This window comes from Miniopterus natalensis, chromosome 17 (genome assembly GCF_054644295.1).
Source record: "Miniopterus natalensis isolate mMinNat1 chromosome 17, mMinNat1.hap1, whole genome shotgun sequence".
Classification (NCBI taxonomy): domain Eukaryota; kingdom Metazoa; phylum Chordata; class Mammalia; order Chiroptera; family Miniopteridae; genus Miniopterus; species Miniopterus natalensis.
In genome coordinates this window covers 35,740,046-35,857,907 of record NC_142097.1, presented here as the reverse complement: position 1 = coordinate 35,857,907, position 117,862 = coordinate 35,740,046, and the positions used below count along the sequence as shown (strand labels likewise).

The 117,862-nt window shown below is 44.8% G+C and overlaps 4 protein-coding genes and 1 pseudogene across 5 annotated transcripts; 1 reads left to right on the top strand and 4 right to left on the bottom strand.

Moving 5' to 3' along the window:
• Window positions 1-7,514: 7,514 nt before the first annotated feature.
• On the bottom strand, window positions 7,515-18,328 carry METTL2A (methyltransferase 2A, tRNA N3-cytidine). Of its 2 annotated transcripts, XM_016204819.2 has the most exons (9): window positions 18,219-18,328; window positions 17,937-18,028; window positions 15,955-16,313; window positions 14,909-14,958; window positions 14,520-14,580; window positions 12,967-13,106; window positions 10,480-10,586; window positions 9,093-9,158; window positions 7,515-8,321 (listed from the first exon to the last, which is right to left on the bottom strand). In XM_016204819.2, the coding sequence occupies exons 1-9, from the start codon at window positions 18,326-18,328 to the stop codon at window positions 8,164-8,166; spliced, it is 1,143 nt and encodes a 380-aa protein (XP_016060305.2). In that variant the 3' UTR covers window positions 7,515-8,163. The 2 variants fall into 2 exon arrangements, with proteins under 2 accessions (XP_016060305.2, XP_087682404.1); XM_087826278.1 differs by having other exon boundaries at window positions 17,937-18,248.
• On the top strand, window positions 11,828-12,452 carry LOC107530342 (histone H3.3A-like; annotated as a pseudogene).
• A 3,743-nt stretch (window positions 18,329-22,071) lies between the features above and the next one.
• Window positions 22,072-37,930, bottom strand: EFCAB3 (EF-hand calcium binding domain 3). The gene is given in 10 exon segments (XM_016205021.2): window positions 22,072-22,268; window positions 22,271-22,517; window positions 25,052-25,174; window positions 28,595-28,779; window positions 29,137-29,330; window positions 29,518-29,638; window positions 30,729-30,800; window positions 31,884-32,027; window positions 35,255-35,331; window positions 37,843-37,930. Coding segments are annotated over 10 exon segments (1,314 nt in total). The 5' UTR covers window positions 37,917-37,930; the 3' UTR covers window positions 22,072-22,191.
• Window positions 37,931-53,470: 15,540 nt separating this feature from the next.
• ITGB3 (integrin subunit beta 3) lies at window positions 53,471-93,168 on the bottom strand. The gene is made up of 15 exons (XM_087825663.1): window positions 93,087-93,168; window positions 81,425-81,510; window positions 75,807-76,002; window positions 74,699-74,951; window positions 73,164-73,326; window positions 72,387-72,548; window positions 70,677-70,772; window positions 70,198-70,287; window positions 69,411-69,545; window positions 68,143-68,572; window positions 63,027-63,249; window positions 61,760-61,860; window positions 59,604-59,723; window positions 55,386-55,552; window positions 53,471-53,678 (listed from the first exon to the last, which is right to left on the bottom strand). The coding sequence occupies exons 1-15, from the start codon at window positions 93,151-93,153 to the stop codon at window positions 53,613-53,615; spliced, it is 2,355 nt and encodes a 784-aa protein (XP_087681789.1). The 5' UTR covers window positions 93,154-93,168; the 3' UTR covers window positions 53,471-53,612.
• A 13,899-nt stretch (window positions 93,169-107,067) lies between these two features.
• On the bottom strand, window positions 107,068-116,814 carry MYL4 (myosin light chain 4). Its single transcript, XM_016205004.2, has 7 exons — window positions 116,565-116,814; window positions 113,435-113,462; window positions 109,571-109,720; window positions 108,896-109,069; window positions 108,335-108,412; window positions 107,737-107,781; window positions 107,068-107,219 (listed from the first exon to the last, which is right to left on the bottom strand). Exons 1-6 carry the CDS (start codon window positions 116,685-116,687, stop codon window positions 107,753-107,755), a joined length of 582 nt encoding a protein of 193 aa, XP_016060490.2. The 5' UTR covers window positions 116,688-116,814; the 3' UTR covers window positions 107,068-107,219; window positions 107,737-107,752.
• Window positions 116,815-117,862: the final 1,048 nt, after the last annotated feature.

Sequence of the window (117,862 nt, the reverse complement as noted above, 5' to 3'; positions counted from 1 at the left end):
ATCCTTACCTAACTAACCTTCCATGCCTCACTCTCCATTTCAAAATAATAGACAAAGCCAGAAGTAGGGACTCCTTCCCCTCCCCATCTTAATGGGCTCCGTGAACACTGCCCAAGGTACAGATATTTGCTGTTTAGACTGTAGTGCAGAGAAGCCAGGACATGGAAGTTAGCACAGCAAAGAAGCAGAAAGGACCCCAGAGCGGCTTAGAACTCCTTCTGATATTCCCTGTCCCCGAAACCTTGTTACCCCTGCCTGCCAATCAGTTTTGCATCAATAAACTTTATGTTCCGAGTGTTGCCAGATGAATGAAAGGAGAGCAGCTGAAGACTGATCTCTGACCTTGGCATGTAAACAGCCTATGGATTGCACTTGACAGTTAATAAAGGAAAGGCCCAGCAATTCTCTGATGCCTTTTTGCCTTAATTAGATTGAGCATTCAAGGGCCACAGGGAAATCTTCAATTTGAAGAGAAAGACCCCATAAGACAGGAATTCACATTTGCACTCATTCATCCATTCAAACTGTCAGTCAATACTCACTGACACTTGTCGAGTGCCCAGTTACCTGTGCTCAGCACTGTGCTAACTTCTTTCAAGTAAAGTGGATGCAGGAACTCCCAAAGTCCACGCAGCGCTCTCTCAGAAGACAGTGTCCAGCCAGAAAGTCAAGAGCACAAGCTTCCGTTCAGAAATATCTGAACTTGAGTCTGATCCTGCCGGGTGACCTTTGGCAAGTTACTTAACCTCTCCGCCCTCAGTTCCCTCTTGGGGTTAATAATACCAACCGCCAAGTACGGTCTTCAAGAATAAGTGAGACCATCTGTGTAAGGCACTCAGCACAGAGCTGGGCTCTTGGCAAGCACATCCCGTCACAATGCCCCGGCTCACCCGGCCAGCTCTCGGGCTGAGAGGCTCCTTCCCTTCCCCTGGGACCCTGCCAGTCACTGGGGAGCCCATGGCACCCACAGTCTCTGCTTTTAATATTAGAAACCTGCTGTTGACGATGCTCTTAGTTTCTTCATCTATAAAATGGGGTAGCGGTGATAGTCCTGAGAGGATCTGGAAAGAGCTTTAGTACAGAAGCCTGAAAATGCACCTTGCCTAGGGAAAGGACTACGGGAATATTAGATTCTGGTAGCAGCCTATGGTTTGTCATCAGATGCCACTGCAGCCCTACAGGCTGTCTTTAATAATAGATATTTTTAAATTCCTGAACCCACTTCATGCTATACTTGCTCACACATGGAGCTTGGCTCAGTGTTAATCACATTAATGCGCTGTTTCATTTCACGCTGTGCAACGCCAACTTGAGCAAGAGCCAGGAGAGAGCAGAATTTACTCTCAAAGGGACCTCGTACTGTGTTCACCCACAAGGCGCCTCCTCAAGGCATCTCAGATCTCCAGTGACCTCTGGGCCACCCCCTCATTCCCCAGGTGCCCTGAAGGCTTACGCAGCCTGCCTTTCAAGTGTCTCTCTGTATATATTGGTTTTTACTCTCAATTAGAAACCTCTTAGGCTTTTTACTAGCTATCTTGAATTCTTAAACAACCCAAATGCCTGCTATTCAGTCAAAGCTCCCCATCAGGTGTCATAAAGGGACCCTGAGGGTACAGGAATTTGGAGGGTCCTTTGAGAGCTCCCAGTTTAACCCCCTTATGTTACAAATGGAAAAACTGAGGCACAGACATATAAGGATTTAAATCTCTCTGTTGGCTCCTTCCCTAAACCAATGAATAATCTCCACTCGGTTCTTAAACATGAAACAACAAATTCACCAGTTTTTTTTTCTTGGCCCTATGCTCCAATCTACTCGCCCTCTCCTGGCCCTTGTCAGCAAAGAGCCTCAGATCCGACTTCATGAAGAAAAAGGAAGTCATTAGACAGGACCTCCCACCACCGGTGACCTGGTGGCCCAGCACAGCACCTCAGGGCATTGTCCCCCTAAGGCCAAAAGGCTGCCCTCCATGTGCTCAGGGACGTTACCTGCCTGCCCCAAGAACTTTCCCCGCACCTCTCACCCCTTTCTTACATCACCGATCTCACCCTTTCCACAGGAACATTCCTGTCAACATACACACATGCTCTCATTTTTAAAATTTGTATAAAACCCTCCCTTAAACGCACATTCCCCTCCAGCTACCTACTATACCATTTCTTACCTTGAAAACCATGCTGTTTCCACTGCCTCATCACCTGCTTGCTGCTCACTCTAATTTATTTTTCCCATTTTTTTAAGGACAAATTTAAGCCTACAGCAAAGTTGAAAAAGTATTAAAATATCCTCTACCTAGATTCTCTACTTAGCATTTTGCCACATTTGCTTTCTTTCTCTGATAGATAATACACCTATCTATAAATGTAAATACCATTTATAAATAAATAATAGATATACAAATATACATATATATGTTTGTTATTATTACTGAATCACTGGAAAGTATCAAGCATCCTGCTCCTTCACCCTTAAATACTTCGTGTGTCTCCTAAGAACCAGAATTCCCTCTTCTAAAACACACAGGCCATTCATTATCACACACAAGAAATTAACACCGATACAATATTATTTAATATAAACTCCATTTTTCAGATTTCCCAATTTACTCCAAAATGTCCTTCACAGCATTTTTAATCAGATTACAGTCAAAGATGAGGCCTACCCCAATTTAACTTCCAGATCCACCACTCCACCCAGATTTTCCCGGTCACGGGAACTCCATTAACACATCTACGGGGTCCCTCTCCAGTGGTCTCAGCAGGGACTCAACCGGGGCTGAGTGCTCTGGGCCTCTGGGGGGGAATCGCAGCACATTCGGTTTTCTCCCTCCCCTCCACCAGTCCTCTGAATGTTGGCCCCTCCTCTTGGGCTCCCAGGTGGGGTCACCTAGGCTCTGGCGTTAACACCAGCCGTGTGCTGCCACCGCCCCCATTTCCAGCATCCAGGGCCCTGCAGCCCTGACCCTCTCCCCAACTCCAGGCTGAGGTATCCACTGCCTTCCTCTCAGCATCTCCCTGGGGTGTGCCATCGACCCCAGACTTCCCATGTCCACACTGAAGTCTCAAAGTCTTCCCTTCTCTCCCATCTCCGTAACAGCATCACCATCACCCGCCATCTGGCCTGATCCCACCCTTCCCTCTCCAGCCCCCTCACCGCTGAGTCCTGTCTGCATCCGCTCCCTCCATCGTCACCACCACCGCGGAGTCCCCAAACTGCTCTCTGCCCTTGCCCCGCCCCCACAGTGCATTTTCCAGCTGTGCTGATCTTTGAAAACGTCATCCACGTCGGGTCATTCCCTCTCTTAAAACCCTTCAGGCTTCTCATTGCGATGGGAAAACCCCCAACACGGGAGGGCTTATGAGGCCTGGGGCCACCATTCTTTCTGGTGGCCTGACACCGGCCTCGCCTTGGTTAGCTCCTGGCACGCTGAGGCTTTCCCCGCTCCGGCTGCCGCTGTACTGGCTCAGCCTCGGCCTGCAACGCGCTTACCTGGGGTCTCCGCGGCTGCAGGCTCCTCGGCCATCATGGCTGCCCTCTCAGCGATGTCCCGGGAAGGGCTCTGATTGGCTTAGCCGGTGTCACATGCACGCCGCTGTCCAATCATTGTGGACACAGAGCAGGGTGCTGGGCAGAAACGCGACTGCCAGGCGCCGCTCCGGTTCCTTCCGGAATTGGAGGACCGGATGGGGAGCCTTGACCTTGCAATAAGCAGAGCAATGGGAAGCAGGGTTGATGGGGGGGGGGGGGGGGTACCGAGAGCAGGGTACAGGGCTTCCTCCAGTGCTGCCCGTCCCCTTGGAGGTGTTTCTCTAACATGCTGTTGCTGAGTAATGTTTAAAATATGACTCTTTCTAAGGATATTTTAAGTTTTAATGAAGAAATCCAAACTCAGAGAAAGGTGGGGAATGAATGAATGAATGAATGCAATTTGGTGCTCACCCCAGGGAGAAGAGGCAAGTTTGAGCTTTTGGTCAAGGCTTCCCTGCTATTATGTCTTAGGGTTTCCCACTGGAGCATAGGATCAGATTGTGGCTTTTTGTCCTGTAACTTGGTAACACAGTGCAGTTCACTGACCATAGTCAAGAGACAGTGTCCAATCTCGAACCTAGAAATTTACTGAAACGAAGTGAGGTGGCCATGATGTGATCTACCATGTCAGTGTTTTTACCTGGGAAATTCACCATCAGGATTTCTCTCACCTCTCAAATAATAACCTGCACACAAAGTTAAGAAACATACAAAAATCTGTTATGCATTGATGCAGCCGGGCTCTGAAAATAACAGCTGCAGCCACAAACCAAAGAACGGGCCTTTGTGAAGAGTGAAAGAAGTAGTTTGTCCTGAGCTCTCTTGTAAGCCGCAAAGGGAACGCCCCACTATTACTAAAGCAACATCTTTAAGCAGAGAGGAATCAACTAGAGGAAAGTAGGATATCTCAGTCCATTACATTTTCCTTTCCTACTAAGGTTCCAAGGCCCTAATTTTCCAACCAGAGCCTAAGAGAGTATGAACGTAGGTAGCAGACCCTATTACAAAGCATAGGTTTGACCACATTAGCAGAGGCCAGGCTCAAAATAAAGTACACAAAATCGGAGATGAATCACTTTTGTAGTGCAAGGACCCATGTTCTCCAGATGATCAGGTTACACCCTGACCCTGGGCACGGCCTTCAGGACCATGGCTTCACTCCAATGGCTCCAATGCACCTGTTTCAAATTAAATTGCTCCTCATTTTTCAAAAAACATTGAGTTTTATCTCCTCAGCCAAATTAACACTACTTAGGAAGATCAGTCAGTTTCAAAAACACTTCTCTATTAGACGTGAATCTAAACCACACAACTTCCTGAGCAGTTTCACACATGGAGCTACCTTCCCAGCCAATGCAGCACTTTTGATTCTTGCATTAAAAATATTGAAAGATGTCATTTGGAGTCAGCCTGGTAGTTCAGTCTGTTTGAGTGGCATGGGGCATACTTTAATCTACCCTGGCCATGTTTAATTTTCCTTTGCTCATTAGCAATTCCAAAGCTGAAAAATTATGCAAAGTCCCTTGGGAGTTCAAATTAGCCTGACATAAAAAGTCAGAGAGCAAAGGGAGAGTTTAGCACATGGCAGAGAAGAGAAGGGAGCCAGGGGGCAGGAAAAGTTTCATCTGTTTTACCTAAGCCGAAGGCTAAGTCAGGTGCCAGGAAGATGGAATAAAAATTGTTCCCATTGCCCTGGCCAGTGTGGCTGTTGATTGGGCATTGTCCTGGCAAGAGACAGGTGATGATGTTCCGCTGTCACATTGATGTCTCTCTCTCTAAATATCAATTTAAAAAAATTAAAACAAACACAAAAACCTGTTCCTGCTGCTTTGAAACGCTTCAGAGGGTCTTTAGTGAAAATTAAGTTAATGTATCTGTTCCTTTCAAAAGATAAATGAAGTACCATTCCAGTGACTCAGTCTTTTCCTTTTTGTTTTGTTTTTTTAAATATCTTTATTGATTTCAGAGAGAGGAAAGGAGAGGGAGAGAGAGAGAAACATCAATGATGAGAGAGTCATTGATCGGCTGCCTCCTGCACACCCCCAACTGGGGATCGAGCCCACAACCTGGGCATGTGCCCTGACCAGGAATCGAACCCTGATCGCCTGGATCCTAGGTGGACGCTCAACTGCTGAGCCATGCCCGGCCGGGCAGTCTTTTCCTTTTAAATAAATTCATTGCAACAGAAAAGATGGGAGCTCCCTTCCCTCCCCTTTTAAAATTCATTAGGTGAAGCCAACCAAGGTAGATATCAGCACAGGGGCAGAGGGGTGGTGGCCCCAGGGGGGTACTGGATGCTGGGCAGGGTGAGGAGGGGGTCTATAAGGAAGTGGTGGCAACAGTGGCTTGGAGTCCGGTGTCAGAGCCCAAGAGGGGTAAGAAGAGCATCAATGTATGGGTGGTGGTAAAAGAATTGTTATATATGAGGGGATTGGCCCAATACAATGAGGATCATGGGAGTTTGGAATTATTGGAAAAGGGAACTACAAGTACAGAGAGGGAGAATCAAAACTAGAATGAATCCTGTGGTGTTGAATTGGAGTTAAAGGATATTATCTGAAGTGATGGTTTTCAATATATGTAAGTATAGAAACATAGATACAAGTGTATGTATACGTACATACATATATCCCTCAGATCCATCCACTTAGGTAGTCTGGGAACAGGAACACCCCAATAGCAATGAGCACACTTAGCTTGGTTTCTAAATACTGAACTCCTTGGGGGAAATGGCTGATTCAGACAGGAACAGAAAAAGTACAAGATGAGCCTGGCATAACTTGTGATTTAAGTGCTCAAAGACTAATGGGGACACATCAAAAAGTTACAGAAGCATATGAAGGGGCTTCTGCTGGCCAAACCTGAGATAATATGAGCATTAAAATAATGACAGTATATAATATTGAATAAAAAAACAACCTGAGTCCATATTAAGTAAAAAGATGAGAAAAGAAAGCCTACCTTATAGAACACCAATAAATGTAGTAGAGATAATGGGATTAGAAAACACTATGTGACCACCATTAGAATAGTGTTCAGGCAAGAAACAGCAAGATGTTGAAACCAGGGGGTAAAGTTTGGTGAGGAACGGTATAGTTATAGTCTCAAAGCACTATCCTACAAAATGCTTACTAGTAACTTTTCAGTGAAGAATCTCAGCAGACACCACTCAATTAAGTGATCAAGGGGAATATTACCAACAGGGTAATTAAAAAACATATATCCCAATAGGAAGCAATGGGAGAAGCACAGCATCACGTGATATTCCTGCTAAAAGAGTAGTACTTGAACCACATCATGAGGATGTATCAACAAACCCAACTTGAGGGGCAGTCTGCAAAATAGCCTGTAATCTTTGAATATCAGGGTCATGAAATCAAGCTTGAAGGAGGCTGAGACAAGACTACTAAATGCAACAAAATGGCTTTTTTAAGTGATAAAAGATATATTGGGACCATTGGGAAAACTTGGTTATCTGTGGATGGTAGTGTTTCCATGAAAATTTCTATTTCTCATGGACTTATTTGGTGACATAGGAGAATGTCTCGTAACAGGAATTACATATTAAAATACACAGTAGTGTTGGCACATCACCTTCCAACTTACTCTTTAAAATAATTCAGAAAAAAACTGACTATTCTTGTAATATTCCTGGTACTATACTTTTCTGTAAGTTTGGAGTTATTTTTAAAAAATTGCTTGTCTTTTCACATATGTAACTAAAATAATAAAACAATTATGAGAATATCTAAGTTTAAGTTGCAACTCCAAAATGTAGGAATGAAGAATTGAAATTTCTTATTTGGTAAAATTAAGATCATATAACTTATGACCACAGAGAGAAACATGCAAAATAACTGAAAAAAATGTAGGTCATAAAAAAGTAACTGATGATGATCACATTCAGAAGTGAAGTGATGTGACTAAAAGAAAGTCCTCTCAATTCCTTTTGTGTCAAGCATTTAAGGGCACGCACACACAAATAAGGTAATTTTGCTAAAAGTGACATTTTTAATTTTACAGGTTACTTAGAAGGGGAAAAGTACTTAAACTATTTTGGAACCAGGTATTTGAATTCCCAAATAATTTAATGAAACTTACAGTAAAATAACACTTTATCATACATGATACTTTCACATGGAAATAAATTCTTGATGCCTTTAAAATTCTGAATTTCCATGAATACTTCAGTTATTAAGATAGTATAAAATGGCAAAAAAGATTCTTGAGAACTCATAGAAAAAGCTGGAGAAATTAAAGGGCTTCACAAATATAAAGCATGATTGTTAGAATCTTTTTTTTTAAATATGTCATTGATTTGAGAGAGAGGAAGGGAGAGGGAGAGAGAGAAACATCAATGATGAGAGTCATTGGTAGGCTGCCTCCTGCATGCCCCCTCCTGGGGATCGAGCCAGCAACCCGGGCCTGTGCCCTGACTGGGAATCAAACTTTGATCTCCTGGGTCATAGGTTGATGCTTAACCACTGAGCCACGCTGGCTGGGCAATTGTTAGAATCTTGATAAAAAGTAACTTTTCCTAGGTTCAGAGTTCAAGTTTGTTTGATTCCTTGAATGGTCCAACATCAAGACACCGTTTGTGGATATTCTTTTAAAAAAGTCAAGGAGCTCCCATCCTGTCAGGAGCCAGTGTTGGCCAGAAGCGGCTTGCGATATTTGCACTGAATCCAAACTCGGTACATTGTCAGCTGTTTCCCTCGGTTCACTTGTAATCGGCGATCCACCAGGTTCTGAACCTTTTCCAGTCCGGCAGTCGTGAAAAGTGTGTGCAGTTCATCTAGTTTGGAAAAGAGATGTTTATATATTTTCCCCAGAAGAAAAAGCACAGTGTCCCCTACTTTCTATGTTAAATGGAGCTCCTTGAGATTGCTGTCATTATTTATATATTTTAAGTGGCTTCGGTGGGGCTCTTTAGTTATAAATGTAGTAGTGGTTTAGAAATAGCAAGTTCATGTTGAGGTTGGGGAAGCCAAACCATCTGGGAAGGGCAGCCTGGAACCCATGGGAGAGCTTCTCTAAGAGTCAGCTAATGGGGAGGCATTTTAACAAAGGGCTCTATGAACACCTTAATATTATATGAAAAAACCTACACATGTGTATGTGAAAGCTGTTTTTTGGTTTTTTATAGGGGAGAGGTTCCATTACTTTAACCGAAGGCTCAGAAAAGTATGTGCCCTGACCAAGGGCCCAGCGATGGAGAGTTCTTAAGGCACTGGTGGTGGAGGAAACCTGCAGCTGGGCAAGTGGCAGAGGAGAGCAGCTCAGGGTGATAAACCCAGTGAATGGTAAGTTCACCCTAACTCAGGTACACCTAAGGCACAACCTGGCTTAGACCTCGGAGGAACAGCTGGTTTCCCATTTTGAACAAAATGACAGAGAGGAGGGGCAGACAGCAGAACAAGGTGGAGGACTGACGTTGGACAACCTGAGCCTCTCTGGAGAAGCATGAGCAGTTCAGGTTGGCTGCGAGGGATGGGGAAGGGCAGGAAAAGGCTGTAAATATGGTACTTTGGGATTGTTAGCATTAAAATGAGTGTTGTTTTCATACCTTGTGTGAAGAAGTAAACTCTGGTGCCATCACCTCTCACGTAGAAATTTTCAGACAGACACTGACCTGCAGAGCAATGTGGCAAAAATTAGAGAAACTTCCAATTTAAAGCACTTCCTTGAATTTCACTGTCAATCAAATGTACATCACAGACCACCTTCCTGGGCAGAGAACAGAATTCTTTCTTGCTTATACTTGCTACTTTGCAGGACTCCAATTTCTCTCCCACAAAGGAAGGTGCTTTGGAGAAGAGCAGCCCGAGGGGAATATTCAAACTATAGGCTAAGTAATTTACACTTGTGATTCTCAACCCCACCCCCTCTAGAGTTCTGTTTCCTGCTGAAACAGACTGTTTTCTTCCTTTCCCTGACTAAATAAATACCATTTCCTCTTTGTAAAAAAATAAATAAATAAAAATAAAATAAATAAAACTAAGTTTAAGAAAAGGAAACTTAAAACAGCCACCAATCCCATTTTGGTGACTGTCATTTCACATCTCTTCATGTATCTACACACACATTCATAAAAATGATAACGCATATACTGTTGTTTATCTTGGATATGCTCTCCCTTCTGCTGCCAAACCCCCTGACTTTATGCCAACTTAACACCCTGGTGTGTAATCCTTCACCTTCTGAAAGTCAACATAATCTTACTTGCTTTACTTACTTACATATTTCTCCCCAGCTACTGTTACATGTGGAATCAAGTCTGAAATGCTCATCTGCGCACTGCTTTTCTCACTTGGTAATACAATGGAACCCCCTGCCACACCCAAGACCAGAGGTATGGGGTCTACTTCAAGTGACAAGCACTACATTCCCCTATACAGAGGCATTCACTTTGTTTCCAAGATTTTGCTTATGTATATATTATGGGTTGGTTCTTGAAAAATTCCCAAAAGAATTGTTGGATTGAATAGATTATACAGGGTGCATTTAAAAAGGCGATAACAATTCATGTTTCACCAGTAATGGAGAAACGTATCAACTCAAAAATATTCCTTTCATTTTTGGGGTGGGTCACTGATCTTTTCCTTATCAACTTGCCAAGAGTCCCTTGAAGAGCACAGATATTAAGTCTTTAACTGTTTTATGCACCGGAAATATTTGTTTTCACTTTTTAATGGCATTGTTTGCCATACCACATTGAAAATTATTTATGTGATCAAATGTCTTTTTCTAAAAATAGCTTTTAAAAGTAGCTGTCTTAGTTAAAAAGTCCTCCCTCATAACTAGATTATACAAGTCTTCAAAAACAGACCACCCTTGTCATGTATTAAGTGGCTTTAAATATGGAGCTAGAATTCTAGAGTCTCTATTCTGTTCCACTGATTTGTGTATCTATTCTGATGGAAAACCATTGTTTTGATATAGGAGCAAAATACCTTTTTTAAACCGAAGCTGAGCCATGTCGTGGCGGCCATAATCTCGCAGAAGCATCATTCCTCCGGGCTTGAGAAGCCTGCTCAGCCTGTTGATGGCCTTCTGCATCCTGTGGGGTAACAGGGACTGAAGATCAGGTCTATTTAAGGACAGGGTTTCTTTTCCTTGTTGAATATCCTGAAAAACCAGTGGACTTCCTAACTCTGAAATCTTAGATCCTCTGCCCCTGCTTTAGTTAGAATGGGAGAACACAGCCAAACTTCTGATGTGCTTTCTGGGGCCTTCTCACAACTGAGGCTAACCTCTCATGAAATCCTGACCACCCGGTGGACTCATCTGCCTGACCCACTAGGTCCAAGCTCTTTGAATGCAGAGACCGGATCTTTCTATTTGTTAAATAAACACTGAACCTCAAGAACTTACCATTTACACAGTGACAGTCAGTATGCAAATGAGTAACTATGGGCAGTGCTTCACATTTCCTACCACATTTTCCATATCAAGTCTTGGTGCAAGTTTCTGCTTTTCTAACTGCAGAAGTATAAACGCTACAAACTTACACAAAAACATTTGAAAGTTTACTTAACTACTGAATAACTTATTTTTAACTTTAATGCTTCCTTTAAGTCCACATCAGTTTTTAAAAGTTTGTAGCATTTCAACTTCTGCAGTTACTAATGGTTTGAGCCATGCTAGGCACTTTGGGCTGTCCTCCATCTGCCTTTGCTGCATACTCACAATATTCTTGTCAGGGTAAATGACTCAATGCTATTCTAGAGGAAACATGGGCTGGAGAAAATCAATCGCTCCCCTGAGTGTCCAACCTACCCTGCTTTCTTGAGACAGTATTTTTACTAGGAAGACAAGTTGCCTATGTCTATGAGGCTTTAGCAGTATCTTTTAAGCTATAGCAATTGTCTTTTATCTAAATCAATTTTATGAAATTCTACTGTACTTCAGTTTTCCACAGAACTTAAGCATCAGTGAACAGCTGAGTTAAGCTTCACTATAAATTCTATGCTGTTAATAAGGTTGGTTTATGCCCTGGCTGGGTAGCTCAGCTGGTTAGAGCATCACTGATATGCCAAGGTTGCAGGTTCCATCCCCGGTCATGTCACATACAAGAAGCAACCAATGAACACATAAATAAGTGGAACAACAAATTTATGTTTCTCTCTCTCTCAAATCAATAAAAAAAAATTTTTAGAAAAAGAAGCTTGGTTTATTTAAAACATTTCAAAAGTCCAATAATGAGGTGTTTGCAGCGGCCATCACTAACGCCTGAGCTGCCTCCAGCTTGCCAAGCTCCAGCCGGAGGAGAAGGGGGATAAGTAAAGAGGTCTCCATACCATGGCTCCTACAAAGCAGCCTGCCCGGAAATGGACTGGTGGTAAAGCACCGAGGAAGCAACTGGCTACCAAAGCTGCTCACAAGAGTGCGCCCTCTACTGGAGGGGTAAAGAAACCTCATCATTACAGGCCTGGAACCACGGCACTTCGTGAAATTAGATATTAGAAGTCCACTGAATTTCTGATTCACAAACTCTCCTCCCAGTGTATAGTGCAAGAAATCACTCAGGACTTCAAAACAGATCTGCGCTTCCAGAGTGCAGCTATTGGTGCTTTGCGGGAGGCAAGTGAGGCCTATCTGGTTGGCCTTTTTGAAGACACCAACCTGTGCGCTATCCACGCCAAATGTGTAACAATTATGCCCAAGACATCCAGCTAGCACGCTGCATACATGGAAAACGTGCAATCCACTATGATGGGAAACATTTCATTCTTTTAAAAAAAGTTCTCTTCTTCCTGTCAATGGTAGTTCTGAATGTTAGATATTTTTTCCATGGGGTCAAAAGGTACCTAAGTATACAGTTGCAAGTTGAAAATAGAGTACAGAAATCACGTATTGGCAGTTTTTCCATTTTCATTTGTGTATGAATTTTTTAAAATATAAATGCAGGGACATAAAGCTTTAATGCAAGTAAAAATGTTTCGGTGAACAAGTTTCAGCAGTTCAACTTTATAACAATATAAATAAACCTGTTAAATTTTTCTGGACAATGCCAGCATTTGGATTTTTTAAAAACAAGTAAATTTCTTATTGATGGGGGGGGAAAAGTCCAATAATGAGATGTTATCTACCAGTGGTGGCATTCACAGTTCTAAAACAACGTTATGAGATGGTCAATAGGAAATTTCTCCACACATCCACTAAAGATGGCTCCCCATTCTTTGGGGGATATTACTCCATAAAAATTGAAAGAAGAATCAACCACTGAGGTCAATAAGCAGAGGTTTAGAGGCTGAAACAGAAGCTGGACTTCAAGACAAACTTAGGAAAATGACTGAGATGCTTCTATCAGTTTAGATGGAGTGGCTTCTTTCTATCAGCACAATCTTATTTAGGGCCCAACTCTGACAGCAAGGCCCCTGACTAAAGCTTTGTTTTTGTTACACTACGCTACTGTGGTTACGGAACCTACAACTTACTTGTCTGGAACAACTGATGAAAGAACAAATATGAGGATGATGATATCAAGACTATCCCTGGGAACTGGGTAACTCTGATCTTCATCACACAAATCGTGAACAAAGGCAAAACACCGAGAAGAATCATATGCTGAATTTGTCTGCAGACAGTTGGAAAAGAGACAATACATGGGTTAGAAAATGTTCAGAGCCTCAAGGCATGCTAATCTTCTTTAAGTGTAATTGTAGTTACTTCCCTCTGAGGGCTGGAGCTCTGATCATTAAGGCACACGTTCTGAACTCAAAGGCTAAGAGCCAAGAAAAACTCTAGTGAAGAGCCAGTGGGTTCTAAGCGGTGATTTTAAAATGGAATGTTCCCAATTCTTCTCCTTTATTCTGATGAGACTTAGAAGTGAGGATTGGAAAATGATCAAAAAGGTAAGTGACCAAGAGGGAAAAGAAAACTCATAAGGAGAGAGACAAAACATATTGAAAAAGCATGATTTTAAAATAACTCCCAATCCAACCATAGCATAAATTATAGAAGTCCCAGGAAAATCTATTTCTCTAAATGTGGAAAATTTAACTTATTATAACAAACACATTTCAGGGTAACTTTCTTTCACATCTCTTATCTCCAAAAATGTGACTTTATTCCTCATTGGTCACAGCTAATTAAAAAGGAGGAAGCAGATTATCAGCTGGGCTGGGTCAAGCAAACTCTGGAGACTTTGGAGTAAGGACACAGTCATTCTGGTGAGGCTCTGAGAACACCTGAGCAGGTGGGCTTGTAATGGACTGGGAGGGGCAAGCATGTTGGGGCCATGCTCAAAACCAGAGAAAACATACTACAGAAAGCTAGTCTGCAAAGAGAAAACAAATTTAAAAAGGCAAGTGAGCACTGGGCAGTGAGATAAGACACTATGAACTTGAGGGAGGTGACAGAAGGAAGGGTGGCAACATCTCACTGGCCAGCCAACTTGCTTTGGTATCTGACACCTTTTCAGGGCTGAGTTTCAATCCTGGCTACACCTGATGCTCTTAGGTTCTATGACATTCCCTTTATTGGTTGAGTTTGTCTACATGTTTCTGTGACTTGTAACTCAAAAAACCTTGACTGAATAATCGCTTCATTTCAGTTCTTAAAAAATAAGCCAGTGTGGCTGTTGGTTGAATGTTGACCCATGAACCAGGAGGTCATCAGTTCAATTCCCAGTCAGGGCACATGCCCTGGCTGCAGGCTCGATCCCCAGTAGGGGGCATGCAGGAGGCAGTGGAACAATGTTTCTATCTCTCTCTCCCTTCCTCTCTCTGAAGTAACAAAAACATATGCTAAAAATTAAATTAAAAGAAAAAAAAAAAGTTTGGAAAGGTCAAGACCTCCCCAAAGTTCCAGAGCTGGCAAGTGGCAGATTCTGTATTTATGTTCAACCCTTTCCTCTACTCCAGGCTGTTTCAGTAAATCTTTGAATTTCAGACCACACTACAATAAGAAAACAGCTAGAAATCATGATTTTTAGCAGATCCTTTCCCTTTAATCAGTGAAAATTACTGATAGGAGCCACTACACTTACCTGGACCAGTTGTATAGCTGTGGAAGAAAAATCACAACAGTAAACAAAGAGTCTTGGGTCACTGAAATGGGCAGAAAAAACAGCAGAACAATTACATTACAAACTGGATTATGTCTATTCTCTTTCCTGAGTAACAGGGTTCAGGTACAAAATAACCAAATATTAACAGTGCAACAGGTTTAAATCTCACTAATTTCCCTGATGACAAAGGCAACTTATAAATCAGATTAAATCAAATCAACCCATAAGTGGATGATGTAGAAATCCAAATCTCCTATAACCCACGGTTTCCAATAACTACTGTTCCATTTAATGCAGTAAGACTTTTGATACCCCCTCCACTCTCCTCTTCTTTGCTGACATACAGTTAAACTTTATAATACACTTACTTGTTGGTTTGTAAAATTGGAAAGACTGTGTTTCCCACACCACAACCAACCTGCAGACAGAAATGAACTGTTAATCACAGAACTTTCCAAATTAATTGCCCAAAGCTAGATAAATAATCAACAACAGATAATCTTGCCCAATTATATTAGGGATAATGTAGTGACCAGAGATAACAGTACCCATGACATTCCCTGACCTTGACCTCAGGAACCCTTAAAGAGGTAGCATGGGCTTTCATTAGCAGATGGGAGCTGGTCTAGAAAAAAGGGCATGGGTTGCTTTTACTTTCTGAATTCTAGTGAATGGTCCTGTAGATGAATTATTTTCTTAGTGAGCTCCACTATAACACAGAAAAACGTTTCTAATAGACTGGGCTGAAAAATTCATGAAAAGAGAACCATGATTACACTGTCCTCAATACAGTGCTGGGTGTGGTAACAATAAAACAGTAATCATTTACTATGTGCCAGGCACTATTCTTAGCTATTTTACATACATGATTTCAATTAATCTTCATAAAACTATGAGGCAGAGAGAAAGCTAAGAGAGCCAGAAGTCCCATTCTGCTTGGGGAGGGTAAGAGGTTACAAGTGAAGTATGTAGTCACCACTTGTGAGTTTACATTACAGTACCCACCTAGACACTTTTCCAGGTCTACCGTTGCTTCTGCAACACCATGCAAACTCAGAAGACAAGAATTCTCCCACACCTGAGAAGCAGGTGCCAACTCAACTAACCTCTCCATTTTATAATCGTATCATAAGAGAAGTAACAAAAGTTGTCTTGGGACCTGGGACTCTTTTCCAGATGGCAGGTGCAACACAACCTACAACTTTCAGATGCAATATCATGTTCCCAGGTAGCACCTCAGGTGATCTATCTTTGTTTGCCACAACCACCAGATAAAATGGAGGCAATTCCTGGCCAACATAAGGGTCAAGGCTTCATCAGTCTAATATGACTTTGTGGTCAGCCTCTCTATGCTGACCATGTGCACAACATTACAACTTTATAACCCCACTACCAGAACAATAAAAAAGGTTACCTCGAGTATTCGGTAGGTGGCTGAGGATCCAGGAAACTCATCAGCACAGATTTCCAAGTGACTGAGTTTCTGAGTTACAGTCTCTTCCTCAGGAAGAGTCCGTGTTTTATGCCCTAGGCTGTCTGAAGGACACTTGTGCTGTTCTTCTGTTATTAAATCAGGTCCATCGTCACTGCTCCTACATTCAGGCACTTCACTCCTCTTATTCTCTGAGAGCAAATCCGTCAAGTGATTTTGGTTTTGAGTAGGTGCCAGCTCTGGGAATTCAGTGAAAAGCCAATGCCTGTCCTTGAAAAACCCATTTTCATGGATTTTGTAGAAATCATTCCAATATTTGTGGGCATTGATCTCATAATCAACTGTAAATGTTTTAAGAAAAAATTTTAAGGACCATTTCTCAGTATTTTATTTGTATCTTATGTCAATTATCACCTTGCTTCATCAAATGTCATTTTATACGAAAAGTATCCTCAATTAGAGCCATAGCCTCAGAGATGGAGATCTTTTAGTCTTACGACCTATCATACATGAATTCACTCCATATGTGTCCTTCCATGGAGTTCAACTTCTGCCAAGGCACTTACTACCTATCAATTCTCCCACATCTTTTGGTGGCTCTTAACTATTAGAAAATTCTAATGTTAAACAAAAAAACCTGTCTAATCACTTCTGGTCAAAAGGTCCTATCATTTCTCAGGGCCATACAGAACAACTCTTTTGTGTTTGAGGGCAGTTATTTTCCCATCTAGATCTCCTTTTACAAGCTAAATATCCCAGGTTCTTCAGTTGTTCCCCATGTGAACTTAATGGTTCTGATACAGGCAGCTCTTCTTTAACTATGTCCCTTTGTCTGTGGTTCTTTAGAGCATGGAGCCCAGAAATGAATTTCACTACTAATAGATACTAAAAATGGAAAGAAGGCTAAAAGGGAAATAGAGAATGCTGACAAGGAAAAAATGTCTTCCAATGAGAACAGTTTTGATGATGGAGGACAGGATATACTAAAGAAGTGTGGACTGTTTAAAAAGAAAGCTGTTGTTGAAGGTGATCAAGGTTGCCCTAGATTTCAGTTTTCTGCTCTTTGCCAATACAGGACCATGACTACTGTAGTAGAATGAAAATCAAAGAAATTGTATTTTAGTTCCACCACTGCTTCTACTAACTGCTTACCTCTGGGCAAGGCACTTAATGTCCTGTGGTCCAAGTTTCTTTAACTGTAAAAGAGGATATTGGACCACATGACTTTAAAAATCCCTTTCAACTTTAACTTGCTTTGATCTAGACTCTGTCAAACTATGTAGGGTAAATATTTTGCAACTGGAATCTTCTAATTGTTGTACAGAACTCTCAGTGGGTACTACTCTCCAATTTCTAGTCCTACCTTCAATCTTCTCTTCGGACACAGGTCCAACCAGTCCTAGTTTTAGTATCTAGGGATATTTTGCAGTGAAATCATCCAACTCTCCAGAAGCTGTCTCTTTTTCTTTGGTGAGACTTATCTCCACTCTATTTCATCCATCTTTCCTTGGCAGAAGCCCTAAATCCTCACAGCCAGTACACAAGGAAAAGACACATAACTCACCAGTCATTAGTTCCCTCCTTCAACAACATTTAGAATCCAACAACTTGGTTCTAGCTTCAATGGTAACATTTCCTCAAAGTGCAATCATGTGGAAAATACACCCTCTAAGACAATCGTGTGGCAGTTGCCACAGGCTAGCCATATTAATATGGGTCTAGTAAACATAACTAAAAACTTAAACAATACAAAATAATATCAACCCCAAATAAAACATCCTCTATGCCCTAAGAAGACTTTACCGGTGTAACCCTTTTCCATCCCTGCACATCCCCTCCCTCTCCCGTTCTACCGCCCCGAGTCCAGTAACAAAGGCCCTTGGCAGCCTCGGTTCTCTGGCCTCCCCGGGAGCACGTGAGCAGTACACTGGCTGTGGAGACCACTGAGGACCCCTTGGGCGCACCTTGCTTCTCCTGGCAAACCCGCTGGGTACTGTTCTCCTGGACTTTCCTCTCCGCCGCCGCGGCCTGCTCTTCCGACCACTCCACATTGTCCCTGGGAAAATCAAACAGGCTGCTTAGGGGCCTCGCGTTCCAGCTGCGGGCAGGGTGAGTAGCTGGCTTGTGGGAGCACAGCGCCTGGAATAAGGCATGGAACTCGTAGCGGCGGTCAGGGGCTTCTCGGAGCGCTCCAGGGCGGAGGGACAGAGGGCGGGTCGCAGGCCCGACAAGGGAAGGGCGGTTACCAGGCATTGTGGTGGAAAACACGCGCCGGATCACTCAGCAGCCGGCTCCCGAACTGCTGCCTCTTCCCGCCGGCCTCGGCCGGCGCGCCTCCCGGGCAGGAGCCCGCCATGACACCGGAGCCGGAAATACCTGTCTCCGCAACGCGAGAACTTCCGGCGGGGCCACGCCCCCTTCCGGAGGGCGCGGGGTCTGCGCGGGAAGGGCCGGAGGCGGGGCGGAGCGGCCCCCGGGCCCGGGAGCGGAAGGCGCTGCGGCTCCGTCGGGAGGGGCTGGCCCCCGTTGTGGAAGGGCTCCCCGGTGGCCGGGCAGGGTGGCAAGAAAGTGGGAACCGTTCCACCCGAGCCTTCTTCCAATGCTGGGACCCTCTAATGCAGATTCCCCCTTTCACTCAAGTTGTTAGCAAAAATTCTCAATCACTTTAAGAATTAAGGGCACCTAAGTCCACCGTAGGGCTGATGTCCAAAAGAATTGAGGATGGTAGCTCGCAGGGTGAGGAAACAGGGCAATTTTCTAGCCTCTAGAATCAGCTTTTCATTGTGTGAAAAGCTATGAAATATCTCCACACTATTTTTCTCAGGGAAGGATATGAAATAACCAAGGAGAACTTAAAAAAAAAATTTTAACCTGTTTGAATGATCATACCCAAGCTTATTTGCACAATCAAGATTGTAATTCATACACAGATGTAGTTTTGTTATATTAATACATTGCAGCCTTACATTTCTGTTTCGATAATTACTGCAAACTGATTCTCACAAGAGCCTAGAAGAAAGTAGGCTGTCAATACAAGATGAGGTTAGTTGGGAAGACTTCCAGAACAGTGGTGACTGCCATTTGGAAGAAGAGAAGAAAAGGGTTAGTTAGTTATCTGAGTAGTGCAGTACTAGGCTTAGCACACTGACAGCCAGTGATCATTCACTCCATTGCAGATTCTTTCCATAGTCAAAACTAAGGGGAGCCATGAGAGATTCCTCTATACCTCTCCCACCAGAGAAATGGGAACAAGTCCCAAACCCTCTCTAATCACAAAGAAAAATACAGGAGTGAATAAAAAAGATAAGATAGTAAAGAACCTGTACTTTATTTGAAGACAAAATACTCTTGCCATTGCCATGGCCTTCTGAAACATTTTGAACAAAACCTCCTGTCCAAAAAAATACAAGGATTTCTATCTTCTCTCAAGGATAGCTGCTTGCAGATGTGATGGCTGGTTTATAGTTACCCTTGGCATCTTGCTCTGTCTCCTACAGGTTTTTTTTCTGTCCACACCAAAAGCTATTAGGGCTCCTCACCAACAGTCCCACTTCATAATTTCTTGCAGAGAGCTCACTCTTGAAGTTACTTACTAATTCCAAGAATTAGAGTCATTTAAAATGTCAAACAACGTGGGCCCTATTGATGAAATGTGTTTTTTAAATTTTTATTTTTCCCCCATCACCATTTTATCCCCCCCTTACCCTTCCCCCCCACCCCCAAATTAAATGTTAAAGTATCCTAAAACTTAACTTTTATCCAATTATCTTTGACCTGCACAACTTGTTTTTCTTCATCTTCCGAAGCACCTAAAATATTTTTTTCCGAAGAAATTTGGAAGACATGGCTGAGTCCTCTGTGGTTATCAGACTTCATATCACATTACGTTTCAGAGGCGCTAAGGGTCCCTCTGCTGATGAGCAGTGAGAACTCTTCTAGCTCAGTGGGTGGCATGGGTTCCAAAGGTGTAAAGGTTAAGAACTCCAGCTTGGATTATTGCCTTGGGTGTCAACCTGGGACAAGGGTAGTTGGTTGTTTCATGCTTTTCTTTCAGTTTCAATCAGTGGGAATTCTGGTTGGTGTAAGTATGAGCTCTGGAACTGAAGGGCCAGGGAAGGCACCCTCATGTCCTAATTTGCTCTCCTTAAGGCTTCACAGACCTGGGCAGCATTTGTAGGAGCCCTAGATCCTTGAATAAGCTCATTTCAAAACTTTAATTTTAAAACAGATTTTTTTGTTTTATTTTTCTTATTGCAAAATAAGAATGTGTTTGAACATTTAGAAAATATAGGCAAGGCAAAAGAGAAAAAGGAAATATCCCATCCCATCCTTAATTTAACCCATTAAACATTTTGGTTTATGTCCTTCCTGGTTTTTTTTCTAACTTATTTATAGAAATAACTTTTAAGTTATTTTCAGAACAAACTGCTTTGTGCCCCCGTTTGTTTGTTTTTACTGCTTCATAGAGGTATAATTTACATACAATTAAATTTATCCATTTTAAGCGTATGGTTCGATGAGTTTTTGTAAAAATCTGTATTGGTGCAACCACCATCATAATTTTTAGAATAACTCATAAAGCTCTCATGCCTCTTAGCAGTTGCAGCCTGCTTTTAAACTTAATAGCTCATGAATATCATTCTTTTGTTTTAAATATTCTTTTACAACATCATTTTAGTTATTCTGATATTGTTTATGTAGTTGTATCATCATTTATTGGACATTTAGGCTTCTTTAAGTTTCTTACCTAAAAATTCAAAATGATAAACATCCTTATAATGAAATCATTTTGTACATTCTTGATTATTTATTTAGGAATAATTTCTAGAAGTGGGAGTACTGAGTAAATAGTTATAATTAGCTCCATTACTAAGCTCTGTGAGGTCAGAGTATTTTATCTGTTTACTGTTGTATATCTAGATCTTAGATCAGGGTCCAGCACACAGTATGCAACTCAGTAAGTAATTGGTGAGTGAATGGCTGAGCACCCGTTGCTATACTGTGTTCTATCAGAGAGGTGCCATATTATACTGTCACCAAGACTATGTGGCAATTTAATATAAAGAATGTATTAGTGTACATCTTTGATTTTCCAGGACAGATCTACTTAAAAATATTATATTATCCCCTTTGTCCAAGGAAGTATTCCAAGAATTCTAATATTTTGGCATCCAAATTATCTCTCTTAGATTACCTGATACACTCACAGCCAGACCAAAAAAACCTCTTGTCAAACCATAAATCTTGGGTTTTTTTGGTTAGAAAACATGGTCACTTATCTATAAAGTTAGGTTTTCCCCCCACCATCATAATATTCTGAATAATGGCAAGTATATTTAGATGGTTTTGAATATTCAAGGCTATTTCATTAAACAGTTTTGGGAGCCTTCACTCTCTTCATTGCTTTTTCCTGGAATGTTGTAATTTTACATTATAAGCCACTGGCACCATCAATATGGAACATATCCTTTCCTTTTTCTATTTTTTTATTTTCTTTTTTCCTGTTTCTATAAGGGGAAAAGTGTAATAGATGACATACACTTAAACATGATCAAAATAGCAAATGTTATGTATATTTTCTACAATAAAATAATTACAACCCCCAACTTATAATATAGTTGTGTGCTGCTTTATTAAATGCAATGAATGACATCAACAAGAAGTGTAATGGATGAGGTCAGCTATTTTTAAGAGTATTCCAAGAGACTGGTCTGAAGATTTGTGACCAAGGCCTTAGGAACACCCAAATTTAATCAAGATTCCCTGGGGTGGGAGGGTGATATTATTCCCTGAATGGAAAGGTCATTGTCATCTGCTATCTCTGGCCACTTTGGCAAATAATAAAAAAACTAATGCCATTTATAGTCACATAAATTCAGATACTTATTGCTGGGAGAGCCCTTAGGAACTCACTAGGGTAGCTCTGTGTCCAGGTAAGTGCCTGCTTCCAGCTTGGCTCCTTCTGCCCAGGCAGTGTTGAGCCAGGTGGGGGCAGCAGAGTGCAGCTGGTTGCTAGGGAAATAACAGAATGGCATCTGTTTACCAGTAAAAATTAGAAAAGGGAAAACATATTATGACTTAAACTTTTTTACTGGTCAGAATTTAAAAGATTTCAACATTTCCAGCTGCTAAGAATGTACCAGACAAAAGCAAGAAACCATAATTTTGATATTTATGAAAAAGTAGTTTGCAATGAGCTGCTTAAAAAATGTAGAAATTTCATTGTTGCAAGCCTCTGAAACCTTTCCGCTTTCTTTTTCTTCCTGTCTCTATGTCACGTTCACTGACATCCGAGAGGAAGAAGATGAAGAACTGTTGAAGGAATTTCTATGTACACAGGCATCATACAACCTTAAGTCCTTCGGGGAAAGCAATTCTTGGCAAACATTCCAGGACCATGTATAAGTAGAAAAGGTGTCATAAAAGGACTCATTTTTAGTCTCTATTCCAATCAAGTCCCCTCGGATCTTCTGCCAGAGGTTTAGCATTTCTTTCCGCTGATGGAGAGCAATTCCTAAGTTATAGTTATCTACAGCTCTCTTCACCTGCAGTGAGAAAGCAGAAGTTTACAGTTCTTACCTTAAAATATCTTTAATTTGTGGATCACAATTCTAGATATCCCAAGAGTTATGTTCCCAGGCTACTTGAAAGTCACCGAGTTTATATATTGGGTAGTGTCTCTTGAGGAGTTAGGAGTTGATGAACAATGAAAACAAATTACTTTGGAATTAGACGATAAGAAATTTTATAAGAATATTAAAAACACAATAGACTAAAACAAGGAGGAAGTGTGGGATGGAGATAGGCTCTGTATATATTAGGAGTGCCAAGGATGGCTCTCAGGCCACCCTAGGCCAGGGAGGGGGAAGATGCTAAGCTGAGGAGATCCTCAAGGATTTGGTCAAATTGAGGGAGTGATGATGGGAAAGTGTTCCAGGGGGAGGGGACAGTATAAGCAAAGGCTCATAGGCAATAAACACCCAGGAGCTGGGGAAGAGGGGTAAAGCACTTTGCTACTGCTAAAGTGTCAACGTTTAAAGCAGGAGGGAGTGATGATGGCAAGGCAGGCAAGGCCTGCTCTAACCGGGCCCTTGACTTGGTCTCAGTTAGGCTGGGGAGAATCCTCTCTTCAGTGACAATCATGCTGTAGTGAGCCACTCTTTCTGATGGAAGTAAGATAAATTCCTCATTTGTTTGGAGCAGAAAATATAGTTGAAAACACTGTCACCAGTGAGAGGGAAGCATTCATTTTTAAGCAGGAAAGTGACATAGTTGGATCTTCATGTTAGATCATTAGGTGCTGTGTGGAGGATGGGCAGAGGGGAGCAGCTATGAAGTAGGGATACAGGGTTGGAGGCTGTTGTCCAGGTTGAACCTAATGAAGGCCTCAGTTAAGGCAGCGGTGACAGGATGGAGTGAAAGGGACAGATGAAAACCGTCAGGGGAACGAGAGTAGCTGGGTTTGGTGGCTGGTGGATGTGAGGAGTGAGGAAAATGAGTAAGTTAAGGGTAGCTTCTGGCTTTCTAGTTTCAGTGGCTGGGTCAGTGGTGATACAATAACTGAGATACAGATTCCCCCAAGGGACAGCAGGTTTGATGCAGATGATGAGTTTGGTTTTGGACATATCGAGTTTGATATGCTATGAGACACTGAGATAGAAATGTCAGGCACACAGAGTACTGGAAAGAAGTCTAGGCTAGTGAAAGATTTGTAAGTTATCAGTATATAGGTGGTCGTTGAAATAAGGAGGGTAGATTGATAGTCCAAATAATACTCATTTTAGCTTTTCCTTCAGTTAACACAGAAATCCCCAATGTTCTGCTGTGACTGGGTTACAGGTATGCCAAATTATTGATCTTCCCAAGCATCTCAGCCCTTGGGGCAGCTGGTGTGCCAGACTGGAGGCCTCGGGCTATCAGTAGCCTTCATTTTATCCAGTGTGATGTGTGCCATGATGAGACAGAGGATGGGAGCCTACTCCTTTGCATTCTTGTGGCATGCAGCACAGACCACCTGTAGTTCCATTCGTCAAAACGAATTACTGCAGCTCATTTCCCTCTCCATGTCTTCCTCCTTTACTCAGCTCACTGAGGGTAGGAACTGTTTTTTTTAATCTGTGGTATCTCCTAATCCCACAACTTTGTTAACAATGGATAAGTATTTACTGAACAAATGAGTGGATGAGTGTATATAATGAGAAGAGCAGCAGGGTGAGACTAGAAAACAAGGAAATATCAAGAACATTCAGGAAAGAGAGGAAAGGACACAGAGCTACAAGGAGAATTGAAGATCCAGTATTATAAAGGCCAAGGAAGTAGAAAGTGTCAAGGAGAGCTTCCTCATTAGTGTCAAATACAGAAGGGAGGTGGCATAAAATAAATACATCCCAGTCAGTCTCTGTGGAGTACAAAAGTAGCTAAGAAGTCAGGACACAAAAGTAGACAGGCAGCATAGAGTTGTGGTTAAATGTGGATTCTGGAGCCAAGCTACCCGTGCTTATAATTCTGGCTCTATTATTGCTAGCTGTGTGCCTTTGGGCAAGTCACTTAACCTCTCTGTGCATATCTGTAAAATGATAAGGAATGATAAAGGTGCCTACCTCAAAGGGTCCTAGTGATAAATAAGTGAATTATTATATGTAAATTAGAGCACTTGAAGAACACAGTGGCTGGCACCTATGAAGCTCACTTAAACTATTATTACTCTTATTCTTTTAGCTGCTGTAATAAAGATGCTTTAACTTATCCTGATTCCCTGATTATACCACTCACTCTAACTGTTGGTTTAGTATCTTACCTAGTCGCTATTTCCAGCATGAAACAAATTAATGTCCCAGAAATGACGCTGGGTATGGCTCCATAGGAGATGAGCAGGATGAATTATAACAGTTAAAATTTGAATCCATTTGATTATAGAGCAAGAAACATCATTACAATGGGTAAAAATAAGAAATGACCTTGCCTTACTTTAAAGACATAAAGGAGGAAAAAAACCTCTTGGTTCTATAGTTAAGAGTATTGAAACGGAAAATATTTTTGTCAGTGCTTTCTGGGAAGTCATTCAACAATGAGTACTCACATGCGGTTTAATAGCAGCTGCATCAGTCACTGTCCATTTCTGCTTTTTCTTGAATATTTGGTCAATGGCAAGGATGTCAGCTGGGTAGCCTGAGGTAGGGCCGACAGGCTTTATATTTGCTGCCTTGATGCACATTTAGAAAAGGAAATTAGTAATGTATTTTAGTTTGAATTATACAACAAAGACATAATAAACAGAAGTATATTGTATTATGAAAGGGTTTGTATATGATTTATAAGGTTATTGCTATAGCACCTGTCAGGTGTTTTGGGGTACCTGGTATTGTCCCATATGTAGATGGGCATTTAACAAATTCTCTTTCATAACAATGAAGCCTATTCATAAGAGAGGTATTGACCAGAAGATGATTTTTGTGTGGAATGGATATGGAGGGTAGAGGAGCCAAATCCATCCTCACCCCAACTTTCCAAGCCATCACAAAGCATGAAAATGAACGTGCCCTCCACAGAATACAACCTATATTACTTCCAGACTTCTCATGGGAACCAGCCATCTGTTTTCCCTGTTCCTGGGCTGCTGAACAATGCAGTAGAAATCTTGTGAATATGTTGATTGCTTTCTTTGAAAATGTATATTACCTAATTTCATCCAGACCCACAGTACCTTTTGACATTACTTTTCTTCATTCAGTGTTAACTCTCTTACAGTCTTCATAGTAATCATTGGAAAACCAGACCTTCAGACTCCCTCAGTTTGTCTTTTCAAGGCTATCTACTATGATTTCTTTTTACTCTTCTTTCCGCCTTAGGATTTCTCCATCCTTGAACCTGTTTTTTCCTCCTTCCCTCTCATATGTGAATGTTTCTTAATTTCCAAGGCCAAAATCTCTGTGTCTTTATTTGCCTCCTGGACCATTATCTCTTCAATTGTCCTCTTTCCAGGGCCAACTTCATGGGTGTTTGACCGATGCAATTACACAGGACCTCAAACTTAGAAGGGCCCTGATTTCGGCTTAATGTTCTGCTGTTGCTGTTTTTATATTCTTAATTATTTCTGGACAAGGGGCCTACATTTTCATTTTGCACTAGGCCTTGCAAATTATGTAGACAGCCCTGCCCCTTCCTCTCTTCTACTTAGTTTCTCTTTTCATTGAGCAATGGTTTTCAGCATTGGCTGCATGTTGGAACTTTAAAAAATAGCCTGGCCAGAGTGGCTCAGTGGTTGAGCATTGGCCCATGAGGTTGATACCTGGTTCAGGGCACTTGCCCAAGTTGCGGGCTTGATCCCCAGTAGGGAGCGTGTAAAAGGCAGCCCATCAATGTCTCTCTAAATGTTTCTATCTCTCTCTCCCTTCCTCTCTCTCTGAAATAAATAAAAACATATTTTTAAAAAATACTGATTCCCCTCCCCCTTCTTTCGTTCTTCCTTTCGTTAGACTTTCCCCACCCACTTCTTTCCCCTTCTCCTTCCCCAAAGTGAGTTGTGTTTGCCTTTCTTTCTCCTAAGCTCCAAGGACCCTTCATTTGCTTCTATAAAAAAATAAAAAAATACTGAGGCCAGGGACCCATTCCCAGAAATCTGGTTTAATTGGACAGGGTTGTGGCCTGGGCATGAGGTTGTTTTTTAAAGTGCTCTCATGGTGAAGCCAACATTGAGCACCACAGTTCTAAGGGTCCTTTCTCCTGGCTACAAATGTGCTCAAGTCTCTCACGTGCTGAAACATTTTTTTCTAGACTCTGATTCTACATCAAGCTATAATTCTGCATCTCTCTTCCTGAACAGTTAAATTTTTTAAAGAGGAGTTGATTTCATTTTTGGAGGGGTTATTAGTTTCTAGAGATGCATGATAAAAATCTCCCATTGAGCCCTGGCTGGTATGGCTCAGTTAGTTGGAGTGTCATCCTGTACACTGGGTTTGATTCCTGGTCAGGGCACATACCCAAGTTTCAGGTTGGATACAAGTGCAAGAGGCAACCGATAGACATTTCTCTTTCTTTCTCTCTCTCCCCCCCTTCCTCTCTCTAAGATCAATTTAAAAAATCTACTATTGTAATTATGGATTTGCCCATTTGTTTAGCACTTATCCTTACATTGTATAAAAGTGAGAAATTTTAAGTCATGCATAATACCTTAAAAAGCCTAAAGTTAATTCTTATAATTCTGTTAATTATCATCTGTCAATCTGCTAGGTGCATATAGGTTCAGGATAGTAATATCTTCCTGATGCTTTTTAAGAATCTTTAAATAGCATCTTTACTTTTAGCTATGTTTTCCTTAAAATTTACTTTACTGTCAATTTAATTTACTATCAATGACAGCTTATTTTGATTTGTATTTTCCTCATATATTTTTGCTGTCCCTTTACTTTTAAGCTCTCAGTGCCATATTTTAGGTGTCTCCCATAAAAACACCTATCTGAAAATTATTTTAAAAGTCAGAATTCTTATATTCTAGTTGGAGAGACTGACAATAAAATAACAGGCATCTCAGGTGGAGGGTTCAATGTTGGGAAATAAGCTTAAAGGGAAATAAATGTGCTCTATTTCCATCTTGTCAGTGATATTTGCCTGTGGGTGTGACTTAATTTGGAGAGATAAAGACAAAGTCTTAACTTCAGGTCATTTGTGATCATCATGGAACTCTTTAAAAATTTTTTATTTTATTTTATTGTATTAATAACTCTTAACATGAGATCTATCCTCAACCCAATTTTTAGTGTACAGTACAGCATTAACTATGTGCACAATGTTGTAGAGCAGATCTCTAGAACTTATTCATCTTGCATAATTTTGACTTCATGACCTTTGATTAACAACTCCCTATTTTTTTCTCTCTCCTCCAGCTTCTGGGACTCTTAAAGCTATGCATGGAGGGACCTTTTAGAAATTTCATAGTGATGTGAACAACACATGGATCTCTAGAACCCAGAGATGCTCCACAGTGTGGGCTGGTCTCCAGTCAAATCTTGATCTTATTTCTCAGGCCTGTGACAAACCGGGGGGTAAGGCCAGAGCTTCCTGAAATAATATCCAGAAACTACGAAGTATCTGCCTGAGACCTTAAAACTCATGATAATAAAGTATACCTTGAAGGGGGGAGGGGCAAGTAGATTAGAGGCAACAGAGATTGAAGCAGGGCCAGAAGGTTGTGCTGGGCATATAAATGGGGTTCTAGTCCAAGGGCAGGATGGCCCCTCCACCACAACATTGCTTCATTGGGTTGTGTCTGGCCCAACAACAATCTAGAGCCAGTTGAGGGAGACCAAAATGCAGTTTCTGGTCCCGGAGTTGATGGGAGAGCAGTTGGATGCAGAGCCTGAGCGCCTTTTTGTTATTATTCTTATATTCCCCACTCCCCAACCCCAAGCCTAGGACTGTATATTTCAGTAAGTTTAACTATTTGTTGAAATTAAATGAAATACTTATACCTGAGCTTAAATTTAGGAATATGTCTATGGAATCTGGTTTGAAATATAATGACTAAAAATATTTGTCATTAAAAGGCATGTTACTAGTTCTGTTAAGTTAGAACTTAAAAACCCAAGTATTTAAATTAATTGATGTGACATAATCTAAATCTCACCTGTGTTTTCCATTCTCTTTTATGGAAAAAATAGTTCTCAAAGAAATTCAGAGGCTCCTTTCTCTTTAGCATTTCTAATTTCTGTAAGTCTTTGAATGGTTTTCCCATTACCATCCCATCCACATTAGTAAACAAAGGGAAGATGGGTATTTTTGCATATGGGTTTTCTGAAGGAGGATTGTATCCTAAAAAGATAAAAAATGTTATCACAAATAATATAAGAAGAAATTCACATGAAAGACATACATGTGGCATCTATTTTGCTTTGTCTGCTCTTCTCTGTGCCATGACCCATCTTCTTCACTCTCCTGTGCCCCCACCCCCCCACCCCCCGCCCCAGACTCTCAGCTTCATCCAGGCATCTGAGGATTCAGGTAATATATACATTTGCTTTCAAGTGATAGCTGAGTAAGAGAGACCAGTCACTCAAAATAGGCTGCGGTCCTGCTCTTACAGCATTTGGCCTTTAGTATTTTAATTTCTCACCAGTAATATACAAATAAATCCTTTACAGCAGTGGGAAAAGGACAAGTGGGTCTTACTTTTGAGCTCCTCAAGATATTTACATAAATCCTTTTCTGTCATTATTGCAACCCTGGCAGCATTAGCAAAGGCAGCTGTGCTTGAGGTCAGAGGTGTGCATATGTCTGGCTTAAATCTCCTTTTTCCATAATACATAGCGTAGGGACTCCACAATATTCCTGAGGTGGTTTCTTGGAATTTTCTTTGGAAATAGCTATAAGATAAATAAATAAATTAATTAATTAATAAAGTAACCAGAAATGGATAAAAAATGCTATAGTTCTACTGAAAAAGTACCTGAGTGTTAGACAAACAGGAAAAAATAGTCAAGTTGCAAGTTATATATGCTGAATACATTTATTTTTAATTTAATTTGTATATGCATTCACTTTGTTACTAACCTTACTAATTCCATTATAGCCTTTCTGGGTAAGGCTGAAGTCTCTACAAGCTTTGACAGAATTTCAAACAACAAGATCCCTGGGTTGCCAGCAAAATCTAAACTCTTCTCTTTTTCTGGAACTATGAAGAAAAAAAAAGATTCAAAATGCCTTCTCGAAAAATCATCTATCAATAAACGTACTAAAATGACAGTCTTTTTATTGTATTTGCAAAATTAATAACAAATCAAGGATTGAGAATTATAGAAAAATATTCAACTTCTGTTCTACTGTAAAAAGGTAGAAAGGCCATTTTTATTACTGAACAGACAAAATAATCATGGACTTGAAAAAATACTTTTAGTTCAATGGCTTCTAAGTAAATATAGTGATTAACACATTTAACATAAACATGAATTATATGTTAAGGACAATTGTACTTTTCTAGGTAAATAAGTTGTTGGTAAATATATCTCTGGTGTGCAAGCAAATCCTTGTTACTACAGTGGTACTTGAAGTAGTAATTTCTATTTGTCCTAATGACAGTTCATAGCCTATGAATGGATATATTTTCAAAACAATATATAATGTCTGGAATTTGGAATATATTTATCCTAGAAAACATGATATGACCAGGATTAGATTTTCCAACATGCCTGTTAAACTCATAAACAAAGCATTAGAGGACTAATGAAAATATTTCAAGTTTACCTTCACATCATTCACAACCTTATGTGAGAACATGCTCTCTAACCTCTAGTAGACTTTTAAGCTCTTGTACTGAGGACAGAGGCTTCATCAGGGTGAGGAGGATATTTTTTAGGAACAATTATCTACACCCAAATTTGCATGAGACAGAGAGCATTTTTCTTTTTCTAATTTTTTTTTCTTTTGTAAAAGGAGTGCCTTCTAAAGCAGCACATGTGTTTGATAAAGTATTAAAATGCTATAAAAGGTAACCAAATTTTTCTACACCACTGCCCGAGTGCTCTCATTAGAGATCAAAAAGTAGTACCTCCTGCATAAGGACTTGATGCATTCAAGTTAAAATTCTAAAACCGTATCAATCTGCTTAGCAAATACTGTTTTGGAGAAGCAGTACAAAAGTAAATCACATTCTAGAGTACACATTCTTGATTTGTCTCCTGATTGGAGGCTGAAATGAACAATATTTACTATGCAGGGAATTGCAACTACCCAACTGCTATCCATTCAGTAATGTCTCTACTTACCCACAGCCTTAAGGAAGCGGTTCTTATCTGTTAGCACCTTTATAAAGTCTGAGAAATTAACTTTCCCATCTCCTGCAACAGAAATCTAAGGCTCAGAAAAAGGGTATAAGATGTATTTTAATTATCTAATTATATATTATATATAAAAATTAAAACATCATGGACCATCCAATACTTAAAATCAGCACATTTTAGGGCTGGAGATATACTCAGGTAAGCAATGGTCTTCTTGAAGTGGTCTTAGCCCTATTATACCAGTCACCTGTTACAGTCCACAGAAGCAATGGTGGGGTGTAAACATCAAACCAGGAGCTCCTAGCCGCTACAGTCCTATCCATTACTCCTTTCCTAGAGTCTTGCCATTTTCTGCAAGGAATCCGCCGTCTTCCACTCCATACCTCTAATATCTCTATTATTATAACATCCCCAAGTTGTATCTCATTTCCTCTAAAACTACGTGCTATTAGAGTTGTGTGTGTGTGTATGTTTCATATAAAAGATAGAAAAATTGAGCAGTTGGTGGAAACAAGCGAAGCTATAACTAATTGGTAACAATGACTCACCTGTGGAACTAACCAACTAGAATAAGGCACTAACAGCTGGGTGGGGAGAAGTAAAAGGAGATAATATACTGAATATTTTTTCCACACAACATATCAGTTTGGGCTGCTAATCACTAGGTCAGTATATTCAAAGAAAACATTATCTATATGCTATAAAAATATCAACAAACATGCTGTGGCATTTGAAATTCAATATAGGTGGGTGGTAATGATGGAAGGAAAATTTGCACTAATATGATTCATACAGAAACAAAGGGCTTGGATTTCCTTGGCAACATGGCATTTTGAGATTGTCAATGCCTTTTTATCTGTTATTTTAAGGCACCCTTCAAAATGTACATCATGACAGGTAATCTGAATTTGATAATGAAACATGACAACCACTTTTAGTTTCCACACAAGATTTTTGAAAGCATTAAACTGATTTCATAACTTGTACACATACCTCACTAATATCCTTAAAGAGAAACACATACATATGTGCTTTTGGCAAATAATTGAGGTTTATTTCTCATGTTCATATAGTCCCTGAGAGAAAAATATATATTCATAAAAAGCTTTTATGAGGAAAATAATAAGTCAAAGTACTCACCATCAATATCAGCATATTTTAATTCATTATAGACATCATGCTTGGTTAGATTCATTCCCAACTTAGCTAAAGTGTACATCATTCCATGTAAATCAATACAGCCAGTTTTATCCTTGCTAAAGAAGTTGTAGGCATCATGGAAGGCTGGGGAAGTGAAATTAAGTCAGTCAGGACAGTTACTCAAGAATAAACACATATTCTAATGGAACTAGGCCAGACAATACAGTTGGTTGAAGATCATGTTCTGAAAATATACTGAGAGAAATATGGGTACTTAATAGACATTTCTTAAGAAGGACAGTGTCTTTCCATGAGATTTGAACTGGAATCAACTAATCCGTGAAAAACCAAATACACAAATGAAATGACTTTTGAAAGATGTCCACACCCTCTAATTATTGGAACCTGTGAACATATTACTTTACATGACAAAAGGGATTTTGCAGATGTAATTAAAATGATTATCCTGGATTATCTGAGTAAGGACTTGACCCACTGTTGCTGGTTTGAAAATGTAGAGGGCAATATGATGTGGAATGCACAGACTTAAGGGGTTGAGAAAGGCCCCTGGCTCACAGCCAGCAAGGAAATGGGGACCTCGGCCCTACAACCACAGGAACCGAATTCTGCCAAAAACCTGAATGAGCTCAGAGGCAGATTTTTCTCCAGAGCCTCCAGATAAGAGGCCAGGCTGGCCAATACCTTCATTTCAGCCTTCAGGCCTGGACAAGAAGAACCAGGCAGCCCACCTGACTTTAAACTTAGAGAACTCTGAGGTCTGTATATGTTGTACAGACTCAAAGTTTTCTCAAGGAAATACTCAAGGCATTAATTAACTGAAGCCAAAATTAGAATGCATTTTCTAAAATTAGCAAGTGAAGAAATAAACCCAGAACAAAGTATATCCCAAATAGCACCAAAATAAAACTTTTTCATATCACATTCAAGTGATACCATCTCCATGTATGAGAGTGATTAATCCTATAGAGATAATGATACCTGTCTTATAATTGTGAGCAAAGTTAACATCTTTCTTCCTTGTTAAAAGGAAGGTCTCTCTAGGGGGCTGGAACCATCTCTGACTTGTTTCTATTTTCCCCCCAGTATTTTGAGCATCTTAGTAGGCATTCATGCATTAATGCTGTTCCTTCTATGTGCCAGGTGCTGCTCTAGATGCCTAGGATACATTAGTGCACTAAATGGAAAAAGATCTCTGCTCTTTTATAAATGTAATAAATAGGTAAATTAGATAACATGTTAGAAGGTGGTAAGTGCTATAGAAAAATGGAAAGGTCATGCAGGGTCAGGGGATTGGGAGTTCATCTTGTATACTCTATGTCCAAGCCCTAGAATCAGCCATTTATCCAAGGAACTCTGGTTCTTCTATAGGAGACTGACAATAGAAGTCAAGATGTGCTGGATATACTTGTTGCTATGGGGATGTCAATGCTTCTAAGTCCTCTTAGCAGACAGAGCTAGAAAATAGATGCACATATACTAACCCATGTATACACATATATCTTTAATTATTTCTTGATCTATCCACCTGTATCCATGTTATGTTAAACATGCATTCACACTGATGTCTCAGACCATAATCCAGTTCCACTGGTTTACTTTAGCCTTCTTGGACCCTTGTTTATCTGTAACTTTCCACTCCAACAGTAAGAAACCTGGTTCTCACCATCCATCATCCATTTACTTATTGACTTAATCCTAATATACATGTACGACAGTTTCAGAATTGTTCATCGATACCCCCATGAGAAACAACTTCACTGACTAGAATACATTGTTTATGTACAATTTCTTCTGTGTTTAGTTTTACAGTTTCCAGTCAAAACGCCCTTTTCAGTTACTTAGGTCAGCTCCTCCCCCATCCCACACCTGACATGTTTTGACATCACTGTGGCTGCTGCTAGAAAAACAGACTTTTGCAAGGGTTTATGTAGAAGTAGAGAGATTAGTATCAGGTAGGACGCTATTTCGGGTGAGCAATAATAGTACTTCAGACCAGGGTTGTAGCAGTGGAGGTGGTGAAAAGTGAGTGACACCTAGATATATTTTAAAGGTAGAGCCAATGAGAATTCCTGATGCATTTAGAAGTAGGATAAGAGAAAAGAGTGCAGGGTGACACCAAAGTTTTTTTCCAGAACAAGTAGAAGGCTGAAATGTCATCTGAGAGGGGGAAGGCTGTGGTAGAGCAGGTTTCAGGAGTAAGAGGCTGAGGGGAGGGGAGTATGGGGAGTTATTGTTTAATGGGGATGGAGGTTGAGTTTGGGAAGATGAAAAAATTCTGGAGGTGGATGGTGGTGATGGTTATAGAACAAAATAAATATATTTAATGCCACTGACCTGTATGTACACTTAAAAATGGTTAAGATTGTAATTGTTATGTTATATATATTTTACCACAATAAAAAATGACATGTTGAGCTTGAGGTGTCTATTAGACATACTGTTGGAAATGTTGGGTAGGTAGTTAGATATGAATCCGGAGTTGGGGAGAGAACCCTGGGCTGAACACCTACATTTGGGAATTGTCAGCATATAGATGATATTTAAAGCCTGAGGCTGGATGAGGTCACTAAATGTGTGATTGGGATAAAAAAGAGGGTCAGGATCAGGGCTGAGCCCTGGGGTACTCTAGCATTAAGAGGAATCAGCAGAAGGGGAGAAACTAGCAAGAGAGATGGAGAAGGGGTAACCAGTGAGGTAGGAAGAAAACATGATTGTAAATATCTAGAAATGGGAGAAGTCGTTTTGGAGACAATGAGCATTGACATCTCTTTTGAGGAATTTTCCTGCAAAGAAAAGCAAAAAAATTCTGTGGTAGCTGGAGGGGGAAATGAGGTCATAATATATATATTTTTATTGATATGTAAATATATATTTATTGAGTTCTAGAAAGGGAGGAAAGGAGAGGAGGAGGGAGGCAGGGAGAAAGAGAGAGAGAGAGAGAGAGAGAGAGAGAGGGAGAGGGAGAGGGAGAGAGAGAGAAAGAGAAACACTGATGTGAGAGAGACACATTGATCAATGGTTGCCTCCTTTACACACCCGCACCAGGGATCAAACCCGCAAACTTAGGTATGTACCCTCACCAGGGATTGAACCTGTAACCTTTTGTTGTACATGACAATGCTGCAACCAACTGAGCCACCTGGCTGCAGATGTTGATTTGAAAGTAACCCCCCTTGCTTCCCCCAAATTAGACACTGAATTATTATTATTATTATTATTTTTTCCCCTCTTAAATAACAGAGTTCTGTAGACAAACCTTGAAAACCCTAATCTCTCTCAGAGAAAAAAATGATTTGGATATATTAAGGGGCTTTTGTTTATGCTTTCATTTGGGGGATGATTCTTATTACCTTGCATTTGTGAAGCACTCAACTTCCTTTCTTTGTGCTCTAATTGCCATGGGAGAGATCCTGGTAAATCTTTATCCCTGAGAAAAAAACACATGAAAAGATTTAATACATATTTGAAACCAGGGAATATTAGTTCCATTCATCAGTTTTTGCCTACTGGAATGACTGTAAGCATCACAATACATCTAGAGTCATACCACCTAAGGGACCTGTTACTGTCACTTGCATGTAGCTACAGGGTGGACAGTGAGAAAATGTGGGCCACTGAGGTCCAACTCCCTCTTGTCCTATACTTGCCCATCACACCCCCTTAAAAAATCTGATTTCTCCCATTTTATAAAAGAGGAAACTGAGGCTCAGAGGGATTAAATAACTTGTCCCAAGTCACACAGATAATAAGTGGAAGTCCTGGGATTCAAACCCAGGTTTATCTGACTCCAAAGCTCAAGAATCTAAGCCTTACACTGTTTCTATTGTTAGAAATATAAGTTGATTCAAATTTTCAACTAGTTTAAATAATCTTATGGTGAATATCCTTATAGCAAAATTTTGTATCCATGATTATTTTATGACTTTAATTGCCAAATTATATTTTTACTAGCATATAAGACACTAGAGGTAGATCATCCCCCCCCATATATACATACATATATTTATACATATATATGTATAAATTTGTAGTTATTAGTTTAGGGACATAAAGATGCATTATGAAAAAATGGGTTTGCTTATATGGTAAATTTATAATAATAATCATAATTTTATAAATTAATTTTATTTAAAATACATTTAGCTTTGATATGAGTAGAACTAAAAGTTTTTAAAATATGGAATGTCAGGGTTTTTTTTAAAGAAGCAGTTTTAAAAATGAAACTAGAAGATACTAAACATGGTAGTTAAATTTTAAAAATTATGGTTTATGAATTTAGTATCCTCTATAGTATCTAGTACATTCAATTTCTTTTCAAAGAGACAACCAGGGGAGGAGGCAATAAGGTCTCATAAAGCATCATTCTCAACTTTTTTGACATGGAATTTTACCAAATTAGTCTTATTATCTCAACTTTTGCTAACATCAATTTCTTCTTCTGGTGTTTCCTTTTTATTACCTACCTGAACTTCTGAAAACTAAAGTTTGCCTTTATTTGGATAGGTTATTCTATATTTGTTGTATTTCTAAATATAAATAAAAATTTTTGCATTATATAAAAGGTACAGTTGATAGAAAAATACGAAGTTCTCAAGAAGCAAGAGGAAAAATAGAAGGCCAGGCAGTGTAAAGGTTTTTTTAGCTACTATCTTTAAAAAAAAGATAGTCTTGGCAGAATTTAAACCTTATTTCATATTTGGATCAAATATGAAAAATAGTATTACTATTTTATAATGTTTTAAAGATTTGGAGAACCTTAAATTTGGAACAAACCCAGTCTAGCCTCTCATCTCATGTAGGAATTCAGTCTACGTGTGGTAATATCTAGTCTTTGCTTGACTACTTTCAGTAACAAGGAAGTCACTACTTCAATGCAGGGTAACAAGATCAAGGGATTTGGCTACTATAAGGTTGTCTTACCCACACCCCCCTAGAAAAGTAATATATTCCTGTAGCAATGGCATAGTTAAGGATACTAGGAGAAATACTGTCAAAGTGGCAGAGAAAATGGGTAATTACGAGAGAGGAGAGAGGCTTTTCTTATGATTTGATAAAGTATAGATCAGGCTTTCACTTTCAGTTATTAGTGGCTACTATTTACTGGAATTTGTTATCAGACTAAGAAAAAGCTATTGGCATTGTCACAGGCAAACCTCCCTTCCTAATTTTAGTACAAGCTTAGGTCATCGATAATTTACCAGATTTTTTTTTTTTTTTTGATGTCCTGCACAACTGCCCACATGACAGCCCATAGTGCTGCTCTTCCTGCAGGCCCGTGGCTCCCCGTGCTGCCATCTTAAACTAGATTTCATTTTACTGGCCATTTTGAGCTACAGACCTTTTCTCTATACTCTGACTTGCTTAGGGGTTTAGGTCTTCTTTATGATCCTCTAAATTTATTCTCTTGTAAACTGGCACTCAAAATATCTTAATGTATAACTGAAAACTTCTTAAGCCCTCTAGGGTATTCTGTCCCCTCACACAAAAATAGCGTCTTATTGCCCGGCCGGGCGTGGCTCAGCGGTTGAGCGTCGACCTGGGATCCAGGCAATCGGGGTTTGGTTCCCGGTCAGGGCACATGCCCGGGTTGCGGGCTCGATCAATGCGTCTCTCATCATTGATGTTTCTATCTCTCTCTCTCCCTCTCCTTTCCTCTCTCTGAAATCAATAAAGATATATTAAAAAAAAAAAAAAAATCCACCATTAAAAAAAAAAAAATAGCGTCTTATTTGGGAGAACAGGAAGGATAACTCTTTCTCTCTCCAATAATAAAAATCTTTATCTTCAATTCAGATGTTTTATAACTAAATTTATCACAGAATATTTGAAAAGCATTCTAACTTATTTCATCACAGCCTTTATAGGTATTTAATATATTCATCACCTTAATAATTCTTTATCTTGATATATTTATCATCTTAATATGTTCATTACTTACCTCTTGTTATGGGAGTTGGGTACTTTTGTTAGAGGATTCAGCTTAAATTTTGACTTAATGTCAGAAACTGCCATGTGGCCAGTAACTCTGTCTGGAATTCAGAAGGTACAATTAAGGATCACAGATTAATTTATCTATAGTACAACTTTCTTTTGTAACTTTCCCAGCTCAAGACCTGAAGTTTGAAGTCCAGGACCTCAGGGAATGGTAATATGTATAAGTTCAAGTTAGAGGTTTGTACAAAGTTGGAAGGCATGTGGAAGGACCCCTTTTTCTATTCCAAGATCTCTGAACAAAATTTCTTGCCATTGTTCCCCCTTCAAATAATGTCATTCTGATCCTGTATTAAGACAAATGGAACCATGTGACCCAGATACAGCATCCTGGGAATATATGAAAAAAGTTATTTAAGGAGAAAATTTATTTTTGAAATCAGTGGAACATTTCTTGTCATAATTGACAAAATAAAACATTACAACACTTCCAAAATATTTACCTAATTGTTTATATCTTGGATTCCTGCTTAGTAATAAGTAGATTTCTCCTGGGTTTCCTTCTGGCAAGTCCACCTGTGCCATGTGATTTATTACAAGCCCACAGGGGTGGGATACAATGCTGTTTTGCTACCCTAGACCCTGCTGAATAGACACAATCACTATGGCCTCCCTAATCCTTCTTTTCCACTTCTGCATAGTTAGAGAATTGGGGCCTATGGGTTGGTAGGGCTTCCCACTTTTATTGTTGGTTTTATCTCTCCAACAATCTTTTCAAAACGTAGAGTGTATTAGGTGGTTCACTGAGAAGAAAATTGGGTTGCTGACTTAGGAATATTAGACAATCATATACTATTAAACAGTGAAGAAAATGTCTCTGAATGTTTGGTTAGAGTTCAACCAATTTTCCCAGGTCTTCATCTCAGAGCCTAGAAGGCAGTTCATTTTTAAACAATTCAATTACACGTGCTGGAAATCTGGAAACCTACCACAGAGCGGGGAACTCCAGAATTGATCAACAACTTACGCACATAAAAGGTGCTGTGAGGTCATTCTCAATACCTCAAAATTATCATTACTTAAAAAAACTACCTTCAACATCTCATAGAAACGATATATATATTTTAAAAGGACTCAGTGTAAATTCCCACAAAATTAGGATATTTACCTACTTTTAGACCACGCTACTTACCACTTCTGGGCTTCAATTAGATCAAGAACCCCATAAAGGGTTTGTTCCATCATACAACTGTGACCTCATTCACTTCTCAGGCGCAGGCCCAGGGTGAGAATGACCCACAAGCTCCTTCTAGCTTTAGAGCAACTGTATTTTCAATGTGGTTCATTCAGCATCCTTGAGGTATGTGTGGGTATGAATTACAGAATCAGAATGTTTAACACTGTTGCGATTTCAGGGAAGGTGAAATTTTTAAAAATACTGTATTAATATGTTTTCATGTTAAACATTAGTGAATTGAAAATTGTTCAAGTAAAAAATTTTATCCAACTGCCTTGATCGAATGGTGATTCAGAACAATTTCATGCCCAGCTGGTATTGCTCAGTGGTTGACTGTCAACCCATGAACCATGAAGTCACTGATTCAGTTTCTAGTCAGAGCACATGCCAGGGTTGCGGGCTTGATCCCCAGTAGGGGGTGTGGAGGCAGCTCATCAGTGTTTCTCTCTCTCTATCCCCTCCTTCCTCTCTCTCTAAAATACATAAAACATACTAAAAAGAAAAAGAAAAGAACAATTTCATTAATTGTTTAAGCCTAGAAAGAGGGACAAAAAAGAAAATCAAATTCTTACAGGTTTGTTGTCTATAGCATTACTGGAAAGAGTGATTTTTAAAAGAGACATTAAAGAAAGGATTATGATTGTTTTAATCAGAAACTTATTATTCAAGATCTAATATGTCTCATGGTATTGTAAATCCCCTACTGCAGGAATTAGGAGTGTCTTTAGTCCTCATGACGGCTAAGCACAGATAATTCTGGCACCCAATGCTTAGCTTGAGCCCCCACTATTGTTTCAGGCTTCACTTAGTGGCTCAGTTCTAGAGGTTTCCTATTCCTGCACTGGGGGTTTGATTATTATGAGCATAATTTGACTTTTCCTTAGTCTTTCCAAACTTGGTACATGCCTCCCATTCTGGCTGTGGATACAGAGGGAAGAAAGGGAAGGTTTAACTTACAAATTAATTTTAAAAATATTTAATAAGGGCCTACTATGTTAGAAACTACCAAGATTTAAAATGGGAATAATGACTGTTTCTATTGGGTGGGGTTATTCGGAAGTAGAATTTTATTATTTTTTAAATTGTGGTAAATACACATAAAATTTACTACCTTAACCATTTTAAGTATACAGTTTAGTGTTGTTTAGTCACATTAACTCCCCAATTACCCATCCCCTCCTGGCAACCACCATTCATTCTGTTTCTATGAATTTTACTATTCTAGCAATCTCATGTAAGTGGAATTATACAGTACTTGTACTTTGGTGACTGGCTTATTTCACTCAGCAATAACATTCTCAAGGTATATCCATGTTATAGCATGTGTCAGAATTTCCTTTTTAAGGCTGAATGATATTCCATTATATGTACATGTTATTTATCCGTGTATCTGTCAGTAGACACTTAGGTTGCTTCTACTTTATGGCTATTATGAATAATGTTGCTATGATACACTGATGTGCAAATATCTTTTACCCTGCTGTCAATCTTTTGGATGTATACCCAGAAGTGGAATTGCTGGATCACGTGGTCATTCTATTTTAACTTTTTGAAAAAATATTGTTTTTCTGAGTGGCCACCATTTTACATTCCCACCAACAGTGCACAAGGGTTCTAATTTCTCCACATCCTCTCAGCACTTGTTGTTTTCTGTTTCGATTCATTTTGTTTGTTATAGTAGCCACCCTGTTGGGGGTGAGGTGATACCTCAGTGTGGTTTGGATTTGCATTTCCCTTGTGATGTTGAGTATCTTTTCACATGTTTGTTGGCTATTTGTATATCTCCTGTGGAAAATGTCTACTCATGTCTTTAGTCCACTTTTTCAGTTTTTTATTATTGTTGTTGTTGAGTTATAGGAGTTCTTTATAAATTCTGGACATTAACCCCTAACCAGATATGTGATTTGCAAATATTTTCTTCCATTCTATAGGCTGCCTTTTCATTCTGTTGTCTATGTCCTTTGATGCAGTTTAAAATCTTTATATAGTCCAATTTATCTATTTGTACTTTTTCTATCTTTTTAAAAATATATATGTTTTTATTGATTTCAGAGAGGGGAAGGGAGAGGGAGAGGGAGAGAGAAACAGCAATGATGAAAGAGAGTCAGGGATCAGCTGCCTCCTGCACGCCCCCCACCAGGATAGAGCCCGCAACCCTGACGGGGAATCAAACCCTGATCTCCTGGCTCATGGGTCGATTCTCAACCACTGAGCCACGCCAGTTGGGCTCTATTTTTACTTTTGTTGCCTGTGCTTTTGGTGTCACATCTAAGAAATCATTGACAAATCCAATGTCATAAAGCTTTTCTCCTATGTTTTCTTCTAAGAGTTTTATAGTTTTAGGTCTTATGTGTAGGGAGAAGTAAATTTTAATATGTAGCAGGTAGCACTAAGGGAGGAGTAGTCCAGAGGGAAAGAATAGCAAAAGCATGTAGAGTAAGCATGGAAGATTAGGAGACAAGGAACAGTTCAGCCACATTAGAGGACAGGATTGCATGAAATGAGACCATGGGAGCAAAAAAGATTAGGTATGTTGGGTTGGGGTTGGTTATTAGAACAGAGATTACAAATTTGGTCCCCACACAAGTTTCATTTGGCTTACACAACTTTGAAAAAACTTTTAAATTTCATAAATGAGCACATGCCTAAATTAAGTCTATGACTTCTCATGAAAAATCCAAAGATCAGAAAACATAGGGCCCACATTCCTGCTTAGCAATAAGTGGTGGGAACAGCAACTGTCACCCTTTTAAATAGAACCTAAGATTTCCTGATTGCCACAGTACCCACCATTTTTTTCTAGTCTCTTATACCAAGCATTTAGACACATGTAGATCTTGATTGTTAAGCTAAAGGAATCTGGACTTCATTAGTGTCGGGGAATCCTGAAAATATTTGAGTAGGGATGTTGCATGAATATAGCTGTTTTCTATAAGAATTAATTCAACCATATCAAAGAATTGCCTAGGCTCTGACTTTATGAAGAATAAAAGGGAAGTGAATATTATATGGGGCAGAATATCTGGTACTAGGCTTCTCCCTATGTAGTATTTTTCAGTAAAGGAGAAAAAGGAGTTCTACGGGAAAAGGTTATGTCTCAATGTGATTTATAATTTGATAATTTATAATTTGAAAACCCAATATCTTAGGTAATGTCTAGTTCATCCTTGCAGTTAAAGATATATAAGAGAATCTCACCAGTTCCTTCAGTTACCAGATTGATGGGAGCTGGATTTTTCGGGGGGGGGGAGGGATGTAGCTACACCTCCCTGTTAGAGATACTGCCCCTGTGGGTCAACCAATTTCTTTATAGGCAAATTCCCTTCACTTCTATCCCTGGTGATTTTGCTTTTACTGAGTGTCAGCACCTTGAGGTCAGAAGCTGAATGTTCTATTTCTCCAACATAGGCTCTGTCCATAGTAAATGTTCAATGAATGAATGGGGAGAGACAGATGTTCCTTCCTGTTTGGGCAGAGATATTGTGCTTCATTATTTCTCCCTCCTCTTTGACTTTTCTCAGTCTCCATCACCTAGACATCATCAGGGTGTGCCAGCATGAAGGAACTATTATCTCCTACCCCAACCCTGGTAACCTGGGATGGCCTAATCTTGATAAGCCCCAGTTCCCCTCTGGAAATATGTGTAGAAGTTAAAAGGCTTACTCCCACATAAACAATGCCATTTTAGTTATTACTCATGCAAACCAACTAGTTGTAATTTTAAAATTTAGTGTGCACCAACATGGGTGGTTTTTTCGGAGCAGCAACAGTGAAAATGCACAGCAATAAGCCCTTATACCCATACCACCCAAGCAAGTCATAAAGTGCAAGGATGTGAAGGGAATTACAAAAATCAACACATATAGGCAATAAGAGGACATTATAAAGAAAAGTGTCACAACCACCTGCTTATCCTCATTGATTCATTCTTGAGAATCAATCCAAGATGTCAGAAAATTTTCCTAGTATCAATTTATCATCTGGATCTTATACAGCTCTATCATCTGGACGTCAGCAACAGCCTCTAAGTTGTATCTCTGCTCCCAGTTTTTCTCTCCCCAATGTGTGTTTCTGCACAGCTTTCAGAGTAGACTACTCACTGTCTACAGGACAAAGGTGTCTTAACTACTCACCTGTAACTGGTAGGTGGGTCTGCAGGTCCTGGATTTCATTTGCTTTGAGTCTAAACCCAGTGTTTTGTAGAGCATTTCTTAGGTCACTGACACTAACCTTACCTCCTTAATAAAAACAAGAAAAAGTAGATAAGGATATCACAAAATGAAAAATGCAGGCCATCAACCCCTATCTAGAAATGAAAGCTATTTACATCAAGTTGTGTGGGAGTCAGAACAGAACATGATTCCATAATTTAATTGGGATTTTATGCTGGGGAGAAAAAGTAAAGAAAGAGGCAAAGACAAAAAAATAACTCATGTTATTCTGGTCAAAAAGTAAGATTTTTTTTTTTTATTGTTGACTCTATTACAGGGGTCCCCCATTTTGCCCCCCTTTGCCACCCTCCACCCTGACCCACCTCCCCAGGGCTTCACCACATTGTTGTCTGTGTCCATGGGCTATGCATATATGCATATATATTCTTTGGTTGCTCTCTTCCTGTCCTCCCCATACTCCTCCCCTCTGAGATCTGTCAGTCCATGGCTCTGGTCCTATTTTGTCTTTCTGACTGGCTTATTAAGTGAGCATAATAATCTCCAGGTCCATCCATGCTGTTCCAAAGAGTAAGAGTTCCTTCTTTTTTAAAGCTGCATTTTGTAAATGTATCACAGCTTTTTTATCCACTTATCTACTGGTAGGCATTTGGGCTATTTCCAGATCTTGGCTATTGTCAATAACACTGCTATGAACATAGGGGTGCATATATTCTTTCTGATTGGTTTTGGGATTCTTACCATATATTCCCAGAAGTGGATTGCTGGTTCAAAACGCAGTTCCATTTTTAATTTTTTGAGGAAACTCCATACTGTTTTCCACAGTGGCTGCACTCGTCTGCATTCCCACCAACAGTGCGCTTGGGTTCCCTTTTCTCCACATTCTCACCAGCACTTGTTGTTTGCTGATTTATTGATAGCTGCCATTCTGACCAGTGTGAGGTGATACCTCATTGTAGTTTTTATTTGCATCTCTCTGATGATTAGAGAAAGATTTGAAACTTGTTACAGTAACAATAAATTACCTTCTATATGTTATTATACATAAAGAAAAACTCTAGTTAATGAAGCAGAATAACAGAAAATTATTGGTGTAGTTTGTATCAAATCATTATAAAATATGAGGATTTACAAAGAGTCAATATAGTGTATACCTATGACCCTTACATTTCTTTATGGTGAGCTGCTTAGTGGCAAAGACTGTCTTTTGCTATCTTAGCACACAAACGAACATAAAGCCTGGTACACAGCCATGGCTCAATAAATGTTATTGAATAAATTGGAAGATGGGGGAAAAATACAAACAGCTGAAACCAGAAATTCTGCATATTCATACTCAGGTTTAGTCACTAGATGGCATCAGTTTCCCAAAGTGGGAAAACATTTTAAATCTTCACCAAAATGAATTTCATATACATGGTTCTAGCTCTCTGTAATAAGAATAAAAAGATTAAGATAGCTTTCAACTCATTTGCATGTGAAAGTTGTTCTAGACTTAGGGTCAGTAATGGAGAGATTAAGGTCAAACATATCAGCAGTAAGCCAGGCATTTATTTGCCTGATGACCTATAGGATGACTAGTTCTTATAGTATATTACACTATTCTAAAATCTGTCAAACCACTTGGCCCACAAAAAGCACAAGAAATGATATTCTTACATACATAATTTTTCAGAGACATGTTCCATGTTGCTCATCATAGTATCAATGAAGTCTTTAAAATTCACTACTTTTGTTCCTAAAGGAAAAAGAACACATTTTGTATTGTATCTTCAAGTAATTATTAAAAATATTGAATTGTGTAAAATAAGTTATATATTCAAGGAGATAACATAATTATATTCATCAGCTAATACTACTAAAAATATATGGGTATAGTGGAAAAAGCAATTCAACTTACAGGCAAAAAGTAAACACTGAAAAACACCAAAAAAATTAATCAAAGTCCTTTACTCACAAGTGTACAGCATTTTTAACTTTTAACTTACATTATTTTGTTGTAGCCTTGCAACAATTCAGTAGGATACATAGGTGAAGTAGCTTCATCCAAGTCTGACCAATCTATAAATGCTAAACAAAAGAAACATATTCAATTATTTCATTTACCTGTACAATTTCTAATGTTTAAAAAATAATAACTAAGTCCTCATGAAAGCTATTCAATAAATTATCAGCTGCTTAAATACATACAACAAAGTTAAGTTTAAAAAAACCTAACAGAGCTAAAGATCAAAAGATTAAACTATTAACTAGGTTAAATATAACCTGGTGAGTTTTTATTTTTTTAATATATCTTTATTGATTTCAGAGAGAGGAAAGGAGAGGGAGAGACAGAGATAGAAACATCAATGATGAGAGAGTCATTGATCGAACCCACAACCTGGGCATGTGCCCTGACCGGGAATCGAACCCCGACTGCCTGGATCCCAGGTCGATGCTCAACCGCTGAGCCACACCCAGCTGGGCCCTGGTGGGGTTTTAATATATTTAAATACATCTATCCAAAGCTATTCAAAGTTACACTGCTCTAAATTTCAGAACATGAGATGCATGATGTACAATAGGAAGAGATAAGAAGCAATCTACTTAATGAAGAAAAACTAAACTAAATAATGAATGATAGCAAAGAACATACTAAATTTTTTTAAATGGTCAATGTCAGGATATCAGAATGACCCACAAATTGCAAATTAAATATTATCTTTTTAAAGTGTTACTATTTTATTTTAAAGTTGACTTTACCCCTATGTTGATTCCAGCATTATTTATAATAGCCAAGATTTGGAAGCAGCCCAAGTGCCCATCAGTAGATGAGTAGAAAAAGCTGCGGTTTATTTGCAATGGAATCCCACTCAGTGGTAAAAAAAAAAAAAAAAAAAGGAAATCCTACCTTTTATAACAGCATGGGTAGACCTGGAGAGCATTATGCTAAGTGAAATAATCCAGTCAGAGAAAGACAAATACCACATGATTTCACTTACATGTGGAATCTAATGAACAAAATAAACTAACAAACAAAGTAGAAACAGACTCATAGATCCAGAGAACTGACTGACAGCTGTCAAAGGGGAGGGGTGAGTCCGCGGGCTGGGTGAAAAAGGTGAAGGGATTAAGAAAAGAAGAAAAAAGCAAAATTCATACACAGACTACAGTATGCTGACTACCAGAGGGGAAAGGGGGGGGAGGGAGAAGAGGGCCAAGGGGGGATAAACGGTGGTGGAAGACTTCTTGGGGTGGTGAACACATGATACAATATATAGATGATGTATTATAGAACTGTATACTTAAAACCTATATAATTTTAACCATTGTCACCCCCATAAATTCAATAAAAATTTTTAAAAAATAGTTGACTTTACGTTGCAAAATATTATGGGGAAGGTGAAAGTAGCAAAATTATGAGACAGTTATATTATATAATCCACTTATCACCCCCAATTATCGCCTGTTTAAGGAAGAGCGCGCGAGCGCCCCCTTCAGCCAGGAGCCTGCGCTGTGGACTCCCGCAGGCCGCCCTCAGCAGGCGCAGGCGCAGGCGCAGGGGGCCGTCAGCACGCACGCCGCTGCCGGGTGAGAACAAGCGCTCTCCCCCAGGCCTGAGTGCACGCCCAAGGGGCAGGGACGCTGCCCAAGCACCGGACCCCCACCCTTCTAGAACTACCGCCCCTGGGGAGGGACCGCTGGATCCGGCCCCTCGAAAGGTCAGCTCGTCTCTAAGTCACCTCGCGGCCCTTTCTGGAACCTTCCCCCTTCTCCGTAACTGTTCTACTAGCTCCTAGCACCCTGGTGCACGCTCCTCCCTCAGCCTCAGAGGCTCTTCCTTCGCATCGCCTCAGCACGTCTCGCCTCCCCACCCCGTCCTCTAAAAGCCGCACCGTGGACCCCCTCTGGTCCCCCCGACTCCCGGCGTCCCACCAACCACCACCCGAAATCCTGTTAATCCGCGGCCTGCGGTCGTCGCCGCTGCCCCTCGGGCCGTCGCGCTGCACGACGATCGATCGCCCGCTCGGCCGCGTTCCCGGGCTTCGGCGCAGCGACGCTCCGCCCCCAGGTCACCTGACCGAGCCCGACGCCCCGCCCACTGAGCAGCCAGGACGCCGGGGCTCCGGGGCCGCGGAGGGTGGCAGAGCGCGCGCCTCCTCGCCGCGGACCGCACAGTGTTTTTTGTTTTAATCTTTTCTCTTTTCGTGCATCCTGCAAATGAAATGATACAAGTAAAAGAAAGGACAAAGCGGTTTTTCCTGCCTTTCCCCAGCTATTACGTCCCTACAAGGCTGTCTAAATCCAATTCATTGAAGTTAATAACTTGTAAGATTTGCTAAAGTTGTATATGCTCGGTCAAGCAAAGAGCGTTTTGAAAATATTTTCCTCCAAAAGCCCACGATTTGAAGTATTTTTTCTTTGCAAACATATAGGAAATTTGTTCACATTGATGCATCCAACCTGAGCTCTCCATTGTTTACATTGTGGTGAACCGCATGGGCTTTAGAGACAGATCTATCCAAGTTCAGGTCCTATTTGTTTACTGAATGCAGTGGGGCAAGGTACTAATGCTCTCTCCATCTCAATTTTCTCCTTCTTCCAGGATTGTGATCATTAAAAATTGTAAACATGCTCAATAAATGTTACAGTAGTTAATTCCTTCAGTGACACTACTTTGTACCTTAAACTCTATGTAGGCATTCTTTAGTGCTTTTAAAATGTATATGGGTGTATCTCCCTAAATAGTCTATAAGTAATCTAAGTGCTGAGACCAAGTCTTTTATTTTTGTAAATACCTTCTTTCCCCTACTTCCCCACCCCCATCCTATTTACAGTCACCTCTATTAATGGATTCCGCCCATTTTCCGTATTCATAAAGCCGGGGATTGAGCCTGCAGCCGAGGTATGTGCCCTTCCGGAATCAAACCCGGACCCTTCAGTCCGCAGGCCGATGTTCTAACCACTGAGCAAACAGGCCAGGGCAATATTTTTCCTTTCTCAACAAAGAATTTCCATTGACCACCAAATTATATTTACACACCCATCACCCTGACCTCTCCAAAGAATAATGTGAATTGTATATGAGTCATGGGAAAACCCAACTAATAGGCAAAACACAATGAATTGTGAAACATTTTCCTTATAAAGTTCTTTTCTGGGATACCTATCAAGAATAATCTGCACTGGAGGTTTTGCCTTTTAAAGGCTCTTAAATATCCTAAATGTTGCTTCCTAGATATTTACATTGTGTGCATTCTTTGGTGTATTCTCAGAAAATACACAACTGATGAAAATGTTTCTTCTGTGCAAGAGGTTGGAGAGACATCATGACAGCATCTTCACCAAACACAGTGTTTCCTGGCCTATAATTTTTCTTTCACATAGAAACCATTCTTGGGTAGCCTCATTAAATGGATTTAAAAAATTTTTATTTATCAGTATGGTTAACCTTGATCACAAGCATTTAAAAACTGCCTCCTTATGTGCTTTAGTCAAACTAAAGTTAGAAATATATATTTCCAGAAATATGTTATAAAACCAAGTAGAAATTATTTTTCAACAAGTACTAAATGGCTTTTTTTGTTTGTTTGTAAATCCTCACCCAAGGATATTTTTTCCATTGAATTTTAGAGAGTGTGGAAGGGAGGGAAAGGGAGAGAGAAGCATCGATGTGAGGGACATATCAATTGGTGGCCTCCTGCATGAGCCCTGATTGGGGCCAGAGATCAAACCTGCAACCCTTGACCAGAATCAAACCCAAGACCCTTGTGTGCGCAGGCTGACCCCCTAACCACTGATCACACCCGCCAGGGCCTAAATGGCTTGATATTTGTTCCTTACATCAGTATGAAAAATGAGTGCACTGAAGTGCCAAGACAACCTTCTTGTGATTGGTCTCAGTGGTTATTAGATGGCTGTTACTTTAGAGTTCAGATTACAGAGGCCAAGAGTTAAGGGGTTACATTTTGTTTCCACATAAGGCCCTCCATTTTCATCCAGACATTTAGTCATCAGTTACCATAATGTAAATAAAACAATAGGTGTTACAAAATTTTACCATAAAAGGATTCAGTCTATGTTCACATAATCTTTTTAAGTCACGCACACTATTGTGTTCCCAAAAATGTGTATTAGTAAGGAATGTAAGACTCAAAGGCAACGATTATGAGTGTTCTGTAAAATACTTCAATCCCACTCTGCTGGCGCTCAATACATTTTAAATTGCAAAAAGTGAATTTACATAGTCTAATGTCTTATTCTGGCATCCTATTGGATGACAATGTTAACAATTAAGATTTTAGTCCCATCTCCCGTGAGTACTTGTTGTAAGAGTATTTTCTTGCTTCAGCTTGGTACACATAAAAGGTTTTCTTAGATGCCTACCAAGTATCTTATTAGCTGTTTCCCCCCCCTCTGATTCTGATCTATTACTTCCTTTAGTTTTTCTGGGGAATTTGTGGTTGTGAGTGAACCCAAGAGCCTCTGATGATTTAACTTGGAAAATGGATAGAAAGTAGATTTTCGTTTTGTGAGTATTTGGTTTTCATAACCTAGCAGCCAAGGTATGTTCTTAATCTTTTAGTAACTGAGCTGACTTATTGGAAACTTCTTTCTAGGCCAGGACAATAGGTATGTGAACCCTTAAATCAGTGATTCTCGAACTTGAGCATGCAACAGAGTCACCAGGAGGGCTTATCAAAACCCAAACTGCTGGGCCCACTCCCAGATTTCCTGATTCAGTAGTTCTGGGGTGAGGCCTGTCAATTTTCATTCCTAACAAGTTCCCAGGTAATACTGATCTGATGGTCCTTGGACCACACTTTGAGACCCACTGCCTTCAATAAAAGGGCATTTAAGCCCAGGCAGGCGTGGCTCAGCAGTTGAGAATCAACCTATGCTCCAGGAGATCCCAGTTCAATTCCTGGTCAGGGCACATGGCCAGGTTGTGGGCTTGATCCCCAGTAGGGGGTTGCAGGAGGCAACTGATCAATGACTCTCTCATCATTGATGTTTCCATCTCTCTCTCCCCCTCTCCCTTTCTCTCTCTGAAATCAACAAAGATATATTTTTTAAAATAAAATAAAAGGGCATTTAAATGGTCCTGTAAATAACTTGCCATTAAGCCTTTACCAATTTATGCTTCCTATAAACAGAACCTAGACTAAATTGACAGACTGTTCTGTTGAGGCTACACAAGTTCCTAAAAATCCCCAATTAGGGGGGAAAAAGCTCTAATTCTTAGAACAGTAAAAACCTACTCATTTTGAAAATGTTATTCAAGTCTGGAGAAAAGCTCTAGGTTCAGAAGCTGACTTTAGTTTCGGTAGCAGTCATCATTCTGCTGCATTTGGAAACATGCTTGTTCTAAAATAATCATTTTCACCCAAATGAAACAGAAATAACAACACAGGAAGCACTGGGCAGCCTTAGGCCACTTCTTTTTTGAAAACATTTAATTCACTATTGCACAACTCAAACTGAGAAGGTGGTTAGGAAGTCAGGAAAGCACGTAAATCATTTCGACCTTGAATACTTAAGGAAGAGAAAGAAGTATCTTGAAATCATGGATGGTGTAGGAATATCTGAATGATAAAGAACTGACTCCTTATGTGTCAACTTGTCAGGAATGTTTAAAGTTTCCCATTACTGTCCACAGCCCCTGAGACTGGACATAAACTATCTCCAAAGAGCAGAGGACAAGTGACCTTTGTGTGCTGTGTCATCTGATACCAAAATACTATTTAGATGTTCACCCTACATGATGCCCAGACTCACTGCTATATGCTCTCTCCTGAACATGCTACAGGTTCTCCCCACATGTAGACAAACAGGGCTGGTCTTCAAGGCCTATGAACCTCATTCCAGAAGCCCACACAAGATTCCTACTGATGTTTTAGTCCATTGGATACATATTCTTTCTCCTTTGATATAATTTCTTTATATAAGCCATCTTATCTAAAGAAAATGTCCAACAACTGCTCTAATGGGCTCTTGTCTCCATAGCTGAAGATTAGTTAGGTTCTAAACTTCTTGGATTCCTTATCATCCCTCCCGCTCCCCCATTTATCCCTCACTACATTACCATCCCCTACAGTAGGGGTGAGGAATGATATGGCCCTCAAAATAATTTGACCTGGCCTTGCCAACACCTCACCAAAGAAAAGCAGTTCCAGCCATCATATTATGGGTGAGTTAATTCAATGTTTGACCAAATATAGCAGGCTAATTTTTAAGTTGATAATTTTGTATGGCCCGCAAATGATGTTATAAATATCCAAATGGTCCTTGGCAAAAAAAAAAGGTTCCCCACCCCTGCCCTACAGTAAAGTGTAATCCATGGAGACAGGGCTCAGTCATTTGCCCCATTTCTAATTCCAAGGCTTATTCTCAAGGTTAACACCTGGCTACAAAACACACATTTCAGCTACTTCTTATGGATTCTTCTACCCTAATACGTGATGCAAATGTGTGCAGTGAACTAAGAAGTAGGAACTAAGTGGAGCTTAAGGACTACATCAGGAGATGTAACTGCTAACAAAAGTTGAAGAAAGGGCTCTAAGACAGGATAGAATGAATAAAGTGATATGGAATGACATCTGCTCTTGTCAAAGCCAGGTCTTTCAGATCTCCCAACTAAAAAAACAATACCCACATTCCACATAATCTTCACGGTGTGTTTGATGTCCACAGTAAATCTCAACATCTTGGAATGCTGACACTGAACGAGATCTTCTAGACTGGCTGGTCCAAACCCAACATTTTTCAAACTAGAAAACTGAGCCTCAGGGAGAGGAAAGTGACTGGCCTTAATTAAGGTTAAGGATTCTCTAGCTGCAACGCTGAGGCCAGGACTCAGATTTTCTGATCATCAGCCCATTTGTTTACAGGTCCTCCCCTTTTTCTTGGGGGTTGGGGGTGGCTGTTAATGTAAACACCAGTGGAGCAACTGCTATTACTATTGCCCATTTCCCTCCTTCTCAAGAAAGGTCCAGCGTGTCCATGAGTCCATCCCCATGGGCTTCCAGGATCTAGCAACTGGGCAGTCACTTGCTATGAATGATGCCACGTGGGGCTATCTGTATCCAGCCCAAGACTTTGTGGCTTTTTTAAATTCTCCTTCCTTGTCATCAAATAAAATTACAAATATAATACAAGTGTGTTTATATACATGTTCCTATAGTTTAAGCCTCATTGTGGTTTCAGGTGCCCCAATGAGAAAAAGAAAAGAAAATTGCACTTGTGGCCTCTCGGATTAACGACTGAGTTAAAATGAGGTTGCCCAGCCCGCAGGAGAATGGGCCACACACGCTGATACAACTGGCCCATCATTCCATCCCTGGCACTTTCGCCCAGCAGACTCAGAGACCCGTGGGAATGTTCCTTCACAAGACACCCCAGAGGTAGATAAATGCAATCAGCCCTGTGGACGGACGTAGCACATAAAAGCCCAGGGTAGGTGTATGGAGGTGCCTGGACGAGGGGCAGAAGGCCTGAAGGGTGGGCCAGACCTCTGGCTCTAACCATAGCACCCTCCCTAGGAGGAAAACTGCTTTTGGCCATGAAAGTCCCAGTATGTAGCAAACATCCACAGCAGTGAGAATGTGGAAGTAGGAGGTAAGAGGCAGTGCTGGCCCAAGGGTGAAACACTTCTAAATGAACCTCTAGGGTAGAGCTGCCAATCTGAAAGGTCATCATTTTGAACGGGGGGGACCCTGGCACATTCCCCCAGGCCATGCATGATCCGTCGTGGCCCTGCCATCCTCTCTCCCAACAGATGGAAGAATTCAGTAGCAAGGACGCCCCTTACGAGAGAACCACGCTGGGTCGAGGCGATGGCAAAAGGTACAGGCAGCTCCGATTATTCAGCTCTCCCGATTTCTCCTTCAGCCTGAGGGAGGGAAAGGGAGACAGAGGCCCAGCAGTTGCCACCACAGCTGCTGAGACTCAGGCCCAAGAACCATAAACTCCGGATGGAGTCCAGGACCCTTTCTCGGGAACGAGAGGCCTGGGCCCTGCTCTGCTCTCCAGGGTGAATGGCCGGAGAAGGAAAGCTGGCTTCTCTCTGAGGTAACGAAGAACATCTGCTCAGCTACACAGGTCACCCTCGGGTTAAGCAGGAAGAATCCCTGAAGGCGGCGTTCTGAGGACAAAGGCGGAGGAGCTCCGCTTATCTGGGACACATCTCGAGTTTTAAATTACACGCTCCCCCATTCACAGCACGCACGCACAGAGACCCACGCTTCCACGCACGGACCTTCTCCCTCCCCACCCCACTCCAAGTCCCCGATCCCGCCCACAGACATTGTCCCCTGTAAACACGATGGCAGAGATGCCCACGATCCCGATCCCGGGACAGTCTGATAGTGATCTGAGGACGGCTGCCGGTGATTAAGTGCCCCGGTAGGTGATGTTGGTGAAGGTGGACGTGGCCTGTTTATACAGTGGGTTGTTGGCCTGCGGAGAGAACAGAAAAGGGTCTGACCGTGAATCAGTTCTGCCCTACCCTCAGGCCTAGTTTCATCCGAGAAATCTGCCACGACACGCTGCTCTGGGACAGGCAGACAGTGAGCAGCTTAATGCTGATCGTACTCGCGCGTTCACTCGTAAATGGGAATGGGCAGGAGAAGATGGAATGCCATCCTGCCACTATTTCCAAGGGTTACATTCATCCCATCCCTTTTTGGATTCCAAGCATTTCAGAAGAGCTTTTAACCGGCAGTTCCTCCCTCTCTCCAACACGCTTCCTTTTGCTCTTTCCCATTTCTTTCCTAATTATGACCGTGCTGGGGGACGTGGGCAAGGGAGAGAAATGTACAAGGTGGTGTTTGGAACACAGAGGACAGCTTTTGCTCAAATAATTCCAAATATGTTCTCATCTCATCCCTTCGAGCACTACCCACAAGCTGTCATGTTATCAGGAAAAAGACGCTTACTAGCTTTCCCAAATTATTTCCTAATAAAAAGTGACAAATCCCATAAGGTCTGGTGCTCCTTAGTGGTAGTTTCAAGAAACAACACATTCTCATGTGCCTCCTGTTTAGACAATGTAGAAATCCTGAGTCCTTACACTTCCTGGAAACCACCCGATTCTCTCTCTACCACCAGTGACCACGGGCCATGTCAGTGAGCACTGACTGAGCACAGAGTGGGCCCGACCCTGCTCTGAACACTGTGGCCCATGGTCACTGGTGGTAGAGAGAGAATCGGGTGGTTTCCAGGAAGTGTAAGGCTCGGGATTTCTACATTGTCTGAACAGAAACATCTGAGTTTCTTGGAACCCTTGGTCACCAAAGGCCTGAGGTCACCATCAAATGGGAACAAACAGCCTAAACTTGGAGAGTCAAGGAGTCAAATGGCCATTTGGAAGATCCAGAAAAAAAGCTGAAATGTAGATGAGCCAAAGGAGAATAGAGTAAAATTAAGTATATAGAAGTTTCTCCCAAAAGTGCTTGTTTGGGTTCAATCAAGATAAACAGCAGGAAGCACAAAAGTGGAGTCTGATTTGGAAGCTTTCGTCATTTGAGAAAAAAGAGTAAGATGGGATGACATTCTGCTGCTATTTCTAAGCAGCTGGCCCATAAAGGGATAGCCTAACACCCTCCCACTTCTCTGTGCTCAGTTGCCTTAGCTATAGATTGGTATAATAATGTCGCCTGTCACATAGGGTTGTTATGGGGATGAAATAAGTTCATTCGTAAAAAGCATTTAGAGCAGTTCCTGGTACATGGTAACTCCTCAGTAAATGTCAGCTATTGCTACATTTTTTCTGTTTGTGTTTAACACTTTAAACCCCATTAGTATATGAAGTATGTTAGTATATATATTCTTCATGTAGGATTCTCAAGTTTATCTTGTCTCCCTCAATTGGAGATTGTTTCCTTTTCATCTCTTCACAGTGTTCAGAGCAGAGTCAGGCCCAATCTGTCCTCAGTCAGTGCTCACTGACGTGGCCCGTGGTCACTGGTGGTAGAGAGAGAATCAGGTGGCTTCCAGGAGTGTAAGGACAGCGGGACAGGTAGACCATCTCCCAGTTTCCAGATCAGAGGCTAACTGCAAAACTACTGGCTGCACCTGGACACTGTAAGCATCTGCTGCGCCCACTTAGGGCTCCAAACCAACGACTTAGGGAAACGCCCAGGCCCACCCAGCCTAGCCTCTCACCGTGTCCCATTTTGCTCTGGCTCGCTCTTCCTCAAATTTCGCAAACTCCTTCCGATCATGGATGGTGATGAGGAGCTTCCAGATGAGCAGAGTAGCGAGGCCAATGAGCAGAATGGCCCCCATCACTGAAAGCAGGACCACTAGGATGTCAGGGCCCTTGGGACACTCTGTCAGGAGAGAGCACAGAGCAGGGTGGTTGTGATTGGAGCAGGAATCACTTGAACCGGCTACAAATAAGAATCTTTTTTTAAAAAATTTTTCTATTGATTTTAGAGAGAGGAGGGGAGAGAGAGAGAAACATTGATTTGTTGCTCCACTTATTTATGCATTCATTGATTGTTTCTCGTATGTGCCCTGACCGGAGATCAAGCCCGCAACCTTAGTGTATCGGGACGATGCTCTAACCAACTGAGCTAAACGGCCAGGGCCAAATTAGATCTTCTTGACAAAGTAATGAAGTACTAAAAAATTATCTGAAGGAAAATTCCCTGAAGGAAACAGGACTTATAAAAAAAAAAAATCAATTACTCTTTAAAAGGAGAGGGGGCAACTTTTAGGACAGCAATAATCTGTCCTGAGCAGTTTAAATCAGGCAGAATCTAGTCTACTCGATGTGGGTTCACACAGTACTTACTAAAACTGTGATTTTATTGGCAATATTGAATACTCAGGAGTCTCCCCTTGAAGTACCAGATTATTATTCTTTAAAAAAATCAAAAGACCTAGAAACACAGCCTATATTCTTACAAGGCAGCAACTGGCGAGAGCTGAGGAGCAGCTGTCCTTTTAGATGGGACATGTTGGCCACAGTCCTCACCACTCTCTCTTTTCTCCACTAGCAAAGTGTGGCTTGTCACTGAGTCTGTGCCACTGTGGGCTCTGGAGCCAGACTGCATGGGTTTGAATCCTCGTTTACCACTTACTTTGCTATGTGACCTTTGATAAATTTTGTAACCTCTCTGGGTGTCTGTTTCCTGTTTTACCATCTTTAAAATGGAGAAACTAGCAGCACAGACTTTGAAAACTTGCTATGAGGAATAATTAAGGAATTTAAAGAACTTCAGAACAGTGTCTGGCATCGAGTTGGTGCACAATAAATATCAGCTACCATTATCACTGGTGCTCTTGTTATACCTGGCTGTTTTCACTAATTTATTTACTTAGCTCTTGTAGGTACCTGAGTTTGTTACCCTGGTTCAGATATTTACATCCCTGAGGGCTGGGAATCTAATGACCTTTTTGGCATACTTAGAGACCAGGCGGCCTGCCAACCAAGACAATATTTTGGGTTCCTTCCCAAAATATTTAGTCATCTAAAATCCTAACCCTATTGAGAGCTGACTTCCTCTTCAACTCCAGTCAACAATCAACACAGACAGAGGTGAGTCATCCTCCTGAGGGTCAGGATAAGTATGCTCAGCAGAGCTCTGCTTTGCATAAACCACAGGTGTCTGATGGGTGACCTCACCCCAGTAACTTCTCAGGTGTTATGTAATTAAGTGTTTGTATATATGCCTGTTGATGGGTCTGGAGAGGAGGTCACACCCACTTTCCACACTGTCTCCCACCTTCTTCTCTAAACATACACCCTATGCTCACCACATACTACCCCAAAACAACCGCCACCACAAACCCAAGCTGGCAATTTCCAAAGCCACCAAATTACAGCCTGTCTGTAATTAAAGGAGCGCCTGGAGAGAAGCTGTAAGTTCCAATGTCTGAGTTCCCAGGAGTGAAGGGCCCCAGTTCTTCTGGGAAAAGCAATTATGAATTCTCTGGAAGACTGAGTAGGGCGGGCCCTCCAAACCCAAAGTGAAATCTCTTCAATTCTGCATGTCAGTATGGGCAGGACAGGTAGAATGCCAGGAGGTCTTTGTGGGGTTAGGGGGGTAGATATGTTAAACATCTGTCCTAAAATGAGTGAATGGCAGGCTTCCTGCAGGGAGTTTCTGGAGAGCCCTCCCAGCCACAGGGATGAGAAGCCACGGGAAGACTGGGTAGGGTTAGCAGATTTGACAAAAGTACAGGAAGTCCAATTAAATTTTAATTAATAACAGTGAATAACTTTTTAGCATAAGTATATACCAAGTATTGCATGGACATACTGTATTTTATTAGGTAATCCTATCCAGGAGCCATGAGGACCCAGCTCAGGGAGTCAATACCAAACCCTTTTGCAGTCAATACCAAACCCTTTGGCAGTGCTCTCCTGACTACCCTGCAGGGGCTCAGCCCTTCAAAGAGAGCCTCTGCAAGGGCATGTTAGGGAAGAGAATGGAAATAATCTCCTCCAGTACTCCAGGATCCCAGATGCTACATCTTACTCAAAGCCAGAGCCCCTGAAAATGGTTTGGGGTGGGGGTGAGAGGAGAGAGAGGCAGAACTTGGAATTTCAGTGCAATAAAAGACAGGAAATGCAGGCCTGGGTCCCATCTCCTAATGTGGAGGGAGGGGCCTACTGTCAGTAAGCCAGAAAAGTTACCCCCTGCCAGGGGTTATTCGTACCACCCCAGGTTATCATCATCTTTGTTCCCCATGACTCCAACTAGAAGGTTCCAGTCTCAGAACACCCATCCAAAAGATTTTGGTAACTGATACAGCAAGAGTACCGTCAAGGATTACGGTAGCAAAGAGATGAAGTGATCTGCAAGACTATATACCTGGAGCTACGTAAATAAATTAGTGAAAACAGCTGGGAACAAAAGCAAGCACAGCCCACCCTTCTGAAATGAGAAGGGGCAAAGGTACCGATAAGGTGGGTGTGGAAAATCTGTGAAGTGTGTTAACACAGGTGGATGGAAAAGTGTGAGAAAGTCATGTCCAAATAATTCACATCTGCTCTCCACAGATACACACCCAGACTTCCCTCTCCCCTTCCCCGGGTCAGCTTTCCCTTGAGTTGCTAAATAAAACTAAAGTGATGCCCTTTCTTTCACTTCCTTTTCCCTTATGAAGGGTGAGAGCTCTGGGAGAGGCAGATGAACAATATCACATATGGGCTACCATGCTCTCCCCTACCCACAGCGACAGCAACAAGCTGGGTGACATTAATGTAGCAGCCCTTTGCCCACCTTCATCTACTTCCTTCTCCAAGCAGCCCAAATTGTCCTGCTCTAGCTGGTTTGGCTCAGTAGTTAGAGTGACAGCCTGTGTACTGACGGGTCCCGGATTCAATTCTGGCCAAGGGCATCTACCTCGGTTGCAGGCTCAATCCCCGGCCCCGGTCGGGGCATATGCAGGAGGCAACCAATCAATGTGTCTCTTTCACATCGATGTTTCTGTTTCTACCTCTCACCCCCCGAAAAACAATGGAAAAAATATCCTTGGGTGAAGATTAAAAAACAAACAAACAAACAAACAAAAAACAAAAACAAAACTGTCCTAATAGATACCAAGATGTATACAAGCCTGCCTGTCTCCTAGGAATAATCAGCCCTATTAATTCATTCACAAGCCATTTATTAAGTATCTTCTGTATAGATGACTGAGCCAAGTATGGGGATATACCAATTAATAACACAGACCTTTCCTGTGTTCATGGAGCTTATGGTCTACTGAGGAAGACAGGTGATTGAGAAGCAATTTAATAGTGTGATCAAGGCCCCTTAAGGAAAGCAGGGCTGCTATGAGAATCAAACAGGAACACCAAACCTCATCAGTGGAATGAGGCTGGAGGAGTCTGAGAAGGCTCATTGGGGGAAGTGATGCATCTAAAGCATTATCACCTCGAAATATTGGGGTACATCATAATTACTAAGAGCATTACTAACGAGCACAGAGGCAAAGTTTTGTGGAAATAGCGCAGGGCTCAGGACTCTGACTTTTTCTTTTAAAGCAAGCAGGTTGCTCTTGGCAACCATTTAACTTACAGTAGAGCAGATGCCTTGTGCTGAAAAGTCCTAGAACCTAAATTCCTTACTACTTAACATTATCAACTCAAAAAAATGCTATGATATATTTTATTCCTTCATGGGATCCATATTTACCTTCCTCTTCTTACCCACCTTATTTTCTATCTCCTCAATTAGCAAATAATTTTCTTGCTAATATTTGTATTTCAATATTCCCCACACCCAGATGGCAGGCCCTAACTTACTGCTTATAAGGTCAGGCTTAACCTGGCTGTTCCTTTTAAGAAGCATGACAGGTAAAATAACTGCCTAATATGGTTCTCCCTCTCCCTGGGGGCAGGGCCAGGGGCCCTCAGGGTCCACTCACCTGGCTCTTCTACCACATACAGGATGGACTTTCCACTGGAGTCTTCATAGTACTGGAATCTGATGACACAGTCATCCTCATTCTTGTAGGTACAATTCACTGCATCTTTGCCAGTGTCCTCTGGGAGAGGGGGAAAGATGGGCCAATGAAAAAAAAAAGGGTCAATTCCTAGAAGATGGGGCTACCTCAAAACCCCAGTCATGAAATTTCTGTGAAAGTATACAACAGAAAGTCCCATGTTTGACATTAGGCAAGGTGCCTAGATTTGAGATGGTTGTCGTGCCTGGCAATTTGCCTCCAAATGACCCTAACTGATGTATTTTGTCCCTCATAGGTCTTTTTTTGTTTTTATTCCTTCCTCTGGAAGAGACATGATATAATAGTATTACACAATCATGATTCAAAGTTTGGCTCTACTACCTTCCAGCTGTGTGATCTTCAGGAAGTTACTTGACCCCATAAGTCCCTCTTTCTTCATCTATAAAAGGGAAATTATACCCTTACCAAGCAGTGAGAATTAAATGGCATAAAGTAAAGAGTGGGTGTTCCCTCTCATTCCCTTCTCTGCTTGCTCAATGATTCTCAACAGTTCACTCAGCCCTTAGCGTTCCTCCATTTCTGCTTCTGACTCACTGTTGCTTTCCAGAGCCATCCTCTCTTCTCTGACTCCATCACATTTTGTAGACTTCACCCCTTCTCATTCTAAAACTTGTGATTCTGACAGTGAAACTATGGGTTACCCTCCACCAGCTGCACCATGGCCTACACTGATGAAACTGATGGGTAAAACTGACACACGGTGAGATTAAGCAAATGTGCCAAGGTCACACAGCAAGTAAGTGAGGTAGTAGGACTAGCGTGAGTCTCAAAGCACAGACTACAAACTTTAACTCAATAAGCCTTTAATTTAGTAAACCAGTGGTATTCTAGTACCATGGAAAGAGTAAAAATTTCAGGATTTAGTTCTAATCTTAACTCACTACTAATTTGCTTGGGCAAGTTACTTAACTTTCCTGAGACTCAGTTTCCTCATCCTCAAAATGGAGGTAAGTTCTACTTTATTAGGTTGTTGGGAGAAGCATAAGATATTGTGCATGGAAATATACTTTTATAACTTTTATAAGTTATGAAATTCCATACAAATAAGCATTTATTTTTATGATTATCATGGTGGGGCAGGGCATAGAAATACTTATCAACTAACCTGTAATACTCATCTGGTGTAGATAATAAAAATACCTCACACCTGAACAGCCTCTCCTCCTTGAACTAATCATAGCAAGTACAGTCAGTCTCCTCCAGAGGAAAACTTGTTTCTTTAAACTCAGTCCCCAAATCACTACCCTCACCCAGCCCTGCTTCTGATATTTGCCAAAGGGTCCAGAGATCTGACTCTTTTCCGTAACCCGCCCACCCAGAAGCTGACTGGCTGGCTGTGTCTTTCTGTAGCTCTCACTGAAAACATGTTTCCTGCTTTTGTGGGAGATTACTATCTCCAGAGAGATTTCCATCTCCCCGGCACCACCCAATACTACCTAGCCCAGAAAAACATATCAGATGTGCTGACAGAAGCAAAGATGATCTTTAAGTTAAGATGAAGTATAAACCAGAATAACTGCAGGCAAGAATTGCTCCCCACTGTATTTCTATCTGTCTATTCCATTAGGGGCTCCAGAGAACCAAAAAGGCTTCAGGGTAATGATTTTGGATACATATCCATAAGGGTGAAGGTTCCCCTCCAAACCAGCAAAGCTGAATGCCTTGGCATTCTTAGCAAATGCTTACTAGCCTACTAAGCTAAGACTGTCATGGGTAACTACTTTTTTGCCCTGTGCCTCAGTTTCTTCATCTAAAATGGGGTGCCTTCTCTCCTTTTCCTTGAGGAGGTATAGTTAGGATTGCCTGATTTGTAAACACTTTGAAAGTTATTTGTAGGACCTTGCTAAGTCTGTGGGTTCCAGGAAGCTAAAAGGGGAGGGTCTGCTGAACAAATTAGTAAAAGTGAGGGGGACTCTCAAGTCAGCTTTTATTATGTGCCTGCTGTGCATCAGGCCTGCACGACATGGATTTGGCGGTCAAAATTACTCTCCCATTTTACAGATAAGAGTTGGAAAGTTTCTGAGATTATATCAGAAAAACTAACGTGCTGAACTTACTAAGCTCCTTCACAGACTCAATCTCATCACGACAGTAACGGTTGCAGGTGTTTTCTGTGTGTAGGGTTCCCCGGTCAAACTTCTTGCACTCTACACACTCCCTAAGGAAAGAGGACACCAAGATTAAGGCAAGGGAGGAGCAACCTCGAGTGTTTCAGTTTCACTCTGACCTCCACACACCCAGGAAGCTGCTCCAGCTCAGAAAACACACAAACAGAAACATCTGTAAGACAATTCTGGGGCCCAGAAAGTCAAGTCTGGAGTTCAGGGTCTGGAGGGCAGAGGCCTCCAGGTAATGTCATTAAATTTCTTTTTTTCCCCTCCAAAATATGTTTTTATTGATTTTAGAGAGAGGGGAAGGGAGGGGGGGAGAGAGAGAGGGAGAGAGAGACAGACATCAATGTGAGAAAGAAACATCGATCGGCTGCCTCCTGCATGCATCCTGACTGGGGAACTGAGCCCACAACCTGGGCATGTGCCCTGACCAGGAATTGAACGTGTAACATTTAGGCGCATAGAACAACACTCAACCAAATGAGCCACAATGGCGAGGGCCATCATTAAGTTTCTCCATCCAAGACTGTGACAGGAGAGTGAATCCTATGCCACTTCTGGGAGCCTTAAAGTCAGAACCAGTCACATAGTTTAGGAACCCAGTGCAAAATGAAAATGTCAAATCCTGTGTTTAAAAAATTACTAAGAATTTCAAGACAGTGACAGTAGAGCATTAAACCAAGTTGGGGGGCTGAGGGGACCCTTCTAAGCATGGGACTCCATACAGATGCTATTTCTCTTACCACTCTTAAGCGGAAGGAGAAATGGTAGTGCCACGGGCTTGAGCTGCCAGAAGCTTCGTCTGACCCCCAAATGAGTGGCATCTGTACTGGTGAATGTCGGTTTCCATAGTGTCTTTAATAACTCCAGCCCCACATCTCCCACAGAATCAGAACGTCAGCACTGGAACGTTCCCCAGGAGTTATCTGGTTTAGCTTCCTCCCAACTCAGGGAGGAACCCTAGAAGAGGGGTTTCTCCAACTGCAGTAAAGCTGGTACTACTTTGTCTCCTTCATGGTTGGCTCCACCTCCAACTTCCCCCAAAGTTTTCAGGGAAAGAGGAAAGCTAGCCATGTGGCTGGAGCAGGCTCCTCCCCGTAAAGCTTTGGCGAGCAAGAGGCTGAACCTGGAGAGTTGGGGCTTCTAGTCTGGGGGACCCTCTCCACCTCCCCCACCCAAATCCGGCAGCCAATTCACTTCTCTGCCCACTCACTTCTTAAAGGTGCAGGCATCCGGGCAGGTGGGACACTTCTCACAGTTGTTCCCGTAGGAGCCCGGCTGGATGCAGACGCAGCTCCCGCATTCGCACTTGCCCCGGCCGCTGCACAGCAGCCCGTTCGTGGACATGCAGGTGTCCGTGCGCGTGGTACAGTTACAGTAGTAGCCGGTCCAGTCGGAGTCACACAGGCAGTCCCCACAGCTGCACTGGCCATGGCCTGAAAACACACAGCCCACGGGGGCAGAGCCGCTGGAGAGGGCCTGACTCCATGACGGCGGCCCAGCCTGCTTTCCAGCTTCGTCTCTCAGCACCCACCCCGCATGGCCACACATCAGCCACCCCACTGAACTCACCACCCTCTGTGCCATCCCCATGCTTATGTTCATGCTGTTCCCTCGGTCTAGATGCCTTTTCCTCCTGTGACCACTGTTAAACTCCCACTCACCCTTTAAGGCTCAACTCAGATGTTCCTCCCTCTCAGTGACTCCTTCTGACCTCCCCAGGCCAAATCAACTGTCAGCCATGTGTTCTGCCAGCACTTATATATAACCCTTAAATTCAACCCTTTTGCTTGCCTGTCTGTTTCTCCTTCTAGATTGTGAGCTCCTTGATGGGAGAGCACATATATTAATTTTCTTCAATTACAGTTTATATTCAATATTATTTTGTATTAGTTTCAGATGTACAGCGTAATGGTTAGTACACTTTACAAAGTGTTCCCCCTGATATTTCCAGTATCCAACTGGCACCAAATATTAATTTTTCATCAATAATGATTAGAATAATATCTGATACAGAATAGGCGTGCAATTAATGCTAATTTATCCATTCATTCAACAAATATTTACTGAGCTCACACCACCTAGTGGGCACTGGACATTCAGCAGTGAGTAAGACAGGCAGGGTCCCTCCTCTCACGGAGGTTACATCCTAGTTAAATTCTTGGGAACACACACACACATTCACCAACGTGCGCTCTGTGTTGTCTTATCCTATTACTGTACAGAGCCATAGGCCCTAGTAGAAAAGACCTATTCCCTTTACTACATGCGTGTAGGAATCGGAGACTGGGGTGGGGCTTATACTGCTTGAATGCTGACAGTAACTCTCAACGCTATATTCCCCTAATATTCACTTAACAAGGCTTTAGAACTTGGCCCCTAAACCTGCGTAAAGGTGACTCATTCCCTAGGACTCTGAGTCAGGAAGAAGTGGATAAATAATAAAAATCTGATTGTTAATCAGAGGAAAGGCAGGGAGCAAGGGGGAAGTCACCTGAATGGGTCTGCAAACCATGCCACTGTGAGAACAGATGGGCCTCGTGATGCTGGAGGGGCGCGTGTGCATGGCCAGGCTCAAACAGCAGCGAGCTGGCACCTCCTGCTCCCCAGTGGGTCTGACTAATGCCTCTTGGCCACTACAGGTCCCTCTGCCAGTGACCCTTGCACCACCCTTTAGTAACCACACGGGCATTCAACACGCAGGGCACACACCTTCGCTGCCTTGGAAAGAAACATCTGTTTCCCAGGAAGGATAGGAAACACGAGCTCATCTGCTACAGCTGCCCAATAGAGATGCAGAGTAGAGACGCTGGGCTGGCAGAGGGTGGAGAAAGAAGAAAGAGATTGGGGTCCCTACAAGAACAGCTTGTGGTGAGAACTCTGTTCAAGTGACTTAGTAGGAGGGAGGGAGGGCAGCAGGTCAGGGCAGGAGTCAAAGGGTGGCAGGAATGTGGTTTCAGCTGGAGACTCCCTGCAGCCTGATCCCACGGTGGGCACAGAGCATGAATGGCTCCCCAGAGCTAGCCCCACCTTTGAGGCAAAGGATCTGCCCCTGTGTAACCCCGTATCCATCAGTCACTGGCCCAGGTCTGATGGCCAATGACCAACGGCAAAGGCAAAACAGCTCCTGTCAGCAGACGGCAATTCTCCCAAGAAAAGGCAGCTCTGAGCAACTACCAGCGGCCCAGCAGCAGCTGGGGAGGGGTGTGCCAGCCAGCAGAGCGGGGCCCACAGTGCCCACTACACCCAGCTTTCGGCCACGACCCCCAGACAGGAAGGCCAACAGCACTCAGAGGCCCGGCCTCCTCAGAAACCCTTGTCCCATAGCGTTTCCTTTGTGAAGCTAAACAGAGTGATCTTTCAGAAGACGGTCTGCTGGGCCAGCCAGGGCGGGAGCTTGGGAGTGGAAGTGGTTGGCCAGAGCCAGCAGGCTGACCCCAAGCCCTGGCAGGGCCGACCCGTAAAAGGAAGCCACAGTGTAGTAATGTCACAGGACTGGCACCCCTCCAGCAACCGGGCAGCTGAGTCTGGGTTCACTGGAAAGTCAGAGGGGGGTGGGAATAAGAGAAAGTGTAAGAAAGAGGAGGACAGTAGAGAGGAAAGCAACGAGGGGAGTTGGGGGAGGAGGAGAGGAAAGGAGGAGCCCATGTTTCAGGCCAGAGGAAACCAATCACTTTCTACACAACTTGACCTTCTGAGCTGATGCCTCACTCCGCTATCACTCTGCTCCTCTCCTTTATGAGCCAGCCCTTCCTTTGACATCCCACCTCCTCCATGAAGCCACCCAGGCTTCCCCTGTCCACCGTGAGTCTCTATCCAGTGGACTTCTATAACACTCCCTGAGGACACCTCTCTTCTGGGATCTGGCAGGTTGTGCCTCGTGTTGTGAATTACCTTTAGGTACGTTAATGAAAGGCAAAACCATCTTTTTCATGTCTCTCTCTCCCACATCACTACAGCACACAGCACAGAAGCTGGCTCTCGAGGGTGCCTGATCAATCTGTGTTCATGGATGTGGCAGGTGTAAGAGTCTCTCTAGGTCAAGGACACACTCCCAACCGTGAAGACCATGAGTGCCTCCTTTGGGAATGAGAGCAGAGGGAAGGCCCGGGCTAGAGGAATGGCCAAGTCATAGCCCTCCTGCCTCAGGAGCCCCTGCTTGCAGCAACCAACAGACCGCAGGCCACCAGCTCTGGGGAGGGGCAATGGCGAGCTGGGCTATAAGCTCTGAGAGGTCAGGAATCATGCATGACCCCTGCTCACCCCTATGGACTGGGTGCCCGGCACAGGGCAGGCGCTCAATGATTGTGTCCATCCGAGTATCTGTCACTGGGGAATGTGATCATGGCACCACAAGGTCCAGCCCTGAGACCAGTGGGCACCCAGCGCCCTGGCAGGAAGTGGGGGAGGGAAGCCTTGAGAGGCTGCAGTGGCCGCTGTGGTTCGCTCACGAACTAGCTGCAGCAGATAGAGGACAAGCTGTTCTTGCGCTGGTGGGAGGCAGGGACCGGGGCTGCTGACCCTCGCAGCTATGTGCCGTGGCTTCAGTGGGCCGGCAGCCAAAGGAAACACTCGGCCGGGATCCCTCCCACACCATCTCACACCAGACCAGGAACAATCAGCCCACGGAGGCCTAGGGCACCTCCCTCTGTCCCTAGTGCCCACAGTGGGCTCTCTGCAGGCCCCTCCTCCGGCAACTCCCTCCCCTTCAGCCCCAACCTTCCCCCACAAGGAGTTCCCATGTCCAACTTTCCTATTCCTTTTGGTACTTTGAATATGATATAAATAGCATTAAATATTAAAATGAGCTTAAACTCCTGCCTCATCCCTTAATTCAGACTGCTGTGTGTGCGTGCGTGTGTGTGTGTCCCTGATCTCTCTCTCCCCTAATCACTCTGACAACCTCTTTCTCCAATGTCTCTCTCATAGTTTGTTGGCACGAGTAAAGGAAACAATGTTGATAATAAAAAGAAGCCATTTTTATATTACTTGGACAGGCTTTAGAATGACAAAATTTACCTTCCTAATCAAGCCTCTTTAAAGGCTGATGCTGAAGTGAACATCTGGTGGATTAGCTCAGCTGGTTAGAACCCCAATGCAAACGAAGCCAACTTGGGTCAGGGATTTGATCACCGTAAAAGCCAATTATCTCTGTTCGACTGGCCACACAACACACCCATAAACCAGTCCCAATCAATTTGCAAACGTCTTCAAACTGTCTTTCACAAGAGGGATTAATCCACAGTGGTTATAGCCCAGTAAAAGCCTATCCCCAGCGCCCCAGGAACAATTCAGATGGCCGATTTGCCTCCTAGAGTGCTGTCAGTGCAGATAAAGACTATGTTAACATCAGTTCAGCTTCTAGCTGGGAAGCACCTGAGGAGTGGTCTTTGGGACAGGAGAAGCCAGTTTGAGATGATTAGTGGGCCTCAAGATTATACTGAATTTTTGTAATGAGAAGGACGACAAACAACTCAGTCTCGTGTAGAGGGACTCAAAATCGTAATCCCTAATCAGTAGGCTGGGACTCTCTACGGCAGTCTATTCAATATACATCTGTGCTGTCCAACACGGCAGCCACCAGCCACATGTGGCTCCTGAGCAAGAGATGAACTGAATTTCTAATTTTAAATTAAATTTAATTAAAATCGATTAATTTGCTTTTAAATAGCCACATGTGGCTAATGGCTACCATTTGATCAACACAGATCTAGAATCCAAAGAGGAACAGCAATACCAATAGTGATAACCAAATAGTGCCAACATTTAATAAGAGCTTACAATTTTCCAGTCATTGTTCCAAGTGTACAATTAAATATGCTCATTAAATGTGCTCCAATGTCTTGCCTATTTATTACTATTTTCCAACTCTTTTTGTGATGAAAAGCCAAATTCACGTAAGACAATTACTTATTTTACTATATATTCTAACATCGGGTATTTTCCAAATCTATAAGTACTTAAAATTTAATTACCATCAGTCACTGATTTTTCTTTTTCTTTTGTTTCCTCAAAAAAGAGCTGACCCATATCCTCAAAAAGAATAGGAACCAGTGACTTAAAATATTAGGGGAAAGGCAGGTGAAAGAAAAGAAAAACCTACTTTTGCCTGCAAGTTTCCCCACTCTTTCCCACACGTCCCTGTACCCCATGAACAAGGACACGGGGAGCTGCGAGGAGCTAAAGAGAGCCCCATTTCCGTCTTCCCCCACTGGAGCGGAACACCATCTACTCAGCCCTGCCCTGCAGGCCTTCCGGTGCCCACCTCGAGCCCCGACGTGTGAGCGTGTGTGAGTACCAGGGTGGGAGGGGTGTGCAGTTCTACTCACCTGAGCACATCTCCCCCTTGTAGCGGACACAGGAGAAGTCATCACACTCGCAGTACTTGCCCGTGATCTTGCCAAAGTCACTGCTGTGGCAGACACACTGACCACAGAGACACTCGCCCCGCTGGCTGCAGACAGGCTGGCCCTCCTGGGGGCTGCACTCGTCCTGCTGGGAGGGGCGGTAGTCCTCCTCTGAGCACTCACACTGGGACCCCAGCCAGCCAGGCCCACAGCGGCACACCCCACACTCGAAGGTCCCGTTGCCATTGTTGCAGTGGCGACTGTAAGGCTCGGCATAGGCCTGGCAGGCACAGTCACAGTTGAAGGTGACTTGGACGGTGAGGCTGTCCTTGAAGCCCACAGGCTTGATGGTGAAAGACTTTTCCTTCTCCTGGGGGCAGCCTCGCACCTTGGCCTCAATGCTGAAGCTCACCTGGATGGAAAAGGTCACACTCAGACACAGGTGGGCTCTCTTAACACTCTAGCCCTGGAAGTAAGCTGTTCTCTGCCCTGCCCAGAAATACCCAAACTGGGTGCCTTCCCACTACCAAATGAGGTATGTGCATGTCCAAGAATAGACAGACAGATGGACAGATGGGTGGAGACAGATATAGATAATATAAATAATATAAATTTGGATATAGAGGGAGAGAGATCCCTCTCCTTCCTCCACCCCCTTCACCAACCCTTCCCCCCTCAGGCAGAAACAGAGAAGAACCAACCATTATGGAGGGAAAGCCATGGAGGGACTGGGGGCAAAGTGGCCGTTTGCATTCTGAAATTCCATCTCGGCGGGTATTGTTGCCCGTTCGGTTTGCTATTGAATCTTCAGCAACTAGGACAATGCCTGGCACAAAGTCAGTGCTCAGCAAATGTTTATAGAAGACACAGCCATTTTACACTGTGGAGGAAAGAAAGGCTGTGCTTTGGGGGAGGTTGAAGACTGGTTAGGGGCTGAAGGTAAGAAATATTTCCATCGTCCAACAGCTGTGCATAAACAGACACAGGTGACCTAAATTCAAGCTTTAAAAAATCCTGACAATGAAGTTCACTTAACAGACGGAGAAAGTTTAGGCAACAGAAGCCTCAGAGGAAACAGCTGGTAGCTCCACTGCACCTAAACTGTAATGACGCTCAGAGAGAAGGCCCAGGGAGGAAGGGGTGGGGTGCCCACAGACACTCCAGAGAGAAGGCCCAGGGAGGAAGGGGTGGGGTGCCCACAGACACTCCAGGGCACAGGCCAGGGTGAGTCCCTGCCCAGCCCATCTTACCGTGTCTCCAATCTTGAGTCCAACACAAGACTTGAGGCCTGGGATGACCTCGTTGTTAAGACAAGTGGCGTTGAAGGATAGAGACAACTCCTCAGGAAGGTCACGCACCTCCAGCTCCACTTTAGAGCGGATTTTCTGAGCAAAAGAAGGTAAGGAAATGGACTGAGAGGCAATGGGCAGGTGCCAGTTCCATCCCAAGCAAAATCTACCAGGTGGCCCTAGACTGACCCTGCAGTGCCAGATGCTGAGGCTCACCGGGCAGCTACCAGAGCGCCCTCCGAGGAGCCTGTTACCTACTGTATTTCCAGCCCAGGCCCTGTTCCCCCTCTCTTTCCCCACTTGTGTCTAGGTAAGTCTGGATAAAATCTAAACCTCATGGATGTGCAATGGGAAGTGCTAATACTGGTCACCGCGGTAGTAGCAATTTCTACCTAATTTTTAATCAACCTCACCTTCCCTGTGGCTCAGCTCCTCTTTTCTCTCTACTGGAGCTCAGCTCTCCCTCCCTCTCCCTCTCCCTCTAATTTCAGGGCTTTGCTTCTTTCTCATCCCCACACCCATCCTCTTTTTCCCTTCCATCTCCTCTAAGCTCTTCACTCATTGTTCCCAAGCTCCTGGCATTCATTCTGAGCCATTTCTTTCTCAGAGGGCTGAACTCCTCCCAGTATTGGCCATCCCCTGGCTGCAGGGTAACCTAGTAGCCAGGACTCCCAAATCTGAGCCCTCCTGAATAAATGCCAAATGAGGTGAACTCTTAGCAGGCCCTTTCCCAGAGCAAGACACTTACCCCATAAGCATCAACAATGAGCTGGAGGACATTGCTGGAATCAGCAGACAGAACTCCCACTGTGGTCCCTGGGATGAGCTCACTGTAGTTCTAGAAAGGAAGACAAATATATCCAGGGCTGACTGAATGAAGGTGGTGGTCTCCAAAAGCCCTCCCCTCGTCAGATGAAGGGTCTTGAAATGAAGATTGAAGGGAAAAAATAGATATTTGTCTTGTCACTCCCAGGAACAAATCCAGCAGTATTTCAGTGCTGAGCGAAATTAGAGAACACCTCTCACACCACTTACCCCACTGCAAACATCAACACACCCATCCTGCTAGGCTCAAGGTTGGAGAGGAATCATTAGCTCCTGGGAACAGGTTGTAGGAGGATCTTTCCTGATTGGGGACCATGGTCAATGCTGGTTCCCTGAGATAGGCCCACCCATCACAGGCCCCACTCCCACTCCCATTCCAGGAAGCCCTGACAGTGTAGTTACCTTGTAGAGCTTAACCACCTCTTCAGTCACTGCAAAGATCAGATTAATGTTTTTCTGGGATAGCTTCTCGGTCATCAGCCCCAGAGAGGGATAATCCTATAAAATGAAAGGATGTGTAAGTTAGTTAAGAAGCCTGTTCACATCCGTCCATGGACCCTAAGCATCAGAACTGGGCTGACTTGAGCCATGGCCCAGACCGTGGAGGTACTTCAACCTTTCCACGCTGTGATCAATGTGAGGCATTGGGTTAAGTAGCAGCACAAACCCAGTTGGGAACTCCAGGGATAGATGAAAAGGTACAGGCTGGTGGTGTCAAAACCAAGCACCTCTTTCTTCCCACTCAGATATGATGCATTCGTACTAAGGAGCAGCTTCCACGGACCAGGTACTGTTAGACCTTGTTGTTTTGAAGCTTCCTCCTGTTTTGTAACTACTGGCAAATGCCTTGGCTTGGCATTTGCAATACTCCACCATGTGGTCCTTCCAACCTTCCTTTCCAATCATCACTCACCTCTCTCCCTCTTCAACTTACCACTGACCTGGAGCATTCTCCTTCTCCCACCTGAACTGGCCTCCTTTTTGGTAATCCTGCTCCTGCCTAGGGACCTAGTTCAGGTCCTACCTTCTCCAGGAGGCCTTCCTTGACCATCCCAGCTCATGATGAGCTTTCCTTCTTTGAATACCTAGAGACCTTATTGACTGTGCTGCCCATTTAACACTAAACATGCATCTGGTGTTATTGGGAACACATCTCCTCAACTAAACCAAAAACTCCCTAAGGGCAGGACCTCCATATAGTCTCTTTATCTCCTTCAGCCCCTCGTAAGGAACCTTACCTAGATTAGATGTCAATGGTTACTGACTCACCCATTGCTGGGTAGTACTCTACTTGGATATGGCTGACACCAAGGAATTCAAGCCACAGTGGGTATATTGGTGAATTGTGAACATGTCCCTGGGATCCTAGACTTTGCAGGGAACTCATGAGATCATCCAGCTCAGGTTTCTGCCTTAACACAGATGTACCTTTAAGCCACCTAGACAAGGTAGTTGCTATACTGTCTTTAAGAGTTAAAGAGTTCACACTTTCCCCAAGACACCCAGAGTATCGGCATTCTGAGGTCTGTACATTTTCTCTATGGCATACATCAATTTCTCCTGTTTCAATTTAAATGCCTTTCCTCTTTTTTAACCTTCTATGATCATAGACAACAACTTATAAGAAGTCTTCTCACGTCTCAGCTAAATCATCCTTTAGCCTTCTTTCTTTCAAGCTAAATGATTCTGAGCCCTTTAACCTTTCTTCATAGGACCAGCTCTCCATGCATTATGATTTTTGTCTCTTTTTCCTCTATCTCCTTCCAATAACCACAAGTGAGCATGGTATCCCAAGAAGGGGTAACCATGCACAGTCGATGAGAAGGCCTGCTTTCCAGCTGGACCTGCAAAAGTCCTCCGGGGCCATTCTGGATGCTATGAGGCTACTGCTGGTGCTGGAGGCAGTGGAGACAGTGGTGATACTGTTCACAGACAGGACCATTTCTAGTGATTGTACATGTTGTACCCTGAATGAGGATATCTAGTTGGGGGTGAGGGGAGGCTGAAACAAGCTCTGACCCCTGCCCAGAGGAAATGCTGCCATTTTCATATTCACACAAAGACTCTGCCTGGTTATAATGAACAGAGACCAAAGGGGGTCAAGAACCTCACCATGGTAGTGGAGGCAGAGTAATGGTTGTCACTGTTAATGTGACACTGCCCATCATTGGGCTGGACAATGCCTGCCAGCCTCCCATCCAGTGCTATATGGGTCTTGGCATCAGTGGTAAACACCAGCAAGTGGGATGCATCATTCCTCCAGCCAATCTTCTCCTGTTTTTTTAAAAAAAGGCAAAAGAGAGAAAGCAACTTTAACCATGTCATTGGCCGAAAACAAAGACCCAAGGACCTGAAGGTCTGAACAAATTGTCTTGATGAAGGGCCTCAGTCTCCATCCTTGGAAAACAAGCTGAAACTTTCCAACTTAGGGGTTTCGGTTCTCTTAGGAAAACAGCCTCATAGCTGATTAGTTCAAGCAGCTGAGAGACTCTTGATTCAATTCCAAATATAACTTTTCCAATGATAATCACATGGCCCATCTAGAAACCCACCTGCATCTGCAAAGCTGGGGTGGGCTAGAAGAAATCCTTTTTGAACACCTTCCTGCTTTGCTGAGGTTAAGTTAACCCAGTTTGACGTCTTCCAGAGATGGGAAGATGCTCTCCCCAGAGAACATCTGGTACCATGTGGCTCAAAAAACTGCCAGCTCTGGCCAGGGAGCAGATACAAGCAGAGGTTGCTTATCAAGAGCAATTTATTGCTCATACTCTATGAAGCTCTGTTTGGTTCCTATCTCTTATTTCACACAGAAATCCCCACAGTTGAGCCACTTCCTCCCCATTTGATCTGCACTAACCACGCCTGGCACTCCATGCCTTCCAAACTCACATCACAGACTGTAGCCTGCATGATAGCATCAAAGCCACCCTCCGGGCCGTCTCGGTTCCGTGACACACTCTGCCTCTTCACCTCCTCATTGAAGCGGTTCACCTGGTCAGTCAGCGCCAGCACGTGCTTGTAGCCAAACATGGGCAAACACGTGGTCTTCATACTGGGAAGGGAGAAAGACTACTGAAGCAGAGCGCCTGATGGAAAAGGCCACACGGGGAGTGGGAGTGGGAGGGGAAAAGAGGGGAACAAATACGGACAGTGGTATCCCCAAGCCAGTTCTATACAACCACAATTACCCAGACCGTGCAGGCCCCAAACCCCTTAAATTGCCACACTGACCTTACCCCCAGCTAGCCTAGAGGATAAGGGTATGAGCTGTAAGACTACATTGCCTTGGTTCAAATCTCAGCTCCTCTACTTACAAGTCATGGGCCCCTGGGCAAGTTTCCCTATACTTAACCTATAAAAATGGGAATGAGAGAACACGTCTCATAAGAGTTGTTGTGAGGCTTAAATGAGTTAACACAAATAGAACGCTTAGATCAGAGTGAGGCTCTTGCTGTTGCTATCATCTTATTTTTCAAATTTCTCTAAAGTAACATTAACACAACGATAAAGCAAAAGTTTCTTCAATAACAATGTTCCTAAATTGACAGATCTGTGCCAGACAGGAGCATTTCTGTCCCCAGACCAATGGTTTGTTTGTTTAATTGATGGCTGACATCTTTGCTGCGGAACCTTACACCTCAGAAGCATAAAAAGGCATATCATATAACTTTGAAAGCCAAAAAGAAAATTTGTGCCTTTCAGGCTCAGAAACCATCATTTTAAATTATTATAATGCATGGATTTTCATAACCTCCACCAATGAAGTAATAAGCATTTTAACCCTGTAAGACTCATACTCTTGATGAGGACAATGATGAAAATAACAATGAAATCATAATTCCTCTACTTATCCAGAAATTTCTCTCTACTTTTGATCTTATTCCTACCCCCTTACCATTCTCTTGTCTACAATTTATTTGTGACCAAGACTAAGAAGCTAATGGATTTTTTTCCTAGGTCTTCAAACAGCTTTTGGGATCTTTTGACACTACACTCTAGACCAATACTTGCCAGACAGGAAGACCAAGGTAGGGAGAAGATGTGATTTGGCCAGAAGGTAGCCAACAAAGCTACCCCAGAGCTAGAAATAGAAACCAGGACTTGAACCTGTCTGGGGGAAAGCGGAGGAGTAGACTCTGGATCCCAAGAGTGTACTACTTTGAGTCGGAGAAGTTATGGAGTTACTACGCTTCGGACTCTAGAAAAGGCTGGAACTATGTCCCACCCTGAATCTATAGCACCCACATAGAAGGCATTGTCTGTCTTAAATTCTCCTTGATTTAATTATTAAGGGGAATTTATTATGTCACAAACAGTGCTTTAAAAAACCTGTCTCTTAGCTTAATCCTTCCTCCCTCTGAAGGTCTCCTGCCCCTATCTGCTTTGCCCCCATGCCCTGTCTTGACTTCTGGAGGAAGACTTACTCATAGCAGGGGTTTCTGAGGGCCTCTGGTGGGGAGATGTACATGTATGGTGATGCAGGCTTGTCCACAAAGGCCCCAAAGCCAATCCGCAGGTTACTGGTGAGCTCGCGCATCTTGGAGGCCAGCTGGGTACCCAGGTTCTGGATGCTCCCCAGATCATCCTTCATGGAGTAAGACAGGTCCATCAAGTAGTAGATGTCCACAGGGTAATCCTCCACCTGTCGGACTTGGATGGAGAAACTCTTCGAATCATCTGGAAGGCAGAAGGGTGTCAGTTTTTCTCCTGTCTCTCTCTGAGACTTACTAAGTGGGTTTGGACACACTTAGGATTAAATAAGTTCTTGATCAAACTAAACTTAAAAAACCCTGGTCCCTTCTCCTCTCCCTCTGCAATTCTATTCCCCTTCCAATCTCCTGACCCTCCCATTTTTAACCTTTTCCATTCTAATATTCTCCACCTCTAAGTTCCCATCCGCCTAATCCTCTGGATCCCAAGAGTCTACTACCCTGAGTCATTGAGGTTGTGGAAGTTACTACATACACTTCAGACTCTGGAACTATGCCCCACCCTGAATCCCACAGACCCCCGTGCCTTACTCATAGAAGGTACTTTCTTAAATTCTCCTAGATTTAATTAGAAAAGTCACAATCAGTGCTTCAGAAACCCTGTCTCTAGCTTAATCCTTCCTCCCTCCGTAGGTCTCCTGCCCTATTTTCTTTGCCCCCATGCCCCTGCCCCAATCTCACATGGAAAAGGGATTTACAACTTACTTTCTCATATCTCACTTGAGCCTCAACACAAAGCTACAAGCTGGATAAAATAGGGACTGGGGGAAAGAAGGGACAAACATTTTTTGAGTCCCTGCTACGTTAGAAGGGTTGAGTAACTTGCCCAAGGTCAAATAGTGAAGATTTAAACTCAGCTCTTCTGACTCCAAGTCACACCACCTCCCACTTTCTTCCATTCTCCTGCCAGCACCTTCGCCCGCACCCGTCTCTTCCTGCCCCATTTCCATAGTGAGCTATTCCCCCAAGGCTTCCCCATCGGACTGCCAGCTCACGCCCTGTGTCATCTGCCTGGTGTCCCCCCCATGGGCCCCATCCCTACCTGGCCGGAGTCGGAGTGCAATCCTCTGGGGACTGACTTGAGTGATCTGGGAGCTGTCGCCAGAGCCCTTGTCGCTGAGGGGCCTGGCCTCCAGGATGTTGGCCTCACTGAGGGGGAACTCGATGGACTCCGGGGCACACCTATCCTTCAGCAGATTCTCCTTCAGGTTACAGCGGGACGTGCCCAGAGGCAGGGTCTGTAAAACAGGAGCCCAAGAGGCAGCCCTGTGACTGGAGCTATGGTGGTTCTCTGCCTCCTGTGGGCTCTGCTGCCTCCCAAGGGTCTAGAGATTACCCAGCATTTTGGAGCTAAACCAGAATAAATAAACTCGTGTGGTCCTTTGTACAGATGGACAGAACTGAGGCAGCAGGAAGGCTGCGTGAGTACCCACTCACGCACTGGTAGCTAGGAAGAAAACCAATACAGTATGATGCCTGTTAAACTACTGCTTTTCAAATTCTGAAATACAACCCACTGTGGGTCCCCAAAATCAATGTAGTGGGTCTCAACCACCTATTTGTCAAATAAAATGCAATAAAACGGAAAAGAATAGCATAGAATAGACTAAAATAGAAGGTATCAAAGTATATAAATAGTAAAAGTAAATATTTTTTGTGAAACATTTATATATTGGAGAGTGGCGTGTAATATATAAAATACATAATGATATATAATCCACTTCTTTCTGGAGGTCAGGGTCAAAACAGTTCGGAAGCCATTGTGTTAAGGCACCGGCTAGGATCTGAGATCACGAGGGCAGGGACTGTTCCCTTTCAGTTCCCAGCACCAGACCCAGGACTGCCCACAGAAGTGCTGGGAGGCAGCAGAGAGTAGGGGCCAAGTGCACAGGAGTAGACTGGCTGAAGCTATATCTCAGCATTGCCTCTTCCTAGCCCGTCACCAGCATGAGTCACCAAAACTCTCCACACCTTGTTTCCCCAGCTATGCCATGAAGATAATAATAGCCCCAGCGTCACAGGGATGTCACGCAGGACTAAGACCATGCACGTAAAACACGTAGCATGGTGCCTGCCACAGGGTAAGTATTCAATAAATGATTCCTGGATACAGTAATTTTAAATAAGCTTCAAAAGCTTGGGCAAATCCCATGATGCTGGGCCACTGGCCAGAGCCTGTCCTATCACTTTAAGCTTCCCTCCCTCACCCTGGACAAAGAGCCAATTGATGACCCTTCCAAAAACCCTGGTGTGTGTTCCACAAGCCTCCGGAGCTCTGTGTGTTTACATCTGAGTCCCGAATGGGGGACATCTGCATTGGAAAGAACACTGGAAATCAGGAAACAGGTTCAATTCTAGGTCTGCCACTAACTAGACATGTGACCTCTCTGCTCCCAGCTCTGGCCAAGGACAGAATGACAGAGCACAGAACTTCCTGACATTTCATGTTTTTGTGCCCAAATTCCTCTTGCTGCCCCTGCCCATCTCCCGAAGCCTCTCCCTCAGGAAGCAGTCTCTCTCTCACTCAGAAAACTCCTCACCTTATCTCTGCCTCCAGCTGCCCACTAAGCCCCAGTGAGAAGCCCTTCCAAAAAAGGCAATGACTGCATCGACCAAGATGCTCTGAGGAGCAGAGTCTTTCCAGGACTAAGGCAGATGTTGAAGGAGACAGGGAAGGGTGAGACCAGGACACTGAGTGAGAGCAGCTAGGCCATCCTGCATCTTCAAGCTGCATCCGTGAAGGGAGAGAATGTTTGGAGTTTGGAGGGGGGATTTCCTGACCCCCATTTTCTAATGTGACAGTGCTCATTAGAAGAAGGTTTGAAGTGCTCAGCCTTGCTGACAGCCCTTATGATTTGTTATGAATCTCCTTAGAAATACAAACACTGAGAAACAAAACCTGACTCCATCCCTCCCCTCGTGGTCACTGACATCAGAGGTCAGGAACATAGCAGGCCTGCCCTTCCTGAGAGCCTCCTGCCCCAGAATACCAAGGTGGTGACCTCAACACACTTGGGCAGCATTCCCTTTCTTAATAATCCAGGCCAAGCAGGTAGAAAGACTGTCTCCAGGTTCCTCAGAGAGAAACTGGAAGGAGGAAGGGCACAATACTAAAGTTCCAGTTCCCAATGAAATCAGATGTTACACAAAAAGGGCAAAAATAACCAAGAGCCAGGGGAACATTGAAGCAGAGGGGTGGGAGGCTCAGGCCCACATGCTCTGTGACCCAGACTCCTGCCCTCTCCTGGGAGAGGGACACATGCTGTTAGTCCCATTCTCCAGGAACTCCACTGTGGAAATTGGAAAAGTACAGCATGAATAACTTTCATTACCCTACCTACCTCATGGGGTCGGTCAGGGGATAAAATAAGTCGCCTAGAAAGAAAGAAAAGCAGCAGAGGAGAATGAAATCATGTTAGTAACTAAAAAGAATTACATAGTGGCCTAAACCCTTCCCCCACAGAGGCAGGGAAGAAAATAAGCAGTTCCTCTTGGAAGCTTCTACTTCTCTAAACCCAACCCCGTTGTTCATCCTTGGATGTCATGCTGGGTGTGAGCTGGTCTACCTCCTGATGTGAACTCAGGACTATATAAAAATTCCCAGTATTTCCCTCCACCTTAGGGTTGCCAAATTCAGCAAATACTTGAGACATTCTTATACTAAAAGTTATTTGTTCTTTAATCAAAATTTAACTGGGTGTCCTGTATTTTACATGGCAACTTTAGCTCCACCTCCACCCACCACGGCCCCAACGATTAGCAGTATTTCAATTAGCAGTATTTGCCAAACTTGCTGTTATAACAACCCGTTCTGATGCAATAGGTACAAGGTCCATCCTGGGAACTTTTATATTTAACCAACACCCCGGGGTACTTTTTAGCACCAAATAAGTTTGGAAGGGTTTAGATTCCAACCTGGCACCAGGGAGGCCAAGACTACAAGCTGAATCTCTGTGTGAGGCCCTCTTTGCTAGATTCACAGCCCAAGGACAGCACATCACCCCAACCCGCGTCACTTTCCAACCCCCCAAGAACACACCCTATGCGATGGGCCCAAAACTCTGCACTCATCCACATTGGCTATGTTTTCCTATAACGGGGCCAATGCTTGCTATACACACCCAGGGCTGCTGTCCTTGAGGACCAAGGGAAGGCTGAGCCCAACCAGTTGTTTTTCCAGACGCTGCCAATCCTGCCTACAACAGCCAAGGTAGAGAGGCAGAAGCAGAGGGCTCTCCAGGGTCAACTAATCAACAAATCACATACAAAATGGCCCACACAGCTCACTTTTGGTTTTGTAAGTCAACAGCCAAGATACTTTCAGCAGTTAAACTCAGCCTGTGCAGGGGAACCCTCAGGAAAAAAATAGCAATCACGTTCAGGTTCAGCCTGGGATTCCCACCTCCCGTTCCTCCCTGGCTGACATGTTTTGTGCCACAAGGGGCTCCTCCGATACCCTCCTCTCCTCCCCCCTTCCCTGCTCTTCCCCTCTTCCTTTGACTTCCTCTCCTCCCTTTTTCCCTCTTGCCCAGAGACTGTTGTAGTCATTCACTAAACCCTTGACCTCCCCACTTTCCTGTTTAGATTCTTTTCTCCCAGAGCATATCTCATTGGACTTCCTTTCTCTGTTCATTAGTTGCCTTTGGTCCTAGCGCACCCAATTCCTCTCTGATTCCACCCCCATTCCTTGGCTGGTCCTGCCTTATGCTTTAGTCATACCCTGTACCTTCCCCCCTTGCCCTCCCCTGGTCTTCCCCATGGGACAAAATTCACCAGGGTCATCCATAAATAATCTGCATTTGCATCTCTGAAATCTGGTCAGGGGACTTAGAGGCTTCATCTGGTCAGGCCTCAGCATGCCTCCGTTATACCCTTGTCCCTACACTGATCAAGAGAGGTGAGCCCAGCTGGGCATGGCTCAGTGGTTGAGCATCGACCTAGGATCCAGGCGATCGGGGTTCGATTCCCAGTCAGGGCACGTAGCCAGGGTTGCAGACTCGGTCCCCAGTTGGGGGGTTGCAGGAGGCAGCCGATCAATGACTCTCTCATCATTGATATTTTTAGCTCTCTCTCCCTCTCCCTTCCTCCCCCTGAAATCAATAAAGATATATTAAAAAAAAAAAAAAAAAAAAGACAGAAAGACAGACACTCCAAGAATATGTTTTCTCCCCCCCCCCGACTCCTCTGGGCCACAGTTGTCTCCATTTTCTCTTGCTTTGGGAGGAAAAGGAGGGAGGAAGACACTAGGGTTCTCCCAGGACACCCCCCCCCAAGCCAGCTTCAGACCATCCATCCAGTAAGGCACCCTCCCCATCCAGTTCTCCCTTCTTCCAGGATTCAGCTGCAGAATTCCAACCTCCTTGTAAAAGAAGCTTAATACTGTCAGGATGGTGACCAATGGAAGATATGGCAAATGACAAGGGAGGAGACCACATCACACTTGAGCAGCCAGCTCGGCCCAGAGGGGTGGACAACCCTCTGCGGTGAAGAGGAAAGGTCATTCCTCCCCCTCCACACCCCCACTCCCACTCCCACTCCCAGGGACTGTTTCATTTGCTAAATGAAGTCAATGTGGCCCAGATGTTGGGCAGCTGCCTCTGGAAGTGGTTCCCGTGCTGAATTGCACACAGGCCAAAGCAGTGTGTTGAGCTGGCCTCTGCCTCTGGCAGGCAGTCCTCCTGTAGAGGCATAAACACAGCCTCCCCCCCCCCCCCACGCCCCCCCCCCTCCAGCCTGCCAGGGAAGTTTCCTTTTTAGGAAACTCAGCAGATAGGGAAGGAAATGAGGGCCTGGGTTAGAGCAGTCAGAAAGCTGCAGAGGGCAGGAACTTGCTGTTGTGACAGAGGGCACCTCAGGTGGCTGACCTGCAGCCGTGCCAGGAGTTCAGGTAACCAGGGGCCAGGCCAGTGACTCAGCCTCAGACTCTGTAATCACTGGAAACTCTCCAGCCGAACTCACAGCCCCCCCACCCTACCCCACCAGGTCTTGCCAGCTCCAAATTCCCATCCCAGCCACAAACACAGCCATTCCCCTCAGACACACTCATTCCCTAGGGCCCCAGACACAACAACCCTCTGCCTAGACACAGCTAAGCCTTTCCTGTCACCCTCCCATCCTCGTCAAATTGGTCCTTCTCTCACTGACACCTACGAGGTGGAAGGAAGGAGAAAAGGGAGAGAGACAGAGACAGAGACAGAGAGACAGAGAGGTAAAGCCACAGGCCCAGTCATCAGCAAGGAAAAGGAAAGAGACCTTGTGGTGAAACATCCCCCACACAAGGGCAAGATCCTTTTTTATTTGCCTTTTAAAAATTCTGGGGTGTCTATAAACCAGCATCCCCGCTGTACCTATAACCCTCTCCCACCTCTCCCTTTGAGACCTGAGGCCCTGCTCCCAGGGGGTATCCACCCCAGCAAGAAGCAAAGTATGGTAGGGGTGGTGATGGCTACAGTGGTCCAGGAGGACCAACCAAATCAGCCAGGGCCGTGGGCCACGGGGGGACCCTGGATCGCATTCCCAGCAACACCCCCATAATAGCCACTTCAGCATCCATCAATGGGAAGGCTTCACCCTAGTTTTGCGCAGAAGGGACAAGGGGCTGTTCCCGCACAAAAGCAGCTAAGCCTGGGGGATAAGTAAGGTTAGGTGTCTGCTCCTTACCTCATCTGAGCACCAGGCACACGTGGGACTCACAGCCAGACATTGCTGGCAGGAGCTCACGCCTCGTGTGGTGCAGATGTTTGGTCCTGCAACAGAGAGACAAAGGCATTAGCCTTGATCTGACTTGATGAAGTAACGGCCCTGCCTCATCCTTCCCAACTTTCCCAAATGCCCAGGTTTACAGCTCTCAGATGCACACACACCTCCCCCAGCCAGACCACAGACATTTACCAAACACAGGCTGTTTGAGGAAGGTTGGGGGAAACTTATCACTGACCTCCACTGATGAGGCCACAGTGATGCCAGGTGATGGAGCAAGGCTGAGCCATGGACCAAAGGGTCAGCTCATAACTGATGGAAAGGCTTGAGTTAACAGCTTGGTTTGACACCTACACTGTGCAAATGAAAATCTGAGGTCCAGAGCAATGGCAATGTGTCCTTTCTCCAATTATTTTGATGATATATTCACAGCTACTACACAGGGGCTCCAAAGCCCTGATGCACTAACATTGATATGCAGCCTAAATTGGGGGGGGGGGAGGGGGCGGCCATGACAGGGTCCCACTGGCCTGCCAGGAAAAAGCAAATCTTCTGGAATCTTATCAAACTTCCCAATACATATATTTTCGGATCCAAGCACAGAATGCTCCAGGGAGAACTGCAGAAATGTTAGAAAAGGCTCACTGATATAAGCTGGAAGAATGCAGACTTTTGCACTTGGAAAGCCTGGACTATCTGAATTCTGAGCGCTCTTCTTATTAGCGGTATCATGGCCTTGGGCAACTCAAATAACCCCTATGAAATGACAATGTCTATTGCACAGGATGTGTGCAAGGATTCAGTGAGATGAGGGAGAAGTACTTGGTACCCTACAAAATGCCACTCAAATGTGGCAGTCTTCATACTGTCCAAAGACAGAGAAAAAGCAGGGGGGACAAGCAGGGATAGCCAGAGGGACCAAAATAACCCCGAGAAACCCAGCCTGGAAGAAAACCTGCGGCTTTTGCTTGGACAGAAGCCCCCATCCTCAGTGCTTCCCTAGCTCAGGTAAACCTGGCCTCAGCCAGGCAAACCCTTCAGCGCCCCTAGGAACGCCTTTTCCAATATAGGGAGCAATGAGGAAGACCCACTCTTCCCCGTGACCCAGTTATCCTGACAGGGCCTTCATCCAGTCTGCTAAAGGGGCCCCTCTGTGCCCAGCTGGTGAGACCAGCAAATCTATTTTGTGGAGGTTGTGGGCACTGGGTGCTGACTGGTAGCTTAGGGATTATCTGGTTTCCTAGTGGTGTGTACCTTTACTTGACTTCGATCCATTAAAATACAGCTCTTTAAGAGTACAGGTTCACTTACAGAAAACCAACAGCAATGGAAATGATTCTCAGTGAGGACAATGTCTATGATTCTTACCCAACAGCAGCATGAATGATTGCTATCTGGTAGAAAAGATAACCCCCAAAGGTTAGGGTTTACTGCCTTGTAGAACACAAACCAATTCTGAATCACAATTGCTCTTTCTCCAGCCAGATGTGAACACAGTCCCCCTTTACTGCCTATTGGAAGAGTTCTGAGAGGAGCACAGCCTGAACTATTTTATGTATCTGCTTCCCTTTTTGAAGTTTCCGAGGCCATTGGCATCGAGGAAGGTAATTTTGGACATAAATGCCATTGATTTTCACTAGGGAAAGGAGACCACGTGAAGAGTTAGGAGGAGAGGACTGTGGAGGGTGTGGGCACTGTCCAATTATTTTTGGAAAACTTTCCCAGTCTATACATTTATCCATCCTTTCATTCTCAAATTATTTCTCAAATTCATTCTTCTGAGTCCTTGACTTGCAGCCACAATGGGAAGCTTCGTCAGATGTGAAATAAGTAACAGCAAGACCCCCTCCCAGTGAACAGCAGCCCTGACCCCAGAGGATGAGCTGCTGGGGTTTGTTCTTTAGGAAGTCGCGCCTAAGCGTGATGGCTGCCTAGTTCCCCTTACCATCTCTTTTTAATGAATCATAGGTTGATTTCATGAGAACCAACAACCCTCCCCCGCATGCTACCCCCTACCAAGACCTGTCACCAAGGGCAAGTTCCTGGAATGCAGTGGCTGAAAGTGATTCACTCATCAGAGGTCTCTGAGCCTGGCCCATGCTGATTCAATGAGCTGCTTCTCTGAAGCCACCTCTCCCTTCTGAACATGTGGAAGGAGTTTGGGCCTCTGTTTCCCGTCATTCATAAGGCCTATGTTCCTGTTCAGCCTCAGGGGCCCAGACTCAGCCCTGCTGGAGAAATGGGGATCTTCATCAGAACTCTATCATGGCCAAAAACAAACTCTTACCACCCCTTTCTTCTCTGACAGTTTAGCCAGAGCAGGGGAACAAGGGGGACCGGCCTTGGTCTTCACAGGGTGATTATAAGGATTCAATGAACCAATCCCTATCCAGCTCTTAGCACAACCGCTGGCACACAGAAAGTACTCAATGAATGCTTCTACAACTGCTATTGGTTTCGTTGTTGCTGTTTTATCCTAAGTACCAAGCTGTTTAAGGCCAGTGAATGTTTTACTTTCTTCAGCTCCCCGCCCCCCAAGACACCATTCTGCTGAGTATGCCCTGAACACACGTGTGGTGAGGGCCTGGAGCCAGATGCTTCAGGCTAGGGGACAATGATCGTCAGATCTGGCTTCTAAATGGAGTTAGGAATGCCGGTGTTCAAAAATCCACATTAGGAGGGATGGCCAAGAAGAGCAGGCCAGTCAGAAACAATAGACAAGAGGAGCCAAGAAGTTTGCCTGGAAAGTAGAAGTAGAAAGCTATGCCTTGGCATCTCAGCCCCATTCACAGAACCAGAAAAGAAACAAAGGGTGGGGAAAATGGAGAGGAAAAATAAAAACAAGGAAGTCATAATGCGTCAATGAGAGCTATTTTGAGGACGTGCTGTCCAATGAGACAGGATGTCAGAATGCAGAAACAGGCCACCCTCGTGGGGCCAGGGGATTTCAGGAGAGGGCTGTCAGAGGGAGAGGTGTTAGTGGGAAGAAGATATGTACTGCAGACACTATGGACATCTCTCTTACTGTCTGCCAGGCAGTCCTGGCCTGGGGCCCCAGCCCTGCCCCTGACTTTTGGCTCATCACTAATGAGGTCCATGGGGACCCAGGGTGACTCAGGCAGTGCCTGATCTTCCAGCCCAGTCACCTGGCTGGGTGAGTCATCCGAAAACAAAACATCTCATGCTAACTGCCCTATGGGTACACAAGTGGTTTCTCTAGAGCAAGTTCCTAAGAGATTTTTTTTATTTTTTTTATTTCATTAAATGTAGCAGCGGTTCAGTAACACAAGAAAGGGGAAGGAGACAGGAAGGTGGAGTGGAAGGTAACACATACCTCCATGCTCTGAGCAGAAAGCTCCAGTAAGCATTGCCCAAAGCAGTAGGAAATCCAAACTACCATGTAGGATGCATCCTGATTTTAGAGATTTCAAAATGTTTTTTTAAAGTACATCAGAGCCAATTAAGTAGGGTATTTAACATCGGAAGGCATTTGTGTACAATTTGCTTCCACCAATATTAAAATGTGTTATGGGTTGAACTGAGTCCCCCCAAAAGATATGTTGAAGTCCTAATCCCCAGCACCTATGATTGTGACCTTATTTGAAAATAGGGTTCTTGGAGATGTAATCAAGATGAAATCATTAGGGTAGGCCCTAATCCAATAAGACTGATGTCCTTATAAGAGGTAAAGATGAATTGCAGACAGAGATACAGAAGGAGAATGCCACGTGATGACAAAGAGATTGTAGTGTTGCAACTGGAAGGCAAGGAGTGCCAAGGACTGCCAGCCACCACCAGAAGACAGGAAGACACAAGGAAGGATTCTCTCCAGAGTCTTAAAGGGAGCAGGGCCCTGCTAACACCTTGATTTCAGATTTCTAGGCTCCAGAGAGAATACATTTCTGTTGTCTTAAGCCACCCAGTCATGGCAGCCCTAAGACCCTAATACAAAATGGATTTGCATTTCCATAGCAAATATGATAGGATTTTGAGAAACATTGCCCTGAAATACTCTACATAATTGAGAAAAGCCAGCTTGGAATGAAAACTTTGCTATGGTTAATCCACCTATGGACAGTGGAAAAGTGGTTAGTTTTACACTTTTCTACTCATATATATCAATGGTGTCAGCGTTCATTCATTCATTCATTCATTCATTTACTCAACACATTTTTATTGAGCACCTAACTGTGCCCAGCTCTCTTCTAGGCACTGCAGACACATTGATGAACTCAACAAACCTACTCTTGTGGAGCTCAAATTTCAGTGAGGAAGGTGAAAACAAAACATACACAACAAAAAGTACAATTTCAAATGGTGGTAAACGCTTTAGAAAATAAAGCAGGATGGAGGAATCGTGTCATTGAGAGGAGGGAGACTCCTTTAGAGAAGGTGGTCAGGAAAGGCCTGAGTTGACATCTCAATATGATACATAGAAGTAAGTCTTGGTAACATCTAGGGGGTGAGCATCACAGAAAATAAACCATGACAAGAGCTAGATGGACCTCAGCCTCTTAAAAACATAGTGAGAGGAAGGAGGAGAGACGCAGAGAGGTGGTTAGAGAAGCAGTCAGGGGTGGTAACACTAGGAAACTGTAGCCGTGGTAGGGAGCACAGCTTTCATTTTCCATGTGGTGGGAAGCCACTGGAGGAATCTGAGCAGAGGTGAGCAGCAAAAGATCATCCAAGACCAGAAAAAGACCAATTGGGAAGCTATTACAATAATCCAGGCAACGGATGGCAGGGGGTTGGATGTGGATGGTAGTGGTGTCAACAGTGTGGTCAGACCCTAGGTATATTCTGGGGACTTGCTGGTGAACAGCATGTGAGGCATCATGGAAAGATGGGAAAGGATTTTGCTCTGAGCAAGTAAATCCCTTTGGACAAAGCTCAAATGTTTTGATCACTGGTTATACCCTTTCACTGACCCTTCAGCCAGTAGATCCTGCCCTTGTAAGTGAAGCCAGATCATGTCTGGTTATCATCTTTAACTGCACTAACTAGGTAGCCATGTGCTGAACACTCTATAAAGCCCATCCTCAGAGTCCTGTCTTTCTGCCCTCCGACCCACCCCTCCCCTTTGACAGCTGTCAGTCTGTTCTCTGTATCTATGAGCCTGTTTCTGTTTTGTTTGTTCATTTGCATTGTTCTTTAGATACCACATATAAGTGAAATCACATGGTATTTGTCTTTCTTTGGCTGACTTATTTCACTTAGCATGGTATCCTCTAGGTCCATCCATGCTGTCACAAATGGTCAGCTTTCGTTCTTTTTTATGGCCGAGTAATATTCCATTGTATATACATACCACATCTTCTTTATTCACTGGTCTACTGATGAGCACTTGGGTTGCTTCCATAGTTTGGCTATTGCAATAATGCTGCTTTGACACAGGGGCGTATATATTCTTTTGAATTAGTGTTTGGGGGTTCTTTGGATATATGCCCAGAAGTGGAACCACGGGGTCATAAAGTAGTTCCATTTTTAATTTTTTGAGGAACCTCCATACTGTTTTCCAGTATGACTGGCTGCACCAATCTGCACAAAGGTTCCCTTTCCTCCAAGTCCTCAGTGGCCTACCTGATATCTGATTCAAATGCTGCATCTCAAGTTCTGGAAAATTTTATCAGTACAGGCCTCGCCTCCCATCTGATTCATGCAGGACAGAGAAGAGGCAAGCCTGTACCAAGCTCTGCTTGAGGCCCAGCCCAGCAGCGCCCTGGGGGTGACCTCCTTGCCATCAGCTGGCCACTTCTGCTGCTTTTCCTCCTCCGGCCCATGTCTTGTGGGTTTGGACAGCAGACAATGGTGCTGCCACCAGTCCTCGCTGCCAACCTGTCTTGGTAGGAAGGCAAATTGGTCACACCATTTGGGAGGACAATTTGGCAAAACCTATTAAAATTTAAATATCTTGTCCTTTGACCCAGCAACTTTAGTTCAAAAAATTCAGCCTCTGGAAACACTTGAACAAAGAGGCATAATAATGAATAAGGGTGTCCCTTGCAGTTTTACTTGTAGTAGCAGATAACTGGGAATGACCCAATGTCTGCCAACAGGAAACTGGTTAAGAAAATTCAGGTATATCCATATAACAGTATGCCGAATTATAACCCCTGGGATAAATGATGGCAAGCCATAAACTGACATAAAAAGATGCCTAGTGTATATTACTAAGTGACAATGATCCCGTTACGATAATCCTGCTTGAGAAATAACAATAATGATAAATAATTATATTTATCAAGAATTTCATTAGCAAGGAGATGTAGGGTTGACTACATGGACTTTTAAAGTGGCTACTAAATGTGCCTTTTGCTAAATGTCTGGAGCTCTCTTCTAGAATGAAGTTTTTGAAGCATACTTTTAGCTTGCAGACCTCTCTTTTTTCCCTCCAAAAAAATCCTTATATGGAATTCCACATTATGCATCAGATAAAGGGAAAACTCCAGTTGATGGTGGGAAGGGGCAGGAGCAAACCAAAGCCTTTCCCTTCATCTCCTTTGCCTGTTTCTCTGGCCCTAAGACACCAAAAGACTGAGGCCCAGAGGTAAGATGACTTGTTTAAAGTCACCTGGGAAATTGATAAAAAAGCCTGTAGAGCCACAAATCAAATATAGTTTCTCAATTCCAGACCCACAGTTCTTTTCACACTGAAGTGCTGTTGGTTTTCTATATGAAAGGAAGTGGCTTTTGTAAGTTTAAAAAATGTGACACGTTTAGGTAAAGGAATACACATGCACATGAGAGAAAGATCTAAACTGAACACCCCGGGGATCTGATCAATAGTGGGCATTATGGGGAAAGAGAAGTAGAGGGGAACCAACCACTTTACTCTCCAATGTTTGACTTTCTTATAATGACCATATATCATCTCACTCTCTCCTTGAACACTTGAATGTCTTTACTAACTGAACTAAGAAACGCTGAGAGGGAGGGGAAGTCATCTTTTTGTGGGAACATGACAGAAAGCAGAAAGGAAGACTTACGGTGGGATGTTTTTTCAGAGATGCTACCAAAAAAAATGTAAAAGAACAGCCCCAGGTTTACTTAACAGCTTCTGCCTCCAAGGATTGTGACATACCATATTTGGCCACAAACTAGCCAATGCTTTTAGGACCCAGAATAAGTGCCAGTTGCTGGAAAAATCTCTCCAATATCCTGAAGACATTACTACTTAGCACTTGGGAAATCTAATGGCTTAATTTACAGGGCTCAAATGCATCTGTCCAATTAGAAAATTTAGAAATTGGGAATTGGATCCAGGTTTAATGGATATAGCCCCCTGCTGTCAGGGTAACTACGTCAATATCTGAGGAAGATGATGTTTCCTTGGATAACCTCTTAGCGTTCTGATACATGCAACAACAACCAAGGAATCTCAAGTGTATCATACTAAGTGAAAGAAGCCAGACTTGGAAGACTACATACTGTATTTCATTTATATCATATGCTATAAATAGCAGGACTAAAGGACAGGACACAGATCACTGGTTGCCAGAAACTAAAAATGGGGAAAGAGAATCGATGACAAAGGAGCTCAAGGGAACTGTTTAGGGCAGCTATTTCAACTGGTGTGTCACAGCAGGCACACTGGCATGTCGCAAGAATTCTTAAAACATGCAATACCTGACTATTTAGTGAGGAGCACTGACCTCTTTTCCCTTAGACTATTAAAAAAAATGACAACAGCCAACACAACAGTAGCTGTCTGGTGTGAATGAATCAATATTATAGCTTTTTGGGGGTCAGATCAGCAAAAAATGTAATAGATTTTTTAGTAATTAGTTTATATGTGCCACGAGATGAAAAAGATTGAAAATCGCTGGCTTGGGGTGATGGAAATACTCTGTATCTTGATGATGGTGATGGTCACCTGAATGTATGCATTTGTCAAAATCCATAGAACTGTACACCTAAAATGAATGACTTATACTGTACATAAATTATACCTCAATAAACTTAACTTTTAAAAAATGAGTGTTCCTGGAGATACCATGTGCATGGGGAGAAAGGCAGATTTTCTCCCTTTTTTGCTGGAGAGTTTCACATTTAAATAAATGCCAGCATTTCACTCGGGGAGACTAGGCAGTGTGATTTCCCTGCTCCCACCTGCATTTCCACTTGTGACCTGAGCTCCATCAGGGACAATGACCTTCCCGCTCAGGAAGGGTCAGGGTTCAGGAGAAGGGGCGAGGGGGCGAAGCAGCAGGCCAGCTCTGTGGGCAGCACAGGGGGCTGGGTCGAGTCCAGTGGTTTATCCCTGAAGCTGCTCAGTCATTCCCCCAGTTAATTATCTGTCTGCTGATTCACGACTGTGGTTCCTGTGGGCATGCTTCCTCACCATTCCTGCCAACAAGGGCAGGAGGATCCTTAGGGCTGGGAGGGGATGATAACCAGAGATCCCGAGTGGGGTGGCGCGTTGCAGAGGAAGAATTCCTATTAGGAAATCCCAGAGTCACACCCAGACTCGCCCTCCTCGCTTGCTGCCCCAGGAGACCTCTGCAGCTCGCACTCAGTTTTGAGTAGGATAAAGGAGAATGCTGCCCTCCTGGTGTCCCCTCCAGGAAGGCTGGGGGGGAGCCAGACACTTCACAGAGGGTCCCCTGACTTCCCAGCACCCTCAGGTCAGATGTATATATGGTGCGATAGTGCAAAGGTCCAAATGCCCAAAGAACTCGTAGCCTCGGCTGTATTCTACTCTCCTCCAGACTGCCCAGGTGGAGCATGTGAGGATCTTCCGTGAATGAAAGCAGATATTCAGCTACTGAGTTCTGAAGGTGAAACACATCACCTCCAGATGCCTTTTCCTGGCATTCCGTAGGCATTTATGTTGCTGCCTACATGCCAGGCACCAGGCATGGAATGTCGAACAAAGACACATGCCCTTCTCTTCACGGAACCTGAAATCCTGTGGATCACTTTTCCTTTCCTCTTGACCCAGAGGCAGGATTTAAGGTTTTCTCATGGACAAAGCAAATGTATAAGCCTCTCTCCTCCTTGGCCTCTTCTGCAGGTTCTCGATGGGACAGAGTGGCCGAGATATGCCAAGCTGCCAATAGGGAATGGGTTGAAATCAGAAGGGGCCCTTTGCCACATAGGTGTGGGAAAAGGGACCCCAGCGGTCTCATCCTGGGAGTCTGGGTTGCCCACATTCATGAAGCAGTGACAGCTCTTGCTTCCAATACGTAGTAGGTACTATGTACAGCAAGAATAATGGCAATAGTAGATGCCATTTATTGAATACCTATATTTATTTTGTGCCTTTATCTCATTTAATTGGTGTAATCATAGAAGTATTGTGTTCTCCACTTTACAGATGAGGAAACTGAGGGCTCAAGAGATTAAGTAACTTGCCCTAGGCCACAGAGCCAGTAAGAGTTAAAATCAAGACTTAAAGCCACATCTGACTGGCTGTAAGCCATAGCTGTCCCTTTCCCCAGCCAACAAGCTTTCCTCCCATGTCTTCTCAGGCACTGAGGGTTGCTACAGAGAGTTCAGTTATAGTTTCCAAGACTCAGGAGGAGGAATCAGTACTTCAGCTCAGAACCAATCAATTTAGATGACAGCAAACAAAACTTGTTATCCATGGGATTCCATGTTAGAATAAAGACCTATATATTGGGAAACCACAAAGCCCAATACTTCTTGGGTGATGCTAAAAAGATCACCTTTGTACATAGATTCCAAAATTCAGCTCTTCCCTCACCTCTCTTCTCCCCATACCAGTCTCTACTATCCTGGGACAGTGTCTCTCTGCCACCCACACCCAGCTCTTTCTGTGTCCCTTCAATACTGTGTGTCGCAACATAACTCTCCTATTCTTACCCTACTGCCTGCTTCCCCAGGGATCTGATGACACCTGCAACCCAGCCACCAGTAGTGTTTAAGAGCATGGGGGTTTTAAATATAAAAGATCTGCTTTTACTGGGGGCTGATTACTCGGAGGTCTGGCTCTAGAGCCCATGCTCTTAAACACCACTCTACCCTGCCTCAGAGGGAGTCTGGGACTAGCTCAGCACAACCAGTCACCACTGCAGAAATCACCCAAATCACAAGGAATCTGTGAACAGATCTACAGGATACTGGAATGCAAGCTTCGGTATGCCAATGCAGTAGAATCCTACATGGGTCATTACAATGTGTAAACCAGATCAACAAAAGATATTCTAAGGTTGAGGGGTGGAGAGAAACACACCAAAATAACATATGCACTCATCCTCACTAATATTGAGCCACGAACCTGGCTCTACCTTATGTTACCTTGCTTCTAAAACTGTAAAAAATATATAATGATTACACTCAGAAATCATCCAGGAATTCAGAAAGCTGAGGATGTGAAAAGAAAACAGAAAATGGTTTACGTTCACAGAAGCAGGCTCTCCCTAAGAGACAGCTGAGCTGTCCTTCTGTATTTCCCCCTTGCCCCATCAACAGCAGGCAGCATCTGAACCAGGGCTGCAACATCTCCCGGGAGGCATGCTGGAGACTCACATTCCTGTGCCACCGTCATGGGGCTGCTCACTGCACACGAAACGCACCAGTTGACCCGTTTGTGCTTCTATCACATGGGAAGCTTCAGCAGTAACAACTCCAGCAGCCCCCGAAAAGTGTCTGTAACTTCTCCATGAAGATTATCACTCACAGAATGTGGTGATGGTGTCATGGGTGTACACTTCTCTCCAAACTCATCAAGTTCTATATATTAAATATATACAGCATGTTTGTATGTCAACCACATGTGATTTTTTTTTAAAAAAGATATTGTTGCCTTGTCCTGTATAATCGCTTACACACACACACAAATGGACGGATCAATAAATCTTACTTTAAAAAAAAAAAAAAGTACCGTCTGCAGGACCTAAATTGTTACAATGAATACCACTCCCTTCACGGAAAGTATGGCAATGAACACGCGTGCCCCTCTGCGGGGGAACACTCGCCCAGGGGGGGTCACAGGACTCTGGAAAAAGGGGGGGCGCACCTCGAGGCGCGCGGCGCTCTGCCCCTCCCCAGCACCAAGCCGCCGACAGCAAGCGCAGCCGCGGGAGACAAAGCCGGGGATCCGAGCCAGCTTCGGGGACCCTTGGGGGGCTCCCCGCGCACGCTGGAGGCGTTTCGGGTGCGAGGTGCGCGCCGGAAGCAGAGGCGCCGCTGCCCCCCGGGAACACCGCGGGGGGAAGAGCCGCACCCTCCCCCGAGTCGCTCCCGCAGGGAGCCACCACGTTAAACACAATAAATGAGAAAACTACAACTCGGGAGAAGTGCGCGCGCCCTCGGCGGAGAAGCTACAGCCGCGCGCCTCAGCCCACGCGCGGCCCGCCCCGGGAAGCCGCGGCCGGCCTCCCAGCCACGGGCCAGGCCACCTGTGCCGAGCGCGGGGCGCCCCCCGCGGCGACCGGCTGCGTCCCCGGGAGGACCCGCCTCCGGGCGCCCATCGCCCGCCGCCCCGGGCCGGGAAGGTCCCCGCGCCGGGCTCCGACGGCCCCCGCCTCCCGCGCCCGTTCCGCGCGCAGCCGGGCGGGACCCGCCCGCCGGGGTTCCCGCTCCGACGGTGCGACCCCGGCCGCGGCGGGACGCGGCGCGCTCCGAGGGCCCGCGCTGCCGCCACCCGCGCCCCACTCACCCGCGCCGACGCCGCGCGCCAGCGCCCCCAGCAGCAGCGCCGCGGCCCAGAGCGGCTGCGCTCGCATCTCGCCCGCCCCGCGCCGGCAGCAGCGCCCGCGGCCGCTTTTCCCGCAGCTGGAGGGGAGGGGCGGGCAGGGGACGCCGTGGGTGGGACGCAACGGGGCGGGCCACGGACTCGCGCTTCCTCCCCTAGGGCCCTTTTCTGGACCTCGTGCTGGAGAGTGGGCGGCGGAAAACCGCGCTCCCTTCCCACCGCCGCCATCCGCGGGCGGGCGGGCGAGGCTGGGACCGCAGGGGACCGTGGGCTCGGCCCGTCTTCCGCAGGCACCCTGGCCCAGGGTGCAGCCCGTGCGCTGGGTATGCTCGGAAAAGCCAGGAGCGTGTGGTCCCTCTCCCGGCCCCTCTCCCGGTCGAGTCCCGGCTTCTCGGAGACTCCCGCATGGCTCCCTCTTCCACCTGCATTGCCCCTTCCCTCTGTGCCTTGAGGATCACTCCTTCACAGTTTCATTCATTTAATTGGCAAAAATCTGTTGACTGCCTGCTCTGTCCGGCACTGGTTTAGTCCTTTGTTAGTCACTATTTTTTTTCTTGGGTTAGTTTGGTTTTCAGGCAGACTGTAAGTCTCAAGGACAAAACCACATCTCAAGCTCGTATAAGCAGAGATGTCCATAAAGGCCTCTCTCTGCAAATACTTGCTCACACATAGAAGTATCTGATAAACATTTCAGGTCACAGTCCAGTAGTTCCCCACAAACATACACACACACTTACACCCCCGGGCTTCGGTCCAAGACCCCAATCCGATGCCTGTAACTGCAGATAGTACCAAGCTGTTTTTTCTTATATATATATACCTTTTCAATGAAAGGGAGCACTTTACAGCTTCTCTTGACACATCAAAATTGCCAGCATCATCACTTTTTTTTTAAAATATGTTTTTTATTGATTTCAGAGAGAGGAAGAGAGAGGGAAAGAGAGACAGAAACATCAATGATGAGAGTTGTTGATCGGTTGCCTCCTGCATGCTCCCTGTTGGGGATGGAGCCCGCAACCCCAGGCATGTGCCCAGATGGGGAATAGAACCCTGAGCCAGGCCACTGGCAGCCTCACTACTCTTGCACTTTGGGACTATTACGAAGGAAAATAAGGGTTACTTGAACACAAGCACTGTGATTCTGTCACCATCTATTTGATAACCAAGAGTAGGGTTACAGAGAAACACAGCCTGGACAAAGCGATGATTCACATTCCTGGCAGGACAGAGGGGTGGGACCTACTCAAAACTGCTCCCAATTTAAAACTTACAAATTATTTTTGGAATTTCCCATTTAATAATTAATATCAGACTACACTTGACGGCGGGTAACTGAAACTATGAGAAGCTAAACCATGGATAAAGAGGGATGGTTGTGTACTCTCTCCAAACTCAAACTCACAGGCTTTGGAGCTTTATCATATTTTCCTCAAAGTCCCTCCCCCCCCACACACACACAAATCCTTCCTCATGGTCTCTGGGTCTTCCCCAGACTAGAAACCTCACAATGCTCCAAGGGGCAAAATGCCAGTAGCCCTGTGAGGCAGGAGGGCACCAGGGAGTGCCTGGGGCTGGTGCAGCCTGTGGAATGGGTAGCTCTAAAACAAGGCTTAAGGCCTCAGAGAGGATCTGGAAATCTCTCCAGCTCCTGGGCTCCCTTGAGGACCTTCAGGCTGCCCCTGGGCTTCCCTAAGCCCTCCTTGAGACACAAGATGCCTGAAAACTGGCCCTGACTCAACTCTCTGCCTCATCTCCCACCCTAGCCCAAGAAGATACCTTTCCCAAACATTCCATGCCTTTCTATCTGACTAATCTAACTTCCTTTTTCCACCTGGAAAATTCCATTTATCCTTCAAAACCTCTCAGATATCATCTCTTTCATGTAATTTCATCTGATGTGCCCCCCTCTCTAGCCTTCCCCCCCCCCACAGAGGTGGACACTACCTTCTTAGACCTCCCAAACACTAGGATACACATAATGGCGACACACATTAGCAGAAGTGTCACTAGCAATTTGCAAGAGAGCAGGGGAGGAGCCAGCCCACAAAGCATACCTGGGCTTCTTGACCTGGGACTTGAGGCTCCAGATCCATATACCACCCCTAGGTCAAAAAGACCCCCTAGGCCAGAAGCTGTTTCAACAGCATTGTCATTGCCCCTGGAGCAAAATCCAAGTCACACAGCCTGGCTACATCTCTTGCCTAAGTATTTACCTATTTGCTGTGTGTGTGCGTGCGTGTGTGTGTGTGCGTGTGTGTGTGTGTGTGTATAATTAAGTCTACCAGCCACTCAGGTGTCTCCTCAACCTAGCTCTGCTGGCACCAACCACTTGGGGTGGGCAGTGGCCCAGCAAACATGCTGTCCAAGTCCCCAGCCTAGCCCAAGCCCTGGCGAACCCACTAGAAAGTCTGCAACCCTGTTCCCAACCTCAATGACCATGCAAGTGAGTCCCTGCCAAATTCCCAGCCCAGGGAAGGAAAGGGGCTGGGCCATTTACATATCCATTTACATTTAGTATCATAATTGATGCTTGCATTTAAGTCTACCATCTGTTAGTCCATCTTTTTGGTTACACTGTTTCTTGTTTTCTGCCTTCTGGGATAATTCTTTTTTTCTTTCACTGGCTTCATAGCTACACCTCTGCTTTGTGGTTCGTGTGTGTGTGTGTGTGTGTGTGTGTGTGTGTGTGTGCGTCTGTCTAGGGATTACAATATGCATCCTAAACTTAACATACATACTCTACCTAGAATCAGTATTATACTAATAATTTCCTATTTCCCTTTTTCCTTCTACAGCTATTAATTAGTATTCCACAACATGGAAGAGCTGTCTCTTCTCTCTCATTTTTAAAATTCAGTTATTTATTTATATCAGTATAAATACATGGATATTTACTTTATTCTCTGAGTTATAATCCATCACTATGATTATTTTGTTGCTCATGTTGTCCCAGGTTTGTCTGTGCTTTTAAGTTTTCTCTTTGCCTTTGGTTTTCCAGCAGCTTGACTGTAATGTCCATAGGTACTGTTTTCTTTGTATTTATCCTGCTTGGAGTGCATGAGGCTCTTGGATGTATAAGTGGTTTATTTTTCACCACATATAAGAACTTTTTAGCCATTATTTCTTCAAATATATTTTTCTGCCCACTAGCTCTCTCCTTACCTTCTGAAACTATAATTATACATATTTTTAGATATCTAAATATTTACTATAAATATTCATATAGTTATAAATATTTAGATATTATCCCACAGGCCACTGTGGCTTAGCTGTTTTTTAAAAAAAATCATTGCTTCGTTCTGCATATTAAATAGTCTATTAATCTCTTTAAATGTCCAAATCCTTTCTTCCACAGTCTCTAATATGCTGTTCAATCTATTCCGGTAATATTTTGGACATTGCGCTTCTAAATTCTAGAATTCCCCTCCATTCTTTTTTATAGGCCCAGTTTCTCTGCTGAGATTCTTCAGACCTTAAAGCATTATGTTTATATGTCCCTTCGAGCCCTTAAACACGCGCACAGCGGCTGCTATGAAGTTCCAGTCTGCGCGTTCCCGCTCATCACAGGGCCTGTCTCTCTCTCTCTTTTTTGAAACCATGGCCTCCAATTTCCCGTCTGCTCACATGTATAGCGCTATTAGATTGTATACTAAACATTGTGGATTATTCATTTTAGAGCTTATGTTGTCTACCCTTGAAGAGTATTTGAGTTCTGGTCTATTAGGCAATTAAATTACTGGCAGGTTATCTTCATCTAGTCAGGTTGGTTTCACTCCTTCAGGGCTGCTCGTTTTTTATTTTATTCTTAGTTTTAGGGTGTGCTGTTTTTTATTGTAGAACACACTCCTTACTCCTAAAATGTGAACTTTCTGTACCATAAGTACCCTGAGTTGTTCAGTGAGATCTCTTCACTTTGCCTGGGCTGAAACACCGATAACCGTGAGCCATGTGCAGCCTCCAGGGTTCTGGTCTAGCTCTCTCCCAGCTCTCAGCTGCTCTCTGCTAAGCCTTAGAGAGTCTCACCATGTGCCTGAGGAGCCCATCTTCATCTAAAATCCCTGGGGAACACTCATGCAGACTTCTGGGGGCACCTCTCTGCTCAGCTCCTTCCTCTCTGAGAGCCTTCTCCACCACTCACAGCTTCCTCAGTGGCCCTGAACTCTAATCTATGCTCTTTAGCTCAGTGAGACCATGGTGCACTTCTTTTTTTTTAAAAAAAAAAAAAAATATATATATATATATATATATATATTTTTTTTTTTTTTTTTATTGATTGCAGAGAGAGCAAGGAAGGGGGAGTGAGGGAGTGATGAGAGAGTCATTGACCAGCTGCCTCCTGCACACCCCCTTCTGGGGATCGAGCCGTAACCTGGGCATGTGGCCTGACCAGGAATCCAACTGGACACCTCTTGGTTCATGGGTCGATGCTCAACCACTGAGCCACACCGGCTAAGCCATTTTGCACTTCTCAGACTCTACCTTTCTCCCTCTATTCCAGAAGGTTGCCCCGCAGAAGGCTGGGCAGAGGTAGGGCTCACCTCATGTATTTCCCTTCCCTCAGGATTACACTTCCGCTTTGCCTGTGTTCAGTGTCAAAAGCAGCTCCTCAAATATTGTGTCTGAATTCCTTGTTGTTTACTGTGGGAGAGCAGTTCCCTACCAGGCACTTTGTCAGTCAGAAGCAGAGGTTCTGTGATTATTTTGTTATCTGCCTCCACCTGCTCCACCACTACTGGCCAGATCCTTGAGTACTTGGGCTGCAGTTTATTATCTTATAGTCCCTAGTAGGCCCTTAGTAAATAAAAGAATTGCTTTCTAGTTTTGACCTTCTTAGCAGCCTTTGATAGTTAATTTTAATAAAATACTAATCAAGCTAAAAATGTTAGGGGACATGAATGTCCATTCTGTTATTTGCCCAAGTGCCACACTGCCCAGCTGATAGGACCATGGAGGGATATCCAATGCATGACAGGTAAAAAATCTTCCCCAAGATCCACGTAAAAGGCAAAAGTTACATTATCTGGCCCCTTTCCCAACCTTGGCCAGACTGACACCAAAATGGGCATCCTTTCCCTGGCCTCTCATGAACAGTCTGTCCCCTTGGGGAAGCCCCACTCATACTCAATTCCTCTTGTCGCCACTATCATGGTAGGAACCAGGTTTGTGGCCATTTTCTGGACCTCTAGCCTTCAAGGTCATGCTTCATTCCCCTGTGTACTAAGGGTCAGAAGGTCTCCGGATTCAGGTCCTTGCCCCACTGCATACCAGTCAGATGGTCTTGAAAAAGTCCCCAAATCCTCTCTATGCTCCTTTTCTGTATCGGTGAAAAGTAACTATCTGTTCCCTACCCTTTTCCCCACCCACGACCCCACTCTATGCCTTCCTAACACTCACACTTGGCTATGAGGTTCTGTGAGATCATGGATGCGAAAGCCTTTTGGAATCTGAAAAGCACAGAGGAATATATTATATGCATTATTATTTATGGCGAGATTGCAGACCTCTCAGTACAGATCCATTCCTCTAGTCAAAGAAACTCAGTATGGAGCGGCGTATTGGCCCACAGCCTTCTCCTCCTACACATCTGGCAGCAGCTCTTCCGTCCATCGAGGGAGGGATGGCCCAGCTGTTCCTTTGGCTTGAAGGAAAGTGAGCTTTTCAGAATTCACACTGATGCCTAAAAATGTCCTATCTTGGGATTTCTGGGCTCTGGGGAGCTATCTTAGAAGCTACTCCTAGATTTTTATTAAGGTAGCGGTGGAGCGATGAGCTCAGCCTTGGCACCCACCATTCATTCACAAGCACGCAGTGGGCGCCTCCTGCAAGCCAGGTGCTTCTGGGCGCAGCGAGGATGCAGCGGTGAGGAACACCAGGCCCTGCCCCCCGGAGCCGGAGCCCAGGTGGGCCTGGGCAATCCAGCTCTGTCTCAGAGTGCATCCTCACAGAGCCAGGCCCTCCCCTGCTGAAAAGAAAACACGAGAGCCCATGGGTCTTTCATCCCCCTCGGCATACAAGGCACCACCTGGCCAAGCCTGGGTTCAAGCTCTGAGCCCACATCGGGGATCACAGGGCTGCTCATACCCCTCTCAGATCAAACCAGACCCTTTCCCCACCCAAACCCTGAACCAGATGACGCCTCATTCTGATAACAGAGCAGCTGCTTGGGTTCTGGCCCTCAATTCCTGTTCTGGTATCTTCCTAAATTCCCAGTGACCGTCTTTGGGGCCCTGCTCCTAGTGATCTAAACTTGCAGCTTGGCTCAGGCCCTCCTTCTTAAGAGACAGAGCAATGTAAGAGTTGTCTGCACAATAGTCAGGTGGCCAGGATTTGAATCCTAGCTCCACCATTTGCTAGTTCTATGATCCTGGGCAAGTTACTTAACTGCAGTTTTCCCATCTGTAAAATGAGGAGTCAATGGAAAAAATTAATGTAAGCCATTTAGCACAGGGACTAGCATGTAGTAAGTATTCAGTAAACGTGAGCTGTATTGCCCCCTTCGGATCAACTCATCTATGCTGGATTCTAGTCTATACCCAAATTCCGCCTACAAGTCAAAATTCCCACTGCCGCCTATCACTAGGCCCCTTGGGCAATGTTGGCCAGATTGAGGCAGGGAGATGTTACAGGCTACGGGCAGGGTCCTTGCTGGTCAAACTGACCGTCCTCTGACAGCTCCTGGGTCAGGTTCCCCGACCCTGCACCAACCCATGCTGATCCTTGGCGTAATTAGCGCTGCTAGGACAAGTCTCAGCTTGTCCCATATTCATGGACCCCTTTTCTTGCCAAGACCTAAAAGCATCAGGTCACTTATCCCTTCAGAGCCCAAGGACAAGTCACCCGGGGCCCTTTTTCTCAGAAAAAGCCTTTTCCTACCCTTTCACCCACGAGGCTGTTCTATTCCCAGGTCCTGACCACTTCCTGTCTTGACTATTATAAGAAGTTACCAGCCATGCCCAGCTGACTCCTGAGATATTACAGCCACACCGGAAAAACCTGGGCATTAGACCAAGGTCTGGACCAAACAAAGGGCCCCTGGGATTCAGCTTTTCCCTGAAAGAATGACAAAGAGTGGGATGACTATGAACCGAGAGTCTAATCAGCAGCATGCCTCACTTACCCGTGGCTCTGGATGTTTCCAACCCAGTAAGGCCTGCAATCCTCGGCCCTGACCTGGAGGCCATGAGGATGGAGGGTGGAGGAGAGGGAGAGCCCACATGTCCTTCACCCCGACTAGGACCCCTGGCAGAAGAGCACCTCCACCTCTCTGACCCTCCCCTTCCCTCCCTCCTCTCCACCCCTCTGGCTCCATTCTCCTTCCCTTAGGGCCTCAGACACCTGTGACCACACCTGGGTAGTTACTCGCATCGCCATTCATCTGTCTTCCTGACCCACTGTGTCTTTGGCTCTTCCCAAGGGACCCTCAGGCCCATCCCCTAAATTGAGGATTTTGTATGTGATATAAACCTTCAGACTGGACCATCCTAGTTAATGAATGCCCTGTTTCTCTAGAGTTTTCCTTTGCCTGGGTCACAAAATGAAGTTGTTTCCTATTGCTTCAGAATTCTACTGGACAATCTACTGAGTAAGATTTAAACTAAGGTGACAGACTGGTGACAACTTTGTAGCTAACATATTGTGTTTCGTAGTTTATTTTGTGCCAGGCATTGTGCTAAATGCTTCATACATATTACCTTATAAAATCTTCACAACTCCCTTAAAATGGGTATTGTTTTATAGATGAGGACACTGAGGTACACAGAGGGAGAGTCACTTGCCCAAGGTCACTCACTGGTAAACTGTAGTCTTCAGTTCCAAACCCTGGCATTCTCCATACCCAGCAGCCTTCAATGCCTACCCTCCCAAAAGGTGATTAATAATGGGCACTTGGGACGCTGTGGCAGGTGACCATGGGTAACCTTTGAGGTAGGGAGGCAAAACTCTCAGAGTCCCTTAAAAACTACTTGTAGCGTGTTAAACGATGGGAGATATGCACAATAGAATTGCCAAAGGTACATGAAATTAGCTACATAGGTAAGATATAAGTCCCAGCCCTATTTATCTGTGGCAATTTTTAACTGTATTTTTTATCAAGCTCGAAAACAGTAAAAAATATGACAGTGATTATGTAGCAAGACTCAACAAGTCCAAAAGCTCAGGAAAAAAAGCAAGGTTGCAGAATGCCCACCTAAGCTGCAAGTCACATCACACAAGTGACTCACTGCCTCCCCTGCCTCCCCTCAAAAACTCTCTTCCTGCTCCACCCCTCCCCTAACGACCCACAAGATTCATCTCAACCAGTTGCCCCAGGTGCCACAAAGAAAAAACCAGAGGGACAGGGTCACCAGGGAGACGGGCCCCTCATTCCACCTTCCCACCTGGAGCCCAAACCAGCATCCCCCATTTCCTTTGAGGTCACTTTTTAAACTCCTGCCCCCGGGGAAGGATGTCTGACTCACATCCCAGCACTGGTTCCTTCCTTTCCAAATCACCTTGGTACTTCTGCTCTGATTTTGTTACATGCTGGTTTTATTTTATTTTTATTTTATTGTTAATCCTTACCAGAGGATATTTTTTCCATTGATTTTTTTAGAGAGAGTGGAGAGGGGAGAGAGAGAAACATCGATGTGAGAGAGACACATTGATCGGTTGCCTCCTGCACACGCCCTGACTGGGGCCTGGGACTGAACCTGAAGCCCAGGTCCGTGCCGTTGGCCGGGAATGAACCCCGAGAGCCTTCGGTGCATGGGCCAGGGCTCTAGCCACAGAGCCACAGCGGGCGGGGCTGAGTTTCTTTTAGCCTGCTGGCAGGTTTGTACCAAAGGGACCCCAGCACCCACCTGCGGTCAGGCGGCTGGGCCAGAACCACCCATGACAGCTGAATAAAGACAAGGTTGGAGGAGAGGGGAGAAAAAGAAACCAGACTCCTCGAGCTGGAAGGGCCTTCTGGAGCATCCCCGACTCCTCTACCCCACAAGGAAACTGGAGTGAGAAAGTGACTCATAGGTGACAAGCTGTACAGCAGGGCGCTGAGGGGCCGGGAGGAGGCAACTAAGGTGCGGGCTCTGCAGCTGGGGCTTGGGCAACGAGAGGACGGGACCCAGGTCTGATTCCTGAAGCTTCCACAGGCCCACTGAGTGCCCCTGGAGAGCTACTTAGCCTCTCTCTGCCTCAGTTTCCTCATCTGTAGAATGCAGATCATTGCCCCTGCCCCAGGGGGAGTCGCCGGGAAGAGGAGCGGCCGATGGGCTGGAAGCGCGCGGAACAGCATTAGCGCAGGGGAAGCGCGCGGTAAAGGCGGCGGTCAAGGCCCGGTGCCCATAACGCTGAGCGCTGCTTCTCTCCATTTGCTTCCCAGGTATTTCTATTATTTGGGGGTTTGCCAAAAGAGTAATGGTTGCTTCATTTTCCTTCTTCCTCTAGAGCTGTTCTCTCTGCCTAGAATACCCTCCTCCCCTCCAGAGCTAATATGTACCAAGTCCTTACTGTATGTCAGACACCGTTTTACGGCTATTAGCTCATCTGTAATAACGCGAGGGGGTCAGGACTACTATTGTACGGATTCCATAGATCAGGGAATCGAGGCTTGGCGATGTTGAGAAACTTGCCCAAGGTTCACATAGCTCGTGAGCATAGGCCCCTCCTGACCTGAGAGTACTCTCTTAATTCTACTGTCTGCTGTCTCTATGTGTCAAAATCTCCCTCTACAGTTTCAGCGCCACCTCCTCCTCCTCCAAAGAGCCTTCTCTGATGTCCTAACTGGAAATAATCTTGCTTCTCCCTTTAAAATCCCCCCACCTCTCTGTTAGTAACTATCCGGCAGCCTTTGCCGCCTGCTTGATATTTTATATCTGTGCACAGTACATGGCTTAGCTTACGTATCCATCTCCATGTTCCTAGAGGGCAAGGACCAGGTCCTGTGTGATTTTATAAACGCCGAAGGCCCAGCAAGCAGTACGGAGTTTCCTCAAAAGATTAAAAATTGACCTTCCATTTGACCCAGTGATCCCACTTCTAGGAATATATCCTAAGGAACCCCAAACACCAATCGCAAAGAACTTATGCACCCCTAGGTTCATAGCAGCGCAAATTACAATAGCTAAGATTTGGAAGCAGCCCAAGTGCCCATCAGTAGATGAGTGGATAAAAAAGCTGTGGGACATTCACACCATGGAATACTATGCGGCTGTGAAGAGGAAGGATCTTTTATCCTTTGGGACAGCATGGAGGGAACTAGAGAGTATTATGCTAAGTGAAATAAGCCAGTCAGAGGAAGTCAAGTACCACATGATCGCACTTATATGTGGAATATAATAAACAAAATAAACTGATGAACAAAATAGAGACATAGAAGCATGGAACAGACTGAGGGATCTCAAAGGGACGGTGGGGAAGGGGAGGGAGAGATTAATCAAAGAACTTATTTGTTTATAAGCATAGCCCATGGACACAGATGCTGGTCTGGGGAAGGCCTGGGGCTGGGGTGGATGTGGGGGGTAGGGGATCAATGAGGGTAAAAAGGGGACATCTGTAATATTTTCAACAATAGAGATAAAAAAAACTTTAAAAAAAACCCGCAAAGGCCTGGCACAATGCCAGCTGCCATTATAAGAAATTAGACCCTGGCCAAATATTGCAAAGACTCAATTCTAAATCAAACCAAAAACTTGCAGTGCCAGCAATAAAATGCATTAAGAAAATGATTGTGAAACTGCCATGCACAAGAGCTCTCTCCACGTTCCAACTGGTAACCAAGCTTCTGAATGCCCGATCTTTGACCTCTGGCTTCCCCTTAACACACAGAGCACAGGCTTCTCAACACGCAGAGCACAGAGCGGAGAGCTGAAGTGTGGGTGGAAATGGAATGGAAGAAAGGGTAGGGCCAAGGCGACCATTCTTTGGAAGCTCCTTTGAAGCCTGGGGGCCGGGAAGTTGAGGGAGCCCTGAGACCAGCACTGCAAGATGAGCTGTTTCCATTCCTCAGATGCCGAGATCAAAGTTCATACACCATAAAGAAAACTGAGGCGAGGACACTGTGAACTCCCTGTTTCTACACTGACCAGGGCCCTTGGGCACAAAAGGACATGTCTGTCCATAATAACACCACAGAAGATTTATGTAAATGCAAAACTACTAAGATTTTTTAGAAAGTGCACATACTCTCTTGGGTCTGACCCAAAATTTGTGAGATGGGAGGTACCTCCATTTGACGTTGGACTCTATTACAAGAAAAATTAAGCTGGTAGGACAGCGGGCATGTGAGTGCTAACCTTCAAGAAGATTCACATCCACAAGGAACCCACACATCTGAGGGAGGAAGCCCAGTAGAGGCCGCCAGAACCTGATAAAGGAACAGAGATGCAGAAGTGGTCACAGCGATTCCATGAGCCTGTGGGCTCTAGCTGGGGAGGTTGAGGGGGGGGGAATGCCCCAGGGGGATCCAGCAGAGTCTGGGGCAGGATCCAGAGGAACTTGGTAGGAATCCTTATCCAGCTAAAAGCAGGCCCCCAGAAGAAATAAAAGGAAAAGGTGGAACCTCCTCTCCAAACCTAAGTGTGACCCAAGGAATGGCTGGGGAGAGGTGGCAATGAAGAGCCCTGAGAGGAGGCGGCGAGCTATCTTAGAGCTGGCGGCCGCCCGGAAGGAAGGCTGGCCACAGCAGATGCAATGTCAAAACACCCGGGGGAAAGAGAAACAGGATCCCACAAAGGCTCTGAAACAGCGGTTCTTAACCTTTGTTTGGTCTCTGACCCCTTTGAAAATATGATGAAAATGCTCTCCTTGGAAAAAGAGCACTAACGTTCCCACAAGGGTCTCTGTGGTGATGAACCTCTGCTCCCGTCGCCAGAGGGATGGGTGGTGCTCATAGCTGAGCTGCAAACAACTGAGTAAGGAAACCGGTGGGGAAGGGGCTCAGAGAGGCTGGTGGGGTGAGGGAGGGGAGCTCTGCAGGGTTCTTACCTGAACACATGGAAGGGGTGGGAGGAGTAGCCAGCAGCAATCATGAATAAAAGTTGTGGCGTGGGGATGTGAGAGCAGGCCAAGAAGGCATAAGTCCAAATGAGGTGGAATTTTCTTCGTGTTAAAATGAACAAATAGGTTGTATGTTCAGAACACCAAGAACAGGAAGGCCTAGCAGTGTGATGTTAGCAGAACTCCCCAACCTCTATTTTGACCTCAGCTGTCAAGGAGATTAATTTCCAGACTCTAACATGTGAAACTACATTGCTAAGAAGGAACCGAGCCCCGAGGTGGAACAAGTTAGACAGCAACCGGCCGTGTTAAATGGATCCAAGGATCTTGGCCTAGAACGTGTGCCCGCTGCGTGATGTTAGCTGAGGAAAGAGGTGACTCCGACTTCTGTCATGGGAAAAAAGTCAGTGACTAAAACCTCTACTTGCCTGCAGGCATAGAGATGGCGCAGAGACGGCCTAAGTGACTTCTGAAGATTCTCAGGGCCGCGTAGTTCAGTCGCGCCCCTGGGCGTCTTATGGAAAGCGTGCCGCTGCAATTGTGCCATCTAGCGGTGCGAGGCGATATTGCACCATTAGCCATCTTCACGCACATTCTGCCCTAAAAGCCCTGGGAACCAAAGGGCCTCTAAAGGATGCCAAACACGTGATGGCTCTATGCTAACTGCCGCTCGCAGGTGATTACACTCTACTAGAAGTCTCCAGGGTCTCCTCGAGCTCTGATGTCTTCCAATTTGGCAATTGCGTTAAGGAGACTAAGTTGTGGCCGTTGCTGATTAGCAGTGGGAAAAGCTGTAGCCTTTTGAAGGGTGGGGCTACTCGAATGGGCAGAAAGAGGAGTGAGAGTCAGGGGGGAGAAAGGAGATTGATCAAGAGATCATGGGGCCAGGGGGGAGGAGGAGGGGGTGGCAGAGCAGGGAGCTAACAGGGGAAGGAGGCCAGCTGGCTGCTGCAAGTGGTGTTCCTTGGAGACTGTGGCAAATAAAGGAAGGCCTTAGAAACTGACAGGAAGGTTTGGGAATGACCAGTAGGCCTGAGGGAGGTTTTGTAAATCCTAATTAGGGAAGATATTTTATGAAATTGGTTTTTCCTGAATATTAGTATTATGCTGTTGGTTTGCAAAGTGAACCCTGTACACGGAGGGTAAGAAGAAAGAGGTAGACCCCTCCAGATTGATAGGTGGCAGTTTTAATAAGCAAGGGAACGTATTTATGAGGCTTGTTTGGGGCAGCAGAAAGACAAGTCGATCCCTGCACCTCCCACCAGAATCTTCTAAGTTTTTCAGAGGCTTCAATGGGGTTCAGTCACATACACAGGCCAGATGGCCTCAACAACACGTTGCTCTTTCAAGGCTGCATCCTTGAAACAGCTATTCATATGAGGATGGTGGGCAGAGCGTACATGCCAAGGGCAAGGGAGGGGGTGAGGAGCCTCCAATGCCCTGGTCCACCTCTAAGGTCAGCTGACAGTCACATCCTCTTGATGACCTCCTCCAACAGATGTCATGCTACAGCCTTCAACTGGAGGGGGGACACTAAAATACTTAAGAGTTGACTTTGTTGTTATTGTTTCTATGTGATATTTTTACATCCTTAAATGGGAACAACAACTCCTACCTCCTAAGCAGCGATGAGAGAATGAGATGTGAGGTGCCCGGCATTGTGCCCAGCAGCAGAAGCAGCCATCCTAGGCCGCGAATAGAGGTCACACACTGCAATGCCACAAGATAAAAGGCTCCTGGGTCCTGAGGACTTTGTGGAGAACCACTCATGGGTCTGACCCTCATATTTCTGGATCCATGGGGAGCCTTTGTCTCCTAGCTCCCAGATACTACTCATTTCTCTGAGGAATACACATGTGGCCTCAGGTGATCTCTCTCTCTCTCTCCCTCTCTCTCTCTCCCCCTCTCTTTTTCACATACACACACAAAAACAACTAAATTAATTAGTTTTAAAAAACAACTCAGAGACTGGTGGGGATCAGGGAGATGTTTATTTGCAGGGAGGGCTATGGGTTTATGAGGTCCTCTGGCTGTAGTGCAGTGATCAGTCCAGGACTCCTGCTCCAGCTCAGTCATTCTGGGCCTCTCACTAAAACCCTGGGAGGGCTAGATCCAAGGGCCAGGCACCTGAAAGAAAGTGCTAGGTGGGAAGGACATCTCTCCCTCCATACCCAGCCCCCCCCCCACAAACCCCACATCCCTATCGGGATGGCACCAAGCCCAGGGGAGCACAGGGAAGGGAGTGAGGAACAGGGTCAAGATTATAGGCCAGGGCCACGCTCTTCCACCTGGGATCTGGCTTTCTCATCCACAGGAGCCTGTACAAAAGGCCCCAGGCCTGAGGGAGAGAATGGACTGGCCTTGAGAGGCCCTGGGAGAGGCAGGGGGACGTGACTGATGAGGGTCAAGGTAGGTACAAAGACCAGGGAGGGCAGGAGGCTGGGCAGGAAGGGAACGAGGGCAGGAGCAAGGCAGGAGCAAAGCGGGAGAGGAAATGGTGAGTGGGGCCGGCCGGCCGCCTGGGCATCATCCCCTGCAGTTTCCTCTTCAGGGGTCAGGGCTGGGGCAGAAGAGCTTGGGGCATGTGATGTTCCACAGCCCCTCGGTAGCCTGGAAAGGACCAGGATGGAGACGCTGTACTCACCCTGGAGGGGTCCGCTTCACCCAGACATGATGTGCTTGACAAAGGCTGGGAAAGAAAAAAATCAGCCATTGCCCTTGGCCCCTCTCAGCTCTTTATTGCCTTCCTGGCACTTTAAACCACTTCCCCTCCCCTAAGCTGCCTGACTTCAAACCTTCCACTCCCCTTCTCCAGACTGCGATTCTTTCTCTTATTTGGGGGTTGGTGGGAGAAAAGGGAAGAGGGAAGAGACCTTACATCTATCTGCTCCGTGTCCACTCAGTGCAGATACTTGACATAGACGAAATGAGATACATCACCTCTACTAATCCCCACAACCTTGATAAAGGTGCCTGTATCACCCCATTTTTCAGATGAGAAAACTGAGGCTCAGAGAAAGTAAGTGACTTAATCAAGGTCACACAGCTTGTATATCACAGAGCTACCTCCAAATTCCATGCTTCTTCCATTATACCAGAATGGAAAAGAACACCACCAAAGTCCATCTGGTGGCCATGTCCTCTAGCTCCTGGATCTCCTCTGTTCTGCATGCCCACCTGGTCCACACCACGCTGCCCTCCCATCCCTGGGTTCCCTGGGGAAGTGAGGCGTGACCCGATACCTTCATAATTGATGCAGCCATTGGCATCCTCTTGCCCAGCCAACAGCTGCTCCACTTCTGCCTCAGTCATCTTCTCTCCTGGGGTGGGAGTCAGTGGGCTGTTAATTGCAGATGGCAAAGGAGGGACAGGAAAAATCCAAACGCCCCCTCAAGCCTAAAGGCCTAGGATTCCTTGATATGGGAAGTGGTCATACCAAGCCTCCCCCAAAGGCACTGGAGAGTGAACCAGGGTCTTAAGGCCCTTTTTAGGCCCCAAGCCTCTACCTCTGCCTTGCAGCTCTCACTGGGTGAGCAGACCAGGGCCCCAGTGGCCAAGGCAAAGGCAAGGACAGGAACCCTGGGTCCCACCTCCCAGGCCTCAGCAGTCACACCTGCTCTGCCAACCTGCTCCCATCTTCTCCCAAACCCAGTGGGGGGGGAGGCTGTTCCTGCAGAGCCCAGACAGACAGGGCTGGATCAGTATGTGATCCTCAGGATTCAGGGGCTCCCCAAATCTGCCACCTAGGCGCCTCCCACCTTTCCATTCTGCCCCCTCTTTCTGCCTCTGCCCAGCTGGCATACCCAGGGTGGCGAGGACGTGGCGAAGCTCCGCGCCCATGACCGTGCCATTGCTCTCCTTGTCGAAAACGCGCAGGCCCTCCACGAAGTCCTCGTAGGTGCCCTGCTCCTTGTTGCGGGAGATGTGCTGCAGGATGGGCAGGAACGTCTCAAAGTCCAACATCTTGGCATTCATCTCTTCAGGTGGCGTGGGGAAGGGAAGGGAAGTGCCATGAGCAGGACAGCAAGCGGAGCAGAGGGCCAGAGAGCGCCCCACCTCTGTCAGGCTGGGACCCATCCCTGGCAGCACCCGGGGCTGAGCATCATTCTAGAGCTAATCTTGAATCTGTTCTAATTTCTATTAAATGGATCATTTGCAGTCCTCCATGCTCTACCCATTATCAGAAACAAATTAATTGTGATAAAACTCACAAGGGTCACAGGGACTAAGGGCTCCCGGGTAGGGAGTTATCAGATTCCCACCAAGCCTTCCTGCCCGTGTCCCTGGCACCCTTGAGTGTCAGAGGAAGATAGAATGTCGCTCCTGCCCCCCAGGAGCAAGCCCAGGCCACATTCTTCAAGGGGCAGCTAAGTGCTGGGTCAGCTAAGCGGGGAGGGGAGGCCGCGCGACGGGCTCAAGGGCAGGAGGGGGGAGAGGGGCCCACAGGAGGCAGATCTGGGCAGCGCCCCGCCGCCCACCTTCGGGCTTGGGCTTGCCCAGGACGCGCAGCACCTCGGCGTTGGTGGGGTTCTGGCCCAGCGCCCGCAGCACGTCCCCGCACTGCGCGTAGGTGATCCTCATCTCCCCGGTCGGGGTCCGGTCGAACAGCGAAAAGGCCTCTTTGAACTCTGCGGAGAGAAGGCCCGGCGGGCAGCGGCGGGGCAGGGCGGCCCCACCTGGGCTGGGGGCAGGCCGGTGCGGCCCGCAAGATATTCCCGGTTCCCTCCCGGCCTCTCGGGAGCCCCACCCGTCCCGGTTCCCGGTGCCGCGCGGGTCTGGGATCTGCGCTGTCAGCCGGCTGCCTCCGCGGCCTCCACCCCCCCATCCACCCACCCCTCGCGGGTGTCGGCGGGGACCCTCGCTGCTGAAAATGGCAGGGAAGCGGAGCGAGCACCGGTTCGGGGGTGGGGTTCCCGGCTCCCCGGCTGTGCAGTGAGGCGGCCGAGCCTGCGGGTGTCGTCTCGGGCAGCACCCAGCGCAGCAGCGCCGCCCGGAGCGCGCCCAGCCGCGGGCGTCGGAGGAGGCGCGGGGGGGGGGCTCCGCAAAGCGGGGAGCCCTGCTAAAAGGCCAGCTAATTAATATCAGTACCTCCTCTTCCAGGCTGAATGGGGGCTCCGACGCCAGACAAGATGACATGATGGAAGCAGTCAGACCACCCGACTCTGCCACTGACCAGCACCCCCCCCCAAACTACTAACCTCCCAGCGCGGTCCTTTCTTAGCTCTAAGAGGGGATACAGTTCAACCTGAGTGGGTTGCTGGGGGATTACAAATGGTGGTTGTTACTGTATTTCCTGGCTCTCAAGCCAGCTTGGCTCTAAGGGGCCTACACTCCCGATAGGGACGGGGCAGGCGTCCAAGGGGCAAGGCTGAATGAAGGCACTTCTGCGCGCTTGCGAGGAACCCAATTCCTCACTAATTTGGATTCAAGCAATTCACTACTGGGGATAATTGGGATCGGGAAGGGCACTGAAGTTACCTTTTACTATCTGCAAAGAAATGGTTTGCTAAGCAGATTAACAATATAAACCAAAGAAGAATGTGTAGACTACCTAGGAGAAAAGCCAAGTACTTTAGAAACAATTATTTACTTAGAGGCTGCATATGGATTATTTACAATCATTCCACACATCAAAGCAGGTTCCCCAAAACTTTTACCAGCAACTCTTTATTCGGCTTTGGATGAATTAAAAAGATGTAAAACCACAGGTCTGTCACAATACTCAATGAGTTCAAATTCCACTTCTGTTGCTTACTGGCTGTGTGACTTTGGGCAAGTAAATATTTAACCTCTATAAAACCTGTTCTATAAATGGCACCTATCTCACAGGGTTTTTTAATTACATCCAAATCAAATACAATAATTATGTAAAAAAATCTTAACACAATGAATTGCATGTAGTAGATTCTCAAACAATGCTATTAGTGTTACTTTACTGAGTTTAATCCTAATCTTACCATTTAACTGTGACCAAGTCACTTAACCTCAATAAACCTTGGTTTCCTCTTCTGTAATAAGGAAGTAACACCGATCTCACAGCTTTGTTGAAAGGGGTTGATTTTTATTATTATTTTTTTTTAATTTTTGAAGCAATTAGCTTGCCTTCTGGCACAGGTTCAGTGCTTGATAAATACATGCTTGCTAGTTGACTCTGAACTCAGACTTCTTGATCTCCTGTTTCACTCAGAAGAGTGAGGTTGGATTTAATAGGAGTCTCCTCATAAAAGCAGACTATAATGATACCTTCTAAGAGACTGGAACATGAGGAGGAAGCAACTAAGAACAACTTATGATTTGAGTACTTACTGGGGCCAGGCTCTGAGCTGATAATTTGCATGGATTGCCTCATTAATTTTTACAAAAGCCTTATGCTATAGGTATATAATTATGCTCATTTTAGACCAATGCAGATGTGACTTCTGACCGGCTGTTAAGGAAACCAAGGAAATGAGGAGGAGCGAGGAGACCTGCTAATGCTCCAGCCTTCTGGGAAACCTGGGACACACATAAGAACCAAACGCTGAAGTTTAGGATTGCTACCAGAAAAAAAACAAAGCCAGGGTGATCTTGAGGTATCTGAGAGTGATGCTAATGGGCTCAGAAGAAACCTTTTCTCAATAGTCTGTAGTAGTCAGCTGCTTGCTAGAGCAATGTACAATGGTGGTAACCCCATTCTAGAAGGGCATGAAAATCCGGAGAGGGACCAGAGAAGGCAGTCAAGGGTTAGAAGCTCATAGTTTCTATGAGAAGAAAAAAAAAAGACATAAAAGAAATTTGGGCCATGTCACGTGGAGAATATAGAGCTACAAAGAGATTTGATAACTACCTTCAAATAGATGAGGGGCATCTAGAGGGTGCTGAACAGAGTCGCAGAATTTCTGAATCAAAAAGAACCTTACTTTGCAGATAAAAAAACTAAGGTTTAAAGGAGTGACTTGCTCAAAGTCTCATGGTCATAGTGGCAGAATTCAGGATAATACCAAAGTCTCCTAATTTTAAATAACATTCTTTCCAGCACGAGAGAACCATCTTCAGCTTCATCGATAAGTAAATGAAGAGATAGCAGGGGTAATTAAAGCAGAAACTATTCTGATCCAACATAAGGGAGAAAATCTTCAAAGTCAGAGGGATAAAAGACTGGAATGAGTTAGGCCCCAGCCCTGAAAATCTTTATGGCCCTAGTGGTTAGAGCATCAGCCTGCAGACTGAAGGGTCCCGGGTTTGATTTCAGCCAAGCATATGTACCTCGGTTGCAGGCTCGATCCCCAGCCCAGGTTGGGGTATGTGCGGGAGACAACCAATCAATGTGTCTCTCTCACATCGATGTTTTTCTCTCTCTCTCTCCATCTCTCTCCCTTCCATTCTCTCTGAAAAGCAATGGAAAAAAATATCCTCTGGTGAGGGTATTTATATATATAAACACATATATATGTAATATGTGTTTAAAATCAGAGAAGTTGGGTCAGATGACCTTTCAAGGTCCCTTCCAACTCCTATGATTTTATGTCCTGCGGGCATGTGGTGAGGAAAACAGAGGGCTAAGTTGCAATGACAGTGAGCCCCAGGGGTGAAGCAGATACACATTATGAAACATTTCATTCTCAAAACACCAGAAGATGGGCTAAGGGACAACCATCAAGTTGGAAGGGGGCTGGAGATCTTGAGGCTTGTCTTGAAGCTACACTAAATAACACTTTATGTAAGACTGAGAAAAATAAGTTGCCTTCAACAAAGATGGAGAAGTGTTGCTGATGGAGCTCACAGGTGGACTAGGACATCCCAAGTTACTGTCGGCCCTGCCACCATTAGTGGGTGAGCATCTTGGCAGACTTCAGGAGGCGGGAAGAGGAAGCTGGTAACCTGAAGGGGAGCTTTCCAATAACAGGAACAGGAATGAGGGCTTCTAAATATGTTAGGGCGTAGATTTTGGGAGTGGAGGGGGGGGGGAGGCATTTTTGCTGTGCATCTATTATGTTCCAGGTGGTCTGGCAGAGTACTTGAGAACTCAGGTCTGGAATCAGATTGCCTGAGTTTGAATCTTAAGACTGGACAAGCCACCCAACTTCTGTGTCTCACTTTTGTCACCTGTAAAATGGGGTGGTTATAGTCCCCACCTCACAGGGTCATTGTGAGAATTAAATGAGTTAATGCACGCTTAACTAACAACATGTAGTAGGCAAAAGTGAGCAAAGAGCAAATCCACAGGAAATGTAAGTTTGCTATTATGATAATGATGATGATTACTATGATGGTGATGATGACAGCTCTTCCTCCTCCTGTCCCTACTCCAGGAAGGGCAACAGAGAGGGCGCAGTGGGGGAGGGGGGGTTGTTAGTACTCACCTTCGATCTGGTCAGCAGTGAAGTCTATCTGGGGAGAGAAACACAGAGGAATGAGGCTGCCAAAGGCTTCCCAAGGGAAGCAGAAGTGGCTTCCACCAGCCAGGTCACCTCAAACAGGCCCCAGATGAGCAGGGAAGGAGACTGTGGGCTAAGTGTGAAACAGCAGTCTCCTGATGAGTGGGACACGACTGACAGCCTCCAAGTCTGTCTCAATACCGCTTGTTAAGTGATGACTCCAAGTGAAATACCCTGGATAACTCTAGAACCTACACTCCCTCCTTATTATAACTCTTTTGTGTCAAGTGTGAATTTCTTGACCTAGTGACCATAAACCGACCTCCCTTCCATGGCTCCGACTCTCCCTGCTCCACAATCCTCCCACAAGCCTCACTTCCCTCCTTTTGGGCACCTCCCACTCTCACCCTTGGCCTTCCTTTTCTACCTCATGTTGACTATAGGTCATCTCCTTCAATGCGGCCATCCCTCGCCCCACTCCACCCCAGTCCCTCCCTCGTAGGCACTCTGGGACAGCAGGAGTAGTTTGGGTGGACCCTCGATGCTTGGTAACTGTTTCCAGTCATGCCCATATGTGTATCCTGGCGCCCTGAAGCCAGGGTTCCTGCAAGTCAGGAATGTTTGTTGTTGCTCATGGAAATTCCTGGCACTGAGTGCACACTCAAAAGATATTTGTTGAGCAAAGGAATATACTTTAGATTCCCCTCCCCCAATGCATAATAATTCAACTATGAGTACAGAAGAGGAAGGTAGGAGGCTCTGAAAATGAATGACAATGACCAAGCATGAGTCATTTCCATTTAAGATCGTGTGTTTCTTCATTGTCCTTATCAACCACCACCACCTCCCCCCCAAATCCCCTCTCCGCTGCTGGTGGGGACCAATCCTGGATCGCCTTCTTCCTGCACCATCCTTCCTAAGTCATTCTGAGCTGTGCTGTGCCCACCCCAGGCTGACCTCCGTTAATGAGGACCCTGCAGGTGGCTGCAATGAGCTAGGGGAGCAGCGGAGGAGTTACACCAGGTTGGGAAGGGAACTAGCTGTGCCCAGGAATGGACTGTGCCAAACGGGGGGGGGGGTCAGGAAGTTAAAGAAACCCCCTAAATGGGCTAAAGGATCCTTTGCATGAACTCTCTGAGGAAAAGGTACAGTTTGTCTTACTTTGCAATTCTTTAAGTCCCAGGAGTATACATGTAAGAAAAATTAGTAGAAAGACATAACATCAGAATACATGGTCAGAACCACACACATTGGGGCTATCACTTTTGCTCTTTCTTTGAGCAAAGAATCTTCTAAGCAAAGGAACTGAGAAGGACAAGTAATAAGGAAAATAGCCTTCATGAAAGACACATATTTTTTCTACTTTAAAGCAACTTTTAAAAAACCCAGGAGTGGAATACGCAGACATGGAAAAGGGGAGTGAAACCAGGGAAAAGAAAGCAGGGGAAGTGGGTGATGGAGGGAAGTGATACACCGAGGGGAAAGCACTTGTCTGATACCGCTAGTGAGCTGTTGCCCAGACTCCAGGGCCCAGGCCTATCAGAACAAATCAGAAATAAAGGCATCCTGCCCAGAGATAGTCAGCTTTTCTTGCCAGGCTTTACCCATAGAGGGAGTGATGTATGAGCTAGAATACCTGCAGGTATTTTCAAGATCGTACACTATGCCTCAGTTTCCACAGAGTGTGCCATAACCAAGCTCGGGGGTGGGGCAACTGCCTCCATCTCTTGGCCAAGGCAGTTCTGCTTAACTCCTGCCTCCTGGAGACATTACCATAGATTGACCACTTGGCACAACTGCAGGGTCTCCGGGGCTGTGGGAGTTGGGAGGAATCCTGAGACTGCCAGGGAGGGTCATCCAGTGAGAGCCCAGGGTTTTAGTTTCCTGCCTCCTTGTCACAGAACCTGCTCCTGGGCTCTTATTTTGCTCTGACGTCTCACCACCCCAGCCCTGACTTCAGGCTGACATTCCCAGGGGCCCACCACACCCAACTTGTTATTAATAGCTGTTCATACCAGTGGCCACTTGCCCTCTTACATTCTGTGCCAACGCCTAAAACTGCTTTGCTCTCCTGAGACCTCTGACCTGCTCCTTCCTAGGCCCGTCCCCTCCCAGTTCCATTCCTTCTGCAGCTGGGCCGGAGACCTGGGAGGCCTAAAAGGACTGAGTCAGCTGGCAGGGCCTACACCAGCTCCAGAAAAAGGAACCTTCCAGTGTCAGGGGCACAGGGCAGGGTAGAGAGAGAATAGGACTGCGGCGGCAGACGGAACCAGGCCCGGCAGCCTCACCAGGTTAGAGAGAGAGTCTCAGCTAGGATGGGCCAGTGCTCTGCTTACGCCAGATAGGAGCCCAGGCTGAGGCCATGGAAGGGGGAGCCCACCTGGACTAGGGAAGAAGAGAGGGAACCACTCTCTGTCACCTTATCTAGAGCCTCCCTGCCCCCCAACCCCCACCCACGGCAAGAGTCTGAGAGTGAAGCCTCCCCAGGCATAGGGAACACACTCCCTCACTGCCAACATCACTGACTCCAAGTTCCACTGGCAGTTATCCTTCTGTGTCTTTTCTCTGAGAAAAGGGTCAGTCTCTTTTACTTCACTATGGTGGCCCCCAAAGTGCCCTAAAAAAGGTTGAATGGGTCAGGCCGGCATGGCTCAGTGGATGAGCATCAACCCTTGAACCAGGAGGTCCTGGATCGATGTTGCAGGCTCCATCCCTAGTGGGGGGCGTGCAGGATCAATGACTCTCTCTCATCAGTGATGTTTTTATCTCTCTCCCTCTCTTTTCCTCTCTCTGAAATCAATAAAAACATTGTGTTTCCAAAAAAGAGTTTGGATGGTTGCACCTCCCTGCCATTCCCAACTCTGCCGGGCAAATCAGGGTGACAGAGCAGCGCTTCCTCAGACGGAGCAGAATTCTATTCTCAAGGGGCAAGGCCAAACAACCCAAAACACCCCTCACCAGCTCCAACACCTACTCCACCACCCCCAGGACTGTGATTGGGGCTTGGACACCATAGCCTTACCCCAGCCCAGCCTCCTTGAAGTTACTCTCTAAGCTGTAGGCAAATAGGACCCTGAATGTCATCCCCACCCCTATCCCAGGGGCTGAGACTCACCTTTACACTCTTGGGGTCAAAGGCAGCTTCCTTGGGGGCCTCAGGGGCTGGGGCAGGGGCTGGGGCAGGGGCTGGAGCTGCCTTGGCAGCTTCCTTCTTAGGCTCAGGCTTCTTGGGAGGCATGTTGCCTTGTTGGGATCTTTGGTGGAGGTGGCACCTAAGAAGGAATCAAGAGATGCAGTGCCTGGGGAAGGAGACAGGAGACTGGGCAGCCTCTCTCCCCTTTTATCCTGGGCAGGAGCCCCCACAGAGGGACTGGGTGAGAGCAAGAGCAGCTGCTACTTACTATAAAAGGAAGAAAACCAGCAGGGGACAGCTGACAACTGTGTATTGTCACCAGGTTTGATGCCACCAGCCCCCTCCCCCTCTCTCCACCCCTCATACCCCTCATGGTCTCTACCTCTGGGACAGGCTGACCCCTTCCTGCCAATTGGTGGAAACCCAGAGGGGCCAGGAAAACAGGCCCTCTCAAAAATGCCAGCGCCCAGCCAGAGAGATGAGCTGACTTGAACAGTTGATAACCCTCGCACAAAGCCCAGGGGAGGGTCAGGCTTTTTTTAGCCCCTCCTGAGCAGAGGCAGCCCACTGCACATTCCTTTGAAGCCAAGATCCTTTAAGCTGAGAGCCACTCTGGGGCCTCCACTCTGTCCTGAGGCTCAACTCTCAGTCCCAGAGCCCTGAAGCAACAGCTGGTCCGGAAAACGCACACACTCCCACCCCCTCCCAATCCACAGGGTGAACCCTCCGTCTTCCAGAGCAGGCATCTTAAGAACTCCACAGACCTCTGATCCCTAGGTCTACTAGCCCCAGCAAACTTATTCATTCATTCAGCAAGTACTGAGCACTTAACATGTGCCCAGGGAACCAGAGTGAGAGGCAGGTATGGCTGAAAGTTGATGAGACTGGAGGTCAGGAAACTCAGGTCTCATTTTCACTATACCTCTGGGTGTGTGTGTGTGTGTGTGTGTGTGTGTGTGTGTGTGTGTGTGTGTGTGTGTGTGTGTGTGTGTGTGGTGCTTACTGTGTACCAAACACCATTAAGCGCTGTTCATATAAAATCTCATCAAATCTTCACCGCAATCCTATAAGGTAAATATTATTATTACTCTCGTATTACACATGGGGAGGCTGGGACTAAAAGTGGTAACGGCTAACAAGGTCACGCTGCTAATGAGCTATGAGCTGCATTAGAACCCAGGGGTGTCTGATTCTAAAGTTTGAGCGTGAATGCTTGATATTATAATCTCATTTATGGGGGACACATGTCTGTGTGTTCATCAGAAAGATCAGGATGAATA

What these genes read in the sequence shown, in the direction of transcription:
- MYL4 (XM_016205004.2), bottom strand. Translation starts at nt 116,687, where the DNA reads ATGCCTCCCAAGAAGCCTGAGCCTAAGAAGGAAGCTGCCAAGGCAGCT. An exon ending in TTGACCCCAAGAGTGTAAAG is followed by an intron (nt 113,463 to 116,564) that starts GTGAGTCTCAGC and finishes TTCTCTCCCCAG; the next exon opens with ATAGACTTCACTGCTGACCA. An exon ending in GGGCAAGCCCAAGCCCGAAG is followed by an intron (nt 109,070 to 109,570) that starts GTGGGCGGCGGG and finishes CGCCACCTGAAG; the next exon opens with AGATGAATGCCAAGATGTTG.
- ITGB3 (XM_087825663.1), bottom strand. Translation starts at nt 93,153, where the DNA reads ATGCGAGCGCAGCCGCTCTGGGCCGCGGCGCTGCTGCTGGGGGCGCTG. An exon ending in ACTCTGCCTCCACTACCATG is followed by an intron (nt 70,773 to 72,386) that starts GTGAGGTTCTTG and finishes TTCATTTTATAG; the next exon opens with GATTATCCCTCTCTGGGGCT. An exon ending in GTATGTGGTAGAAGAGCCAG is followed by an intron (nt 55,553 to 59,603) that starts GTGAGTGGACCC and finishes CTCTCCTGACAG; the next exon opens with AGTGTCCCAAGGGCCCTGAC.
- METTL2A (XM_087826278.1), bottom strand. Translation starts at nt 18,225, where the DNA reads ATGCCTGGTAACCGCCCTTCCCTTGTCGGGCCTGCGACCCGCCCTCTG. An exon ending in CCACCTACCGAATACTCGAG is followed by an intron (nt 14,959 to 15,954) that starts GTAACCTTTTTT and finishes TTCTGTCTGCAG; the next exon opens with GTTGGTTGTGGTGTGGGAAA. An exon ending in CAGCTATACAACTGGTCCAG is followed by an intron (nt 13,107 to 14,519) that starts GTAAGTGTAGTG and finishes AACTGTCTGCAG; the next exon opens with ACAAATTCAGCATATGATTC.